This window comes from Marmota monax, unplaced genomic scaffold, assembly GCF_021218885.2.
Source record: "Marmota monax isolate L192 unplaced genomic scaffold, Marmota_monax_Labrador192_F-V1.1 WCK01_AAM20220418_F8-fsc00088, whole genome shotgun sequence".
Taxonomy (NCBI): Eukaryota; Metazoa; Chordata; class Mammalia; order Rodentia; family Sciuridae; genus Marmota; species Marmota monax.
This window is the reverse complement of record NW_026694492.1, coordinates 549,949-694,127: the sequence shown is the minus strand read 5'-3', so window position 1 is coordinate 694,127 and position 144,179 is coordinate 549,949. Positions and strand designations below refer to the sequence as shown.

The 144,179-nt window shown below is 38.4% G+C and overlaps 2 protein-coding genes across 2 annotated transcripts; one reads left to right on the top strand and one right to left on the bottom strand.

Moving 5' to 3' along the window:
* The first annotated feature begins 24,844 nt into the window (after positions 1 to 24,844).
* On the top strand, positions 24,845 to 48,785 carry Mex3c (mex-3 RNA binding family member C). Its single transcript, XM_046419484.2, has 2 exons — positions 24,845 to 25,601; positions 45,769 to 48,785. Exons 1-2 carry the CDS (start codon positions 24,860 to 24,862, stop codon positions 46,992 to 46,994), a joined length of 1,968 nt encoding a protein of 655 aa, XP_046275440.1. The 5' UTR covers positions 24,845 to 24,859; the 3' UTR covers positions 46,995 to 48,785.
* Positions 48,786 to 90,341: 41,556 nt separating this feature from the next.
* On the bottom strand, positions 90,342 to 142,472 carry Smad4 (SMAD family member 4). Its single transcript, XM_046419449.2, has 12 exons — positions 142,334 to 142,472; positions 131,833 to 132,211; positions 129,752 to 129,926; positions 129,158 to 129,187; positions 124,399 to 124,611; positions 120,248 to 120,367; positions 120,038 to 120,154; positions 118,614 to 118,664; positions 110,260 to 110,443; positions 108,766 to 108,934; positions 98,230 to 98,368; positions 90,342 to 96,859 (listed from the first exon to the last, which is right to left on the bottom strand). Exons 2-12 carry the CDS (start codon positions 132,079 to 132,081, stop codon positions 96,648 to 96,650), a joined length of 1,659 nt encoding a protein of 552 aa, XP_046275405.1. The 5' UTR covers positions 132,082 to 132,211; positions 142,334 to 142,472; the 3' UTR covers positions 90,342 to 96,647.
* Positions 142,473 to 144,179: the final 1,707 nt, after the last annotated feature.

Genomic DNA, 144,179 nt, shown 5'->3' with positions numbered 1-144,179 from the left:
AACCTTGACTCTGAAGTTACACAGGTTACTTAGTGACACAGACTAGACATCTGTTGATCCTCACACTGAGGTTGCTCCCCAAGACCTTCTGCTTGGTTGGACTGCACACACTTCCATTCATTCACTCATGTATTAAATATTGTGGGGCACCCAGAATGCAAAAGGAAGTGCATGAAAAGACACAAAGGCAAGAAATTGCCCTCTTGAACCTTGTGCTCTAGCTCAGAGAAGCAACAACTAACCTGGAGAGGTAATAATATAAGCTATGGGTGTAATTTAAAATTTTCTAGTAGTCATGCTTTAAAAAGGTTAAAAAAAGTAAAATTGATTCTAATAATATATTTTATTTAGCTTGATAGATCCAAAATCATTAACTCAACATGTAACATGCAGTCAATATTTTTAAATTATTGCAACATTTTACATTTTTTTTTGTCCTACGACTTTGAAGTCCAGTGTGTATTTCATACTTGCAGCTTGTCTCTATTAAGATACTGCTATAGCTTGGATCTGGAATGTCCCCCTCAATTGTCAAAGAGTAGGTCTCCAGCCTATAGCACTAGGTATCCCAGCTGTGAGATACCGTGGAACATTTAGGGGGTGGGTATTGGTGAAAGGAAGTAAGATCATTGGGGGCAAGCGCTCGAGGGGAAAATGGGGTGTCCCATATCTTCCTGACTCTCTCTGTATTTCCCAGTGGCCATAAGGTGAGCAGTTTCCTCTGCTACATGCTTTCGCCGCAAGCCCAAAGCAATGGGGCCCAGCAACTATGAACTGAAACCTCTGAAACTATGAACCAAAAGAAACCTTTCTTTCTTTTAAGTTGATTTTCTCAGGAACTTTGTCCCAGTGACAGAAAGCTGACTAACACAGATACTAAATTTCATCAAAAATATTTGATCTGTATTTGTATTTGACATAGTAGATTTACATGCCCAAATAGTTTCAAACATGCTTACAAGTTTTCCAGTAACTTTATTCTTAGCTTTTAAATTCAAATTAAGTAAAATTTAAAATTCAGTTCCTTGGTTGTGCTAGACCCAACCTAAGTATTCAATAGCCATGCATGACTACTATCTACTGTATATGATAAAGAAGATTTAGAGGGAAAGATGGACAATAATCAAATTAACTCATAAATAACTGCAAAGCTATAATTATTATTATAATTATTTCCATGTTTTTTTCCTGGTCTCAAGATCTTCTTACCTGTCTTCATGGCTTCATTATGATTTTAATGAGAATTTCAGTCAATGCCTTGATCAAGTGATAAGGAATATAGATGCATGGTATTGTGAGATTGTATAATACCTAATTTTGAGGGAAAGGGAGACTTTTCTCAAAGAAATTTAAGCATTCTGAAGATTAATACAGGAAGACAATGTACTTGGGAAGAAGGGCTTTCCTGGAAAATAAAAATAAAAAAGGCAGCAGCATTTACCAAGGCCCTGAGGCAGACGGGAACAGGATGAGGTCTGCATTAGTCAGCATCCTGTGGGGAAACAGATGGCCCTTTCAGACTGGGTAAATTTAGGAATGTTTAATACAGAGACTATTGAACAAAACGAGGAAAATAGAACAGAATAAGGGAAAAGATACAGAATAGTGTAGCACCCTAGGTTAACAAGAGCAGGGAGCCATTAGCCACCACCATCACCCCAGCTGACAGGGGACAGAGGATATAGCAGTCATTAAAACCTGGAGTCCATATGGGAAGGCAAGAGCTGTGGCAGAAGATGCAATCAGCCAGCATTCCAAAAGGGTGGTAGCAGAGGAAATAAATAGCCCAACTTGACCTTCTTTGCATCCTCCAATATCCTGTGTGTCTCCCTTGACCAAGCCCAGCTGGGCCAGATGGAAAGAGAGATCACTGATGCCACCCACACAGATCAGCCTTGAGGCATCCTAGGGCATGAAGATAGTGGAGAGTAAATCTGGAAGGACAAAGCGAAGATATGCCACTCAATAGTTTGTGTATTATTTTTCTGTTGCTGCTACAATAAATTACCATGAATTTAGTGGCTACACAGGATTGTGATTTCACAGTTTCTAAAGTCCTAAAATTGAGGTGTTGGCAGGGCTGCATTCCTCCTAGAGGCTCAGAAAAAAAAAATCCATTTTCTTGCCTTTTCCAACTGTTAGAGGTTTCTGCATGCCTTGGCTCACAGTCCCTGCTTCCATCATCACACCTCCTTCTCTGCCTGAGACCCTCCTGCTTTCCTCTTATGAAGATCCTGGTAACTGCATTGGGCCCAACTGGATAATACACGGTAATCTCAGATCCCCATCTCGAAACCCCTAACTTAGTCACATCTGCCAAGTGCCTTTCACCACATAAGGCAACATATCCAGAGGTTTTGGTGATTACGATTTGGACATCAGGTGGTATGGACATTGTTCAGTCTACCACGGTGTGTTGAGAAAGTGCACCATAGTGGAATGCAAAGGGCAAGGTGGAATTAGAGAGATACAACAATGGTTGGGCTAGGAAGGCAGCCTATCAGCAATGTGGTGTAGGACATGCTAGGGATTTTGTTCTATGTCTTAAAACCAATGAAAAGTCATTGAATTCAAATTGTTGAAAAATGCACTCTAACTTCAAAACAAAAACTGACTGGGAAAAGGTGGTAGTCATTTATGATGAGTTGAGGATTTGTAGAGCAATTAGATAGTTGAAGGAAATGTCTGGCACTAAGAGGTGGCTGTAAGGGTGGAGAGAATTGGAAGGATTTGAGAAACATTGAGGAAGTAAAGTTTGTAGGACTTGATGATAAATTGGCTGAGCAATGAGGCTTGAGGTGCCCAACAGGATGCTTAGGTTTCTGACATGCTATTCTGGATTGATAGTAGTATAATTTCATGCAATAAAAAATAAAAATAAACTATGTACTAAGAAAAGATTTGCTTGGGGGGCAGGATATGTGGTTTTGACATGTAGAGTTTGAAATGACTTTAAGGGAAACAAGTAGAAAAATCAAATGGGTAGGTGAAGATATATATATATATGTGTGTGTGTGTGTGTGTGTGTGTGTGTGTGTGTGTGTAGAAAGTGCAGAGTTTCTTCTGGTTTTGAGAAAATATCTCAAATCCTTGATTTTTAGGTAATTATTAAAGTCTTAGGAATGCATAAAATCACTCAGAAGAGAGTGCAGTTAGAAAAGTGCCTAGGACCTCACCCTTGAGAGACTGGGATCATTTAATAACCAGAGAAAGGAAATAATGACCAGATAAAGAGCAGGACAAAAATCTAGGCTATCACAAAAACCAAGGAAATACATTAAGAGAGGGTGAACACAAGAAAGTCCCCTCATCTTTCCATGTTTTTTTCCTGGTCTCAAGATCTTCTTACCTGTCTTCATGGCTTCATTATGATTTTAATGAGAATTTCAGTCAATGCCTTGATCAACTTGATCTACAAAACATTTTTTGTCTTCTAAAGATCTTAGACACAGGTTATATTTCACCCCACACCTATCACCAAGTTCTTATTGTTTGTACTATATATATTTGGGGGGCACTTATTATACATTTCTTTACATTATGTTGAATTCTTCATGATTGGGTCTTATTTTTGCCACAGTTTCTTTTTTTGGTGTCTTTTCTTGTTTAAGTCACACAATGTACCCAGCATTTTGCTATGGCAGCTGAAGCTATTATAGGGACCAGGATGGAGAAGAGTACCATTAACCAGGATACAGAATGAGGTTCCTTTGGGAAAGATGATGGGTTTGGGGTTAAATATTGTATAAATCAGGACTCTGCTGCAAAGAAGAGAAACCCATATCAAACTTCTTAGGCAACTTGAGAAGTTTATGAAACCAAATGATGTGAAAGTATTTTGAAGTCTAATTATAACGCATGGGGGCTTGCTCCCTGTCTCCCTCTTTCCTCTCTTGTCTCCCTCTCTGTCTCCCTCTTTCCTTCTTCATCACTCTGCCTCTCTACTTGGCTTCTGCCTATAGTTTTAAATTATCACAGCCAAGTCTGGTTTCTCTCCATAATTCCATTGAGCTTCTCTGAAGGCAGAGACTGGTGTGCACATTCAACCCCTGTAAGAATCAGCAAGGACTAAATCCAGGCTCCAGCCCTTCATAATGTGTCTTCAACATGGTAGTCCATGGTCCATCTTGCCTTTTTTTTTAACCTCAATATGTTTCTTCAGTTTTATTACATGCTAATTATATTTTATTTCATCTTATGTGTTCAAGCTGCCAATAACACCTACTGAGGCTTACTTTGTGCATGTCACAGTACTAAGCACTGAGGATCGATGAAAGCAGTCACCTTTCCTCAGGGTTCAATCAGAAGAGTGACAGGAACAATAGTTATTTGATAAATCTAGATGAGAACTGTTCATCTCAATCTCTGCATCCCAGTCCCCCCAAACCTCTTCCTTTTGATCCTATGGGGCCCCACACAATTTGTAAATGGTCATGGTCGTTCTTCTCCCACCATATGGTGACCTCTAACTCTCCCATCATTATCTGAGGTTCCCATCACATCCCACTGTCACCAGGTTGATATGGCCTCAGCCATAGCCAATGAACATTTCTTTTGCTCCAAGTGAACAATTGCAGTTCAGGCTCATTCTTCCAAGGCCCTCCAAGTGAAGGGACATATCTTCCAGCAGTTCTAGACTCTAAAGAAAGAGAACTACCTCTTGCACTAATGCTTTAAAAATTCCAGGAAAGAGACTGAATAGGAATCAAATGTTAGTCTCTCTCTCTCTCTCTCTCTCTCTCTCTCTCACACACACACACACACACACACACACACATGGGTTTGGGGTTAAATATTGTATAAATTGTGTACTTGTGCTGTTCTCTATTTCTAATTACTAAATAACTCTACCCCTGACCCCCAGTTCTTAGAGCACTCTGAAGATACATTGCTTCATTTGCTTTCTGTTACCACTATGCTGCCAATGGCTCAGGAACAAATCTACTAAAACTAACTGAACACTATAACACTGTTAAAATGTCTAGGAGCTAGGCCAAGAGATCTCCTAGAAACCTCCACCCTTACTGCCCTGAGCCTCCTGTCCCCTTACCAATGTCTTGCACAGAGCTCCTGTGCCACCTCTCTCCCCTCCCCCAGGTCTGTCATTCACTTGTGGGTGCTTACTCTAAAGAGGACTCCTGGCTTTCTTCACTGCTCAGGAGTGTGGGGCCTGGAGTGGGGGAGGGTAATGGAAGCTTAGCCCCTCAAAGGAGTCCACAGCAGAGAAATAATTTAGGCCTATGTCCCTGAGGCTCCCTCTGCATAAAGAAGATTTATGGATAATCATTTGAACTCAGAGTCATTTTCCTAAAACAAACAACCAAAGAATGGGGTGGGAAGGTGCCCAGGAGAGTTCATAGAAGTCCACGTGGCCCACATACCTCATCTGGAGTTCTAAACGAGCTATAGAACCTACCTAACAGTATACTTCGGTTTCTATGGGGCAATGAGTTCTGAGTTCCAGTAGTGAACATACCTCTGCCACCACCATCAGTAGGAACAGCTTGACTTTCACCTGGTGCAGCCTGCCAACTCAATGGTAGGGAAACATCTAGGGAAACTGGAGAGTTCTGTTTTAAGTAGGAATGGGGAGAGCAGGAAGGGGGCGGCTCTGGGAGGTGAAGCCAAGCTGTGGAGAAAGGAGAGTTCAGAGGGGCGAGGGGTCAAAGAGCCTGGCTGCCTCTGGATTTTGGTTTCTACAGAGACAGGTTGAACTCTGCCTAGAAGCTAGACCCTGGTGTCCCCTGTGGAATTGAGACTTTTAACAGAAGAGAACTTGGGATTTTGGAAAACCTGACAAACCTGCCAGTGGTTTTCCATCTAAGATTAAAAAAGGAGTTAAAAAAAAAAAAAAAAAAACTTTCAAAAACGAAAGTTACATCAGTATTGTGGTCAGTGCTATTCTTAATGTTAATGAGGTCAAACCCAATCAATACATTATATCATGAACTTCTGAAACATGCAGCTCACAGAAATATTTAGTGTTTGTCAGTCCCATTAGATACTGCCCTTTTGTGGACTTGAGAGAACCCTTGACCTCCATCTGTGTCTAATTTCTCTTTCTTATTTGCACTTTAATTAATATTTGGTTTGTATGGAGTCAAGATAAATTTACTTAATTTTTTTAAAAATTAAGTGTGCAGAAGAGCATGAGTCTTTATTTTATTTTCTTGAATCTGTTCAGAAGGATACAGAAATGTTTTTCTAGATAGTAAAAGGAGGTGTGAAAAAACTGTCTATAATGATTTAATAATCCTTGTCTGGAGACTCAAAAGTAATTAATATAAATGACAACAGTAATATGAAAGTGTTTCTTTTTATTGAAAGTATGAATGTATTCAAGTCAGTGTTGTTTTCCTTTATCAAATTCTACTCTTATTCCATTTAAGAATATTCTATTTATGAATATCAAATTATTTTCACATAGCCACATAAACTGAAGTGAAAAAAGAGAAAAGATGACTTAGAAAAGGTACCAGATTCAGCAAAGGAACTAATGAACTAATTTAAGTTTCAGAATTCTAGTAGCTTTGTTAATAAATTATCAGGTTAAGTAAGTCTGTGAGAATTATTTAGATGCAATCAACTCTGAGACTAACAGATGCTATACAATATAATGTGTCACAGTGAGATACATTTGAAAGTACATGACTTGATCCCATCACTCATGGGGTTTATAATTACTTACATATATGAAAAATACACAGAACTCTGGTTCAACATGAAACAAACTACCAAACCAATGCCTATTACCCTCAAATGAGAGAAGGGAAGGACCTAAAGTGAACTCTAAGAAATGGTTACAATCCATATAAATCGAAAGGTCCTTTGGAGTATTGGATATTAACAAGAGCCCAAGTTGAGTTACCCTGTGGCCTTTATAGGAGACTCAGAAGAAACTGCCCTAACTCAAGTTGGGAGTTGTTTGGGAACAACTGGGGAGACATGAACAGAGGGAAGAGCACCTTTTGAAAAGATGGCCTAGTTGGTGTGTGGATCTGGATAGCAGGAAAATACCTCAATTATGAGGTCACTGCAGTCTTCTAAGGGGGAGGTGACAAGAGTTAGCACTAGTGTCAGGAGACATGAAAATAAAGGGAAAGACAAAAAGCATTTCAACAGAAATGCTGATGTAACATGCAGCTTACATGAGTAGAGACAACTCCTTCCCTTTTAAAATTTTTAACTTTCCTTTTAAAATTCTGATCTTGGTGTTTTGTTTGATTGGTTTTGGTTTGGTTTTTTGCTGGAGTCATTCCCTCTACATCTTTCATTTATGTGACTTGATTTTTGTTGGGCTTTTTTTTTTCTTCTTTTTATTTTTTGTCTTGTCACTTAATTTTAACTTTTATTTCATTTTTAATATAAAAGTATATATGTTTATTTTCGAAATTTTGAAAAAATCATAAAGCAGGCACTAAAAGCACCTATACTGTCACCACTCAGAGATGATTCTGGATAATGCTTTGTGCATTTTTCCCACCCCGATGGAGATGGATGCATTTAGGAGTAGCTATGATAACACAATGGGCTTGATGGAATATGAAGATAGAGCAGCTTGAGTTCTGTCCTACCCATCTCTGCCTCCGAGCTCTCCATTCTCTCTCCTCAGCCACAATTCAGGTAGACCCAATTGCTTTCCTATCGTTGGGGGTTATTGGAAACATTTCCTGTGTGCATATTAAAAAAGTCCAGTTCCATTTCTTCAAGTAAATACTCTGCCTTCCCTAAGCCCAGGCCTATCTCTAGCTCAGATTTGGAGTAAAAGAGGCAATGGTCTGATAATTCTCCCCACCCCATCTCACTCACACCATGGAAACCCCACACACCTGTACCTAAGGGTAGAAGTGAGGCATGTTCCCACTGCTGCCCTCTCTCTCTGTGCCCTGCTGGTGTGGAATGCACCAGCCAACTTCCCATCTCCCCACACCTCCAGAGCCTTCAGGCTCCAAGGTTTATGCCAAAAAGCATTCTCTGCCTCTATGAACTCACTTCAAATTATCCTGTCTGAGTGATCACCTCTGTAGACTGCTGCTCTGCTCATGTGATCACTAGGCTTTTTTTCTTTTCAATCTTAGTAAATATTGTGGAACTGTGTATAATCCCTTTGTTGAGAATGAGAACTAGTCAAAATTTTAAGACAATAGAAAAAGTCTCATTTTATGTTCTAATACATATAAACATGTAATAATGATTGAGATCTTATCACATAATTGTGTATCATACTTAATTTCCATTAGGATTATATGCTGAGCATTTCCCATGTCAAGGACATATATTCTAAAAAGATGGGTTTTTATTGGCTCACAATTTTCTATCATAGAACTGCCTATTCTTTTTTTTTAAGAGAGAGAGAGAGAGAGAGAGAGAGAATTTTAATATTTATTTTTTTAATTTTCGGCAGACACAACATCTTTGTATGTGGTGCTGAGGATCTAACCTGGGCTGCACGCATGCCAAGCGAGCGCACTACCGCTTGAGCCACATCCCCAGCCCCCTGCTTATTCTTATTATCTTTTCAACCATCACCTAATTACTCATTTGTAACTTGGCAAATATAAATATCACTGCAATCTTATCTTTATCTGTGAATCTTAGTGCATGTATACATAGAATAAAAACATTGTGTGTTTGCACACAGATTTCTACATAAGGATGTTTGATTTCTATATAAGGATAAATCCTAGAAATGAAATGTTTCAATCAAAGGCTGTGGATGTTTTAAAGATTTTTTAGGGGGGTACTGGCGATTGAATCCAGGGGTGCTCTACTACCAAGCTACATGACCATTTCTTTTTATTTTTTTATTTTAAGACAGAGTCGCTAGGTTACCGAGAATGGCCTTGAAGGCTCTTGATACATATAGCAGAGAAAGCTCTCAAGAAAAGTTGAATAACCCTTACACATACATTGTACCCAGACATTATTACCCTACTCTTCACCTTTGCAATTTGATGAGTGAAATATATTTTGCTGTTTAGTTTTTATTTATTATTGATGCAGACTCTTATTTTATGTGCCCTGTATTTCTTTTTCTGCATATGATCTGTTTATGGCATCCGGTCATGTTTCTCTTACAGTGTTAACACTTTCTTCCTGATATATAAACTCTCTTCATGCAATAAGGATAGTTACCCTTTTTTGTCATATTATATTTGTTACAAATGTTTCCCAAATGGTTTGGCTTGGTTTTATTGATGTATTTTGGTTTGCAGAATGTTTTAACTTTTTGTAGTCTATAATCTATTGGTGTTTCCATTACACAACTCAGCTTAAGTGGAAAGAGATTTATTGGAAGGACAGTGGTTAGTTCACAAAAATTTAAGTAGACATCTGGCAGAAATCAGGGCAACTCTGTGGGTCTTAAGAAATAAAACTAATCTCAACATTACCAATCCTCCAAGTCTTTCTGCTTCTCCTCTAATTCCTGTGGTCTCTATTTGGCTTTAGATATACCACTAGAGGCTTTATCCTGACTTATAACATTCTAACCCCTCGATCCAGAGAGGCCAAGAGGATTTATCCTCAGGTAGAAAAATTCTGACAAAAGGTTTTGACTAGCCCAGCCTCATCACTCACATCCCTCAAGAAAATTAAGTACTCTGAATATTCAGATAAAGGGCATGTCACCAAAGTAAAAAGAGAATGGCTAACCCAAGGGAAAGGATTGTGCAGGCCATGGGGCAGACCAAGCCAAGCAAACCAGAAACAAAAGCATTCATCACAGGGTTTTTGCCTTAGTATGCTCGTCTACAAATTGAATGCTTCTTTCTTTATCTGGAAATTAACATATTTTTCTTCTGGATTTCAATTTCTACATGTAGCTCTCTCTTCTCCAGACCCCTTCATTCTTTCCATCTGATATTCACTTCCTCATTCTCATTCCCTCTGGCTTCACTACAGTATAGCTAAGCTCGGGGGCCCCATGTCCTCATGTCTAATTCCCCTTACTCCAGCACACATGCCCCCTTTCCAACTCATTCTACACACCATCACAAAACTAATAATCTCCAAGCCCCACCTCCATCCCTTTAATGATGTCACTTCCCTTTGTACAGCCCTCAGTGTGGCCTCCTTGTCCCACCCACCACTGCAGAGAAGACTACTAATATGATGAGGGCTCTCTTGGCTGGATCACAATGAACTGTCACTCTATGTAGCCCCACAACTCTGCTTGGCAGATATGACCTCCACTGTTTGAAGGGAAACAGAGGTCTAAAGAGGTTAAAGCACTAAGTAATATATTGTTCATATGTGGTGGAACTGGGTCTTATCTCTATTCTGCCTGAATCCTTACATAAGAAATCAACCACAGTCGGGTATGAATGCCTCGGCCTTTTCAAACCTTTAGGCTTTCTTTCCTCTCATTGTCATCTCTCTGAATTCCTCACTTTAATCAAACTTTTCTACTCACCTCCTAGTCCTGCCACCACTACTTCCAAGTCTGTGAGCATCTCTTTTGCTTTCAAATCTTTATTTGTGCTGTTGCTTCCCAAGAAGTTGCCCTCTCCCTCCTTTTCACATACAGTGGTCCCCTCCCCCTGCTGACCTGCTGTTTCATTTTCCAGTTTCAGTTACCCACAGTATGAATATATTAAATGGAAAATTACAGAAATAAAAGTTCATAACTTTAAATTATAAGCCATTCTGAGTAGCTTCATAAGATCTTGCTACCACTCTGTTCCATACTGCCTGGGACTTGAATCATCCTTTATCCAGTGTTTCCACACTGAATATACTATCCACCCGTTAGTCACTCAGTAGCCATCCAGGTAAAGAGATGGTATCACAATGCCTGTGTTCAGGTGATCCTTCTTTTTTTTCTCTCTCTCTCTCTCTTTTTTTTTTTTGGTACCGATGATTGAACTCAGGGGCACTCAACTACTGAGCCACATCCCCAGCCCTATTTTGTATTTTATTTAGAGACAGGGTCTCACTGAGTTGCTTAGCATCTTACTTTTGCTGAGGCTAGCTTTGAACTTGCAATCTTCCTGCCTCAGCCTCCTAAGCCACTGGGATTACAGGCGTGCAAACCTTATTTTTTTTTAATAACACCCCCCAAATACAAGATCTGATTCTGGCAATTTTATTACAGTGTATTTTTATAATTGCTATTATTTTATTGTTAACTAGTGTTAATCATTTGTTGTGCCTGATTTATAAACTAAACTTTGTTATGCATGGTGTGTATGTATAGGAAAAACAGTCTATCTGAGGTTTGGTACTACCCCTAGCTTCAGGCATCTGCTAGAGGCCTTGGAATACATCACCCATGGATGAGGTGTATTTAGAATTCTCCTCCCTGACATTTTAGCTCAATTTTACTTCTATAAAGTTTTTCCTGATTATCTCACAAAAACATTTCTTCTCAAAATACCTAAAATATGTTTCTGAAACACTTATAGTCTGGCCCTTGATTTATATTTTTTTCCATTCTCCCTCATGCTAGTTCAAAGCCTTATAAGAAGTTTGTAAATACTTGTTGATCCATTTCCTTCTTTTCTGAGGTGCCTGATAATTCTTAAAGAGTTTCCCCCACTTGGAAAGATATCAATTTGATCTTAAAACTTTCAAATCTTTATAGATTTTTCTGTTAGGATTAGTGATTTTCAGGAGTGAGGATTATAACAATTGTAAAATTCTAAGGACACAGATATATGGGAAATTTTTCACTAGCATTTTGTAGTTTACCTTGCAATAAATATGCTAATAAACATGCAGAGGGAATTTACTACTAAATTCCACTCTCAAGAAGTTTTATTGATACACATTAAAAATAGTTCATATTACCTAAAGAGACAGGAAATCAGTTTTAGAGGACATTAAACTTTTTATCCTTTCCTATTCACTTTCTAGCAGATTTTACAATATTATTTTATAAAATAAATAGAAGTTACTGGAAAACAAAGTGATTTGGAAGAATGTGGAGAAATCATCTATAAAGACTGGTTTACATAGGAGGTTGGAGCATCTGTTTCAACTGACATTGCTTGAAAATTGCATGAAACTTTGGAGATGATAAATGTTTACAATTTGCATCCACATTGTTACTAACACAATAGCCTGTTAAATCCCTTGCCAGGAATGTGAGCAGACTGCAGGTCATCCACATTATTTATCAAGGGGGGAAAAAACATCATTCACAAATTTTAATTGCTCCTGTGGCACCAACAGCCTGAAAATGAAACATAAAAATGTGGCCTTGGGGAAGTTTTGCTGTGCGATGACTTTAGTGCAAACCTGACCAGAGGGAACGATGCCTCTATCACAAAAACCCAAGGACCTGAATAAAATAACTTAATAGTTTCAACCCAGGCCCTTAGTGGACAGTTAGCATATTTTAAAACTCATTTTATCTACTGTAAACTCAACAACTCCTACACATGACCCAAAACAAATAAGCCAGAGGCTGAACTGAGAGGGAACTGTATTTCATGCCCATCCTTCAAAAGAGTTTTTCTAGGTCAAGGTTCAAGTATTTTGCTAAACACTGGAACAAACACTTTCAAGTTCTCCATACTGAGACAAATTAACCCTTGAGTACTGTAAAGTAAGCATCAAATTTGCTGGGGAGTGTGGCTCTGTGGTAGAGCTTGTGCCTAGTTTGCCTGAGGCCACCAATCACCACAAACCTTTAAAACCTGAGAAATATTTATCCCAGGCTTGCTCCACCTGCAGCCCTCCCGTTGATGGCAACACCACCCATCAAATCAATAACCTTGGAATCAGATGGCACTGTCTTCAAAAAAATGTGTCCCAAAGCTCATTACTTCTTGTCAGTCTGTTCTATTCCTGCCTCCTATGGTCAGTTCTCAACACCTGTGTAACATCACTTTGCTTGAAACTCACAATGGCTTCTTGTGTCACTTAGTAAAAAGACCTTTAAATGACCTATGAAGCTCTGTGTGATTGGCTCACTCTGGAAGCACTGCCCTCCCTGGAATGCCTTTCCCTCAAGCATCCACTTGGCTAATTCCTTAACCTCCAAATCTTTGTTCAAACATCACCTCCTCACCAGGCTCCCCTGCTCACGTTTAAATCCGAAGCCTGCCCCTGGCCCTGCTATTGATACTCCTTACCCTGTTGCACTCTTTTAATTCTGGCTGGCTTGTTGGTTTCTTGTGTAGTTCTATTGCCTTCTAAAATACCGTATAATGTACCTATTATAATTCGTTGTTTAATTTTTCCATCCTCCCTACAGAATGCATAAATTCCCCAGAAGCAAGGATTTTTTTTTAAGTTCACCAGCATATTTCAGAGACTTAGAACAGCACCTAGGACTTAGTATAGGCTAAATAATTATCTGTTGGATAGTACAATGAATCCATATTTTATTTGTGAAGAAAATGAGGCACAGACAGGATAAGTGATTTGTCACACCAAAAAGTAGCAGACTCCCCAGGATCTCAGAAAAAGATTCTGTGGGTCAGGTTATTATGATAATATAGTATTTTGATTAGTGTTAGAACACCATGGCAGAAATGCCAAGTTGAACTGATGAAACTCAGAAGTTAAGAAAATCAGCATTTCATGGTGATTCAATCTTAAAGACAGATAATTTGAAATAGAATAGGCTACAGGAGAGGGAAGAATTCCAAGTCAACAATTAGGGCAGAAATTGAAGAGGAATGTAACTTTATGTTGATCAACTTTATTTTGATCAATTCTTTCTTTTATGTAGTAACTTAATATTTGTTCGACATAAGTTTAAAACATGTTAAACTCATGTTCATGTAATATATTTTCAGATTTCCTTTTCAACATATAAATGCATTTTCCTTAATCTATCAATGACTAGTTAGTCCAGATTAATTTTAACATATTTCTCTTCTCCAATTTCAATCTGCACTTCATTTTTTTTCGTTTTTCTAGCTTTACTATTTTTGCTGTTTCATATATTTCATATAGAATATAGCTTATCTCTTTCTCAATAGATTTAAACAGGTTTAAATCTTTACATAATTCAGTTTTTTTTCTAGTTATCCCAACTTTTTGATGTTTTTTAACGTTGCTTTTCATGGCAGTATTTTTGATAGTAACTCACCCTTCAGATTGAGCCTCTTAAATCAAATCCCTTCAAATTTTGGGACCATTTATGCTAAATTTTCTCCTTTTATTTAAAAAAAAACTTGAACTTTAAAATTGAGACTGCCTTCCAGTAAGAGTCTCACCTAACTTTCTATTTATATAGATAATTTCATCTAAAATAATATTACTTCTTTCCAATCTCTATGTCTTTTATTTCTTTTTCTTGCCTTATTGTTATGGTTAAAACTTCTAGTACTGTGTCAAATAAACATGGTAAGAGACTAAACATTTTTGCCTTGTTCCTGGTCTTAGGGGAAAACATTGAGTCCTTCACCATTAATTATAATGTTAGGGCTGGGGATGTGGCTCAAGCGGTAGTGCGCTCACCTGGCATGCGTGCTGCCCGGGTTCGATCCTCAGCACCACATACAAACAAAGATGTTGTGTCCGCCCAGAACTAAAAAATAAATATTTAAAAAATTCTCTCTCACTCTCTCTCTCTCTCTTTAAAAAAAAAAATAATAATGTTAGCTATAATAGGGTTTGGGGATTTTGTTTTTGATGATTATAAGGCTACTTTTGTTGGTAGATGTTCTTTATCATGTTGAGGAAGTTCCCCTCTATTCCGAGTTTTCTGAAAATTTTTATTACCGATGAATTTTCTGATAGTTTTTCTGCATCAGATAATATTATATGACTTTTCCTTTTTAGTGGTAACAGGTTAATGTTTTTTAGATGTAATTCACATAGAATATAATTCACACATTTGTAGTGTATAATTTTGTGTCTTTTTAGTGTATTCACAAGGTTTTGAATAATCACTATCAATTCTAGAACGTATTTGTCTCTCCATAAAGAAACTTTATACCTACTAGCAGCAGCTCCCTTCCTTTTTGCTCTCTAGTCCTTGGCATCTTCTACTTTACCATCTTATTCCACGCATTTGACTATTCTGGATATTTCACATAAGTGGAATCAACAATATGTGGCCTTTTGTAACTGACTTCTTTCACTGAGTAAAATGCTTTCAAGGTTTATCTGTGTTGTAATACATATATCAGTATTTCATTCTTTTTTGTGGCTAAATAATTTCCCGTTGTATGGCTAGACCTCATTTGTATGGTTATACCTTATCCATTAAACAGCTAGGATATTTGAGTTGTTTTTCACTTTTTGACTATTATAATACTGTAGTGAACATTCCTGTACAAATTTTTATGAACATGGTTTTGATTGGTTTAATTTTAAATATTGAACCAGTCTTGATATCTGAAACAAATCCCTCTTGGTGGTTGTGTATGATACTTTCCATACATTATTGTATTTGATTTGATAATACTTTGTTGAGATTTTGTGTCCATGTTCACAGGAGAGTTTGATCTGTAGTTCTGCTTTGTTTGTATTGTTTTTACCTGGTTTAGTATCTGTACCAGCCTCATAAAATAGAAAGTATTCTCTCTTCTATTTTCTGAAATTGTACAAAATTGGCTTTAATTCCTCTTTAACTATTTAGTAAGATTCTCCAATGAAATCTGAAGATTTTCATTTGTGAGTTCAATTTGCTTATTATTAGAGGACTAATCATATTTTCTCTTTGGTCTTGGTTGAATTTTGGCAGTTCATGATTTTCAAAGAATCAGTCCATTTCTTTCAATTGCTGGACTTATAAAGTTGTGTATAGTATTCTCCTTTTATTCTTCTAATGAATGTTGGATGTATAGTGATATACCTGTTTCATTGCTGATATTGGTAATTTGTGTCTTCTCATCCTTGTCAGCCTTATCAAAATTTTGTCAATTTTATTGATTTATTTCTAAGAATTAGTTTCTTATATTGATTTTCTCTGTTTTTCTGTTTGCAATTTCATTTATTTCTTCTTTTATTAGTTCCTTCTATCTGCTTGAATTGGGTTTACTTTGCTCTTCATTTTCTAGTTTCTTGATGTAGGAACTTAGGCTATTGATTTGAGACTTTTTTATAATACAAGCATTTAGTGCTCTAAATTTCTCTCTAAGCTCTGCTTTAGCTGTGTCCCACAAACTTTGATGTTGTATTTTTATTTTAATCAATGTATTTTTGTTTTCCTTGAGACATCTCATTGACCCATGAATTACTTATATGCATGTTGTACAGTTTCCATGTATTCAAGATTTTCTTGTTCTCTTTCCACTATCGATTTCTGGTTTTATTTGTTAGAGTGCACACTCTACATAATTTCAATTCTTCTATATTTGTTGAATATCCCAAGATAAAGTCTATATACACAAATACTGCATAGGCACCTGAAAAGAAAGAATATTGTTGGGTGGAGCAGTCTGTAAACATCAATTAAATCCTATTGGCTAATGGTGTTATTTGGTTCTATTTTTTTGGCTGGTTTTCTGGTAACAGTTCTAATTACTGAGACAAATGTTGAAATCCTCAACAATTGTGAACTTGTCTATTTCTCCTTTTCAGATTTAATCCCATTTTAGTGGCTTCCTCCCCACCCAAATGTACTTTTTAAAAATTCTTTTAGTTGTTGATATGCATTTATTTTATTTATTTTTATGTGGTGCTGAGGATCAAACCCAGTGCCTCACACATTCTAGGCAAGCACGGTACCACTGAACCACAACCCCAGCCCTCCCCCATACCCTTTTGAAGCTCTGTTGTTTGGTGCATACATGTTTGGGATTACTGTGTTATGTTGGTTTTTTTTTTTTTTTTCAGGTGATCTGATCTTAGCTTCTTTTTTTTTTTTTTTTTTTAATTTTTTATTGTTGGCTGTTCAAAACATTACATAGTTCTTGATATATCATATTTCACAATTTGATTCAAGTGGGTTATGAGCTCCCATTTTTACCCCATATACAGATTGCAGAATCACATCAGTTACACATCCATTGATTTACATATTGCCATACTAGTGTCTGTTGTATTCTGCTGCCTTTCCTATCCTCTACTATCCCCCCTCCCCTCCCCTCCCCTCCCCTCCCCTCTTCTCTCTCTGCTCCCTCTACTGACATTCGTTTGTCCCCCTTATGTTGGTTTTTTGATCCTCATCTAAATAGTATCTTTGTAGTTCTGTCCCATGTCAGATTGTCCCAGCAATTTGTGATCAGAGCATACAAGTAATCTAAACTAAATATTATAAACCTACAAATGAGTGTTTGGAATACTTTTTAATGGACTTTATTTTTCAAAGCATTTTAAGGTTTCCAGAAAATCTGAGCAGAAAGTACAGAGTGTGCCCATATATGCCCTCTCTCTACATGTACACAACCCACCATCACTATCAATATCCCACACCACAGCAGTGCTCTCATCGTAATCCACAAACCTGCACTGACACATCATTATCTTCCAAAGTATAGTTTAAATTAGGATTCACTCTTGGTGTTATAAATTTTACGGGTTTTGACAAATATATAATGACATGTATCCACCATTGTAGTATCACAGAGTAGTTTCACAGCTATAAAAACCCTTTATGCTCTACCTATTCATTTCTCTTTCTAAACCCCTGGAAATCACTAATCTTTTCACCACCTCTTAATAACAGCGGGGAGGGGTTAAACTAGTGTTTTTTATTAGTTAATATAGGCTTACTGCTATAACATATGTATGCAAAAATATATATTATTTCAAACTCAATAATAATATTTTTACTGACATATCTAATGGGAGGCCACTTCTACTCCATGTGGTGATTCAAATTTCTTTCATCTGTGGCTCTGTCATCTTAAACATGGCTTCTAAGGTCATCATATTCATCTACATTCACAGATGCTAACATGAGGATTTTTGAGGGCCAGGACTGGAAGCAATGTACACTTGACTCACTCTTTTGGATATACATACCCACCTACAATGGAGTCCAGGAAATGTAGTCTAACTGCATGTTCAGGAAGGATAGGAAACAGATTTAGTGAAAATTTAGCCAGTTGGATTCATTGAGAGACTGTAGGGGGATCATTTAAGTATCCAGAAGAGACATAAAAATGTTGCCTTCATATGCATTTTCCTGGAGAACCACCCCTAATGCTATTAACTAGCCTCTGATTCTATTAATTAGGAATGAATGTTGGAAGAAGTCAAATTAAACTGAAGCTTAAAGAAGTATAGAGATGGGAAAGGTAGGATAAAAGGTAAGGGAAGCTGAGAAGAATCACACAAGCAAAGGCACAAAGATGGGACACAATGTGTATTTCAAAAATGGCCAAAAGCTCACAGTGGATGAAATACTGAGGTTAATGGGGGAAATATCCATTGAAGTCAGCAAACACATACTAGCCCCTTCTATTTGCCAGGCATTATGGTAGCCACAGCTTTAGAAGGATGAAAATAGAGGAAAAGGGACAAGTAAACTACAGAAGTAATGAATGTCGTTGGGATGCACAGGAGGTCACGAGAGCCTCCCAGGGACAGTTATCTTACCTAGAAGATTAAAGAAGACATCCTGGAAAGAGTGATGTTCAAGCTGAGCCCAGAAGGATAATCAGAATTTAGCCAAGCTAAGCACAAGAAAGGAGAGCCATACTCTAGGCCTGGAGGCATAACAAGTATATAAAACATAGATATCTGCTAGAGGCTTCTATGGCTGGGCACAAGAATGCAGGAAGAAGAATGGCATGAAATGAAGCTGAAGGCATAGACAGGGCCCAGATGCAGAAGACCTTCTGTTAGGAAATCTGTACGTTATCCAAAGGAAAACAAAAGGATTTTAAACAGAGAAGTAGAAGTAGAAGGAATAAATCTGAATTAAAATCATTCCAGCTGCAGCATAGAAAATTAATAAGAGAGAAGCTAGACTGAATGTAATAATATTGTTTAGGGGACTATTATAATAGCTCATTATCTAAATGACTGTAGCCTAGAGTGAGTAGTAATTTTTTGTTTGTTTGTTTTGGGGGGGAGGGACTTGGGATTAAACTCAGGGGGACACTCAACCACTGAGCCACATCCCCAGCCCTATTCTGTGTTTTATTTAGAGACAGGGTCTCACTCTCACTGAGTTGCTTAGCACCTTGCTGTTGCTGAGGCTGCAGCCTCCTGAGCCACTGGGATTAAAGGTGCGCGCCACTGTGCCCAGAAGTAATGTTTTTTGTTTGTTTTTATAAATGGACACAATACCTTTATTTTACTTATTTATTTATATGTGGTGCTGAGGATTGAATCCAGTTCCTCACTCATGCTAGGCAAGTGCTCTACCACAACCCCAGCCCAATAACAATGGTTTTGAACTGCTTTTACTCCCAGCCTTTCTGACACCAAGTATTTGGGGGTTTGCCCCCACACCAAATAATTCTCCAACTTTTCAGACCGAGTATCTTACAATTCAATTCAATTCTGACACTACCTACCCTAAGGTGGCATAGACCTCACAGGTCAAGGGCTCAGTCCCACAACTGCCCCTACTTCAAATGCCAACTGCAAGCTTTGAGAGCTCAGGGTACCTACCTTTCTGATCAACTTGGCAATAAAGTCAGAGTTTCCCCACTACCCCCTCCGCAGAGGTGAAATTTTGTAGAACAGCTCACAGAACCTTAAAAAAAGTACTTATCTTTTATGTATGGCCTGGTGAAGAGCTAACTCAGGGGAGGCCTGGAAGCATCTTTTACATACAGGCTTCTGTACTTGTAGAGTTGGGGCACACTACCCTACCAGCACATGCACACATTCACCAACCTAGCAGTTCTCCATAGAAACTCCACATTCAAGGTGTTGGCTTTTTGTTGTTTGTTTTTGTGGTGTCAGGGATCAAACCCAGGGCCTTGCACATGATAACCAAGTGTTCTATCTCTGAGCTATGCCAGCTCATTTAGGGGTTTTTAGGGAGGTTTCATCATGTATGTAGGCATGATCAATTATCAACTTGCTCTCTGGCCCTACTCTTCCTCAGATGTGGGGGGATGGGATTGAAAGTTAAGGTTTGGTCTTTCTGATCAGGCTCCATCCTTAAGCTACCTAGGGGCCTGCCAAAAATAACCACATAAGAACAAAAGATGCTCCTATAAAATCCCAAGGGATTTGGGAGCTATGTGTCAGATACTAGGAGGAAAAAAACAAATATTAAAATGAAAAATGATCCTAAAGCCTCTATCACCCCAGAAATTATGGCATTTTGGGGAACTCTGTGCCAGGAATCAGGGGAAAAGACCAAGTATATATTATTTTTATATATTACAGTTGTAAAGATGAAGAAAGATAGATGGATTTAAGATTTAGGAGTTCTGACTCATGGGACCTATTATATGCCTGGCTGTGGGATTAAAGGAGAAGTCAAGAATGTCGACCATGCTTTTGGTCAAAAGAACTGATAGTAGTACTACCTAGTACTAAGCTAACAAATTCTAGGCAGGCAAGGTGGCTCACGCCTGTAATCCCAGCAACTTGGGAGTCTGAGGCAGAAGGATCTGGAATTCAAAGTCAGCCTCAGCAGATTAGCAAGGTACTTAGCAACTCTGAGAGATCCTGTCTCTAAATAATATTAAAAAAGGGCTGGGGGCTCAGTGGATAAACACCCATGGGTTCAATCCCTGGTACCAAAAAAAAAAATAGATTTCAGTTTGGGATTTGGGCTTAAATTGAGATTAAATTTAAATTGTCAAGTGGAGAATATCCATAAACTAGTGGAATTTATGGATCTGGAATTCAATGGAAGATGATGAATAGGCAACAAAGACCTGAGAATTGTCAATAAGGTAACAGTAATCTTGAGAAAAATGTAGGTATTTTTAGGAGGAGAGTGTGGAATAAGCAGAAAACAGGCTTGAGATAGATCTCCATGAATACCAAAATATAAATGATAAGAACACAAAGTCTGCAAAGTAGACTGAGGCAAACTATAGGAAGTAGGAAGAAAAGCAGAAGAACACAAACTCAAGGAAGGCAAGGGAGAGGGGTTTCAGGAGTCAATAATACCAAGCCCTGTGTGGAAAGACCAAATTGAATTAAGCAATCAGGTGAAGATAATTCCAGTGAAGCAGCAAAAGCCCAGGCTGTATTGCAGAGTGCAGTAAACAAATAGGAATTGAATATAGACCACTCATTAGATGTTGATTTAGAGTAGAAAAGACAGGACGTAACAAGAAGGAGATGTGGTATCAAGGAAGAGTTTGTGTTAATAGAGGAGAAAGCAAATGAACATATTTGTGGGACAATGTTTGAGCACCCACCAGAGTGCGGAAGGCCTAGATTTCCAAGTAGGGGACTATATTCCTAGGTAATGAGGAGTCATTTGAAGTGGGAGAATGATACGATCATGATCCTACTGTAAGAAGACTGAAATTTAAAAGTTCAGTACTGCTGATCTCAGGAGACACCCTACCCTCAAAAAACTCATCCTGCCTTAAAATATAGCTTGTGTTTAGTTTGGGCTAAGGTGAGGGTCTCAGCAGAACTTTTCTCCAAGTATTGTGCCAGTCTTTATATAGCGTCACTTCAAATCTGTGTTCTCATTATCTGTTTTCCTATGCAGACAAACATCTTGCTAAGCTCTGTTTAGTTTGCAATTATTCCAACCTTAATATTAGATTTGGATAGATCTGAAGAGCTAATTCAGCAAAAGGCCCTGATATTTGATAAAAGGTAGTCAATTCTGTAGTTTCTAAGATCCTTAAAACAACTCTTCTGTCCCAGAGTATCAAACTGCTTCAAAAGCAGCAGAATAGAAATAAAACAGAAATCTTCTTCAGGTGCTAAATTAAGGTATTGTATGGCTGGGGGAGGGTAGAAGGGATTGGACTGTTTGATAGATTTAAATGAAAGAACCCCAGTCAAATATTTATAGCAAAAGCAAATCTCAAATTTGCTTCATAGGCAAGATTTAATACAAGATAATAAATTCAGAACCAAATGGGAAAGTTGGTGAGTTTCAATATCTTCTGCCTTGTTCATAAATCACAATATTGATCACATATAAATTAATGCATGAATATATATATTTATGTACAGGAATAAATGAAACCTCATTTATTATGTGAAAATGAAGGTAGAAAGCAATTTTTATATTATAAAAATCTAAATTAAGCCATTTAGCATTTTTCTTAAATGGATCTTCTTTTTTATCTTATCTACCTGAATTTTATGTTCTGTTCTTCTTCCCCCACCCCCACCCCCATGCAGGTATGGAATCAGGGCCTCATGCATGCTAAGCAAACACTCTACCATTAAGCCACACCCACAGCTCAACATCAGTCTATTTTTCAAATCTTCACCTATACTATCACTCCTGGTACAGCTTTTGCTTTGGGTCCTTGGGAAGAGATTTAAGTCTAAGGGATGATAATTCATGAACAGAGGGACTTCCACTAGTTTCAGTTTTAATTCTACTACATATTTCCTTCCAATGACAAATATCCTGGAAGTGCCACTGCATGTTTTATTCACCTATCTACCTTGACTGGATTTGCTTATTTAAAAGTTCTACTCTTCATATAATGGTTATATGATTATCATTTAAAGCGAATTGTCAGGCAGTAAGCTTTCTCTCTTTTTTTAAACTATTCTACAAGTAAATGTCTAGTTACACAAGTTATTCACTGGTACAGTTTAAAAGATTCAGTACTTCTATGTTAAGACAACGTGAAATATGTATTTCAGCCAATCTCAAAAAGGGTGTACATGTAGTAAGTCAGTTAAGATTATATCTAACTGGAAAGGTAGAGAAGGAAATCCTGTTGTAGTCGACTTAATAGCATGACTTCTTTTGTAAATCCCAAACTCAAACCCTACAGTGTTCTCAACCTGTATGGCTTTTGAAAAACATGTTTAGGCCTCCAACCAAGGTGTACCAAATAACAAATATTCAGAGGATACCTCTCCCTGGTCTGCACTGATCTACTTTAAAAAAAAAAAAAAAATTCTTGTTTTGATTTATAGGCAGGGTTGAGAATCTCTGCTCAAGAGCTTGCTGCTAGAAATGGGTTTTTAGGGAAGCAACTTACAGGATTATGAGAGCTAGAGAAACTCTGGAGTAACAGAAAAAATTTAATGTTAGCTAAAATTCGCCAGGCCTTTGATAGTAGGAGTGCAGTAGGTTGAAGTAGGATTGTGGGCACAAAATACAGAAACGGAGACTATAGTACAGCCTTCTCTATACCGCTGTCTTTCTAACATTCTAGACAACTTAGAAAAATTGGTGCTAAAGTTGACTTGTAAGAAACAAGTTTGATACAACAAGATATAGCAAATAAATCCAATATAAGATTCATTCACTATATCTTCAAGAATGCAGTTTACAATTAAAAAATCAAGAGGTCTAGAACTAATGGTTACTGAGTACATTAAGAGTGGCTAGTGCACAGCAAATTGAATTGAGATACACTAATTGTAAAACACTGGTTTCAAAGACTTAGGAAAAAACTGTAAAGTACGCAAATTGTATATTCTTTACATGTTGTACTGGTAATATTTTAAGTGTATACATATATATTAAGACTATGTTTCTTTCTATTTTAATGGGGACACTAGAAACTACAGAATTACATTGTTGTCTCATCATATCTCCATAAGACAATTATGGAGGTTAAGACTAACCTGGGATCTGGTACTAAAGGGAGGGGTGGGGCATTCACAGCCTAAAACAGACAGGAACATAATAAGCTTTGTTTTCAACAAGTCTTTTTTAAAATAACCGCTAGCAAGATAGCCATGTGTGAGATCACCTGGGCAATGTTGTGGGAGGAGTGTTTGGAGGAGGATACAATGAATTTCCTTTGAAAGACTCAGAAAACTGAGGTTCAGCACTTGACGTAACCAACCCGCCTCCCAAGGGAAGCCCGAACAGCTGGGTGGGAGGACCCAAGGGAGGAGCATTCCCAGGGCTTTGCAGGGAGGCCGAGAAGCCACGCGGCTTAGGAAACCACCCCCCGCGAGTGGATAGGACACTCGCTGGCTCCTCCTTTGAAGACTCTTCTTAGGCCCTTACCCTGAAAAGGGCCATCTCTTCCTCAACGTGGGAAAACGACGCCCTCCGGGCCTACCCATGAGGTACCTCAAAGTTGTCTCCCCTAAAAGACCCGACACGGGTGGCTTAAAGAAACGGGAAAGTGAAGCGAAGGAAGAACCCCATGTGTGCGCCAAAACTGCATGCGCCTGCGCGAAGGCCCCGCCCCGCCCCGCCCCGCCCCACCCTCAGTTTCAATCTCTGCTTCAGCACCTCCGTCCCGCCTCCTTTTTCCCGCCCCTATCGTGTACGTCACAGAGAGTGACGTGTAAAGCGAACAATCACAGTCCCCCTTCTCCTGAGCCTCAGGGAAAGGAGAGGGAGGGGAGGGGGGAGGGGAAAGGACGGAAGGAGCCAGCTTCCAGGGCTGGCTCGTCCCGGTCACCCAATCAGAGAGCTCTGGGCGGGGAGGGGCGGGGCCCGAGGAGAGGGTGGGGGGTGGGGCTAGGAAAAGGAGTGTGAAGGCTGCGGGAAGAGAGGGCGGGCTCCCAGAGATTAAAAGCAGCCAATCAGAGCGCGCCGGCTTCATTCGGAGAGCGGCGTGGGGCGTCGCCGCCGCCGCCGCGCGCGCCGGGGGCTGGTTAAGGCCATGAAACAAAAGAAACCCTGAGAGGGGAGCCGCTGCCACCTCCACCAGCCCGCCCCGCTGCCGTCCCCACCCACCCACCTAGTTACCTACCTCTGCCTCCTTCCCCTGCCCCTCCACCCCGCCCTCTCCGGTCTCGGAGCGGCCCTGGCGCTCCTCAGCCCGGGTCGCGGGCCTCGCCGCCTCCCCAGAGGAAAGGTGTTTGCGCGCTGAGCAGGGCCCGGGCCCTGTCCGCCATGGGGCTCGCCGCCCGCCGCGCCTGACCCGGCCGCCGCCGCCGCCGCCGCCGCCGCCATTGACAGCGCGCCGCTGCGATGCCGAGCGGCAGCTCCGCGGCCCTGGCCCTGGCGGCGGCCCCGGCCCCCCTGCCGCAGCCGCCCCCGCCGCCGCCGCCGCCGCCGCTGCCGCCGCCCGCGGGCGGCCCGGAGCTCGAAGGGGACGGGCTCCTGCTGAGGGAGCGCCTGGCCGCGCTAGGCCTTGACGACCCCAGCCCAGCGGAGCCCGGCGCACCGACGCTCCGGGCCGCGGCGGCGGCGGCGCAGGGCCAGGCCCGGCGGGCGGCGGGGCTGTCTCCGGAGGAGCGGGCTCCGCCCGGCCGGCCCGCAGCCTCGGAGGCGGCCGAGCTGGAACTGGAGGACGACGAGGAGGAGGGGGAGGAAGCAGAGCTGGACGGAGACCTGCTGGAGGAGGAGGAGCTGGAGGAGGCAGAGGAGGAGGACCGGCCGTCGCTGCTGTTGCTGTCGCCGCCCGCGGCCACCGCCTCCCAGACCCAGTCGATCCCGGGCGGGCCCCTGGGGTCTGTGCTGTTGCCTGGCGCCGGCTTCGATGCTCGGGAGGCCGCAGCCGCAGCGGCTGGGGTGCTCTACGGAGGGGACGATGCCCAGGGCATGATGGCGGCGATGCTGTCCCACGCCTACGGCCCCGGCGGCGGCGGGGCGGCGGCAGCAGCCCTAAACGGGGAACAGGCGGCCCTGCTCCGGAGGAAGAGCGTCAACACCACCGAGTGCGTCCCAGTGCCCAGCTCCGAGCATGTCGCCGAGATTGTCGGCCGCCAGGGTGAGTGCGGAAAGTGGGGATGTCCAGCAGGGCACGGCCCCGGGCGTGGGTGGGAGGCGAAAGAAACGAGCTCGAGGCGGAAAAAGGTGGAACCCAAAGAGTCCACCGATTAGGTATCTGGGAGGATCCGAGGGGCGACGGGATGAGATGGGTCACCTTGCAAAAACCCACATCGTTCCTCTCGTTCTGATTGATAAAGTATTGAGTTTCTCCGGCCATCCAATCCGGTGGTGTTCACTTTACTCGAGCTGTATTCGTGGAACACCAGACTGGCGTGGCACCAGAAACCTCAGTGAGGTAGTAAAAGGTCGGGTCAGGAGTTGCAGGTTCGGTGTTGTGTGCGGAGAGCTTGAGATTGCAAGTTTGCGCAGCAGAGCCTCTTGTAAGAGCTCCCGACTTCCCTTCGAACAGTTTATTCAGATGAGAAATGGGCAGAAATGGAGGCATGTAGAAGGAGCTTATTCAAGAGGGAAGGGATGTTTAAGTGGACCCTATCACACTACCCCCTTCCGCTATTCTGAAACTTAGCTTTTGAAGAGCAGCCTAACTCTTTTGATCTTAGTGTTCTCGAAGGTTACATTTTTATTCTCGAAAAGGCCAATGTGGCTGTCTTTTAGGACACTTTAGGGTGCACGATGAAGAAAAATTGGACAGTACGGTAATTAAGGAACTTTAGGCTTTTATGCAGTTTTCAATAAATTCTCCACTTGCCAGCACACCAGTACTGCAGACAGACTCCTCCCACATTGTTCAGACAAAGGACCTATGTCTCAGATTCCAGGAGTAGATTTGTGAAGGTGGGGGAAGGGGATGCCCAGAGTACCTCCATATCCGACATTTTTAGGGAAGGTTCTGTGTTCTTTAATGTAGCTTTTCCCCGCTGTACAAAAGGGTAAATATTACCTGCTGCCGCCTTATTACAATATGGTTGAGCCTTGGTTGCTATGTGTTTCTGTACTGTTAGGTTGAGAGCATTGTTGGGGTCAAATAAAGAGATGATGGCGCTGCTGCTTAAATGATCTCATCTTTCCCAAGTGGTCTAAAGTACACATAAATAAAGAGGTCTGTTGAAATGGTTTCACATATCAAGAGTTGGCTTTTCTTATCTCTAAGATTTTAATAAGAAAAAAATCTGAAATGTGAATATAGAAGAGAAAGCTTATTTCAGTCAACCTAGTTAATCAGTTTCACCTGCCTTGTTTGTCTGTTTTTGGTGCTATTTAGGATAATTCAGGAGAGAACTGTTTCACCTACCTAATATGAAATAATAACATTTCAATTTATAAATTCAGAACTAGTCCATCAGGAATGATGAGGGGTTGCTATGCATCACACTTGTATTTTGTCAGGTATTGAGTTTATGGTGATTAAGTTGAGAAAGTGAGATTGATTCAAACTTTCTGCCCATTATCAGAAGCTAACAGTCTAATAAACAGAATGACACTAAACTAATATGAAGTTAATGATTCTAATTCTAGTATGATGAACAAAAAGTCACCCAGGAGTGCTTTTGAGAATAGGTAAAAGCTTAACAAATGGAAGTTGAAAAAAGGCTAAGGAACAATATGAGGAAAGATGGAAGAATTATTTCTAGGTGTGATGGGCAAATCCTGTTGAATTTGGTGATGCTTAAAATTTGTAAAAGGGAGTGGTAGAAAAGGGCTGGCAAGGCAACTGTTGAGGCCAGAATATAGAATCATGAATGCCATGCTAAGGTGCCACTTGACACAAGTTGCTCCAGCATTTTTATGGTGACAGTGTAGGATAACAAAGGAAAAGAACATTTACATGCCAGTTTTATATAGGACAAGAGAATATATTTTGTAGATTTAATTTAATACAAGCTTTTGTCTTTCATATACCATACCCTTTAGTGCTGTACAATGGTCCTTAATTGTGTAAACTCTTACCTTTATGCAACACTATTATTTAAAATTAAAGATTTCAGGTTTTTATTTTGTACCATCTATTACATGGTTATAAATGAGCTAAATTCTTGGTTTTTCTTAGTGCTGTGGTTATTGGTTAATAAGGAAAATATAAATCTATTTATGTCAGAACATGGAGACAAATTGCTGACTGTCCTTTGCGATTAATATTTTCCCAGAGTTGACAGTACTGTTAAAAGTATGTCATCTTCCTTTATCTTATCTTAAGGGCAGAAAGTCTTGCCCTTTTCCTGTTTTGAACCATTCAACTAGTGGATCATTGACCCCTTTGCCACCCCTACACTCCAGTAGCATGGTAATAAAACCTGTGAAGTATTTGCTCGCTCCTATGGAGAACTAAGTAACTTCTAATGTTCACATCCTTTTATTAGTGCAGTAATTTCCCCCATGAGAGAATACCTGTCCTAAGTGATTTAAACAGGGCAAATCATTTCATTTTCTTGTTTGCTTTGAAGGAGCTAAATATTCATCCTTAAGAATTACCAATTCCTACCATTTATTCATTACCTGAAGTCATAATTTTCTGTTTGACATCTCTTAATTGGTTTTGGAAATAATTATGTCACAGATGGAGACATTTATGACTTCAGCTCTGAAGCAAAGATTAGGACAAATGGAATTCTGAGTCACATAGACTGGCAACTCATGTAGATGGCCTCTGGTTCTAGTGTCTTCCAAAAAAACAAACCACTGATTTTGATAGTGATGAAAGTTGGCAGAGTGTTTGACCTCCTGTTTTACTCCCCAGTAGCATATGGTCTTTGTGAATGTTAAATTGGCTCTGTTTTTGTATTGTTGTTTTTTAGCTATGCATCTATTGTTAATCTGACAATACTGTAAAATAAAGTCAGGAACTAAAAAGGTTTATTGGTAATCAAAGAAGTTTTAGAATATAGACATAAAAAAGAAGTCGGACCGCATTTTAAGACCTAATTTTGTAAATTTAGAAACATCTTTGTTTTTTAAGTGTAGTGCCTACAAGACCCATTGACAGTGGCTAACAGATTTAAGTCAACAGATTTTGTTCATTCATATAGTCATTAATATCTAGTAAGGCTAAAGAGTTAAAGTAGATCTCAAGATGTATTCTTAATTGCACTATAAGTAAATATTGAATGTTATAAGTGTAGTCATTTAAGGGTTAGGAACTCAGTTTTTTGTTGTTTTTTTTTTTTTTGCTGTTTAAGATGTGCATCTTGTTTTCTTCTGCGACTTTAATTGATGGAGCGTGTGTGTTCTCTAACCTCCTAGTCTAATTAAAAGTCATCCTTAGCTTTTTTATTTACTATGTCAAAAAAATTAAAGTATTCCCAATATCTGGATATTTGTGTATGAATAATATGTATGGTAAAACATTGCACATTATAAAACTTAAAAATTTTAAAGAACTGAGTAAAAATGAAAATAGGAATTCTTGTGTTTTTGTTTTTCCTGCACTGCAGTGGACTCCAAATTGGATACTATAACTTTCTAGATTTTAAATTTTAAATTTATAGTAGTTTGTGTGTATAGGCTCAGGAACTATTAGGATAGTTTCAGTTACTATCATCACTTTACAAATGGGTGTGAATCTGCTGCCTTCTTTCTGATGAACTATTCTGATTCACTAGGAAGGAAATGGGGAAAAAATATGATAATTCAAAGATGTAATTTTTTACCCCCTGGTTATAAGCAACCTAAAAATTATCCACAGAGTCACATATTTGAGAACTGTTGCTCTACTAGAGACTTTTATCTAGAAAGATTTCCAACAGTGTTTATGGTTTGGAATTCTGGGTAGTTCTCTACATCTCAAGTTTTCAAGGAAAGGTAGCATTGTGTTTAATACTTAACATACTGCTGATTTGGTTTTTTAATTTGGTGTTTATATAAATTAAAGAATTTATGGAAAGCTTAATGCTTTTGCTTTAAACTAAATGCAAAAAAAAAAATGTTTTACAATGTATGTTTCAATGTTAATAAATTATTGTAAACTACATTGAATTGCCTGTGACAGTCCCTGTTCAGGTATTCTGGAAAGAGCTAACAATCAGAAATAGATATACTGAATTCTGATTACTCTGTGCAAATAATTTACTTCATGGTCTTAAGCAAGTCACTGAAACTCCCTAGGCCCCAGAGACTCTCCTTTTGCAGCTAGACATAATCATATCTGCAATACTTTGAGAGACCCTAAAAAATAAGTTGATGTATATGAAACTGTAAGTGATGTTATAACACTTAACAGAAGATGATTTACTTTGTTAAAGCAAATCCGAAATTAATTTGGAACCATTGTAGTTAATACTGTTTACCTTTTCTGAACTTTCACAGATAGGTTTACACATTATATTCTTATGTAATGGAACTAGAACCAATTGATGATTAAATGCATGTTAGATACTTGGAACTTTTATTATTCACAGGGACTTTGCTTGTTTTAGTCATTCAGGGACATAGGCCAGCAGAGCAGTGACCATCTCAAGTGTTACTGATCTCCCTTTGTACAGGAGGATGAGAAGCCATTGCACTAGTCTTTATAAATGTTAGACCCGGAAGTAATAATTATCATATCTGCTCGTATTACATTAATCAAAGTAAGTCATCTCGCCACACCTAATTTCAAGTGGACTATAAGGCATATTATAACAGTGTGCCCAGGAGAGAGCCAGAATATTAGATGACTACCACAGCACTATTTTATAATCTATGGGATTGTTGTAGAATTTTAAACAATGTAATTTCCACTATTTGGAATTTGTCATTTTAAACTCGAAAATGAAATAATTTTCTTAAGATACTAAATTGAGGGGCTGGGGTTGTAGCTCAGTGGTAGAGTACTTGCCTAGCATGTGTGAGTCCCTGGGTTCGATCCCCAGCACCATGTAAAACTAAATAAACAAAAATAAAGGGATTGTGTTCATCTACAACTAAAAATATTTTTAATAAAAAAAGATACTAAATTGATGTATTTGCAATTTTGAAAATGTTTTAGGAAGCTCCAGATAAATCATGGTTAATGTATTTTAAAATCATATTGATTTTAAATGATTATAAAGTGATAGATATTTTTTATTAAACTACATATACTTAAATGCCTCCCAGATGGCTTATATACCATAATTTCTGGGTTTACATTTAACTTTGCCCATGATACCATTAATTCCTATATAGAGATATGCAAAGATTAAATCTGATATTTATACCTTTAAAATCATCTTCTGTTAAAATTACCAAGCCCATCTGGGTGTGGTGGCACATGCCTGTAATCCCAGTGGCTTAGGAGGCAGGAGGATCACGAGTTCAAAGCTAGTCTCAGCAAAAAAATGAGGCACTAAGCAACTCAGTGAGACCCTGTCTCTAAGTAAAATAGAAAATAGGGCTGGGGATGTGGCTCAGTGGTTGAGTGCCCCTGATTTCAATCCCCAGTACTTCCCCTCGAAAAAAAAAATACCAAGGCCAGTTATACTAAATTGAGTCTAATGCTGTTTAATCAGTTCAAGTCTTGATTCTATGACCAATTTTGAGGAATTTAAGTTACACTAAGTAACTGCAGAACCTCTTTTGTGCCAGTCTTTTTAAAATATATATATATTTTAGTTGTAGATGGATATTTATTTTGATGTGGTGTTGAGGATCAAACCCAGTGCCTCACACATTCTAGGCAAGCGTTCTGCCACTGAGCTATAACCCCAGCCCCCTGTATTTGGAATTTAAGGGCAATTCAAGTATACGTGATTCATTGCCTTTTTGCAGTAAGCAGGAAGCTTATTTGACCTCAGTAAAGTTATATCATGGAATAATAAGACCAGGACATAAAATAATAAAGAAATTATTTAATGAAAACTGGAGATGTCATTGAAATTAAGCATAAAGATTTGGTTGTGAACATGGGGTTGGCACTGATCATAAACATTGCCCTCTCCTCTATCATTCTTCCTTCCCTTTTGCCTTATCCTCTTTGTGTTAGTTTCACCACTTGTTGCCTATGATTTTGGACAAATGACTAGTTTGAGCCTCAGTTTCTCCTTAATGGAGAAAACTTATTGCTTTTACTTGTTCTTCTGGGTGCCTCTCTCACCTGCCTACCCCCATATTTGTCATGAGAATCAAGTTTGAGAAAATGTCATTAATATAAATTTACTATACAATTGTAAGTATATAGATGAGAAATTATGTGTAAGGTAAGGTAAAGTTGTTTGTGTTTGTTTGGTGTGTGTGTGTGGGGGGGGTGTTTGTTTTAAAATGGGGTCTCCCTGGGTTACCCAGGCTGGCCTTGAACTCCTGGGCTCAAGCAATCTTTCTGCTTCAGCCTCCCCAGTAACTGGCACACCACTGTGCCCATCTCAGAAATGTATTTTAAGTGATGAATTTCTTTCATACTCCTAACTAAATTATTTAAATTTAAGTTACTTGTTTTTAAAGTTTACAGTAATTTAAAATTGGAACTCTTAAGCCAAGTACATATCTGTAATCTCTGCGACTGAGGAGGTTGAGGCAGGAGGATTGCAAGTTCAAGGCCAGCCTCAGCAATTCAGCAAAGCCCTAAGCAACTTAGGCCCTCTCTCAAAATTAAAAAAAAAAAAAAAAAGCTCAGTGGTAAAGCACCCCTGGATTCAATCCCAGTACCAATTTAAAAAAAAAAATGGAGCTTTGAAAATGTATTTCCTGGCAGAGATCTAAGCTTGTCTGGAAGGAAATAATTTAAAAATAATTGATTCCGTTACATGGTACCCCAAAAGACAATTCTAAGATTTCTTTCTTTTCTGGGTTTATGGGGAGTTTTTTTGTTGTGTGTGTGTGTTTGTTTTGGCTATATGGGGAATTGAACCCGAAGCCTTGTGCATCCTAGACAAGGTCTCTGTCACTGAATTGCATACCTAGCCCTTCTTTTTTTATTTTTTGAGAGAGGGTGGACTTGAAATTACCCAAGCTGGCCTTGAATTTGGGATGCCCCTGCCTCAGCCTTCATGGTTCTGAGATTATAGGCATGCACCATTGCACCCACAATTCTTTTAGAGGATTTGTTAACATCTTCTAAAGGGCATGAACATAATTTAAAGCTCCCTAGTTAGGAAAATTGTTCTTTCATCTCTAATTTACACCCTCTTCTGGTTGTTTCATCGTTAATAGAAGGCCAAATGTGAACCTTTTCATTAAATTTCCAATCCTCTTGTTTAATATAATTAAGTGAAAAAAGGAAGGGGGAGACTTTTGGTTTGTTTTGTTCATATTCTTAAAAATACCTTCAGTGAGCAAGGATTTCTTTTCTACTCCAAACATAATGCAAGAAAAGAAGGCAGGTTGGGATGATAGTGATTTTAAGAAACATTAGTTTATAACTTTGAGCAATTCCAAGCTTCAGTTTTCTTGTATAAAATGAGATGGTCTCTCAAAGTTCTTATATTTTGAGTTCCTTCTAAAGATAGTTCCTGAAATGTAGAAGTAAACCAGATTTCAAAATACCAATTTGGTTGATTTCACACCAAAGTTACTTGTTTTTTAAGTTTACAGAATTTAAAATTGGAACTCTGAGCCAAGTACACATCTGTGATCTTTGTGACTGAGGAGGTTGAGGCAGGAGGATCCCAAGTTCAAGGCCAGCCTCAACAATTCATCAAAGCCCTAAGCAACTTAGGCCCTCTCTCAAGGGCAGAGTTCATAATATCTTAACTTGTTTTTCATAATGTAAATATATTTTTTTCTTTAGGAGATAGATTTTTTAAATGTTTTCAACTTCCTATAAAAAAATCAGCACATTTTGACTTTTGTAATAACAAACATTTAAGTGTGTCAGACACTGTGCAGAATTGCATGTATCAGCTCATTTGATCTATTCTTATTTCCATTGCAAAGATAAGGAAACAGGTCTGAGGAGTTATAAGCAAGTTGCCCAAGGTCTAAAGCTAACATAACTAGAGACTTCAATCAATACTCCTGTCTCAGTGAGCAGTAGAAGAAGGAGACACAAAATCAGCAAAGATATAGATGATTTGAACACCATCAACAACCAACAACATAAGAAAATGATTGATCATTGTCTACAAATGAACATGTACAAACACTAAATCCTTTTGATGCTTGAAATTGATACAAGGTAGTAAAGGCAGAACTAAATTTTAGTCATCTTTGCATCCTTAATATCAGTTAAACTACCTAAAGTAGATACTTGCAGTTTATTTGATTGGATTGAGTTGCTAGATTAGAGACTTTCCATTTTATTATTTACATTTTACTTTCTGTACTGTAGTAATGAGGACTTTTTCACTCTTGCCTTTAATTCCTAGCTCTTTATTTAAGGAGACAGTCCAAGTTGAAGTTGTTTGGGGCTTTTAAAGGGCAGTAGATGCTACTTGGTTGAAGGCATTAAATGTCCCCATGAAAACTGATAATAAAACTAAAATCATGTAAATGGAGCTGTTTGAAGTGCTGTCATGTGAGATGAACAGTATTCCTAATTAAAAATTCAGACAATTTTGGCTTTTAAAAAATTAACAAAATAGACGCTTGACCCTAGAAAGAAAAGCTGTTAATACTATATTATACATTTAGGGGTACATTGCATCCTTAAACTATATTATTTATTATTTAAATATTGGAATAAAACAAGTCTTTTACTGGGGTTTAGCTGTTATTTATCAGACTTTGACAATAATTTTGAAATTGAGTTACTGAAAAGTGAAGGGAACTTTTGAATGGTCTAGACTTATAAAGGGGAAAGGGCCTTATTTTATATAAAATCATTAAATAAAATGACTACCCCTTGCTAATTGTAATATATCACAAACTTGAAATGATGTGCTTTTACAGGGAAATAGTATAGAGTAGTGAAAAAAGTGTGGAATTAAGACAATTTAGGTTTGAGATCTTATAAACATCTGGAAGATTTGAGCAATCCAATTAAGCTCTTTCCTGCCCTTTCTAAAGCACTGTAATCTGATGATTAAATGAAAATCTAGAAGAGAGCCAGGAAGACTAAAAGTGTTCTGCATTTTTTTTTTAAATTTCAAAAGTAGGTCCAGTCTCCCAGATACTAGATGAGTTTACTCATCTACCACTGAGCTACATTCCCAATGAGCATTTTTAATACAGTATTTGTTTAATCGTTAAAATAAATAAATGAGCGAAATATTTTAATCATAATTATTCACACATGAAGGAGAGGTGGAGGTTAGTGACCTGCTTACATTGACCAAGCTGGTTTGCTAGTCTATTTAGTCTTGTGTTCTTAATCATTATTCTGCCAACCTTTTGTGAAAGAAAGAATAAATGGATATATTCATTTGAAATATGGTAGTGTGTGATTGTCTCAAGTACATTTTAAACTTCAGAGAGAGGAAGAGATAACTATGTGTTTCTTAAAAGAGGGACTTGATCCAAAAAGGTCAGCATTAGAAAAGACCTGGAAGTTGACTGACCTGATATGCAAACAGCAGGTTACTAGGCATTGATTACAACCCAATTCAGCAGATAGTTTCCTTTGAACTGGGCCTTAAAGAATTCATTTAATAATGAACATATTCCCATGTTTTTATTATTCTTTATTTCCATAGAGCCTCTCCCCTTCTCTCCCTCCTCCCTCCCTCCCTCCCTCTCTCTCTCTCTCTCTCTCACTCACTCACACACACACACACACACACACACACAGATTTTCTGCTTTGCTAAGTGACCAAGTGACCATGTTTGTTACTGAGGTAACTTGGGGAGGAAAGAGTATGCAAGGAAGGTTTTCTAAGGCTATTTAAGAAAATAATCTGAGCAGAGAGAGAATAGATAAGACATGCTTAGGAGATGATGAAGTTTAGGAGAAGGTAGTTTTTTGTTTTGTTTTGTTTTAAATCAGGCCAAGGAGTTCAGTTTTCTTGAAGGTAAAAAGAGCTGTTCAAGTTTTGACTCCCTTCTCTTCATTTTTACTAAAGAATGTATGTAATGATTTCCAAGTAGGATCCTTTTCTCCTCTAAACAAGTGTGAGGGGCAGATTTTTGAAGACAGGTATAACAAAAGGACTACCAAAAAGTGAAAATGTACATACAGTTTGTTGTTTCTACAGTGTTGGGGATCCAACCCAGGAGCAACTAAACTTTCTAAAGCAAGCACTGGACCACTGAGCTACAGCCACATCTCCATAGTACAATTGTGATGTTTGTATTTGTGTTTTCTTAAATCACTATGTATAAATAAGTGTGTGTGTGTGTGTGTGTGTGTAATTTATGGAGTAAATGGAAACTACAAAAGGTGTGTGTGTTTTAGTCAGCTTTTTCACTGCTGTGAATAAAGGACCTGAACAGCACAACTGTAGAGTAGGAAAGGTTTATTTGAGGGCTCATGGTTTCAGAGGTCTTAGTCCATAGAAGGCCAGCTCCATTCCTTGGTGCTCATGGTGGAAGAGTGTGGCGGAGGGAAGCGGAATCAAAGAGAGACTCTACTCACTAGATACAAATATATATAGCCATGCCCCAATTCCCACCTCTTCCAGCCACACCCTACCACCCAATTAATCCCTTTAGGGATTAATTTACTGACTAGATTAAGGCTATAACCCAGTCATTTCTCCTCCAAACTTTCTTGCATTGTCTGACACATGAGCTTTTGGGGAACACTCACATTCAAACCATAACTCTGTGTGTGTGTGTGTGTGTGTGTGTGTAAAATGTATGGAGTAAATGGAAACTTCAATAGTTCCATTTCTGAGAAATTTCCTTGTCAAAAATCAAAAGCATAAGAACTTGAAATAAATATACTAGATGTTAGAACCGAACAGTATTATGTATACATGGCTTCTATCTTGCATACTCTCTTTCATTCTCTTAGCATTTTTCTACTGATTATTATTATGGCCATTCAGGTAAGTCTCTCTGCCTTCAGTCTCTGAACATTAACTGATATATTCCCATCAGTCTAACATACATATCTGATATGTTCCTTCTCTACACAAAATTCTTTGCACCTACAAAGTTATTTCCCTTGTCTGGCATTGAAGACTTCTGCCTTATCCTCATTCTGCCAGCTTTCACAATACTGACCTAACTTAAGTTTCCCCACTGTGCCATTCTGAACCTTCATTCCCTGCTTTTGACCTGTAGTTCTTTTACTCTCCTAGAATTTCCACCTGGCAAAAATCACTTTTTTCAGGCCTCAGTTCAAATTCTTTTGAAGCCTTCTTTCATTTGCTATAAGCGGTAAAGCCTTCTCCTTTATATGTTCCCACTACCTTGTATGCCTGCTTTTATTAAAGCAATTATCTTATATCGGTATTGCTTGCATGACTGTTTTCTTTCTAGACTGGGAGCTCCTTGAGGTCAGAAATACTTATAACTCCTTACACTATCTGAAAGTAGCATCTGTACCTTTAGAGTTGGAAGTTTAACATTTGTATGGATAAAGCATTAGGTTGAACTTTATCTCATAATTGGTAAAATGCTCTTGAGCCCCAAGAAGGAGTGATTTAGCTATGAATACCTAGGCAAAGCCCCTAGGATAAAGGAGAAAACAGCTTCTGCTTATTTTCCACCAAACCACTCACTTCTCAACATAAACACAGTTACCTTATAAAAGTCATTCTCAACACCTAGCTTATAGTATTCTTCTTTTCTTCCTATTTAATTTATAACTCTTGTGTGGGGAGTCTACTAGGGATTGAATCCAGGGGTGCTTTAGCACTGAGTTATATCCTCAGACCTTTTTTTATTTTGATGTAGGTTCTCATTAAATTTGCCAAGGCTGACCTTGAATTTGGGATCATCCTCCCTCAGCCTCCTAAGTTGCTGGGATTACAGGTGTGTGCTGCCATACCTGGCTTAACTTTTACCTCTATCCCTTCACTGTGCCACCATACCTGGCTTAACTTTTACCTCTATCCCTTCACCCTATTTCATTGTTTTGTGATTCCACACACCTCTCCCTGACTGTATTTTATGTCTGTTCTCTGCGCAGGCCATTCACTCCTGAATTGGGATTCAAAATTTTCATGACCAAATACTTTATTTCTTTAAAAAGCTGGGTACTTGAATATGAAGACACGAATTGGTATGAACATACTTTATATACAAACAGATGAAAAATTGTGCTCTCTATGTGTAATAAGAATTGTAATGCATTCTGCAATCATGTATTTTTAAAAATTAATTTAAAAACAAAACAAAAAAAGCTTGGGTACTTGGAAGAAAGGGAGAAATTGAAAGAAAGGAAAGGGATAATGTGAAGGCAGACAATTTCTAACTATCTATGAAAATACCAAAGGATTGTTTTAAGTGTTTATTCAAATGTAATTAAGATTATGGACCTTTTGCTATTTGGAGTGTGTCTCAAATCATCTGGTGGATCCACATGAGTATGTAAAAGCAGAAAACTTTTCCCAGCTGGGTTTGAGTATGAGGAGGGGAGCTATATTCTTGAAATAATAAATTTGGTAATTGAAGCCACTTAGTGACTTGGTATGACAACATAAAACAAAAGCAGGTAATAAGCAAATTAAAGGATAGAAAAAAAATTCTGGACTGGCAATTCTAGATTTACTATAACACGTTATTAATATAATATTCAGTGTAAAGCTACTGCTTAATATTGAATATTTCTGATTGAAAACCTTCTAGAATATCCTGTAGGGTACTGAATAAGAATATAAGACAAATAACATTTTTTTCTCTGCTCCCTTAAGGCAGTTGTTGTGGAATTCTTAAAGGCTTAAGAACCATGTAGTAGTTTTTTGTTGCTCCATAAGAGTTACCATAAATTTTAGTGGCTTAAAACAACACAGATTTATTATCTCAGTTTCTGTATGTCAGCAGTCTAGACATGGTGTGTCTGAATTCTTTATTCAGGGTCTCAATGGGCTGAAATCAAAATATTGATCAGGACTACATTCTCATCTAGGTGTTCATGTCTCACGCAAGCTCACTTATTGACAGAATTCATTTCTTCAGGATTGGAGGATGGAGGCCTCCATTTTCCTTCTAATTCTCAGCTCCTAGAGGCCACTGCCATGAGGTCACCATAGGCAATTCACCACAGATTGTTTACTTTCTCCCCCCTTAGCCAGAGCACATTTCTGAACCTCCTCCTGAGCAGACAAACAAACAAAAAAAAACTTTTAAAGGGCTCATGGTTAAGTCAAACCCACCAAGAAAATCTGGATAACCTCCCTGTTTTAAGGTGAACTTGGATCATAATTACATCTACAATATCCCTTTCCAAGGGTACATAGACTGTAATTGACTGAAAGTATGTATATACCAGAAATGAGGGTAAGGGGGCATTTTAGAATTCTGCCTGCCATATCTACTGAAAGGACTGTACCTTTTTAAAGGATTTTATAGTGGATGATATATAGCTCCTTGGATTTTTTTGCCTAAGTATAAATTCAGTTTATCATGTAATGCCCTTTCTTCTGGAAAGTGGGAACAAATGGTAAAGATAGGCCATGTGGTCTTTTTGCCAACACCTAAGTGAATCAGTTTTAAGAATTAGAATAAAAACAAAAACAGTTTGGAAAACCTTGCTGTGAGGATCCAAGTCTTGTTTCTGATAGCTTGGAAAAGTTGTTCGTTTTTTTGTTTTGTTTTAATTTTCACTATTATCAATGTCTAGGCGCTCTGGCCTCCAAAAGATACTTTAGGTGACTACAGAGCAAATCTATAGTATTACCATTTTCAGCTGTATCAAATTCCATCTGCAAAATCCTATATCTTTAACATATGTTCTCAACAACTTTTCCACTTCACTACACTGGTTTGTATGTTGCAAGAACATTATATGATTCGTTGAACTATAGAAAATGGTCTTTAAGGTGGTCTAAGATAAATCTAGTCTAGAGGTTTTAAATTTTAGTGGCTGGAACCCACAGAAAAAATAACATTTTACATTGAAGCTCATTGTATACATATTTCAGTGAAACATTTGGAACCCATTGGGTTTTTTTTCTTTTTTATGCTGATTGTAAAACACAAAGTTAATATTGCAACTCATAGTTTCAAAAACACCAAAGACAATTACATTTCAGTTCCTTTTCTTCCTTTTAACTCTCTTCCCACCAACAAAAGGGCCTTCCTCTTAGGTTGTTAAGGCTGAAAGATGCTCTACACCCCAGAGAAGGAAGGCAGGATTCTTTGCTATATATAGTAGGTAGGGGAAAATATCAGAGTTCTCTGGCTGCAGCTAAAGAGGTTTTCCTCTGCAACGGTGATTTAGAAAGAGGAAGTGGGTTCTTATACCAGCAAGTTGGAGACTTTTTATTTGGGGATTTTTCCCCCCAAAATTAAGGTAAAATTATACCTATGAAGTTGTTGATGTTACTCTAGTCCTTGAACTCTGAACCACTGGGTTTAGATTCCTGTCTTTTGACAAACTTGAATACAACTTGCCATGTTAGTTTTTGTCTATAACTGTAAGAACACAAGTGTTAATCCTTACATTTTAAAGTTATAAAACCTTGTTCAACTTTGAGATTATGAAATGATTTATCCTGCTGTTCATGTAATATAAAATAACCTAAATAATACCAACTAAAAGTCTAATTAGTATGACTAGTAAAATTATCATTTGTTTTACTTTTCTTAATCACATTTTTTTAAAAAATTATATATTTGTATTGAGTATACAGTGAAAACTAAGTTTCCTCCTTACCCTATCCCTCTCATTGAACCAATTTTACAAATATATAATAGTCTGTATTATAACTGTGCTAGCTTCATGCTAATCTAAACAATAAGTAGATAATATAATACAGAAGGTATTCTGTACCTGTGCCAACATTTCTACAAATGGGATTGTAGAGGCATAAGATAATTTTGATAGATACTGCAAACAGCCCTCCAGAGAAAGCAGTTCATGCTCTGAACAGCTAAATAAGAGTGCCATTTTCCCCATTCTTACTCCAGTGTTATAATGTTTCTGATATTTGAAAATCTCGTGGATAGAAAATTATAGCTCAATTCCTATGGAAATAATTCCTATGGAATTTCCATCTTCAAAGCCACTTCTTTGCTTTCTTTACTGTGTACTGTTTTAGCTGTTTTTCTCTTAGGTTTTAATGTTTTGATATGTAAGGGAGGGAATAGGAGGTAAGGGAGAGAAATTAGCCATTTGTGAGTTAAATTGTGAATATATTTTTTTTGACTATGGTTTTTCTGACTTGCCATCAACTAACTTTTTTAAAGCCTGCTCTAATTTTTGATTTATCAGTCCTTTTATGGCTTATGAGTTTTATGTAACTCTGAGATTATAAATTCTTGCATTATTTTTAAAAATATCTTTGCATTTTCAACCAAATTCAATCTAATAGACTTTTTTTAAAATAAATTCTTACCATCTCCATCCATAAGATTAAAACAGATTCTCATTTAGTTTGTGTCACTCTTTTTTATTTTAAAATTTTTTTTATTTGTTCTTTTTAGACATACACATGACAATAGAATGTATTTTGACATTATACATACATGGAATATAACTTCCCATTCTTGAGGTTGTACATGATGTGGTAACAATGGTCATGTATTCATATATGAACCATAGGAAAGTAATGTCCGATTCATTTTACTGTCTTTTCTATTTCACCCCCTCCCTTCCCCTAATCTCCACACACCCTCCCCTCCATTGTGTGTTAGCATCTGCCTGTTAAAGAGAACATTCAGCCTTTGGGTTTTGGGGATTGGTTTATTTCACTTAGCATGATAGTCATTTACTGGCAAATACCATAATTTCATTCTTCTTTATGGCTGAGTAATATTCCATTATGTCTGTATACCACATTTTCTTAATCCATTCATCTATTGAAAGGCACCTGGGTTGGTTCCATAGCTTAGCTGTTAGGAATTGGGCTGCTATAAACATTGATGTGGCTGTGTCACTATAGTATGCTGATTTTAAATCCTTTGGGTATATACTGAGGAGTGGGATAACTGGTCAAATGATGGTTCCATTCCAAGTTTTCTGAGGAATCTCCATACTGCTTTCTAGAGCGGTTACACCAATTTGCAGTCCCACCAGCAATGTATGAGTGTACCTTTTTCCCTACATCCTTGAGGTTGTGTCACCCTTTTATAAACTCCACTGTTTAAGTAGTCCCTAACTTTATAGTGTACTCATATTCTAGGAATCATCTGTTATTTGGTTGGAAGTCAGAATATAACTGTCCTATAGAAACAAGTGTTAGGATGAAACAAGTGTGAAGTTTCCAACAATCCTAATCTGATTTTCAGGTACTTTGGTAAAACTCATAAAATTTAAGGAAAAAAAAAAAAAACAGTACTTTCCTCTGTTTAATTGGCAATCGCTTAAAAAGGGTTGGCTTTGCTATCTTCCACTTATATATTTCTCCTGATGTACAAAACCTAACCACATGACCCTTTTAGATGATATAGACCTTTCTCCACATCTTAGAAGTGATTTAAGTTCAAAATATTCATCTTTTCTTTTTCCAATGAACTATGTATTGAACACCTATTTTTAGTAACAGCCATAGGCAAGATATTGTTCTGTGTACCTTTAACCATATTTTCTCTGCTAATAATATACCTATGAAGTATTAAATAGAAATATTCTACAGTGTAACTGACAGTTCCTTAATAGTCTCAGAAGTTGTTTAGAGAGGTTTCTTAGTTCAACTTTCCACAAGTAAAGGTTAAAATTAAAAGGGGCCAATCCTAGAACCTTAGACTAACTTGCCCTTTGTCCTCAGTAGAATTTGCCCAGTATTTTTCTGCAAGATGATCAGGATTATTGTCAGGAATGTGACTAACAGAGAGCTTTCTTGCCTTGTCAACTTGTTGCCCAGAATATGAACTCATATAACTGAATAATGGCTGTAACTTCTTGAGTAGTATGCATATTTATACTTATTTCAGATTTTGCTCTTTTTTTTTTTTTTTTGCAGTACTGGGGATTGGACCCAGGGACGTTCTACCATTGAATTGTATCACCAGACCTTTTTAACTGCTGAATTGCCCCAACTGTCTTCAAATTTGAAATCATCCTGCCTTAGCCTCCCAAATCACTGGGATTCAGATGTGTGCCACTACACCCAGCTTCTTTCAGATTTTCTTAAGACATCTATAAATCACAGATTAGCCAGTGGAATATGATTTTAATTCTTAGTCTCAAGCAATATCTATTGTGCTAAGTGTTTTGCTTATGTTAATGATAAAATATGAAAGATTTGTTGCTCTGATCTTCCAGCTCATATTCTGTTGTAGAGCAAAAGCAGAGTATAGTATACACCTAAAAGTTACACCACCCTTTTTTAAACTTTCTGTGGTTTAGCCAGGCGTGGGGGCACATGCTTGAAATCCCAGCTACTAGGGAGACTGAGGCAGGAATAATACAAGTTTTATGTCAGTCTGGGCAATTTAGTGAGACTCTGTCTCAAATTTAAAAATAAAAAGGGCTGGGGATGTAGCTCATTGGTAGAGTGCTCTGGAGTTCAATCCCCCATCCAAAAAAAAAAAAACCCAAAAACTTCCTGTAGTTCATTATAGATGTAAACTTACAGTAGCATTCTATAATAAGTTTTCACATTTACAGTAGCATAAATTTGATGTTTCTTGGAGAACCCCCCAAGCCACCCTCTCCCTTAGCCTTTTATACCTCATTCAGTTCCTATGCTAAGTGCTTTTTGAGTCTTCTCAAAGGAATATGACCTTAACGTTACAACATCTCTAACCTTGATATACTGTTTCTTACTTCTTTAACTAGCAACTCAGTCTTCAGTTCCCCGTTTCTGAAACTAGCTTTGTAGCCAGTGATGAGATTTTTGAAAGTATAATAAAATGAAGGAAAATTAAGACACTTGGGAAAGCTCTTTGAGGAAGAGAGGCATCATCTTGATGTCTCTTTGGTGATGCTTCCACGTGTATTTCTGTTTTCAAAGGACCACACAGTTTTTGCATGATAATATACCTAGGATCCAGCAGTGAAAAGCCAGCCATTTCTTTATAAGTTCCACAGTTTGTTAGAGGGAGGAACAGAATCTTCATTTGTAGTTGAGATCTAGATGTACAAGAGTAGGTTGCATAAAGTTGTTCTTGGATGTGCTAAATTGAAATTAGCATAATCAGCTCCCTTCAATAAGATTGGATTAACGATGGATGTGGTGACTCACCTGTAATCCCAGCACACCTATAATCCCAGCAATTTGGGAGGCTGAGGCAGGAGGATCACAAGTTCAATACCAGCCTCAGCAACAGTAAGGCGCTAAGCAACTCAGTGAGACCCTGTCTCTGAATAAAATATAAAATAGGGCTGGGGATGTGGCTTAATGGTTGAATGCCCCTGAGTTCAATGCCTGGTACAAAAAAAAAAGCTTAGATCCAATGCAATGTGGTAAGAAAGGCCCACTGTCCTTATATAGAAGAACAGTGATTTTCTTTCAACAAATGTTTCATGGCAGTCTTGTGGTATACATGGATATTCAACTGCCCAGTACTTTTGGAATTCTGAAAAAAGTCATATCAGTCAGTCCTGGGAGAGGCTAAACTTCATAGAGGATGAGGTGTCTATACCAAAACCTGATTAACAGGAGTTAAGCAAACAGAGCTAGGAGTAAAAAAGGCAAAGAAAGATTCCAGGCATGGAAATGAGGGAACATGGATGTACCATGATTGAGCCGAAATTCAACTGGTTGGAGCAGAAGTGAGATGACCTGCTAGCCATTAATATGGGCTGAAATATACTGAAGAGTGTAAGGAATGAGGAAAGGGTAAAAGGGAGTGGTGAAAGATGAAGTTAGAGGCATTCAGATATAAGCTAAAGAGGGGCCTTGTAGGCCATATTGTTATTATTAATTTTTCAGGGGCAAAGAACAGAAAGGAAGGTTTAAGAAAAAGACCTGCCCAAATTGTATCTCCTTGTCTTCAATAGCACTTAGCTTATGTTAAGATCTTTGAAAAGTATAACCCCAAAGTTTTATGCCTTAGTTGTGTTTTTGACATTGGTTATAGTTTAAAGCCCTGTAATCTTACATTGGTGCTGATAATCAATGGTTATTCAAATTAAGTTGGCTAAAGTCAGGAATTATGTCTTCAGTGTTTTATTTAATACTCTTAGGATTTGAAACCAAGGCCTTTTACGTTTGGCTCTACCAATCAGAGTAGCCCTTCCTTAATAAAACCACATTCAATACTCATATTTCATATAGTCTCAAGTATCTGTTTCTTATGAATGGATCAAGAACTTTATGGTTGATGCTAAATCATTCTATATTACTTTTTTTTTCTTTATCCCTGGGCTTTTATGGTTGTCTCACACATATGAAATTCAACGTCAGCTCCCCCCCCACGCTGCCAAGATACTTACCTTTATTAGAATTTTCAAAAACAGTCCACTCAATTTTCATAGAAATACAATATCAGTTTCATATTTATATCCTACTCTAGTATATGTAATTAAGATAAACAATTTAGATAATTTAATTACTAGCATGAGTACAGCTAGCATAACCCAGATGGGAGTAAACTGATTGAGCCTGGAATTCAACTGGTGAGGGCAGAAGTGAAATGACCTGATAGCCATGAGTATTCAGTAGTCATCAAGGAGAGAGTAATAGTAAGACCATTGATTTTGAAGTCAGGCTGAGTTTAATTGGCTCTGCTACTTACTAGTTGTGTGAACAACACATATAACAACACAACAACTTATATGATTTTTCTGAGCTTCAATTTAGCTTCCTTAGCAGTTAAAAGAGTATAATAATCTGGTTCTTAGAAGTAAAAGGAGTAATAGTCTGGTTCATAGAGTTATTATATAGATTAAATGAGACAATTAATGTTAATGTCTCACCTGCACATTAATGTTTTTTGCCACTATCACCCTACAATGTAGTAAATTATTAGTGTTCTGAAAATCAAACCCTCGGTATAGCTTATCTATATAGAAAACTTCATGCATCATTTGCAGTGACTAATGACAAGAGGAAGTAGACAATGAGACTGACTTCTGAGTTACAGCCTTCCAGTAGAGGTACCATCTCTGCCCAAATGAAGACCACCAGATAAGTATACCTCCAGATATAGGAGCACTAGTAGAATGAGGAAAGTTTTGTCGTTTAGTGATGTTTTTATGGCAAAGAGCAAACTCTAAAACTTTTGAAAATAAAAACTGCCCATTGGCAGACATTTAGTTTGAAAGCACTCTCTGTGATTTGTATTTACAAATATCTTTGAAATCAATAAAAAAGATGATCAAAAAAATTTAATCAAATATCTTTGAAGTCAGTATTGACTTTTGTGAAATGTTTTCTTTCAAACAGGTTGTAAAATTAAAGCACTGAGAGCCAAGACAAACACATATATCAAGACACCTGTTCGTGGTGAAGAGCCCATTTTTGTTGTCACTGGACGGAAAGAAGATGTTGCCATGGCCAAAAGAGAAATCCTCTCAGCTGCAGAGCACTTCTCCATGATCCGTGCATCTCGAAACAAAAATGGCCCTACCCTGGGAGGGTTGTCATGTAGCCCTAATCTGCCCGGTCAAACCACCGTCCAAGTGAGGGTCCCCTATCGTGTGGTGGGATTAGTGGTTGGACCCAAAGGAGCAACGATTAAAAGAATTCAGCAGCAGACCCACACGTATATAGTAACTCCAAGCAGAGATAAGGAGCCTGTCTTTGAAGTGACAGGGATGCCTGAAAATGTTGACCGAGCCCGGGAAGAAATAGAAATGCATATTGCCATGCGTACAGGAAACTATATAGAGCTCAATGAAGAGAATGATTTCCATTACAATGGTACTGATGTCAGCTTTGAAGGTGGCACTCTTGGCTCTGCGTGGCTCTCCTCCAATCCAGTTCCTCCTAGCCGCGCAAGAATGATATCCAATTATCGAAATGATAGTTCCAGTTCTCTAGGAAGTGGTTCTACAGATTCCTACTTTGGAAGCAATAGGCTGGCTGACTTTAGTCCAACAAGCCCCTTTAGCACAGGAAACTTTTGGTTTGGAGATACACTACCATCTGTAGGCTCAGAAGATCTTGCAGTTGACTCTCCTGCCTTTGACTCTTTACCAACATCAGCTCAAACTATCTGGACTCCATTTGAACCAGTTAACCCACTCTCTGGCTTTGGGAGTGATCCTTCTGGTAACATGAAGACTCAGCGTAGAGGAAGTCAGCCATCTACTCCTCGTCTGTCTCCTACATTTCCTGAGAGCATAGAACACCCACTTGCTCGGAGGGTTAGGAGCGACCCACCTAGCACAGGCAACCATGTTGGCCTTCCAATATACATCCCTGCTTTTTCTAATGGTACCAATAGTTACTCCTCTTCCAACGGTGGTTCCACCTCTAGCTCACCTCCAGAATCAAGAAGAAAGCACGACTGTGTGATTTGCTTTGAGAATGAAGTTATTGCTGCCCTAGTTCCATGTGGCCACAACCTCTTCTGCATGGAATGTGCCAACAAGATCTGTGAAAAGAGAACGCCGTCATGTCCAGTTTGCCAGACAGCTGTTACTCAGGCAATCCAAATTCACTCTTAACTATATATATATACATAAATACTATATCTCTATATGGACTCGTAAAGGCATGGGTATAATGGTACCCCCAGTAAACTTCCTAATGAATTCTTATGACTGTTATCAGGCTTTATTGGGATTAGGCTAAAGTTGTTAGTAAACTTATAAAAGGCTGCTATGGTAACACTAAACCTAAGTGGTCTCTTGTCTATTAGTTTGGTTTGAATTATTAATACTATCCTGTAGACCCAGAGACATAGCTTGTGTAAGAATTGCAAAAGCTGAAGTTCACCTTGGCTGAGCGAAGATCATAGGTTGTGTGACCTATGAGAAAAGGGTATACATCTGAGATTCCAAACAGTGGGTCCCAAAGCCTAACCACATTAAGAGTTTATGGAGGGTACTTGGCATTACAGATGACTCAGACACTTCCAGTGCTGCCTTCTTTACACTGCCAGTTTTGACAAAACAGGTTTGTTTGTTTTTTATTTCTCAATAACTTATGCCTAACTCTGCAGGATTGCAAGTAACTTTTTAATGCATTGTGATTACTTATTGGTAATAATAGGGCTGATGGCAGTTTACTAGATCACTGGTTATAATTTGGGACAAAAACTGCTACATTGACCTTCATCTCGCCCAGAGTGCTCAAGGCTGGTATGATCAATGGATCAGGAATGCAATTGTCTCTATTGTGAATTCCTACCCATAGCCTCCTTTAGTGAATGTGGAAATGGCCACCATTTCAGGAAGGGCTTTGGGATGCATCTATATTGGCTGATAATTGAGGATGCGAACATTCCATTCATTAGTCTGATCAAGCTATTGATTAATTTTTAGACTAGATCAAAATGTGAAACATTTTATGTTCAATCCATATTTGTCTTGCACATTATAAATATATTTTTATTTTTTAGTAATGTAGGGGATGGGGAGGGAGATAATAATGCCCTTGGCATAACTCACGAAAGCAGCTGTGACGACCTCCAATCAGTTTACTTCATTTCAAAACTATTTCCAATCACAAGGAAAGATTTCTTTAAAATACACTTGTACATTTCACCTATGGATGTCTATAACTTCATCCTCGGTATGTTCCCAAATCTGTGCTGGCATTGAAAGGACAAAACATTATACTGGTGGGTTTTTCTACTAATTATTTTTTGAAGCGTTATTTTCCCAACACAAAAGAACTTTTTTTCTCAGTATAACAAAAATGAAATCCTATGTGTATTCAATAGTAAATAGACAAATTTTATTTTTTATTTCCACTTGAAGAGTTACATTTCGTATAAAAGTTTACAAATAACGGTTTTTATTTTGATTTTTTCAGTATAAAAAAGTTGCCTTGATGGCATATTATGATGTAATGCTAATTGCTTGTAGGATAGTTAAATGTCAGTATTGAAACCTAATCTCTAGCTGCCGTCTTGTAGATATGAACGAATGTTCACCAAGCATGTGTTTTGTATTTTGTTGCATTGTACACTGCAACTAATAAGCCAAGGAATCGACATATATTAGGTGCGTGTACTGTTTCTAAAAAACACAAACTAAGAATGATAAATTATCAATATAGTTTAGTATTTGCTAATTTTACTACACTCTTTTGTTATGTATATGTAGGGAAGTCATAGGGATTATAAATTCAATTTGAGTAAAGTTTAAAACCATATATTTTATGATAAAGGGCCTTTAACTTAAGATGGCCAAAGCACTGATATTATATATTTGCTGTAAAGAGAATTATAAGAGTTTTATTTTTCTGATATTAAAAGTTACTTAATAAAGACTTGTTTCCATTAACTTGAATGTATTCTCCTTGGTGTTTTTTATATAATCATTAGCAGTTTATCTTAGATGAAGAGAGGTACTAAAAATTGAAAATTTCCTCTTACCAAGTTTCTCCATTCCCCAACACATGCTCTTCATTCTTGTAACTGATTTTTTAGTATGCACTTGGTGTTGAACATGTCGCCCTTGTCTAGTCCAGGTTTAGCTTTTTTTATTAAATGATCATTATAGTGAATTGAATATTTGCCAGTTTTAAATTTAATCACATATTTGTGTAGGATTCTACTGTGTATATCCTTTTATTTACAAAATTTTGTCTTTTTTACTAACAAATCTGTAAAACTATTTTTTTCTAATATGGGAGTGCAAGTCGTAAATTTTCAGTTTAAAACTGCCTTCTAGGTTTGGTGATAGACAAAAATATTACTCCATCTATGAAATTGATTTGAGTCTAATTGGAGTAAATAGTTGCCATTTGGTTAAAAAGAAATTTCTAAGATCATTTTTAAAGAAATTAAATTTCTGTTCACTCAGTAACTTTACAAGTACCACACAGCCATCAAAAAGTATTTTCATTGTAGATTTTGGGCATATTCTTAGGCTGTACTAGAGACTGGAGTATATAGATTCAATGATGGGAAAGACCATTGACCTCGAACTGTATGCCAGAATTACTTTGTTAGTTTTGAGATTTGCCTCCAAAAGTATGAAAATTAAATTTGGGAGATCTTTTGTAGAAGATCCAGTTTAGATTGGATGACCTATGAAATGAACTTCTTTTACCTAATTTGAGGTCAAGATATTCCAAAGAGCCTTGAAAAATCTGTTTTAAGGCTTTCCTTGCAATGGTTAACCAAAACTTTGGAACCATGTTAGCGAAACTTGGATAAGCACTTACCCCAGTTCTAAGTCTGCACCTGACTTTCCATAGGTGGTTGTACAAATTTGCTTATAAAGCATTGAAGAAGAGAGGCCCCAGGAACTCCACCTGTGTTAACAGTAATAGACATACCAACCTGGATAATCTGCATGGTGAATAACCAGGAATTTGGCCAACTTTTTGAGGAAGGCTATATGTTCTTTCTTCACAACCTGGGAGGATAAGTGCTAAACTGAAAATATTTGATTTGCCTAGCAGCTTGGTTATTGTAAAGTTATGTAATCCTTTTTATAAAGGATTTTATCAAAAGAATCCTTATGCAAAGGTTTTTAGTAAGACTAAAAAAGGCTAGAACAGTTAGATTTAGAAAATAGCAATAGGAGAGGTGTGATAAATTAGTTAATACAAGTAAAATTATCCTCTTCAGTGGATCTGTTATTCCCAAAACAGTCACTGGTTTTCAGTCTACTACCCACCCTTCCCTTAACTTTCTACTTTTCTCATTCTAAAACTTCTTATGAATAATAATGAGGATTGGGGGTGTTCTATTATATATTGTAAACATCTTTTGCATGTCATTATACTACTACAACAATTTGATGTTTGCAGTAATACTTTATTTTGCGGCTGTTTTAGAACTCAGCCATTTACTATTAGTGATTAAGTAACTGGGCAATGGAGCACTGGTGAAATATAGGAAACAACATTGAAAAGCCAAATGAGATTCCATTCAACAAAGATTAAGAATAGGGCTAGGGATATAGCTCAGCAATAGAACACTTGCCTAGTATGCATGAAATCCTGAGTTTGATTCCCAGCAACACAAAAAAATACGTAAATAAAAAGAATAGCTGATCTGTGTAGAGTGGCATACCTCCCTATTTAATATCTTATGTAATTATTCCTATTAAGTGTCTTCAGCTAACCATGTGGAATAGTTGAAAACTGCAAAATAATTACATTTTCCTGCTATTGAGATTTTCTGCTACCTCCATATTCATTTATCTGTTTTTCATTTTAAAGGATACCAGATTTTTAGGAAAGAATGAGTCAGACATAACTTTTCTATGTTCATATATGAATACATGACCAGTGTAACTCCACATGATGTATATACAGCCACAAGAATGGGAATGTATGTCACAATACACTCTACTGTCAAATATGTCTAAAAAGAATTTTTTAAAAAGTATAGCCAGACATTGCTCTTCTGTATTTCAGGGCCTAAGTAAAAACTGTAGCTGAATAATGAGAAAGAAAAAAAAAAAAAGGATACTATTTTTACAGTGCAAGAAAACTTCAATAGGAAGGACAAGTGGTCAGATATTTAAAATAGTAAATAGAGTTAATTGATCAGAGATGGGGATTCGGAGGCAAGAGGGAAACAACTAAAGAGAAACCACAGGCTTCTAGGTCCTCAAGGTGATTTTAGACTCATGTCTCGTGGTAAGAGATGTTCACAACTGATGACTAAATGAGTTGCTTAGAAATGCTTTCCTGGTAGCTTAGAATGTGTTGAAAATTATAAATCTTTGTAGGAGCATTTACCCAGATACCTTCCATTTTTCATAACATAGAAGGTTAACTATTGAGCTGAATTCACAATAAAACTGAAAACTGGCTTAGTAGCAAAAAGCTTGTTAAAAAAGAGATAGTAAATGAGAGTCAGGTTATGTAAGTCTACTTAGTGTCTACCAGCAACATTTCAGTGTTTACCCAGGGCTTCTACTAATATTATACATAATTCAGTGCTTATATTAATATTGAACATCAGGAGGGGAAGAGACAGTCACCATTTTAAAGTCTGCACAAAACCTTGAAGCAGAGGCAGTTAAATTAGAATATTCTTGAACAAATTAATAATTAAACTTGTAATCAAAATGAGAATTTGAGTCTTATGTTGATCCAAGAACTATAAGCATGTAATTACTTTAGGAAAATAAATTGTAGGTATTCCTGTTTTAAAGCACCACAGTTTATATCCGTTTATGACACTTCCCAAAGTCAAAACCAGTGAAACTTTGACATGATCTATTCCTGCAATTTCAGGGGGATTACCAAGAGTCATGAATGGAGTAGTGGTTTCAAATCCACTTAAGTCAAATGTGATGTGCCAAAATATGGAAAACTAGGCATTATGTAAGACAAAATATAATTCAAGATTAAAATAGAAAGCTAAAATTTCAAAAAGGATTCCAGGAATACTTGATAACTTGTGGGTTTAGCTTACATTAAATAAACACTTGTAAATTACCTGGATTGAAAATGAGGTTTATTAAATGACAAAATATAATAGCACTAATAAGAAATACATACCTGTTAATTGTTGGTATTATTCATGAAATAAAATTTTCTGAAAGACCATTAAAACCACAGAAAAACTGAAGACATAAGCTAGTTCATTTCTTCCATGTTAAGAGACTACAACAAAAACTTGCTAGAAATAATAAGAATTTACTTGTGAAAATAATTGAATGGGTATCTGAAAATAGCTTTTAAAGCTATTTTGACAGCTATATTTCCTCTGTATATTTCTCTGTCTAGGCTACCGATAAAATCTATGGTTGGGGATAGGGTTGTAGCTCAGTGGTAGAGTTCTTGCCTAGCACATGTGAAGCACTGGGTTCAGTCCTCAACACCACATAAAAATAAAGGTATTGTGTCCATCTAAAACTAAAAATATGTTTTTTAAAAACCTATGATTGGGCTTTTGCCTATTATGTATGCTACTTTATACTTGGAAACTTGGCACATTTGTTAAGTCATTCAATGATGTTTCTCCAGTATTTCATTTTTATTTTTTTTTAAACTTATGGAAGCTCCAGCTATCGAGGAGCTAGGCAGACCTTCTAGGTTTATCTCTTCAGCAAATGGAAGAAGGTTCTTGGAATTCATACTTCGAGAGCTGCCATCTTCATTGGGTTTTAAGAAAGTAGACTCCAAAAATGTGCCTTTCCTGGCCTTCTCTCCATGGCCTTTCCAGAACTGCAAGTAACCTGTGAGATGAGAAGGTCTTCTGACTAGAAGCATGTGGTGAGAGCTCTCAAATCAGAGTCCTACTTCCTTTGCTCAAACAGGAGATTCTTAGTTGTTTTAAAATGTGTCCTCCTGCAAAGATTGTATTTGTGGTCAAGACTTGCAGAAATGGTCGCTTTACTTTATCATCGTTCAACAAGCCTTTCTCAATGTTCCTATTTCATTTCCTCAACCTTTTAGGTGATCTTACTTCACATCTGGCCCCTCATATATTCTCTTTCCAAGGAATTGGTCTTTTAATCTTCTGCAGGAAGAGCATACTTCTGATGTCCCTTCTACTGCCACCACTATTTGGACACACTTAGGTGTAACTGATAGGCAAAAGTGGAACCACTTAGACTCCATATCTCTCATTCTGAGAACTTTAAACCCAAACAGACCATTGAAGGGAGTTGTGTCACCTTTTGGAGCACATCTGATTTTTTTCAGTCATTTCCCATATGCTCCCAAATCCTGGTAATTAAGCCTAGGAAACTGCCCCCTGGGATAGGTCTGCATATCTTCCAAGGCACAGCAGTTGTAAAATTGCATGATTCTCTAGCCTTGGACTTCCATTACAATTCAAGTTCCTTTGTATTCTGCCTTCATTAGAGGGCATCGAATTCAATATTTTGCAGATTTTGTACTTTGAATCTCATTTTCCTTATCTGTGAAATGGAAATAATTACCTCCAAGGACTGTATGAAGTTCAAGAAACTAAGACTTAGAGATGCTGGTGAAATAACTAATTTGCTTTCTGTTTTTTTTTTTTTTAAGCCCAGTCAGCATGACCATGTTAAAGTGCTCCCGAAGAGCAATGTAAAGTAAAAAGTGAATAGTCTCCAGGTTTTAGAACACCATGTTTAAGTTGGGTGACCCAGTTAGTACAAAATGAACTCAGGTGCATAATCTTACTTAATCTTTACCACAGCTCTGGGGTACAGGAACTATTTCTCTCCCTCCCTCTCTCCCTCCCTCTCTCTCTCTCCTTTTGGACCTAGAGATTGAACCCAGGGACACTTTACCACTGAGCCATCCATATCCACAGCCCTTTTTATTTCAAGACAGGGTCTCACTAAGTTGCTTAGGGCTTTGCTAAATTGCTGAAGCTGGCTTTGAACTTGTGATCCTCCTACCCCAGCCTCCCAAGATGCTGGAATTATATACATGTGCCACTGCATCCATCTTATCCCCGTTTTATGGAGAATTAAAGCCGAAATTTGAAAGCCTAAGCAACTGACTTTTAAGGTAAAAATTAAGAATCCTAAGTCTAAATGCATTTTCAGAAGATTCCATGGAAAATGTCCAGTTTAACTTAGTGATTCCTAGGCATGCCAATCAAAACATTTCAGTAGTACTTTTTAGTATGATAGGATTAATTTGTATTCTCAAACTTTCATGACTGAAGGGCTTGGGCTGAGTTAAAGCACCAATTCTTGTTTCAGAATTGATGGGCTCACTATGCATTAAAGTGCTCTGCCACTCAAATGAAATGTCAAAATTGACCAAACTATGGTGAAATCAGTATTTTTCGTAAGTTTTCATAATTTCTGAGGCATGAGCAAATAGTGGCCTAGCCATATAACTTTGTTGACTTTCTAAGATTTTTCCAGAATTATGCAAATACCCATTTTTTTGGTGTTTATAATCTGTTTAATATATAGTTTGCCTTCTTTTAGGAACAAAATCAAGAATAGAGCCAAGTCATTTGGCTACTATGTATTGCTCCCTTTTTTTTTTTTTTTTTCTTTTTCCCTTTTCTTAGACCACTTTTCAATCTCTAGCTGCTTTTTCATTCTGATCCTCCAATTTCTATAGCTTTTTCATATCTTACAAAAAGTTGATTTAAAACAGTCCACTGACTGTTTCCCCCCCCCCCCCTCGACTGTGGATTGAACCCAGGATATCCCATACACTAGACCACACTTTATCCTGAGCTACATCCTAAACCTGTTTTTAAATTGTGTTTTAAGACAGGGTCACATCAAGTTGGCAATGATGGCCTTAAACTTGCTATCCTCCTACCTTAGCCACCTGAGTAGCTGGGATTACAGGTATGTGCCACCATACCCAGCTTGACCTATGAGTCTTAATCTTGAATCAAACACAAAAGAAAAAAAAAAAAAAGGAGAGGGAGAGTTACAAAGCTGTAACCCTTGAATTACAGCTACTAAATGGGTCCTGAGAAGAGGGTTTCTCCTCCTGGGATGGTGGCAGCAGTTTTCAGGTGCCACCAGAGCATACACCTGTAAGCCTACATTCTTTCCCAATTCTGTTGTCTGGGTCAGCCAAGCCCAGATTCTCCATTTAGGTCAGGGCTCCATATTTGAGGCTGGATAACTTGTTGGAGGCGGGTGGGTGGAGACTGTCCTGTGCATTGTAGGATGTTTACCAGCAGCCCTGGCCTCCACCCAGTAGATGTCAGTAGCTCACACACATACCCAGTTGCAGCCATCTAAAATGCCTTTTGATGTTGCCAGTTATATGTTGGGGGGTGAAATTGCCCCAAAAGAAGAATCACTGCTTGAGTCAAATAGAAAATCAAGCCCTCACAGCCAGTCACCTTGAACAAAACCTAGGTACTAAGGCAAGTGATCAAAGTGTTTTTAAGTGGCTAAGATAACCATCATTTTTAGTACTTGAGTTAAGCATGTTACTGAATGTTTTATAATCACATTTAATCCTAAAACTCTAAGAGGGAAATAGTATGTCCTCTTACAGAAGAGAAAGACCAAATCAGAAATGAATGGATTTGCCCTGCCTGGAGTCACAGGGAGAGACAGAATTGGCATTCTGCCCAGATTGGTAGCATTCTGATGCCAAGTTCTTCACCCCTGCTCTCCTGCTTTCTCCCCCAGCGAGCAGTTTGCATTCTCATGAAGAGGTTTGAGCAGAGGTTCCTCTGCAAAGCTGGCTCTTTGCACTTCCCAGGTATTCTTTTTTGTAATTTATTTTTTATTCTAATTTGTTATATATGACAGCAGAATGCATTACAATTCATATTACACATATAGAACACAATTTTTCATATCTCTGGTTGTATACAAAGTATATTCACACCATTTGTGTCTTCATACATGTACTTAGAGTAATGATGTCCATCTCATTCCACCATCTTTTCTACCCCCATGTACCCTTTCTTCCCTTCCCACTCCCTACCCTATCTAGAGTATCTAATCCTCCCATGTTCCTCCTCCCAACTCCACTATGAATCAGCCTCCTTATATCAGAAAACATTTGGCATTTTTTTGGGGGGGAGGGATTGGCTAACTTCACTTAACATTATATTCTCCAACTTCATCCATTTACCTGCATATGCCATGATTTTATTCTCTTTTATTGCTGAGTAATATTCTATTGTGTATATATACACCACATTTTCTTTATTAGAAGAAAAAATAGGCCCAAATATCCAGCATGTCGGATTAGGTCCCAACTTCCTTAATAAGACTCTTATAGTGCAAGAATTAAAATCAAGAGTCAATATATGGGATAGATTCAAACTAAAAAGCTTCTTAGCCTAAGAAACAATCAGTGAGGTGAATAGAGAGCCTACATCTTGAAAGCAATTTTTTGCCACTCCCACGTCAGAGCACTAATCTCTAGGGTATATAAAGAACTCAAAAAGCTAAACACACACACACAAAAAAAAAATAGCTCAATCAATAAATGGGCCAAGGAACTAAACATACACCTCTCAGAAGATGATATACAATCAATCAATAAATATATGAAAAAATGTTCAACATCTCTAGCAATTAGAGAAATGCAAATCAATACTAAGATTTCATCTCACTCCAGTCAGAATGGCAGCTATCAAGAATAAAAATAATTGGGCTGGGGATGTGGCTCAAGCGGTAGAGCGTTCGCATGGCATGCGTGCGGCCCGGGTTCGATCCTCAGCACCACATACAAATAAAGATGTTGTGTCTGCCGAAAACTAAAAAAAAAAATAAATATTAAAAATTCTCTTAAAAAAAAGAATAAAAACAAGTGTTGGCGAGGAGGTGGGGGAAAAGATACACTCATACACTGCTGGTGGGATTGCAAATTGGTGCAGCCAATATGGAAAGCAGTATGGAGATTCCTTGGAAAACTGGGAATGGAACCACCATTTGACCCAGCTATCCCTCTCCTCAGTCTATACCCAAAGGACTTAAAAATAGCATACTACAGGGACACAGCCACATCAATGTTTAAGCAGCACTTTCCAGTATTCTAGAGCCTTCTGTTGCCCAGATACCTGAGGGCTGCCTTAGAGCTGCAGAGCCACCCCTGTACCCCTGCCCCTAGCTGTGCTTCACCTAGAACGGCCTCCATTCCTAGAAGCCCCATCAAGTTCCCCCAGAATCTGGTGAAAGATGACATGTTTATAGAACAAACAATGAAGAATAAGCTACCCAAGAACTAATTTTCTTAGGTCCCAAGTAAGATTTTATTGGAAAAATCTAGGAAGTCTCATTTTTCTCTGGTTTTCCCATTGACCCTTTCCCAGGAAGGAACCAAGCTGGCAGAACCATCACCTTCAGGGTCAGAAGTAACTGGAGTGCTCTTTCAAGGCTTTGAGAGATTCCTCTTGGCTAAGTCCTCAAGGGCTTAGAGGGGACCCTCTTTGTTTATTCCCCCACCCACCTTGGCAAATGATGGGGGATAACGTAAATATGAGTCCTTGGTCCTCTTTGCCAGATCTGTACCCAGTCTCAGTATGCTGGAAGCACTGCCCAAGACCATTTTGATCTAAACCAGGTAGACTTATACTCGAGGATTTTGATGTCAGCACCACTTTGATCCAGCAAAACTCCCTGATGGATTTGTCACTGTAACACTCGGATCTTGAAGAAATCACTATCTCCTCTACAGAGGGACCAGAACCAGTGCCCAGGGAGCATGCCTACCTGAGTTTCAAGAGTGAACACAACCATGAGCCAGGCTGCCTGGGGTCACCTGGGAGGCCCTTAGCCGTGCCGACACTGAATCCCACCCTCAGAGATCCCACCTCTGTCACTGGGGCTCCGGAAAGGAAGTGGGAGTAGGGTGTTCAACTTTCCCTGCCAGGATTGTGGACAACTGCTTGAAGCTGCAAGACCGAAATATCTCTGAAGGCTTGTGTTTAATTTTACTCAATGAACAGTAGGCATTTTCTGAACATTTAAACTGCTTGAAATTACTTAACTCCCCACACACCCTCTCAAGAGTAAAACCCAAGCACAGAATGATGGTATCACATACCTCCTGTGTTGCTCTTTAGTTGGAGGCAGGTGGGCACAGCACCAGCAACTGGGTCTGGAAGAAAACTGGCCAGCACCACAGTCCGCTGATCCCTGACCCCGGGGCTTCTGGCCACAAGGGTCTCCTGTGAATCAGTGCATGCCTTTGGATCAGATTCCCCAGGGGATTCCAGAGCTACATGGTCACAGTTGATTCCAGATACAAAAACAACCAAAAGCTGTGCTCAGATGTTCTATTTTGACCAGATAAGACAACACAACTAAAGGGAACCCTTCCAGCAGTCAGCAGGGGTGGGGGGTTCAGGTCAGGAACAGTCTCCCCCTCCTAAGTTATCAGGCCTGAGAGCTCCTGTTGCTCACACTGTTATGCCTCATTGTCTTTTCCTTTCATTCCAGAAAGAATTCCATATGGTATGACATTGACTCCTGCCAGTCCCTTGCGGAGGACAGTTATCCATTTTACAGATGAGGAGTGGTGGGTGAGGCTCAGCAGTTGCCACAACAGGAGGTCTGGAGGCTGTGGTGCTAGGAAAGTGACCCAGAGCAGGGAAGGGGGAGTCAGGCTGAGGTCACAGGTGCCCCCCTGGTTTGGGCAGCCCTGCTGCCCATCCTAGCCTGGAACCTACCTTTTCTCAGAATGTTTTGAGCATTTAAATCCCTTATATTTAACTATGATGAAACAATCTCCTGGGTGTGAAGTACTTCATTCAAAAAATATTGTCCTTATATTTAACTATGATGAAACAATCTCCTGGGTGTGAAGTACTTCATTCAAAAAATATTGTCCTGTGTTGTTCGTGGTATCAAACTCCCGGCCACTCGTTGTGTCCCATTCCCCAGTATGTAGTCCCAGCCCCCTACAGGTACAAAATAGCATGAGGCTCCTTAGGGTGGCCTTGATCTTACACCAATGCCTCCATAAGACACCTTGTACCTTGACCCCCTAAAGGCCTTAAGGGGGACTTGGGCCACTGACCTGTCCCCAGAAACCCATAGATGACACCCATTCTGATTAGCTGGCATAAGTGGGGACTAGAGGTCTGGCCCTACTCAGAACTGGGAGGCAGTCTGGCTCTATGGTCACTAGCTTCTAAAACAACCTAGGGAGTTGCTGCGTGTGTGCTGGTCATATGGAGGGGTCAGCATGCAGGGCATCCAGACCAGACCAGACCAGGGTGAGTTTAGAGTGGAAGCCGAATGCCATTTCAAAAGGGGGCTAGCAAAGGAAAAAATGTATTAATTCTGAGTAAGTAGGGAGAAACATCAGGGAAAAACGGTGATCTTCAGCTTAGTGGTCTGGATATTTGATTGAAAGGTCCAATAATGAGAACAATTTGGCCAGATACAGTTCATGGCCAAGGATGGGGTTCTGGCAGGGGCAGGGTGATGACTGGCCTCACCTGTAGCCTGTATATAAGGGCCAACTGGACTGGCTAAGCAGACAGATGGGGCTTTGGGGTGGCAGCTGAAAACTCTGGACCTGGATGGATCTTCAGGAAGTGTTTCCACCCACTTCTCACCCAGGCCTCCGCCAGGGCCTCTGCCTGTCACCCAGCCACCCTCCTCATTGCTCCCTCCCACTGACATTTGTCAGCTGGGCCCAGCATTCAGCCTGGGGAAACAGACACATAAAAAGGACTCTGTCCTCAGCTAACTGGGACCTCCCCTCCCACTCAGATCTCCCCTAGGGTTTAGGAAATAGGGCTTCAATGCATTCTTCTGATGCTGACTGAATTCCTCCCTTCTGGGCAGCTTTGTTGGCACAAAATGGGGAAAGGAGCAGGAAGGATTTAAAATAGCACACAACTGGCCAATTTGCACTGCCAACATAGACTGGCTATTATAAACAAACAAACAAAAAAAAATCCAGGTGATGTAATTTATTGCAACTGTCTTTGGCACAGGCCCGGTGTGGGTTTGCATTTTTCAGCGTACACATGCTCTGTTAGCGGAACAGAAATAAACCCACCACGTGCCAATACTGGTTCTGTTGTATGCTGTGGACCATTGCAGTGTGTGGTGGCCATTCAAGCTATAATTTGCTTTTGTGCCCAAATAAAGTATATTTGTCATTCATTCCTGGTCACAGGCCCCCTCAGGTGACTCGTGGGCATGGGTACTGTTGGAATCAGCAATTCCTAGGAACCGGAAGCTGAGATTTCCTATAAAAGGAAGCCACTTCCCATGGCTGTATTTATAGATATGTTAGCTTCTTGAAATGGTTACCATAGGCCAGAGTCCCTGGTTGCAAATAAATACTTCAAAGTAGACCCATGTCACTCATCTCCCTCCTGAGGTTTTTAAAAAGGTCAATGTCATTTACACAGAGCTTTTATTTACAAAGAGTGCTTTTAGTCACTAATAGGTCCTACGCCTGTTATAACCAGGGAAAATGGCTAGCTATCCTGGGACATAGATGCCAGGCCATTCACTGGCTTCACTGGCAGCAGATGAGAACTCAGATTCATGCCTCAGCCAGATAACAAATATGCAGGTCAGAGACCTTCTGAGAGGCTAGGGAATGACAGAAGCATCCCCTTCACAGTGGTCTGTCATAGTCTTGTCAAAGCAAGGATTTTGAGGAGAACTATATTCACAGATGCCTTTGTTTCCTTTGCCTGAAAGGGAAGCAATATACCTTATCACAATGCTCTAGAATTGGCTAATCCTTGCATTCAAGTGACACTTTAGGGCTGACAGCATTTCCCAGCTGTCATCTTCCTCTTTAAGGTCAAGAGGGCAGATGTTGGAGGGATAAGGAGAGCACCACATGAAGGCCTGTGCTCAACTCACATCATGGGTTGGTAGAAGCTGAAGTTAGAAGCAGGATTCTTGTTTCCAGGCTCCAGGCTTCTTGCATCTCTGTTATCTGGCTCTAATTTTTCCCATACTCTCCCCTGGAAAAGTTAGTGAAAGGAAGCCAACTGTCATAAATAATGTGCCTGAAATTCCACCACTAGAGCTTCATCTCTTCTGCTTGAAATATGAATCTGAATTAATGGCAGATACTAATGAAATAAAGGTTTCTCTAACTCACATCAGCAAAGGGCTAAGTAAAGCTTATTTTAGGTTGTGCTGGTCATAAAGATTCTGTGGCAACTACTTAGCTAATTCTGCCTTTGCAACCATAGACTACATAACAAATGAACAAATCATTTATGGACACCAACATATGAACTCTAAGTGATATCTGTGCCAGTGATATCTGGCATCTGTGTCCCAGGATAGCTAGCCATTTCCCTGGTTATAACAGGTGTAGGACCTACTAGTGACCAAAAGCACTCTTTGTATATAAAAGCTCTGTGTAAATGACATTGACCTTTTTAAAAGTGGGTAAAGTTCAGATGAAAGTATTGGGTGGAGAAACTGAGTGAGCGGGCGACCACCAGTTGCCCCCAGCAAGGAAGCAGGGAATGGGCCCTTTGCAGTCTCTGAGCCCATCTAGAAGGGTCAGCTGTGCATTGGGCTGTCTGTGCAGATACTGCATTTAGGGCAGCTATGGAGCCAGTCAGACCTCACCAGAGCTGAGACTCAAGGCTGGTGTGCGCTGGCTGAGAGGGAACCAAACATTGCCTCACCCTGGACCACAGCTGTATCAGTATTCACTTCCATTTCTATCCCACCTCCCCACCCCAGCTTTTGTGAGAATCGTTGCCTCACCAGAAGGAGGCTGAAAGATACGCCATGTTCCTGTTATGTTTGAGGGATTTGAGGCACAACATTCAGAAAGTTTGGGGATTTGGAATATTTCAGATTTTGGATTTTCATATTAGGGGCATAGAACTAGTTAAGTCTATGCAAATATTCTAAAATCTGAAAAGCTTGGAAATCTTGACACACTTCTTGTTCTAAGCATTTCAGATAAGGGGTACTCAACTTATATCTCATTCACTTTTCTTGGGCAGATGTTATTATCACCATTTTAGTCTCAGTTCTGTGTGTGTGTGTGTGTGTGGTGCTGGGGATTGAACCCAGCCAGGGCCTTGTGCATATGAGGCAAGCACTCTACCAATTGAGCTGTATCCCCAGCCCCAGTAATTATCACCATTTTACAGATGAGACTAAGACTTAGTACTAAAGTGACTTGCCCAAGGTAGAGCAGGCGAGCCGGGTTTGCATTGGGGCCTGACTCCAAGCTCACAGTGCACATGGAGTGCTTGGGGGACAGGGGGTCAGTCTGCAGGAGGCTTCCACAGGGGAGCAGGGGGTCAGTCTGCAGGAGGCTTCCACAGGGGAGCAGCCTCATTTCACCCTTCCATCAAGGAGGCTTCTGCCCCAAGCCTCCAGCCTTAGCCTCCCACTTTGTCTTGCCCAAGCCCACAGGCCTAGCAACCTCTCTGTGGTTCTTCTGCCATTTTGCCTGGTTGGAGAAGGCTTCCACCTGTTGACAGTCCCTGTCGCCTGCCCTCACCCCCAACCTGCCCATCAGCAGAGTCTCCAGGGAGGCCCACCAGAGCCACCACCTTTTGCACAAATAAATCCCCAAGAGGCTTTTGTTCCTATGTGTCTATTAGCTTATTGTCACACATGCAGGCAGAGTTTAAGATATGTTCATTATATGGATAAATAAAAGAGTTAATTTCTCTAGCCTTCAGATGCCCAGTAATCCCTGGGTACGATTCCCTGAGTTTAGCTTTCATGGACCAACCCACACGGGTTTTCCAGAATGTTTCAGTGTGGATCAGCATGTAATAAGGATGCTGGGGAGCATCTGTTGGGCCTGGCTCTTCACACACATTTCCTGCATCCTTGTGCCTATCTGTGGTAGGCACCCTCATCAGCCCACTTTGCAGAGCCAGGGACTGAGTTCAGTGATATCCAGGAACCTGCTCATGGTTAGTGGTGAGGCGAGGGGTTGGCCCCTCCGTGGCCTGTTGTCCACACACAGTTCTCCCTGGGGCCTTCATAGGCACCAAGTCATGCTAGTAAAGAGCTCCATAATTAACCCTAAAGACAAAAGCTTGGGCCCCATGTGATGCAGTGCTGAGAAAGGAGGCGGCCCAGCCCCCCATTCTGCCCAGCAGTGGCACCAGGCACAGCTTCACTGGAACGAGCAGGAGCTGTTTGTGATTGTCCCTACTCCCTGCAGGCTACTCACAAGGGGTTGCAATTCTAATCTTTTTCATTGGCAATCAATCCAAGAGGTGCAAAAAACTGACTTCACAGGAGGCCTTCCCTCTGAAGTGAGCAGCCCAGGTGTATGTGGTGTGCTCTGGCCCAATTTAAGGACACCAACCCTCTCACTGCCTAGCCTGGGCTGGAAATCCTGCCAGGAAGGCAATATCCTGTGGGTTGTTAACTGCTTCTGAATGTCAAGAATGCCCTATAGAAAAGCATATGTGAAAAAAGAAAAGAGAAATGGATGGAAAGTCTGTGGGGGAGAGAATACAAGATGAGGAGGGTCCCCCTGGCAACTCTACCTGCTGGCAGGTGTCCTCTGCTCCAGCCCTTGGCTTGCACCCATCATTGAGGGGCACAGCCTCCCGGTTCTGCCCTTGGAGGAAGACGATGGTTTGGGGGCCTAAAGAGCAGTATAGCCACAGCCCCAGCCCACAACAGCCTTCTTATGGGTCTCCCCAGCACAGACGGGTCCAGCTCTGTCCACTCCTGTTCCCAGCTCCTATACACACACACACACACACACACACACACACACGGCCCTCATCAAGCCTTCAGCTACCAAGATCCTCCTTCTTAGAAGGCAGCAAGATAATTTTAAAATAATATAGCTTTTTTTTTCTGTTGCATATCCACCATCTTAGGATATGAAGTCTCAAGGGTGCTACACAGGAATCCCGCTTACATCTTTCTGGCATCAGAGCCTGAGGCTCCTAACCAGGCCCTTGGCAGTGAGGCCACTAGGTGGGCTCCCACCCAAAGTTGACAGGGGCAGCAGTGGCTCTTAAACTTAAAGTTGCTTCTGTTCCAGCTGTGGTCATTTCCATAGGCCAGTGGTCCCCAGCCCTGCAGCCTCAGCATCACCTGGGAGATCGTTAGAGGTGCACATTCTCACACTGAATCAGAAACTTGAGGGGCAACCAGCAGCCAGGAGGTTTGACAAGCTTCCTGAGGACTCTCTCATGCCTAAAACCTGAGACCCACTGCCCTGGATCAGGTCCTCGAGTATTGTATCGCTTGCCCCTCCCAGAGACGAAAACCATCCAAAGATTCTGAATATTTATCTCATTAGTTTACATCATATCTATGTATTATTTTTTAAAAACAAAACTCTTTCCAAGTATAGCTTTTTTTTTTTCAAATATAGCTTTTCTTTTCAAAAAAGAAGAGTTAAGAGGGGAAGACAAAGATGAAATTAACAATGTTCTCAATGTCCTGTGAGTCCCTCACAGCATCCTGGGCTCTCCAGGCAACATTCCCCGTGAGGGATCAGGTGTGTCAACCTAAAGGACCAATTCCAGAGAGATACAGAGACTTATGGGGAGCAGCAGAGCTCTAGGCCTGCCATGGTCCACTCTGGGAGCATTCAAAGAGGATGAGGCAAGGGGGCGTTTTTAAAAGCAAAGATGAGAAGGCTTACGTCAGATATTTTGAAACAATAATCCTGGGCCATGAAGATGAATAACAAGAGTGGCGTCAGTCCGAGGCTGCACAGACAGTTGCTGGACAGATGTCCTCTTGAAGTACTTTCTGTGGAAGGTTATGAGGGCGTCTGTGCAAGCTTGTGTTCTGGCAGTGTCTTGTGACAGTTTCAGATGTGTTAAGAACCCTTCCCTGAGGCTGGGCATGTGTCTGAGAGGGACAGCAATGCCTAGCACAAGCAAGGTCCGGGTTCGTCCCCAGTGCCACAAACAACAGAAATACTCTTCCCTCATGACCTCATAGCTTTATTTATTTATTTATTTTTTCTTGTTGGGGTCAACTTGAGGGACTCCGTTTTGATTCTGTCAGCTTTCACATTTCTTTTAGCAGGGTAAAACCACATTTCAATAGTCTTTTGTTTAATTTCAGTCTTGGCTGTTTGCAGAGCTGGTTAAAGTGCAGTCGCTTTTTATTGTATGTGGCTGAGAGGAGCTCATGCTGAGGGTGGGAAGAGGGCCCGGCTGCCATCCTGGGGCTGCTCTATTAGTGTTATCTTCAGTCCAAAGTCTCCTTTCTTTTCTTTCTTTTTTTTTATTATTAGTTGTTCAAAACATTACACAGCTCTTGACATATCATATTTCATACATTTGATTCAAGTGGGTTATGAACTCCCATTTTTCCCCCGTATACAGATTGCAGAATCACATCGGTTACACATCCACGTTTTTACATACTTTTCAACCTGGTTTTAGAGTCACTTGTCTTTTGTGTGAGTTCGTTTACTTAAAAATAGCTAATAGAATCTCTAAGTCCCTGCAGTGGGGACATGTAAGTTGCAACTTGCACCCCACCCTCCCCCACACACTCCCCCCCACACTCCCCCCCACACACAGGCACTCAGGGCCCTCCTCCTGCCCTGGGCTCCCACATCCTCCAGCATTAATGCTGTCAATGTCTCTTTCTGTTTTGAAATGAAACACTAAACAGACTGTTACCATCTCCTCTCCTTGACACTCCCTGGGATGTGGGTCCCCCACCTTGAGAGATGCCTGCCCCCTACTCTCTGCTTCTCCTGAAAGCCCTGAGGAGGCCCCTCAAGAGATGCACCGAGAGCACTTGCCCACGGCTCTACAGTCCACAGCAGCAACCCCCAGTCCAGGGGTCCCTCTCTTCTTTGTGACTGGTTCTCCACCTAAGAGGTTCAGGCCCAGGCATGTGGAGTCTGGCCTGAGGCCCGTGAGGCATGGGGCCGGCCACACTGGGCCACAGAGCAAAGGCAGGGGAAGTTGGAGGGAGGGGCTGCTGCTCCACGGGCTTCTTGTGGCATTTCTGAAATCTCATTTCCTGTCCCAATTCCGAAGCAGGTGCTTCTGTTTTTAAGTACATCTTCAGTTGCTATTCTGGTCGCTGTGAGTTGCTAGTTTTTTCCAAGGACTGAACTGGTATTTTTTTTCCTCCAGTGGAGGCACTGCAAGAGGTCCACCCGTCAGCTGGGATCAGATGGGTAGCAGAGGCCCCTCTCTCAGCCAGCCCCCACCAGACACGTGGGGACACATTGATGGAGCCCAGTGAGCCCCAGCAGAGCAGGGAGCTGTCCCCTGAGCAGTTACCCAGCCTTGTGTTTTGGTTCCAATCATGCGTGAAGTGTGCGCCTGGCCTCACCCGGGAAAAGCAAAAAACGAAAACAAGCCAGGTCCTTGCTCCTTCTTGGGGGACCTTGGCCCCACAGGGCACTGGGAGTGGCTGGGGACAAGCCCAGAAGGAAGCAAAGAGCTTCTCCCATGGAAAGTTAGAACCTCGAATCCAAGCACTGTAGAACTGGGGTCTCAGATACCCTGAAAACCACCAGATACATTCAAGAGGCCCAAGACCCCCTCATGAGAATTTCGATTTTCATTTGAATGAAAATCTTAAAAATTAACATAAACTTATTCCACATCATATGAATGATCATCTCAAGGTTAAGTGTTTCTAGAGAGTGCACAACCAGATGGTACTGATTTTTTAAAAGAATGGAACCAGGCATGCTGGTGCGCGCCTGTAGTCCCAGCTACTCAGGAGACTGAGGCAGGAGGATCGAAAGTTCAAGGCCAGCTTGGGCAACACAGTTGAGACCCCAACTCTTACAAAAGATAGGATGTCACATCATTTTTCTTTGAATCTCATGCTGGTCACATTAAAGTGTTCTGACCTAAGTCTGGGTGGTTTTGTGGGGACTTTTGCTATTTCATTTGTACACTGATTTTGATTTTAGAGTTATGTAAGAGCTACTGAAATTACAGAATTTATGTGATTTTTATGTTTAAGTGATATGATAAAGTAATTTAAGCCAACCCTGAAGGAGTTTAAGACTTTGGGTTTCCTTTGTTAACAGAGGTTTGTATGTAACTCAGATTTTAAAATCCTTACTCATATGTTTGAAGCCAATGTCCAGAATTTTCATCAATGAAGGTCAATGGTGAAAGAATTTTTAAAAAGTCTTTCAGGGGCAAGGACTAGGGAAGGAAGGGGCACTAGGGACATATGTTGTCATTTAGGTGTTTACCAGGAGCTGCATCTCACAGAGGAGGGTAGAAAGGGGCCAAGGCAAGAACCAGGCCACCTGCCTAGGTGAGGCTGCTCGCTACTGTAGTTTCTGACACTTTGTGGTCAATAAAGACAAAGTGAATTTCATGTATGTGCCTTGGCTTATGAACAAGTTGAGATAAACTTGGATGAGCACAAGCATACACAGGTTTCCCCGGGGAGCAGTTACAGACAACCCGGAGGCACCGTGGGCAGGTGAGGTCATCGCCCTGGGAGTGAGGAAGTGGCTCCTTTCCTGGCTCCTGCCCGTTCCACTGTCTTGGCTCAGGCAAACGCGAAGCTTCCTGTGCCATGGGCCTCTCTTGCAAGTGGACTGGAGGATCCCAGGGGTTAGGTCTGGGCTGTCACAGCCAGGAGGGCAGGGGTCACAGTGCTGTTTGGGTTGTTCTTTACACTTTCCAGGGGCCACAGTGTCTATAGGAGCAGAACAAGAGAAAGCATGGTCTAAGACTTAGCTTCACCATTTGGAAATGGTCAAGTTCAGTGAACAAGTCCGTAAGCTACAAGGCCCGTCCCTGCCAACTATGGTGTGGGGACCTGGCACAGGAACAAATCCAGACCACGGCCTCCTGGGACCTCCAGCAACTGAGCCAGGATGTCAGGTCCCCTCAGAAACCCTGGAGATCTGGGCTCTCTGCCTTCTGAGACAGGCACCTGCTAGGATCTCCTCATTTGGAAGGCAGGGAAACATAAAGAAAGGTAAAGGAAGACAAAATAAGAGACAAACTCTTTAGACACACTTAAAAACAGCAAGCGAAGCACCCAGGAGTCACGTAACAAAAGCAAGACTCCTCCAGACCACATGAGCCGGGGGCTATTTCCAGGGAGGACAGACTGCTCACTGTCAGCTTCCTGTCAACTGTTTGACCCCACCCCAAGTGTATTCTTGCGCTCAGGCAGCCATAGCAGATCCCACAGGGGAATTACAGGACTGACCTCCTCACAGCTCTGAAGTCCAGCCCATGGCGATGGTTCTTAGGCTTTTTCCTGAACCTTCTTTCCTTGGCCTGCAGATGGCCAACTTTGGGCTGTGTCTTCACATGGGCTTTTCTCCATGCATGTGCATCCCTGGTGTCTCTTCCTTTTCTTATAAGAGTCCTAGAGGAGTCAGATTTTTTTTTCTTTTTGATGGTAATGTGGAGAACCCAGGCCCCTGTGTGTGCTAGACAAGCACTTGACCACTGAGCCATACCCCAAGTCCTTAGGACCAAAACATTATGCCCATATAATATAACCTTAATCGCCTCCTTAAAGGTGCTATTTCCAAACACAGTCAAATCCTGAGGATAGGACTTCAATATACAAATTTCAAGGAAAAATAATCAAATAGCATTATGCCAGGTACTGATATCCCAGGTCCAAGCTATATCCTTGCATCAAGAGTTGGGCTGAGCCCCCACCTGCACCTGCAGCTTCTCTCATGTTCGTGAACAGACTCCAGTGGCTCCAGGAATGGTGAAATCTCACTTTCCTCAGCCCTGGACATGGAAGAGCTCACTCTGACCTTTCGCCCAGACCCCTGTCTTTGAATCACAGACTGCTGAACCAGGACCAAACACTCACTACATCATCTTGCTCAAAGTGAAATGAAGAGACTATTTTTTCATTGACCCGTAGAATCTAGGTAGGTCTCAACAACTTTGAGCACTGATCCAAAATCGGCTCAAGACAATGCAGGCCACCTCGGGTGCTTTTTTGGATTGTTTATTGAGACAGCTAAGCATATGTGCAGCCCCTGGGCCTGGCTAACACACACACCTGACCCCGGATGCAACCTCACACCCTGGGTCCGCGAGTCACCTTGCACAGATGTTACAGAGCTGTGGGAGTTAGACTCCTGTGTTAACAGCAATACTCCATGCCTGTTCAAAGGGCACTTCGTCAAGTATAGTTAATAGTACTGAACATCCACTTCCGTTAATGACAGACAGGATAACTAAGTCAGAACTACTGTTCCACCAGGATAACTAGAGAAGCTGGAGCAGGTACAACGATCATCAAAGGCATCAGAGTTAACATTACAGTGACAAATTACTGGGCCAAGATGTCTGGAGAGCAGAAATTCAGGTAGATAAGGTAAGCTTCTAGAGCCTGCGAGGACACACAGAGGGCAGACCAGAGACCAGCATGGCTGTGGAAAGCAGCACAGGCTCTGTACAGCGACACAATCGCTCATAACTCTGAAGTGGAGTAAATGGAACTCATTTTTTCTAAGGCATTTATATTGTCTAAGATATAGAAGTACTAATTTTAGAATACGATAACTCAAAGAAGTATGTTGTAAGCCTTAAGTCTGACCACTAAAAATCATGTTTCTAAAAAGTATGACAGGCCAGGAACAGTGGTGCACGTGTAATCCCAGTGATTCAGGAGGCTGAGGCAGGACATCACAAGTTTGAGGCCAGACTCAGCAACTTAGTGAGGACTTAATCAATTTAGTGAGAACCTGTCTCGAAATTAAAAAAAAAAAAAAATTAAAAGGGCTGGGGATATAGAAGAGTGATCCTGGGTTCAATCCCCAGGACCACAAATAATAATAACTATGAAATTAAGAAAGGAGAAAGTTATATAATTCGAAATAAATTAAGGCAAGGAAAAAAGACAAGAGAATATAGACTAATTGGGACAAAAAGAGAGTAACTAATAAGCATTTAAGCTCAGGTGAACCAATAATTATATTAAATATAAATGGTTTAAATGCTCCAATTAAAACATAAAGATTGGCTTGATAAAAACAAAATCTGATTATAAGCTTTATAAAGGAAACACACTTAAATATAGACTATTAAAAGTAAAGTTAAAAGATGAAAAAGATATAGCAACTGAAAACCTAAAGGAAGTTGGAGGAGGTTCATTAATATCAGAAAAATAAAATAAATGGCAAGATGCATTACTAGACGTAAAGAGGTATTTTATAATACAAGGTTTTATTCACCAGAATATCTAGCAAATCTAAATTTACCTGTGCATAATAACAGCCTCAAAAATGCAGCATGTAAAATTTGACAGTAACTAAAAAACACAAATCCACAGTGATGGGAGGTGATAAACACATTTCTCCCAGAAACTTAGGGAAAAAAAAAAAAAAAAAACCTAAAAGGAATCACAGGGGCATACCATTTAACCAAAGAAATTCACCCAAAATAGCCAACACCAAGCCATAATCCACTAAAATATTAGACTTTTAAGAAAGAAAATCCTCTGGATGTCCAGACAAAAAGATAAGTAAGGCCAGAAGTGGAGAAAAGTTAGATTATCAAAAATCATTTTAACAGGAATATTTTTTTGACATTTTATATCAGAGGAAAATGAGTAAAATATTTTAAATACTCAAGGAAAGAAAATGAAAGCTAAGGACTTTGTTGTTGTTGTTATTGTTGTTGTTGTTTTATCGAGCCAAACAAACTTTTTTTTTTCAATGCAGAGAATCAAAACCAGGGTTTTCTGCATTTGAGGCAAGCACTATGTCCTCAGCCCCAAATCAACTTTTAAATATAAATATTGCAGAAATACTGTATCTGGAACATATAAAAAATTAGGGAATAGAAACTCCATAACCCTTGTGTGTGTGGTGGGGGGAGAATTAAAGTCATTGGATTACACAAAGGGGAACGAAGGGAGGGAGGAGGGATGGGAATAGGAAACACAGTAGAATGAATCAGACATTACTGTCATGTTCCTATAAACCACCCAGTGAAACTCCACATCATATTCAGCCACAAGAATGGATACTAATTAGCATAAGTTCTCTTCCATGTTTGTATAATATGTCAAAATACACTCTACTATCATGCATCCCTAAAAAGAACAATTTTTTTCAAAGTAAGGCTGCTTGAGGGGTACCACAGAAGGAGTATGAGGAGTCTTAACTGAATGCCCCATAGAGGAGGAGCCAGAGAAGGGGGAGGAAGATCAGGGAGAGAACATGCAAAATAATCTGTTTAACTCTTTCCAGCAACCAGATTTGGACAGCAGTATATCATTTCCATAAAAGAAACCAGTGCTTCAAGGATAAATGTCTGAGACAAGGATCGTGCAGGATAAGCCCAGAGTACCCTGTCACATCAGATGGAAAAGAAGCCGCAAGAGCACAGGGGCCAAGCAGCACTCCAACTGCCCAAATGTGGGGCCATCCGAGTATGGAGGACAATTGCTGCAATGAGTGAAGCACAGCTAATATGTTTCAGTCAGGGGCTGGGAATGTAGCTTGGTACAGCACCTGCTTAGCGCCTGCCAAGCCCTGGTTTGATCCCCAGTGCGACACACACACACACACACACACACATCCATTGGTTCATGACACACACAAAACTGTATTAATTGGTCTTCCTGGGAGGCTTCTGAGAAATAACTCTATTTTAATAACTGGTAAGTAAAGGGAAATAATTATTAAGCATTCTGTTTTTTCTATCAAACTGGACAACTGGAAACTAAATAGTCAATGGGGTGAAATTTCTCTTGCTGAAATTATTTCCAGCAAATGAATGGAGAAGGATTGTTAGAACTGCATTGTATCGCTGTTTCGCAACCTGAATGACTCAATGTGCCTAGACCTAGACACCAGTAACTGATGAATCTCAGGGCCTTCCAGACATGGTGTGCTTCCTGAAGATAAATAAAATGAGTAACTATGAAGTCTTGCCCAACACCACCCCCACCAAAAACCCAACCTGGTTCCAATCCATCCTCTAGATCCGATTACCAATTAGCAGGGAACACAGAGGACAGAGGAATGTATTATACCCATGCCTTGGAAATACAATCAGCAAAATCCAGAATATGAGAAACGCTATAGGACAGAGTGTTTAAAACACTGTGAGAGAGAAGAGGAAAATCGTAGGTTAAATGAGATTTAAAAGATATATCAAAATGGTCAAACAAGAAAAGTCAAAATTAAACTATAGTATGTAGGTATTTACACTTGAATGATAAAATTATAAAGACAAGAAAGTAATCACCACTAAAATCAGGATTCCATTAAGAGGACTCTATTCCGGCAGGGTGGGGTGACTTGATTAGCCAAGGGCACTTGATGGCACTGTCTAGTCCACAGCAGTTACAGAAGTGTTCATGTTATAAAATTCATTAGGTGGTACATTATTTAATGAGATTTTCTGAAGGTAAAAAGTTTTTAAAAATCAAAGTTTTAAACAACATGATTAACAAATTTGACCTAATTGATAAACATAAAATACTGCACCAAACAACTGCAGAATACACATTTGTTTTAAGGGCATACAAACCACTTACAAAATTATTATTTGAAGGGTTGTGACAACATACTCACAAAAATTAAAATCAGAGTATTTTCCCTGACCACAGTAGAAATAGGATTTTAATCAATAACAAAAAAATATAGCCCTTCATGTTTGAAAACTCTTACACTTCTAAGTAATACTTCAAAGACAAAAATCACAAAAGAACTTAAAAATATTTTGCACCAAATAATAATATATAATATAAATCTCTAAACCAGTGGGATGGAGATATATATATATATATATATATATATCTCCATCCATCCATATATATATGCCTAGAGAGACATTTATACTTTTTTAAAAAATATTTATTTATTTTTTGTATCAGGGATTGACCTCAGGGGCGCTTCCCCACAGACCCGCATCTCCAGCCCTTTTTGTATTTTTTTATGTTTGAGATAAAATCTCTAAATATAAAAAAGACTCTCTCTCTAAATAAAAAAGTTGAGACTCTGTCTCTTATAAAAAAAAAAAAAGGGGGGGGTGGGCAGGGGCCACAGAGGGGCTGGGGCTGTAGCTCAGGGTAGAGCACTTGCCTTGCATGTGTGAGGCCCTGGGTTCGATCCTCAGAACCACATAAAAATAAATAAACAAAATAAAGGTACTGTGTCCAAATATATATACACACACACACACACACATTTTTTAAAGAGGGGGGGGTCTGGAGATGTGGGTCAGTGGGGAAGTGCCCCTGGGGTCAATCCCTGGTACAATAAGTAAATAAGAGTGAAGTGCAAGCCACCAATGTCACGAATGAAGAAGCAGCCGGCAGTCTAGATCCAAGCACATTCAAAGACAATTAGGGGAAACTGTGAACCTTGGCATTACATTGGAAAATTCCAACAAAAGATGCTCAAAGCCTTTATGTTAAAACCCATAAGATATCGTTTTTAAAAGTGAAAATCTATGGGGCTGGGGTTGTGGCTCAGTGGTAGAGCATTTGCCTAGCATGTGTGAGGCACTGGGTTCGATTCTCAGCACCACATACAAATATATGAATAAAAGTCCATCGATGCTAAAAATTTTTTTTTAAAAAGTGAAGATCTAAGGGAATGCAGCTCAGTGGTAGAGCACTTGCCTGATATGAGAGAGAAAGAAAGAGGGGAGGAGAGAGAGGGGAGAAAGGGAGAGGGAGATCGAGAGACAGAGACCAGAGACATATAAATAAATAACTATATCATGTTCAGAAAATGAAACACTCAATATTGGAAAGATACAAATTCTCCTATATCCAATCTGCAGATTCAATGCAAGCTCAATCAAAATCCCATTTTTGTTGGAATGGACAAGATGATCTTAAATAAATCATGATACCTTCATACAGTAGAATACTACGTAGCATTGAAAAGGAATGAGCTACCTGTGACAGCATGGATTAATCTCCAAAGTCACAGAAAAGTGCCTACAGTACAATTCACTTTATATAAAGTGTAAAATGCAAAACAAAACAAAATATTCTTTGGGGATGCTGATATATCTGATAAAACTAAAACTAAAGTAGGAGAACAATAAATACAGAATTAAAGAAGTTGTTACCTCTGAATGCAGGGGCAGGAGTGCATTGGAGAGGGGTGTAGGGAACCGCAAAGGGAACAGCACTATGCTCCATTTCTTTGCTCAGGTTGAAGGTATGTGGCTGTCTGTTAGAACTCTTCATGCCTTACTTATATTTTATTAACACTCTTTTACATATACTTAGAATTTTGTTTTAGCTTTTTTCCCCCCCCCAAAAAAAGCTGCAAGCAGGGCTAGGGTTGTGGCTCAGCAGTAGACCACTTGCCTAGCACATGTGAGGCAGTGGGTTCGATCCCTGGCACCACATAAAAATAAATAAATAAATAAATATGTATTTTAAAAAAAAAGCTGCAAGCATGCAAAAAACTGGAAATAGCCTACAATGACATTTTTACCCTACCCCAATTTACAACTATTAATGATTTGGTATTCATTTCTTCAGATTTTGTTCTTTGTATATAATTAACATGATTGATAGATAGATAGATAGATATGCATATTATTTAAAATATGCATTTTTCACACAAATGAGCACTTCTCAGATTGGGGGAGCTAATTTTGGGAGTGTTAACTAAGCAAATCCTTATTAGGCCCCAGTGAAAAGCTTTCATAAATAGAAACCCTAGCCCAAAGCCCCTGCCACTGTACAGGAGTGGGGTGGCATCATGGGGTCAGGAGATTTAAGATCAGTCCTACATGAGGAGAAGAAGGCACTTTTTTTCTTTTTGTTTCATTTTGGTTGTTTTGGTTTTGTTTTGGAGGGGTGGGAGAGAGTTAATCCTTTTTTTGGTTTGTTTTGTAATAAATACATTGATCAAAAAGTCTTCAGGTCCAATTAGGGAGGTGTGTTTGTGAACAGAAGTCTCAGAATTCCTGGTGAACAAACTTGGGCTTACTGACTAATGAGTTTTAGACTTTGTGGGCCTGGCAGTGAAGGAGGGCGGCTCCTGTGTCTGGGCTGGACAGACTTGGGGCTCATCCCCAAAAAGCCGGGTTTACACCTTGGTTCTGTAGGACCCTAGAGAAGTGGGTTCCACCTTTCCATGGCTCCGTGTCCTCGTGGGCAAAGAGACCTGATAGTTTTCCTCTCCTCTGTACCTCAAAGGCTTGGCCCAAAGCTTTGTCACCTCTCAAGTCCATAGGCCAATTAGCATCTCCCTTTCCTGCAGACTGGAGGTGGGCGGGGCAAATGCCCAGGTGATAAAGCAAAGGAGGAGGAAGGAACCAGGCAGAAGAACCCACGGAAGAAATGGAACAGGCCCAGGTAGGGGGTTCTGCCTCTCAGAGGGACCTCTAGCCACCCTGGGCTCCTGTAGGCCAGAAGTTCTGAGATGATCTTGTAATCTTTAAGTTAGAAGGCAGCCATGAATTTTATGTCTCTGTGACAGATGTAAGTACCTCAATGAAAAAAATTCAAGCTCAGTTGGCCCCATATCTTCGTCCAGCCTAGCAGTGCCTACATGTCATCAGGCCCGGCAGCCCACTCACAAACTGATATACCCAGATGTAATGCTGTCCTGGTGTCCCAGTGAGTGACCAGGCCCAGGAGAAGAAGGTTATGTTGCAGGAAAAGAAAGCACCATGGAACTGGGCTCAAGAGAAATCTATGTGAGAAACATCCCCTCATATCCTTGGGATGCACCAGCTGGTTTTACCAAATTCTCACCATTTGGCGTCTTTTCCCTTTCCAGTGGTAAATCCAATTTAGAATGCGTGGTTTGAGTCCCAGCTGAGCTGCCAAGCACAAGCTCTGCCTTCTGCGGGCCTCTGCTTCCTAATCTCTGTGGAGGGCCTGAATTGCCCCCTGCTAGTTATGGAGAGAGGGAAGAGAGTCAGATAGAAAAAGTGCTTTGTGAACTCAAAGGTTTGAGGCATGTTTCTTCAGTTAGCCTCTGAAGGACCCCCAGAAAATTTTACCACACAAATGAAGGGCACAACTACCTGGGCAGAAGGAAGCTTTTAGCCTGGAAAATGATTCTCTGGCATTTCAAAGGAAACATTGGACACAATCACAAATTATTCTTAATCCATTCTTTTTTTCCCTTTTTTTTTTTTTGTGTGTGTGTGTGGTGCTGGGGATTGAACCCCAGGGCCTTGTGCATGCAAGGCAAGCACTCTACCAACTGAGCTACATCCCCAGCCCTTAATCCATTCTCCACCCAAGTCCCAAAGAACCCCTGATTGACAAGGACCACCCTTGTCCACACATGGACTGGAATGTCCCATGGCCGAGAGGCTCTAAAATGCAATGCTGCTGAGCTTTTCTGGGACCTCAGTTGATTCTCATAATGAGCCTGGTTTCCTCAAGCTACCTGGGGGGGAGCAGGGTCAGACAGTGGTTGACAGCCAGGCTTTTGTGGCTAGTAGACCGAGTCCAGGTCACAAATCACTTGCTGAGTGTCCTTGGGCAAGTCTCTTAGCAACCTCCACAAGCCTCTCCATCTCTCATCCGTACAACAGAGATACGATAATCCCCTCCTCACACAGTTGCTGTGAGGATTAACTAATTTACACAAAGCAGCAAATGATGACTAGCATTAGGAAAGTCTTCATAAAGTATTAGCTATCACACTCATTGGTGGGGGGAGTGGAACTTTCCTCAGGGCAGCAGAAAAGCCCACGGAAGCCTCCTTGTGAGCTTTGGTGCCAGGAATGGACTCAACATAACTGGTAAGTCTCCACTGAGAAAGGACAGCTGTGGGGCCTTTGGTCCAGGCCTCAGGCTGGAGAGGACTCAGACTTTGGCTGGCGTTCAGTGTTAAGTTCATACAGAGGAGCCAGCAAGTCTTGTCCCAAAGGTCAACAGTAGCTGAAATCACTCACCTCACAATATTTGATTGTGTCCAGCTGCTGGGAGGCTGTGGCTCCAACGGAAGGACCTCAAGTTGACCAGAGAGGTTCCTCTTCATGGTCCTGCTGCTCGCAGTCCACACACTAAGACATTCTTCCAAGCCCTCCCACAGCACCTCACAAACTGTGGGGCCCTCAGCCCCCAAACCCTAGTGTGAGTCAGTGTTCCAGCTATTTATGAGAGACCAGGAGCTCATTTCAAAGTGTCAAATGATCCTCGGTGACTGATGGCCCCTGCTATGCTCAATATTTTCACAGAGGCTGTACTTCCGTGCCTCAAGGGCCCTGCACTCCGGGAACATCCATCACAGTGGCCTTGGCAAGGGGCTCCTGTGTCAACATCACCCAAAAAAGTTAGGGAGCAGCTGATCTTTCCAGGCCCTGCTGGGAGGAGCACCAGGGAGTCTCAGCCACAAGGCATGTCCCCGAGATGGGAACATGTGAGTCCAAGCACCCACAAAAGAGTCATTAGTACATTGGACAACTGGAGCTCATAGGGTTTACTCAGAACACAATGGGATTATTTCGTAATTTCTCAGCATAATTTGCCCATTAAAACCTGCTGATTCCAGCCAGAAGTGAATCCCAGCAGGTTGTGTACCTCTCTTGCCCACTCCCAATTTTAAAAAGTCCTCTGTTTATAAACATTTATTTCAGAAATCGAACCCCATGTAATGAATCAGTGATGTTCATTTTAGCAATTCCCATATCCCCCAAACACACTTCGTGTTTACTGGGATATTTTAAAGCAAATTTTGATTATTTTCAGAAACAAAAGAAAAATGATCTTAGTTTATTAATAAATAAGTCCAACTCAGCAGAATAATCTAGGACTCCAAACTCTTATCAAATTCAAGTTTACTCTCCCACTCAGGCTGCTGCAATTGGAGGCCTGCCTTGTGAAAAAGGGTCTGGGTGGGTGACTCCACTATTCCTCTCCTTCAGTGCCCTCTTCTCCTACTCACAACTGCCCATGGTCCCTTCAGGGCTGATGGGGGTGGCAGAGGCTGGAGGACATGCTTCTGCAGAGCCAGCTGAAAATGCCAGAGCAGGCTCTTCATCTCTCCCCTGCAGGTCTTGCCTTCTCCAAGCTGTCTCCAGAGCTGCCGGACACATGGCGGATAGAGATGCTATCTGATGGCCTGAGGTGGGCAGAGGTGCAGTGCATGCTGGGTAAACTGAACACAGTATGCCCATCTTTCCCTATGAAGACATTTTTTCCTTGGAAAGAAAAATTCAGAAGTTGGGGGAGTGGGGAGAATATACACTGCTTTCACTCACTGGAGGAATGCAGAATTCTTTTACTGCTTAGGTATCACTTGGGAATGTGACAATTGTTGGCATTTCCTGCTTTGGAGTTTCACTGTCCAGTATGGTAAACACATGGCAATTGAGCACTTAAGATAAGTTATGTAAGTGTAAAACATACAATGGATTTCCAAAACTTGGTATAAAAGATAATGTAAAATATCTTCTTAATAGTTACATATTGAACTGATGTTAATATATTGCATTAAATAAAACATCATTAAAATCTATTTCACCCATTTCTCTTTAATTTTTTACTGTGACTACTAGAAAATTTTAAATTACAACTGAGGCTTGCACCACCTCAGACAGTGAAACCCTAGAGATTCAGTGAAAACCAGTAGTGAAATTGTTACAGTTTAATATCATGTTGCAAAAGCTCCCTTCCACTCCCTAGCCAGAAGAAAAAAATCCCTAGAGCCAATGAGGGTTCTTTGGGAATGTCTGGTTGGACCCCTTCATATTAGATTATGAAACAGGCTTTGAGAGAAACGGCCACCAGTTTACAGTCACCCCTGTGCCACTGCAGGGCACTTAAGCTATTTCAAGTTGTTCCTGGGAGACACTGGAAGAGATAGGTGCCAACTCTCCAGAAAATTCTTCGTACATCTAAGACTCAAAATGAACTATGTCAGCATCCTCTAGCTGTGTGATAGCTGGAGAGCAGCCAGTGCAGTGTGGAGAGGTTTTCCCGCCTCCTGCAGACACGACTGGTCAGGAGCCAGCAGACTGCACACACCCCAGCGAGGTCTGGGTCTGGGGTCAACCAACTGGCAGCCCGAGGTTTCATCTTGGCCCTCAGACCTGTTTGGATTGGCACACAATGTCTGACAATTTTTAAAACATTTGTAATAAAAATTACAGGTTTCCGCCTTTCCTTGAAATATTAGATCTGGTGGCACGAGGCTTGTCATCCTGCCTGGCAGCAGCCCGTTAGGCTCTGCAGCTGCTGGCATGTCACCCGCATTCCCCTGGCTCCTCTCCCCTCGGTGGCCCACCCCAGCAGTGCACAACTGTACACACTTGGTCTCCAGCTGTCCCTAGAGCTGAATGGTAGAGTGTTTCATACCTATGTCCCTAGGGAAAGGCTAGGACACCATCGTTTGTTCTTCAGCCAAAGCACTTCGCCTTTTAAGAAAGCAAGCTTTGGGGGTTTACCTTTTTTTTTTTTTTTTTTGTTTCTTGTTTGATTGTTTGTTTTCACCCAGCTGCTTCTCCCATTGGCTCACTGCAGGCACCAGTTTGCCCTCCTGATGGAACTTTTCTCGGGCTGACAGAAGGGAAGGCAGCCCTGTTGCCCTCTCTCCAGGAGGAAACCAAGGTGCTGAGAAGTGGCCGCCCACTGGATCAAGGAGCGGGCTGGGTGGCAGCGGGTTTGAGTGGGTACCCGGAGCAAGGGGGTCCAGGGACAGGACGCTCCCTTCCCACTTTCTAACATCCCCGGACAAGCCATCAGGATTCGTGGAGACGGGGCTTTTAGTGCTTCTGCCCCAAGGTCAGATGATGCCCCTCTAGGGGACAGACCGGTACAGTCAGCCACCCCAACTCTTATTCCAGCGCCGAAATGACACAGTTTAAGTTAAACTGAGGACAGGAAGCATCCCGCAGAGCGGTCCCGCGGGCTAAATGTTCTGCTTGGCATTTCTGATGTTTTTCCAACTGTCAGGCAACTCTCTGTTCCCAGTCCAGTCTCCATACCCCGAGGCTACCCGCCTTCAGAGCAGGCCAACCTTTAGGGTCGCCCTCGCCCACTGACTGGACTAGGCAGAGCCGCCCCTCACCTCCTGCGAGAAGAGCTGAAAGGCCTTAATCGTCCCAGGAGATTTAGGATGGGACAGGGATGAGGTTTGGCTTTCCACTACCCACTAGCTGTGGGGGAGGCCGTGCCCCCGCCTTGGGACCCTGGAAGGGGCGGGGTCCGGGGGACCAGAGACTTGGCAGGGGGCCAGGCCCAGAGAGCAGGACTGCGCCCCAGGGAGGCTTGCTCTGCCGCGGGCCAGAATCTGGGCACCTGGAAGCCTGGCTTGGCCACTCTCCAGGACCAGGACTCCCGTGGACCTCACAGGACAGTCGTCGGAGGCTTTCTCCCCGCAGCCCTGCAACATCTCGGTCGCGATCGGGGGTTTGCAGGACGCGGGTCCTGTCTCCGCCTGGGCCTGCGCAGGGGCATTGAGGTGGGCGACTCCAGCCGCTGCCGGCCGCGCTTTCTCCGGGCACCCAAATCCCGGAACCGCGTCTCAGCCGCAGAAGGAAAAGAAAAAGGAGCCTCCGAGTACTCGCTCGCCCTGGCCCTTCGCGGAGCAACAGCGACACCCCATGGTGGCCGCAGGAACATGTCACCCTCCCAAGCCACAACTCTTCTCCCTGGCTTTCAGCTTCTCTTTCCCGTGGAACCGCGCTTCAGCCTCTTTTTCCCAGTCACCCACAGTGCTGCCCACCCAGATCCCTCGTCCTCCTGAGAAGCAAACTGTTCAGAGTGAGCCTACCTGGCTCCTGTCCAGGGTCCCATTGGCTCCGTGGATTAGAGCCTTCCAGGAACTGAGGTGACCTCTGCCTGGTGAAGGGTTTACCTGTGTCCAAGCTCTGAGTGTCTATGGTGCTAGGGGGGATCAGGACAGCTAAACCAGATCTGAGACTGAAGGAGGCCACCGATCCCCAAACAGGACACAAAAACGACCCCTTTCTGCCAAGTGCATAATCAGGCCATCTCTTTCAAAGGCCAGGATCATCCCAACAAAATTCTGGTTTCCCTTGAAGGGTGTCCTAATGATGGACACGCTGTGTTTCATTGGGCTTTCCCGAGGCCCTTCCTTAAGAATTTTACATACATTTTTCTTAACACCAAACCGAAGATGGTAAGTATTCCTTTTGGTTTCCAAAAGAAAAAGAAACCAAAGTTTCAAGAATTCGCCAAAAGTCCCACACAAAGATTCACAGGGCCACATTCCGTCCTCTAGCTGACCCAGTGCCAAGACCTTCTAACCTCCAGGTGTCTTGTACACCTTGTCCAGGTGACAGTTCCTGATTTAGGTGAATGTGCGGAAAGATTCCTGCAGCAATAGTGTTTTCACTGAGAAGTAGGACACTTAGCACCTTTACTCCCCCTCCTGTCTGAGCAGTCTTTTAGTTTCTCCTCAGTGCAATAAGGCAGCTCCAGGACCCAAGGAGGTGACAAGCGAAGTCCTCCTGTCTAACCCTGCCATGAGTATTTAAAGGCTTACTCTGACCCAGCCCCATGTCCCCCTCAGCATTGAATTTCCTAGCCTGAGGCTCTGCATTCTCAGTCGGTCTCCCCAAGACATGATGCTTCTCCTGGCCAGATACTAATTCCTTAGAGGAGAGCTGCATGCCAAATCCGCCACATTCAGGTCCTTATGTGCCACCAGCATCCCCCTTAGCAGAGAGTCACCTGAAGCCCCCATATAGGGCTTTCTCAGAGAGGGCATATGCTATACTTTTGAAAAATGAATGAATGTTGTATTAATTGTCTAGGGGAGCCATAAGAAGGTGCCACAGACTGGATAGATTCCACAATGGAAATTTATTCTGTTTTAGAAGCCAGACATCCAAGTTCAAGGTGTTGGCACCTGCAGGGGAGAATCCTTCCTTACCTTTCCCCCGACTGGTGGTGTAGTCAGTCCTTGGTGTTCCTTGGCTTGTAACTGCAGCTCTTTTTTATTTTTATTTTTTCAGGATTTTTAAAAAATTTTTTTTCTTTTTTTTTTATATTGATTTTTTAAAAAATAAATGACAGTGGAATGCATTACAATTCTTATTACACATATACAGCACAACTTTTTGCAGCACTCTTATCTCTGCCTCCATCGTCACGGGTCTTCTTCCCCACCCCTGTTTTTTAAACCTGGGATTGAACCCAAGGGTACTTTACCCATTGAACCAATTCTCAGCCCTTTTTAGAGACAGGGTCTTGCTAAATTGCTTAGGGCCTCACTGAGTTCCTGACACTGGCCTTGAACTTGTGATCCTCCTGCCTCAGCCTACTGAGTAGCGGGGATTATAGGTATAGGCCACCATGCCCAGCTCAGGGTCTTCCGTGTCTCTTCTTCTTCTAAGGGTACCAGCCATATAGGATTAGGGCCCACCCCGATGACCACTGCTTAATTACATTCTTTTCCCACACTCAGGTACCTGGGGTTAGAACATCAACACATCTTTGGGGGAGACACAATTCAATCCTTAACAAGTATGAAGAGCAATTTGCCTGTGGGTCAAATTTCAATTAAAACAAGTTTAAAGGCTTCATTTGTGACAGGAAAGATCAACTGCGTTTCTGGGGTGGTGGTTCTTTACACACTGTGGAGATGTACTTGGTTCTCCTATGACTCCTTTCCCTTTTTATTGGTCCATCAGGGATTCTTTATGGTCACCATAATGACTGTGTTTACCCCAGGCTTAAATGCCCATGTTTCTCTTTTTCATATTAGGTGTTAAAATGGGATATTAACTCAGAATATAGCCTCTCCCTCTTGGGGAGTGGTGAGAACATTCTAATGTCAAAATAAGTCAAGCTGACCTTGCATTTTATAGAAGCCACCCTCCTCTGCCTGTTCCTTTAGCGCCATCACCGTCTAGCCAACACGTGTTTTTCCTGCTGTTCCTCCATTCTTGAACTCCTGGGGTTCCAGGTATTGGCAGCTTGTCCTTCCCTGAAATAGCCTTTGCTATGTACTTTCTGGAAGGCCTTTTCATATCCAGTATCTCCTGTTGAAATTCTCCCCCCTCCTTAAGGCTAAGTTCAAAGGCCAATTCCTCCAGGGAAACACCCCTGATCCTCCTGCTTCACCCCTCAGAACACTAGCGGCCTTAGTTGACTTTCAGATAAGCACTGCCCATGCTTCAAATTTTTATCTTTCTCTTCTCCCCTTCCCACTACTAAGCAGGAATGGAAGGAAGTCATAGACTCATAGACAAAATAGCTGAGGGTGCAGGGGGTATTTCCATGGAAAAGTGACACCTTCCAGAGTCACATGCCCCAGGCTTCCTTCAACTGCTAAAATGCTATCAGACTGTGAGTTCCTTATGGAAATTATACACGGCTTTTTGATTCGATGGTTCTTTCCATACACACATACACACACACCCGTGCCTAGCACATGCAGTCCTCAAACAACCTCCTGTCCAATATAAAAGGCCTCTCTTTTGCCTTCCTTTCAGGGACTATGAGGAGAAAAATTCTATAATAGCCCAGGATTTCCTGCACCCCACATGTATATGCCCTGAAATAACCCCAGGTCCATGAATATGATGGATTTTTATGGCTATGACTGAGCCACCTTGTATAGCACAATGCTCCAAAAACAGGGAGATGATCTGGATGGGCCAGACCTATCCCACAAGTCCTCTGAAAGCAGCTGGTCACAGAGGGGAAAACTGAGAGCTTCAAAGTGAGAGAGGAATTTGATGTAGGAGGGTACACAGGCTGAGGAGAGAGCCACATGGTAAGGACTTGAGAGTGACCCCTGGAAGCTAGGAGCAGTTCCCACCTGACAGCTATCAAGACTCAGTTCTATAACCATAAGGAATGAATTCTGCTGATTCTCTCCCTAGTCAAGCCCTCAGATGAGGTGCAGCTGGCAGTCACCTGGGTTTCTGCCTGTAAGGCCCCGAGAACCCAGATACCATGGTTTAGACTCCTGACATGGAAATGGTGAGCTAGTAAGTGGGGGTTGTTTTAGTCTGCTCTGTATGTGAAGTGTTTCAGGGAAATGCAAACTAAAATAACAGTACGACATCACTCTTAACACAATGTGATTGATACCAACTCCTAAGTTTATAATATCCAATATGGGCAATGGTAAGGGAACATATAAGCATGCTAATACACAGTGGTAGGACTGCAAAATAAGGCCTTTTGGGGGAACAATGACAAGTCTTAAGTGGGCACATCCCTTCATGCACATTTCACTTTTAAATATCTGTCCTATATAACTCAAAAAGGCTGTGAAAGATATTTATTATAGCAATTTTTCATATCCTGTACATATCATTAGGTATCATCATTAGGTAAGAAAAAGAAGTTGCAAAACAATATTTATAGCAAATCCATATTTTATCAATGGATTCTAAGACACATACTTTGTTACTTTTTCATCATCTCTTGAAAATCAGAAGGCAGCTTACAATCAATGGCATCTTTTAAGTCCTATTGGCCCACTGCCAGTCAAAAATGTAGCTATATTGCCTGAATATGTGATCCCTTAAATTTTTAGTTAACAAACCATTTAAAGATAATGTGAAGAAGGAACATGGGTCCATCTGTTGTCTGAAAACTTTGTTTATATCTTGTAAGACCAAGAAAATGCCTGAATCAAAAATGGCAGAATGAAGGACTGGAGATACAGCTCAATGGCAAAGTGCTTGCCTGGCATGCACAAGGGCCTGGGTTCAGTCCCCAGCACAACAACAACAACAAAAAAAGAAAATTGCAGAATGATTATTAGCAATGTGGAGATAGTAGTGAAACAGTCTTGTAAGAAATGCTGCATCCCAAAATTCCTGGTGCTGCGAAAAATACAGTGTATGAAAATATGGATCTTAGCAACTCTGGCCAGAAGTCACTCAGGAGAGTACCATTTTGAACATTAACAAATTTATTAATTAACAATTAACTGATTTCATTTATATTTTCCATCTCACAGGAACATGAGATAGGACACACACAAACACACACACAAAAAAAAGAAAGAAAGAAAAAACTACATGTAAAAGAGTCTAAAACTCTTTCAATAAGTGTAAAATAAAAATTTAGTGAAAAGATAGCATTGGGTCATATTTAACAGGCAGTATATTCTCTTCTTGGCAGCATGTGGTACATTATTATTATTGATGGTATTTTGTATTTAAAAAAATGGTTGTATTATGATGTCATTAGTGTTATCAGAAAATGAACTCAATACACTTATATATGTGTCTGATACACATATATAAGTGTATTGATATTAAATGCATGAATAAAAGATTAAGTCTTAAGGATATAAATCATCTGTGAAGAATTATCTTGGGGGAGCAAAATGGGGTGAGATGTGATCAGTAAAGAAAGCTTTAACATTGTATTCTATGTCTCTAAATTTTTACCAAAAAATGCACTGATCCTATGAGATTTAATATTTTATTACATATATTAATGCTATATATTACACATTACTAGACAGTATTATCACATATTAAATATATATATTAAAATATATGTATATTATAAATACTTTATAATATTAAATTATAACACTATGAAAATTTAAATAGTAAGGTAATTTTATAAGAACATGCAAACAGATCAATGGAACTGAATAGAAAACTCAGAAAGAGCCACAAGTGGGAATTTTAGAAGTGTGACCAGGTTGTTGGTTGAGATGCTAATTCTGTGCTATAGTACCATTCTGAAAAAAGCACAATGAGAGAATTAACTGTATCAACTATTAACACAGTGTGGTACCTGTACATGAATATATGTACAGACAATGAAAATCCAGAAACACACTCAAACACATGCTGGGTTGAGGATGCAGCTCAGTGGAAGAATATGTGCTTAGCACTCACGAGACCCTGGATATGATTCCGGCACACACACAAAAATAAATAAATAAATAAATAAATAAAGCAAAAGTTTGCTTTTTATTGCTGAATAGTGTTTCACAGATATATCAGTTTATTGAAGCAGTCATCTGTTGAATGACATCTGAATGGTTTCCAATTTTTAGCTATTACAAGTTAAATTGCTATAACATTTCAGACGTTTTTATGTCTTTGCGTTTTATTACCCAGGAATTAGTGGGTTGCATGGTAGGTGCATGTTTGGTAATTTTAAAAGAACTGCCAAAGTGTTTTCCAGAGTGGCTGCACAATTTTCCATCCTCACAAGCAATGTATAGTGATCCAGTTTCTCTGCATCCCCACTAATGTTTGATGATGTCACTTTTTCATTTTAGCCATTCCAAAAGGTGTGTGATAATACCTCATGGTGGTTTTTAACTTGTATTTCTCTAATGGCTGATGATGTTGAACATCTTTTTGTGTACTTATTTACCATCTGTATATCCTTTGGTGAAATGCCTCTTCATGCCTTTTGCCTATTTTAATTAGAGTTTGTTGGTTAGTTTTGAGAATATTTTTTATATTCTAGATTCTTGTCCTTAATTGGATCCGTAGCTTGCAAATATTTTCTCTCTGTATGAAACTTCATCATCTTTTTTTTTTTGTATAAGAGAGAGAGAGAAATTTTTAATATTTATATTTTAGTTTTCAGTGGACACAACATCTTTATTTTTTTTTATGTGGTGCTGAGGATTGAACCCAGCGCCCCGTGCATGCCAGGCGAGCGCACTACCGCTTGAGCCACATCCCCAGCCCAAACTTCATCATCTTAACAGAATCTTTCACAGAGCAAAAAATTTTATTAGTTTTTTTTTTGTTTTGACATAATTGTAATATTTTTATGGGATAATTATACACACTTTTTACTGTCTGACTATATTTTCCATATTTTTATCTGTGCATTATAATTGTACAAGAAATGTTTATCAGAAAGAACATTCGCCCTTTGGTTTTGGAGTATTGGTTTATTTACTTACCATGATGGTATCCAGGTTCACCCATTTACTGATGAATGTCATAAAATCATTCTTCTTTATGGTTGAATAATAATCCATTGTGTATATATACCACAAAATCTTTATCCATTCATCTGTTAATGGACATGTAGGCTGGTTACATAGCTTAGTTATTTTGACTTGTGCTGCTATAAACATTGATGTGACTGTGTCACTGTATTATGCTGATTTTATCTCCTCTAAATACATACTGAAGAGTAGGATAATTGGGTCAAATGGTTCCAGTCTAGTGTTTTGAGGAATCTCCATACTGTTTTCCATAGTGGTTGCATCAATTTGCAGTCCCACCAGCAATGTATAAGTGTACCCTTTTCCAGAAGTCCTTGCCAACATTTTTACTTGTAATTACCAAGAGGTAATTGCTATTCTGATTGGAGTGAGACAAAATCTCAATGTACTTTTAATTTACATTTCTCTAAGCTAGAGATGCTGACCAATCATATTTTTTTCTTTTGAGAAGTGTCTGTTTAGTTCCTTTGCCCATTTTTTTTAAAAAAGAGTTTTTTAATATTTATTTTTTTAGTTTTCGGTGGACACAACATCTTTATTTTATTTTTATGTGCTGAGGATCGAACCCAGCGCCCTGCGCATGCCAGGTGAGTGCGCTACCGCTTGAGCCACATCCCCAGCCCTCCTTTGCCCATTTTTGATTGGATTATTTGTGTTACTGGTGTTAAGCTTTTTTTTTTTTTTTTAAGTCTTCGTTTGTTACGTGGTGCTGAGGATCGAACCCGGGCCGCACGTATGCCTGGCGAGCGCGCTACCGCTTGAGCCACATCCGCAGCCTCTGGTGTTAAGCTTTTTGAGTTCTTTGTATACCCTAGAAATTAATGCAGGTGGCAAAGATTGTCTCCCATTATGTAGGCTCTCTTTTCGAACTCATTTCCTTTGCTGTGAAGAAACTTGTTAATTTGATGCCACCCCATTTACTGATTTTTTAATTTACTTCTTGCATTTTAGGAATCACGTTGAGGAAATCAGTTCATAAGCCAACATGTTGAAGTGGCGGGCCTACATTTTCTTCTAGTAGGTGCAGGGCCTCTGGTCTAATGACTAGCTCTTTGATCCACTTTGAGTTTTGTGCATGATGAGAGACGTTAAACTTCATTCCATTACATATAGATTTCCAGTTTTCCCAGCACCATTTGCTGAAGAGGCTATCTTTTCTCCAATATATGTTTTTGGAGCCTTTGTCTAGTTGAAGATAACTATTTATGTGGGTTTTTCTCTGTGTCTTCTATTCCATTGACCTTCATGTGTGTTTTGGTGCCAATACCATGCTGGTTTTGTTATTACAGCTCTGTAGTATAATCTAAGGTCTGGCTCTGTAGTATAATCTAAGGTCTGATATTGTGATTTCTCCTGTTTCATGGCCTTTTTTTTTTCTTCTTCTTCATTATTTTTAGTTATACAAAACAGTAGAATGTACTTTGACATATTATACATACGTGGAGTATAAATTCCCATTCTTGTGGTTGTACATGATGTGGAATTACACTGGTCATGTATTCCTGTCGGAACATAGGAAAGTTATGTCCAATTCATTCTACTGTCTTCTTCACTTTTCTTGCTAAGGATTGCTTTGGTTATTCTGGGCCTCTTATTTTTCCAAATGAATTTCATGACTGCTTTTTCTATTTCTATGAAAAATGTCATTGGAATTTCAATAGGAATTGTATTAAATCTGTATGGTACTTTTAATATTATGGCCGTTTTGACAATATTCATTCTGACTATCCAAGAAAATGGGAGATCTTTCTCTCTTCTAAGGTTTTCTTCAATTTCTTTCTTTAGGGTTCTGTAGTTTTCATTGTAGAGGTATTTCACCTCTTGTTAGATTGATCCCCAAGTATTTTTTTTTTTTTACTATTGTGAATGGGATAGTTTCCCTAATTTCTCTTTTAGCTGATTCATCACTGCTATATAGGAATGCAATTGATTTATGGGTGTTAATTTTGTATCCTGCTATTTTGCTGAATTCAATTATAAGTTCTATAAGTTTTCTGGTGGAATAATTTGGGGGTCTTCTAAATATAGGATCGTGTCATGGGCAAACAGAGAGAGTTTGAGCTCTTCTTTTCCTATTCATATCCCTTTCATTTCTTTCTTTTGCCTAAATGCTATGGCTGGAGTTTCAAGGACCACAGTGAACAGAAGTAGTGAAAGAGGACATCCCTGTCTTGTTCCAGTTGTTAGAGGAACAAGTTGTTAGTTTTCTTCATTTAGAAAAATGTTGGCCTTAGGTTTGTTGTATATTGCTCCTACAATGTTGATGTATATTCCTACTATCCATAATTTTTCTCATGTTTTAAACATGAATGGATGCTTTTATATTTTTCAAATGCTTTTTCTGCATCTATTGAGATAATCATGTGATTACTGTCTTTAAGTCTATTTATGTGGTGAATTATAATTATTGCTTTCCATATGTTGAACCAACCTTGTATCCCTGGAATGAAATCCCCTGGATTGTGGTGCACTGTCTTTTTAATGTCTTTTTGTATGTGATTTTGGAGGGCAGGGTACCAAGGATTGAACTCAGCTTCACTCAACCACTGAGCCACATCCCCTATATTTTATTTTATTTAAACACAAGGTATCACTGAGTTGCTCAGTGCCTCGCTTTTGTTGAGGCTGGCTTTGAACTCACGACTCTCCTGCCTCAGTCTCCCAAGCTGCTGGGATTACAGGTGTGCACCACCACACAAAGCTATTTGCCCACATTTTTACTGACCCTTTTTTTTTTCTTTCATACTGATATTCCACTTTCCTTCTTTTGTCATTTCCTTTATGCCTAGAAAGAAAAAAGTTCCTTTAACCATTCTTTTAGGGTAGATCTTCTAGCAATTACTCTGTGGTCTCCCTGAACCCATCCTATCCATCTATCGACAATAAATAGTGCCCTACAGAACTATATCAAAATACAGATTTAGAAGACACCCCAAAAGTAGGGTCAAAAGTAATGGAATTACTCTTTTAGAGCTGAAGGAAGAGGGCGCTGAAATTTATCAGTGAGACAATGGGAATTAAAAAGGCTTGAAGGGGGGTTGAGAACATTTCAACTTCTGGGATTGTCGTTTGTGATAATTATGATAGGGGAGATGGAAAAAACAATTTAAGGATCAAGAACAAAGGGCAAAGAGAAATAAAGACTATACAAACTTCCCTTTCTCCTGCAGTACTCCACAAAGGATTTTTTTCTTCCTCAAAAATAGTGATTGAATGCCAGTCTATTATTCTCTCCAAGTACTACCCTAAAACACTACAAACTTTTTAGGTGAGGAGTTTCTCGGCCTGATAAACATCTCTGAAACTCTATGTCAGCAAGATCAGAAATATTGATGTGGTCATGATATTTATAAGCCACTGCCATAGAACCTTACCTGACACACCTCTCAGTGATTCCCATCTCATAGAGGAGGCAAGCTGGGAGAGAAACAGCTTTTCTTAATCCTCAGATAGGCAATGACAGGGTTTCCAATTTCTGCTTCTTTAAGCAACCAGGTTCTCATAATCTCCCAGCACCTATATCTTCTCCAATCACTAATTCTACCTCCTCCTTTAGAGAGAAATAAGAAAAGAATGGGGACTGTTATTCCAAGGTCATAATTGGAATGTCATATTTCCCATTCTGGTAGCCACAGAGCAATAAAGGAAAACATTCACCTCAAGTTTGAAAATTTTTAAAGTGATTAGGAACTCTTTCCAGATCCAAGACATTCACAAGCTTTAAAAAAAAAAAAAAAAGAATGAGCACATAATGATTTTGGTTGGCTTTCTCTTTTAATCAAAAACATACTTTGTTACAGAGTTCTCAAGAAGATTCAACTATTTTTTTTAGCCACAGACTTCAACCCGGCAAAAGTATACAGAAAGCCACAAAGGAACTAACTGGAGCTTCAGCTGACCAGTTTTCCCAAAAGCAGAAGCTAAGAGTGGCTCTTCTCTGGGTTTTGGCATAGCTGTATTCCTTGGGCTTTGCGGGAGGAGACAGAGTTGGGAAATACCATCACCAAATCTGTCCCTAACCCCCTAGTCACTTCTTCCAAAATGGGCTCTGAAGCCCACCAGGTTTTCGTCATCCATAAGCATTCACACTTTTTCCTTAAATCACATATTCAATGCATTACACAAAACCCCAAATTGGAGGAAGTTTGCCAACTCCATGGTTAGCCATTTAACTAATCCAAGCCCATGAGTCCTTCTATCAATGGCAAGCAGCCTTAGCAATAGCAGCTGGTTTCATCCCAACCTCTCCAGCTACCAGAGCTGGTCTCTACCAGGACTCCCCAACCCCCCACCTTCAACCCACCCTCAAAGAATTCTTCCCAGGTCCTTAAAAATGCCAAGTTCATAAACTATCCTCATCCAGGAGTAAACTGGAAGAGAACTCAGAAATGAATGACCCAGCCAAAAGTTGTCAAAATGGACCTAGAAAGAATCAAAATAAAAGTGAATTATCACCCACTGGTAATGATTTGAATCATATAAACCATTTTAACAAATGCAGTTCAGAGGAATTACCACTTTGAGCACAGAAGAGTTAAGGAACCAAAGACCCAAAGTAATGGCCTCTCATATCATTAGGCATTAACAATAGGTTTTCAATCCATTTTAGTTGAAAAAAAAAAACTACGAGTACAGAACACTTATAAGGATGGTATCATGCACGTACTCTCTTAGAAGCTAGAATGTCATGACCCAGAAAAAAGCCTTTATAAACTTTGAACAGAGATGATGGAAAAATGAAGGCTTTCCCCCTTCTCAGGTTTTTGTTCTTATAAAGTATTTATTGCAGCCCCTAAGGTGGTGCTAGGCCTTTGGTTAAAATTAAGTCTTAAGAACATATTGTGTAATCTCTAGTCCATAGGAGAACAGTAATAACATAGCAAGCCTAATCTTACTTGAATAACTGGGGGGGGGGGGGGGGGGGGAACAACACACACCTCAAACAGCAGAGTAGGTAAGAAAGAAATACAAAACTGCTGCAAGGTAGGCAAGGTCACTTAGAATTCAGAGCTGGAAGAACTAATCTAGTCCAACTCCCTCATTTTACAGATGAGGCAACTGAGGCCCAGAGAAGGTAAATGACTTACCCAAGGTCACACATCAAATTAGTGGCAAAGCACAAACTAAAGAGTGCAAATGTCTGGCCTAACCAGGAGCCATTAGTTTCAGACTGAACATGAACATGAACTCTGGCCTTACTGAAAATGCTTCTTAAATAAACTGTGTGAAAAGTACCTATATCCACAGAGAGAAATGATTGTCTTCACCTAAGTTTTCTCCTTAGTCTTCCTACATTAAGGGGCGAGTGTGTGTGTGTGGTGGGGGGTCCTTTCATTCATTCAAGTCTGATGTTAAAATCCCTGAAAACATCAGCCGTTACTTTAGTTACTCCTTGGGGCAGGTTATCAGTCACTCAATTTTCATAAAGGCACCTGTAGGTCAAAAGTATAGAGGAGGAAGGCAGAGCTGAGAGAACACCGAAACAAAACAAAAAAGACCCTCTTAATTTCTGAGGTTTGTGTTGTGTGTCTAGTTTGCTGGTGTCCTCTAAGCAACAGTACTGCCTCTGGCTGTTGATGCTAATTTTGGAGCCTTTGTAACCCCGTTTTTGTATGAGCAGCACTTAACTGGAAGCAATAAAACCTTTCAAAACATTACTCTAAGGGGGAAAATATGAATATGACTCATTTCTCTCTACCTCAACCACCTGAAACTCAGCAAGAATCAGAGAAGACTGGAAGTAGACAAACTGATGTCAAACGCCAATGCCCTGAAGTCCTTTTCAACACCTGACAGAAAAACATCTTTTGAGTCCTGTCCCAGAATTTGTACTTCCATTTTAAAGAAAGATCTAAAAATTCTGGTTATCTGGTTTCCTTGCTCAAGCAGTTAGAAATAATAGAAAGGAAAGAAGAAAATACTAAGGAGAGGCACACGGGAAACGGCAGCTATCAGAAAGGAAAAAGTCTAGAAGAGAAAAGGAGGGTTAAAATGACTGAAAATTCAAAACCAGAGCAGTCTGGGACCATTTAGTAAAGAGAAAACAGTTTTGTCTAATCTTAGAAGCTCCTGAAGTCTACACAGACAGCTAAGTACAAAAGAAATGTTATATTCAGTATATTCTCTGATATACAGATTGAATAACTCCATCAAAAAAATAGCTTAAAAAGTTTTACCGCTTAGTAAGGCAAGTTTGTGGAAAATTTCATCCCATAGTGATACCAGATAAACAACCTAGCAACACTGGGACAAGTGCTAGGAATAAGGCTGGGCCAAGGATGCTAATAAGCATAAGGCCACTGACTTTTTACATCCTTCTTAGTATATTAATTAAGAGAAGAAATTACGTAGTTTTCAGAAGGAAAAGAATGGAAAGACTTGCCTAAGATCCTCCCAGCCTATTCTCAATAATCTTGCAAAGCAGGATTTAGGAGATTATTTACAGACTGCTACCTGCAACAAGATGAGTTTTGCCTTAAATTTTTTTTTTTTTTTAAATTTTTTAAAGGCATTTCTTCATGCAGTGTTAGCTGCTAATCTCTGCCAGGTCCCACCTACAAACGTTGTTAGCCAACTTCACATGTAATTGCTCTCACGTAGTCATTTACCTCAGTAACCTAAATTCACCATTTTACCAATTTACTGTCATTAAATCAAATGCTAATAAAATGACTGATGAAGGAAGCAAACTATAGAATCAGTTAAAAAGAATTCTTCCCTATTCAGAGAATAAAACTGCTCCTTCAAAAAGGGTTTGAACTTAATTGACTTTGCATAAAACAGCTAGTGACTCTTAACCAGTTACCATCAGATCAGGAGCAAAAATATTTTGCCTCCACAGATATTTAGGGAGTATTAGGGGGAAAATGTAAATTTTCGTTTCCCAGATGGCCATAATCAAAAAGATACCTGCAATTCACCTTCCTACAACTAACAATAAACTTTTAAAATAAGAATTTATCATAAGAAAGACAGGATATTTCACTTTTCCTCCAAAACTGCAAAATAGCTATTACAAACCATACCATCCTCCCCCATAAAAATGGTTTTTTAACTTTGAAATAAGACATAGCCAATAATATGGTGTTTGCTTAAAAATCCAAGTATTATTTTTACAACACAGATAATAATGTGTTGTTTATCTGGATGTTCGGGTATAGTTAAACTTAAGCCAGATCCTTCAATCTGTAACCCTGTACCATTTACAGGAAGAATAGGATTGGCAACCTAGTTAGTGGTTACAGCAATCCAAACGAGCCATGTTTCTAGAAAAACAAGGTTATATGGCAGTGATTTATCATCATTATCTTTGTATACCAGGGGCAGTAAATTATTAAAAAAAAAAAAAAAAAAAAAGACTCAACCCACAAAAACATCTGCTCCCTGGCAAAAAAGGCAATCCCCTTAAGAATTCCCTTTGATAATGCACATAAAGGCACAAGACAAAAGTAGAATGGGTTTCTCTGGATGTACCTGGTTCATCTCTTTCAGCTTTCACTGAAATTCAACATTCTGAAAGTCTTTGAGATATGAATTAGCTACAGAAACCCACCTAGAACCATACCCACATTACAATCAAACTCTAAGAACTGTAGAAACTATTTTATCCTAAAGTAGACGTAAAGTTTTAAGCCTAGTGAGAGTCTTTAGTCTTACTCAGAGATGACCACCTCTAAGAAATTGAAATACAGTTTAACAGCCACATTGTCAGGAATAATTGATAACATATTAAATATTTTCTCAAAAGCATGTGACAATCTAGGTACAAATACAAGCAATTAATAACTAAAAGTATTTCTATATTTTATGGCTCTTAGTAGAAAGAAACCAAGAATGGTAGCTTGGCTTTTAAGAGATATTTCTCAGCAAATATTTTCCACATATTTTATGAAGATGATTAAACATGAAAACCTTCCTTAAAGTAGAAAAGGAAGCCACAGGTTATACCACTGCATGGTTAAGATTCTAATTAAATAATCTGGATTTTTTAAAAATCTGTTATTCTAAAACTCTCTCCTCTCACTCCTATTCCTCATTCATAGGAAAATGGACCTACAGATAAAATTATAGAGAAGATATTCTTTTATAATTCTGCCCAAAAAGAAACCCTGAAAAATCACCAAATTTACACAGTTGAAAATTGGGTCTTTACCAAAAGTACCTGTGAATACTCAAGAGAAGCTGTTTTAAAAATAGGACATGTAATTTTGATCAAGAGCTATATTTCATCACAGCAATAAACAGTGGTTTCTAGAACTGTCTTATTAAGACCTTCTGAGCAAGGCCAAAGACTTGTTCATTTCAGCTGATACAGGAGGGCCACTATGCCTAAGTGTTTCTAGAGCTCAAATGTACAACACACCTTAAAGAATCTTTAAAAGCTTACAGAAGTCCTCTAAGCAAAAACTAAAAACATCTGAAAGATAATCCTTGATTTTATTTCATACTACTTTATCTTGTAGACAATCTATTTTCTATAGACAAACAGGCTTTTTTTTTTTTTTTTTTTTGCGCCACAGTAAAAGTTTAAAACAAAGCAAACAAAACAAAACAAAAAAATACTCTACACATGATAACAACATCCATGGGAAAGTCCTGGTAGAGTGTGAAGGAAAAACCAAAGCTGCCCAATACAACTGGCTGTTGCCTGTCACTTAGTAGAAGGTGTCTTGCCACTGAGATTGGACTCAAAGTGCAAAAGAACAAAATTTTAAAAATCAAACCTAGAGTTCAACTTTGTATGTTGAGATTCAGTTTTATTTATGCTACTAACTAGGTAAAAAGCATACATATTATGTCTGTGGTACAGTCAATACATCTGCAACTTTTCTACTTAAATTCTCTATACAAAGTCACTGCCGATTGTTAATGATCAATGATGGCAAAGGGCTTAGAATAACCAAAAGATATAAAAAAGTTTGCAGTCTTGCCCCAAGATACAAAAACTGAATTTTAAACAATATCATAACATACATGATTTAAACGGTATACCAAAAAAAGTCACACATCAAATCAAGTACAAAAATATCCAAACTACCTATTATGAACTGCAATGTTTCCATTATTCTGAACAGTATTTAACAGAGAATTTAGCAGTTTCCAACACACTCATTATTTAGTCTAAGCACTGCACCTTTGTAGAACAGTGAGATATTAGGTAGAGTGACACTGCTTTTAGTGTTTTTTTTTTTTTTAAATACAAAACCTTTCCCTATGAATTAATGAAGGAAAAGAAATTCCTCTTCTAGGCTTCTTAGAAACCACCCTTGTGCCTAGATATACAGAAAAATACAACTACTGTTTAACAGGGCAAAAGTATACTTCTTGATAAATAGTCACCCAATAGGGATAACAAATTCAGTATCTGTTACATTTCCTTGTCTGGTAAATTTTAAGGAATTCTCAATATACACACAGATTAGTGTTTTGCCTTGGCAAAAATAAAACTGAAGTTGCAAGACAATCTGAATTAAAATCATCTTCACTAGTTTAACTTGCAAAAAAATATTTTGGATAAAAGGTTATAATACATTACTATCTTATTTTTTAAAATACAGAGTAAAGTTGCTCTCGGTAAAATTAACTCACCTGCATGGCACAATATTTTGGAGTAAAGTATGTTCAACAATAACAATTTGCACAAAAAATAACATAGGTGAATTAACTTTGAGAACTTCTCTGCCTTTAAAATCAATAATATTGAATTTATTCTGTAGAATAACACACATACCAATGTTCTGCACATAAAAGGTTCCAAGACATTTTAAAGGGCTAAATTTTCCAGCACTGGAATGACTCCTTCATACATAACTGATAAAGACTTAGTAAGAATGAGTTCTTCCTGATCTTCAAAGTCTGCCCCATGCCTGAAAAGTTCTAAATAGGAAAATAATTGTTTTAACCCAGTTTCTGTCTGCTAGGAGCAAGGCAGCAAACACATTTCAACCCTTTATGAAAAGATAAAGCAGAACAAAAATGAAATAGATCTTCAGGTTACAAACAGGATTGTATCTTATAGTCCACCATCCTGATAATGTTAAGGGCCCCCACAGAGAGAGACCTCAGTCTAAAGGCTGTGGGTCTGCAATAGGCATGGTGTGAAGTACTTCATCTAGGAGCTGGAGGGCCCGGTGTAAGTGGATCTCAATCCAGCAAGGCGTTTCTTTGATACTCTGTCTTGGATAATCCGGTCCCCAGCCTTTCACAAAGCTCATCCTGAGTATGCATAAGCGACGAAGATCATCAACGCCAATGCCAGCAGCAGCTGAGAGACCTAACAGAAAAAGTTTGGAAGACGTTAGAGGAACATGGTGATCTCTTCCCATCCTCCCTACATTCTACTTTATTTTCCTCAGTATAAAATTTCTCTGTCAAAGTGGCAAAAGGTAACAGTAGAGCTAAACCTTATCAATAGGAAACTTTTGGTTAAGGCAGTTTACATTCCACAAGTGTCTTCTACGTATTTCCAATTTTAAAGTAAATTACTATAATCCAATAACACCCCAGCTATTTTTCTCATTAGAAATGGAGGTGAAAGGATAAGAAACTTGCTTTTAAGAGGTAGTATATATAAACAGGTTGATTCTAGGAAACTGACTGTTTATCTAAGCAGCCTATTTTACAGTAAGACATGACTAATAATGAGAGTTAATATGCCTAGCTCCACTAATACACCTTAGATGACCCAGATGATGTTTATCTTGCAATTTCACAGTATAAAATATGCAATGGGGGCAGTTAGATGAGAATAAGAAAGTGAATACTAGTTCTGAATTCTTTAGGAAAAAACATATTTATAACATCAAAGCTAGCAAATTAATCGTTCAGGTGCTCGATTTCTTTTTTAAAGATGAAACTCTCAATGAATGTCTTATCTATGTCTAAACTGTAAACTCCTGAACACAATGGAGACTCTGCATCTAATTTTTCAGTCAAAACACACAGTCATATAGTCATCTGCATATATCAATATTACCATGAAACTAATGGGAAGAATTTGCATGTACTGTAGAGAAACCTGCAGGGCCACTGCAGTTTTCTTAGCCAGTGTGATTTGCTTACCACACTGAAGAGGTTAAGAACAGGGGTTGAATGAATCACTAGTTATGCCTTCAGACGTGGAAGATGGGTGCCACGTGTTTCCATCATAAAAGTCTATAGTCAGGAGTTTAACTCTGCAGTAAAAAATTCCCCATCAGTGTGAAACCTGGCACACAGTTCAATTTTACCCTAAAATTAAAAAAAAGTCTACAAGTTATCAAAATACCACCCTCACTCAGTTTTCTCTCCATGCTTAGCATACTTTAAAAAAAAAAAATCAGAGAGGTGTCCAATTCTGAAATTGAAATATGCTTTTCTTAGTAGAATAATGCCAAGCATTTCAATGATTATAACCCACCCTGACTGGTGAGGCAGAAATCATAAAAAGGGGGAGACAGAAGAATATAATAATAGCCCCCTTTATCCCAAATTCCCTTTTGATACAAAAAGAACACAAATGGCTCTATCCTAGACAAGGGCAACTATTATCATCCCAGGGGGAAAAAAAAATTTCTATTACTGCTTAAGGGAACTGATCAACTGAGTGAATCAAGATAAAATGCCACTATTATATTAAAAAAAAAAAATCAAGAGTATACTTACTGATAGCTGGCGCTATGCCACCTACTGATCCAGGACCAGGGATGTTTCCTGCCACGGCTGCTGCCTGGGCAGCTGCTGCAGCTTGTGCAGTGGCTGCCTGCTGTTGCATCTGTCGATGACACTGACGCAAATCAAAGACCTTTCAAAAAAAAAAAAAAATCTGTTTAATGTTATGAACCCATTGGAAAAGATTTAATACATCAAAATCCAATGAGTAAGTTATTGAAAATTCACAGCTTCATTTTACCTCCCACTAGATGAGATTTAACTAAAAATTTTAATTTCTATATAGATTATAACTGGAATAACACTAGTTAGGAAGGTTGGCTTAGAACTCACCAAGAGGAACATTTTACTATCAGGAATCTGGCTGCCACAAACTTCAGCATCCTTTACCTAGTTAAGTGTGGGTCTGCTGTACTGTCCTTGTGAAAAGCCATCTATCTGTGAAATTACCCCCTCTTCATAATCAAATTGATGAGTTGTCTCTAGGTTGGAGTTGATGGCTATAGTCTCCTGGTCAACATCTTTTGTTCCCATTCTTTATCATTTCTGGAGTTCATTGAACTAGTTTATATGTTTGAAAATATTTATGATTTTAAAAGAAAAAAAAAAAGCTTTGAATCCCATCCCTGATATCTGCTTATTATACGTGTTAAGTTTTTTAACCTCTCTGGAGCCTCCTCAATTTTCTTATCTGTAAAATGAGTACTAAGTGTACATACTTTCATAGGGTTACTGTAAACTTGGCAGAGTAAACTGTCAATAAATGTTACTTATTATTTTGTTCTTGGCCTCACCAGTAGCCATCTTTCGGTATGTGTTAAGGAGGAGCTGGCTGACCAGTAATTCCAGTGTTCTCTTTCAAGGAAGCCAAGGACTGGCATAGTAAGAAAGGGACTGATGTCACTTTTATCATGAAAATATTAACATGTCCTTTCAATACACAACAAATTATGGATAATAGTTCATATCACTCTTTCTGGGAAAAAGCCAACATCCTAAAATAATACATTTATTTGCAAGTTTAAAAAGCACTAGAAGATTACACAAAAGCTGTCATCTAGGAAAAGAAGATGAGGTGGAGGGTAGAAGCAAGGCTGCTCAATGTCAACCATTTTTTAAATCAATTTAATCTCTGAAACCATGTAGTCACATTCCCTATTCAAAAGTCAACCAGTTGTTTAAAAATTCTCTGGTGGACTGGGGTTGTGACTCAGCGGTAGAGCGCTCGTGCGAGACCCTGGGTTGGAACCTCAGCACCACATAAAAAATAAATAGATAAAATAAAGGTATTGTGTCCAACTAGAACTAAAAACTAAATATTAAAAAAAATTATCTGGTATGCAGCTAAATGAGCTGCATAGAAGCAAACTTAATTATGATTAAAATAAAAGAAACTGAATGCATAACTTACTATTTGGTGATAGACAACAGCTTTAGAACCCAAACCATAAATTTTGAAATGCTTGAACAAGTTCTGATGGTCTTCAACCACAGTATTTACATAAACCATAACAATATACAATAGTAAATCCTCTCCAAGTAGCAATCATATTCCTATTTATTTTTCTATTCAATATCTATCTTATCAAAGTCTTTCTTGATTAGTATCAATGAAATACAAAACTTAGGACTATCCTATTCTTTAAAGAGATATGAATTTTTCAAATATACATGTATTACCTGACAAACCTACAAAATCCTAAAAAAAACTTCAAAACAGAGATCATGATAAAGTTGGGTTCTAGAAATCAGAAATCTCACAATGCCCCCAGTAAAAAGCAGGACTTTCTCAAGATTTCATTAGATTGTGAACTCTTCTACTGGGCTATGACCATTAGAAGGCATGTTACCTAGCATGGCACAAAGCAGGCATAAACATCTTAAGAGCTGAATAGATACATAAACACTTTAAGAAAGAAGAAAATTAATAAACTACTTTTAGAGTAGTTTTAGATTCAGAACAAAACTGAGCACTTAACATTCTTGCTATTTGAAGGAGTCTAACAAACAGCATTGTCACTACATAAGAAACATCAGGGTTAGGGTTTTATTTCCCCCACCCCCACCCCTGAACTAGGGATTTAACCCAGGGATTGAACCCAGGGATGCTTTACCACTGAGCCACATCCCCAGCCCTTTTTATTATATTTTATTTGGAGACAGGGTCTCAACTAAGTTGCTTAGTGCCTCGCTAAATTGCTGAGGCTGGCTTTGAACTTTGAACTGGCTTTGAGCCTCCTGCCTCAGCCTCCCAAATTGCTGGGATTACAGGTGGGATTATAGGCAGGTGCCACCACGCCTGGCAGGGTTGGGGATTTCAAGTGCAAGACCCTGAATTCAGTCCTCAACCTGGGGGAAAATAAAAGAGAAAACACCCATATATTTTTTTAAAAATGCCTATTCTAGTACATAGGAGTAGAATAACATAACTAAGGCTTGTTTTCAAATTCTTCTTTCAAAGAAAAAAAAAAAGATCAAGTAAAGGAAATATAAAATATTAAATACTTCATCTGGGTTTTGTGTTCTGGATTTCATTAAACTACCTTATTCACTAGTTTATCTACAGAGTCCCTGCCATCACACACATAAACCTCCCGAACTAATGACATCCCCACCACAGTGGCACACTCGTTAGAATAAATTAGTCTAGAGTGACACATTATTCACCCAAAGTCCACAGTCACAACATAAGGGCTCACTCTTGGTATTGTACATTCTATGGGTTTGCACCAACTTATAATGATGTGTATCCATTATCATAGTTTATCACACACTTTCACAGTACTAAAAATTCTCTATTTTCTGTCTATATTCATTCCTGCCTCCCCACTATCCTCTAGTAACTGATCTTCTTACTATCTCAATAGTTTGTCTTTTCCAGAATATCATCTGGTTGGAGTCATATAGTATGCAATTCCTCCGTGTCTTTTCAGTGCCTGATAGCTCACTTCTTTTTAACATTGATTAATAGCTCATTGTCTGATGTACTACAGTTTATATATTCACTTACTGAAGAACATCCTGGTTGCTTTCAAGTTTTGTCAACTATGAAAAAGGTTATGGTTTTTGTGTGGACTTAAGTTTTTGATTTGAGTAAATGCCAAGAAATGTGACTGCCAGATTGTATAGTAGGAATATGTTTAGTTTTATAAGAAACTGCTACACCATTTACCAAAATGACTATGCCATTTTACATTCTTACTAGCAACAAATCAGAGTCCCATGATCTCACCAGCATTTGATATTATATGTTGGCCTTTCTAATAAGCATGCAGTGGTATTTCATGACTTTTTTTTAGAGAGAGAGAGAGGATTTTTTAATTTTCAGTTATCGGTGGACACAACATCTTTATTCTATTTGTATATGGTGCTGAGGATCGAACCCAGCACCCCGTGCATGCCAGACAAGTGTGCTACCACTTGAGCCACATCCCCAGCCCGCATATGACTTTCAATTTCATAATGACATATGATGTTAAACATCTTTTCAGATGCTTGCTTGCCATCCGTGTAACTTTTTCAGTGAGACATCTGTTCGGGTGTTTTGCTCATGTTTTAATCAAGTTTTTTTGTTTCCCTATTGTTGAATTTTAAGAATTTGTATATTTTGAAAAACAGGGAAGACAGTAGAATTTGTCACACATAAATTTCCTTTGCTCATAAATGAATACATGACTAGTATTAAGTCCACATTATGTAAAAACACAAGAACGAGATCCCAATTGGAATGGATTTTCTCCATGAGACCCTGTGCCTCCTGTCTGTGGTGATTTATTTGTATTTTTAATGATTTCATGGTAGGGGAATGTTGAGAACACATTTGAACCAAAAAGATTTATATGTAAGTTTTATTCTCTACTCCCAAATAATATTACATGTGTACAGTATTTGATTAGTGATGTTTATAAAAAAGAAAAAGTGGTTATAGAGAATTACATTTAAAATACAAACTCTAAAACTCCTATAAGGTAATAAGAGAAAACCTAAATGACCTTGGTGGTGACTTTTTAGATATAACTTCAGTGATATGATTCAAGAAAAGCATTTGATAGCCTGTACTTCATTAACATTAACTTCTGCTCTGTGTGAGGCAATGTCAAAAGAATGAGAAGACAAGCCACAGTTAGGAAGAAAATATTTCCCAGAGGCATTGCTGATCTACTGATAAAGGACTATTTTTTAAAATTTGTTGTTTTTAGATATACATGACGGGGGGGCTGGGGTTGTGGCTCAGCGATAGAGTAGTTTTTTGCCTCGCACGTGCGAGGCACTGGGTTTGATCCTCATCACCATATTAAATAAAATAAAGTTAGATATATATGACAGTTTGAGTATATTTGGAGATTGAACTTGGGCACTTGACCGCTGAGCCACATCCCCAGCCCTAATTTGTATTTTATTTAGAGACAGGGTCTCAATGAGTTGCTTAGTGCCTCACTTTTGCTGAGGCTGGCCTTGAACTCACGATCCTCCTGACTCAGGCTCCCAAGCCACCGGGATACGCCACTGCGCCTGGCATATTTTGACATACATACATGGAGAAAATCCATTCCAATTAGGATCTCGTTCTTGTGTTTTTACATAATGTGGACTTAATACTAGTCATGTATTCATTTATGAGCAAAGGAAATTTATGTGTGATAATATGTAACAATAAATTCCTTAATATGTACAACTATAATGCACCAATAAAAAATGAGAAAATAAAAAAATATTTAAAAACTGGAACCTTCACACACTGTTTGTGGGAATTTAAAATGGTGTAGCCATTTTGGAAAACAGTCTAGCAGATCCTCAAAAAATCACACATACCTTATGATCTAGTAGTGCCACTCTTAAGTATATTCCCAAGACAAAGAAGAACACATGATCATGCATATATTTGCACAAAAAAGTCCATAAGCAGTTTCAGTTATAATATAGCCAGAAAGTAGAAATACACGTCCATCAAAGGGTAGATAAACAAAATGGAATTATTCAACTATAAAAATAAATAATATATATGTACACATATATCATATATATACATATATTATATATATTATATATACATGAAGCTTGAGACATTATGCCTAGTGAAAGATGAAAGCCAAAAAAGACATTTTATTAATCCATTTATATGTAATGTCCTGGATAGAATACAGAAAGACTAATGATTGGGGCTGAGGTTGTAGTTCAGTGGTAGAGCACTTGCCTCACACATGTGAGACACTGGGTTCAATCCTCTGTACCATATATAAATAAAGTAAAGGTATTGTATTAATCTACAACTAAAAAAAAAAAAAAAAAAAGAAAAGAAAAGAAAGATTAGTGATTGTCTGGAATGATGGGGAATGAGGCCTGGGGGGTGACAGCTAAAGAACATGGAGTCTCTTTCTGGGGTGAGGAAATGTAACTTTGTGGTGATGGTTGCAAAATTCTGTGAATATGCTAAAAATGATCAAATCATAAACTTCAAATAGATGATGTATATGGCATGTAAATTATGGTTCACATCTCAATACAGCTCATGAAAACCAGATTTCCCAGTGCTAAAGCAATACAGACTTTATTTTTGAAAGTAAAAGAACAAGGCCACCTAAAAGAAAAGTCAAATATTTATTTCATTCAAAGCCTTTTTGACAAATAAATTAATTATGCAAGACTCTGCATTACTTAAGCTCAATTATTTTAAATACTACTCCATATCTGGTAAGTTCATAAATACTGTTTGGCACACAGTAGATGCTCAATATTGTAGTTCCCTGCCACTTACTTAAAATTACATGAATAATCCAGAGACTTCCAATCAAGATGGATGCGTAGGAATATAAAAGCCCCTACTCTTTCTGCTCTAAAAACTTTAGAACAGAAAAACTATTAAAAATAGATACCCTTTCTAGGCCAATCATAATATAGATAGAAGTACAATGTACTGGGAGTAACCAAACAATCTGAAGAAAGAATTCATATTTCCCAATTTCAAAAGTTATTACAAATCTAAGTAATAAGATACAGCACTCCTGGCATAAGGCTAGACATACAGATCAATGAAACAAAGATGAGAGTCCAGAAATACACTTTTACATTTATGGGCTAATAATTATGAACTGATTTTTCATCAAACTTTATTTAGATAATACTTTCTTAAATATGACATCAAAAGCAACCAAAATAGAACTGAACTATAACAAAACTAAAAATTAAAAAAATTTTGGTGCTACAAATCAGATTATTAAGAAAGTGAAAGGATTTCTCCATTTGCACTTTTGACATCAACAAAGAAATCAGCAAGATACTGGTAGCAGCTGCTCCTTCAGACCAAAACACCTAAACCTAATGTTAAACCTGGAATATAAAAACCACACTGAACCACAGACTGACTTGTTGAATTCCTAAGGAACTAGAAAAGGGACAATCTTTGTAAGACAGCCTGGTCCCTCAGTCAGCTTTCCAGATCTTTTCCCATAATTCGGCTTTCACTGGCAGTTTTTTGGTAAGAGAAGGAGGGCATTGAACAACCTTAGTCAGAAGTAATAGGCTCAAAAGCTCCCCACTGCAGCTATTAATGTCCTTTGAACCTCCAAGGGGTTTAAATACTTGCAAATCATGTATTGATAGGAACTAGTACTCAGAATATAAAATATTTTAATGCCAATAAAGAGAAAAGAAAAGTCAAACATTTATTTCATTTAAAGCTTTGAACTTCCTTGTGTCTTTGAAATTATGCAGGCATATGATATGAGAAGTAAGATACATCATGCCCATGTAGAAGCCTTTACTAGCCAGTGATTAATTTGCTCTCTCTTTCCTCCAGGCTCAGTAATGCTGGAGACTTCCGGAGTGAGGACAACATGGGAAGAATCCTTACCCAATACATGATAGGCAGTATGATTGAGAAATAGAACTATGCTACTTGAAGTCACCAAAATTTTAGAACTGATAATACTGCCTTACAACCTAGCATATTCTGATTGTAATGGGATGAAACTTGGAGAACTATGGGAGAAGGTGAGCCCATTTTGCATGTGAGAGGAACATGAACCACTAAGAGCCAGAGGACATGTGGTAGATGAATCCCAAAGATTCTCATCTCTTGGCATTCACATGCTTGCATAATACAAGTCTCTCCCTAAATGTGGGCTGAACCTGGTGACTTGATTCTGATAAAAAGAATGCGCAAAAGTGATGGAATGTTAATCATGAGATTTGATTACTCAAAAAAATAAAAATGTGGCATCTTTCTTGTTCACCCTGTCTCTCTCATTCACTCGGAGCCTTGGTCCAGGGAAAGTCAGCTGCCATGTGCTCAGCAGCACTACAGAGAGGCCTACAAGGCAAAGTATTAATTTCTATGGCTTATATCAGGTCTTAAAACTACTCTAATTCTAGCTGATACCTTGTTTGCAGTCTTATGAGAGATCCTGACCCAGAAATACCCAGCTAAGTTACCTCCACCTGTGACCCAGAGAAATATATGAGATAATACAAGTTTACTGTTAAGAAAGAAAGGAGGGCTGGGGTTGTGGCTCAGTAGTAGAGCACTTGTCTAGCACGTGTGAAGTACTGGGTTTGATTCTCAGTACTGCATACAAATAAAAAGAGAGGAAAGAAGGGAGGAAGGGAAAGAAAATGAAAAGACAACCCAAAGGATGGAAGAAAATACTTGCAAATCATGTATTGACAGGGACTAGTACTCAGAATATAAAAAGAACTCTTAGAACTCAATAAAAAGAACCCAGTTGAAAAATGGTCAAAAGATTTGAACAGACATTTCTCCAAAGATATACAAATGGCCAACAGTACACAGAGATGCTTAACATTATTACCCACTGGGGAAATGTAAATCAAAATCACACTGAGACACTGCTTCACATCCTTTAGAAGGCTAAATCAAAAAATATATACAAGTGTTAATGAGAATGTGGAGAAACTGACACCCTCATATATTGTTAGTGAAAATGTTAAATGACAATCACTTTAGAAAAGAGTTTGGTAAATACACAGTCACCTTACAATAAAGCAATTCTACTTCTAGGTACATGTTCAACAAAATGAAAATATACATTCACCCCAAAACTTAAAAACAAATGTTCATATAGCAGTAATATTTGGAATAGACATAAAGTAGAAAAAACCCACAGATAAAACCCACAGTGAAGATCAGAGACTAAAGACAAAGGCACTAGGGATAACAAGATCATAAGCAGACGTAAAAGACAGGAATTCACCTTCTTGGAGTAATATGGAAAGGGACAATAGCCAAGCACTCTGAGGGCTACAACTAGCCACCTGCCCATCAACCAAGTGCTGGTAGAAATGCACATAGGAAAAAAATAATTGCCCATAGCAGAGGTTAAGTATCAGAGAAACCTACACAATGAGAATTAGGCCCTGAGCATATCTGGGGATTGGAATGCAATTTCTTCAAAGTCCCCCTACCTTGTGATTATAAGATTTGATTCTGAAATGTGGATGCCAGATGCCAGGCAAAATTGCCCTATGAGTAAAAGCAATTACACAGGAAATAATACAAATTGAATTATTTCTTTCAAAACAAAACTTGCCAACAAATACAAAATGGGCTACGAAGTATATAAGGAAACACAAAGCATTAAAAATACTAACAAGGGACATATAATCAAATATAAAAATTCCTTGTAGAAAAATTAGAAAAAAACAAAGTAACTCCCAGAGATAGTTCCTGATAGGACATTTTGCAGACAAAAATGTGATCATACACTATTTATATGTTAAGAACCAACTTTTATATGCCCTGAATATCCTATCAATAAATATAACAATATTTTATTATTCTATTCTATTGTTTTAATATACCAAAACTATAACTGATTCTCTATTGTCAAAAATTTTAACAGGGAATCACAGTAAATTTTGTTCATTAAAAACAACATTGTGATTATGTTTTTAGAAGTCTTCATGAATTAGAAATTCATATGGAATTACTCTATAAGCCAACTAAAATAATCTTGGAATTGGTTTTAAATTACTCCAGGAGGATAAGGGTGGGGAAATTATATGGGTAAACAAAGATTGGTAAAATGTTAGTAATTGTAGAAAGCAGATGATAGGTACATGAGGTTTGTTATTTTCTCTGTATTTGCTATGTTTGAAAGTTTCACATTAAAAAAAAAAAAGACAATATCCTTTAACTGAACCATAACCCAAAATGGTATATTAGGTTCACCACTATAAGGTAATTAAGCACTTCCATTTTCATAGTTTCTATATCTAATTATAATATTTGTATCTTATGCAACCGCCTAGAAATAAGTCATAAGATACAGTTAATTCCACTAATGTACAATAGCTGATAACAAAGATGTTCAGGATGACTGAAAAGTCTGAAATTAAAAACGTATTTGGCATAATCACAACTATTTTTCTCATCTAAGAACAGTGTATGTTATAAACAAAACTGAGTTGAATATGTAATTTGTAATGAGCAGTGAAAAACATCTCAGGTTTCTCAGGGTCTTGATTTGAAAAGCATTTGATTTTAGAATTCCCTTCCATAAAATCCCAAATATTGGCCAAGAAGAAAGTCTAGGCTGGTAGTGTAGCTTAGTGGAAGAGAACTTGCCTGGCTTGCACAAGATCCTGTGTTCAACCCCAGTCCCATTAAAAAAAAAAAAAAAATGCCAGGGGCTGGGGTTGTGGCAGCAGTAGAGCACTTGCCTAGCATGTGTGAAGGCCCTGGGTTTGATCCTCAGCATCACATAAAAATAAATAAAATAAAGGTATTGCATCCAACTACAACTAAAAATAAACATTTTTTTTTTAAATGCCAGGTGTTGTGGTGCACACCTATAATCCCAGTGACTTGAGAGACTGAGGCTAGAGGATCACAAATTCAAGACTAGCCTCAGCAACTTAGTGAGACCATATCTCAAAATAAAAAATAAAATGACTGTGAATTTGACTTAGTGGTAAAGCACCCCTGGGTTAAATCCCCACTACAAAAAAAAAAAAAAAACCCTGAAATTGCAGTCTGGATTTTTGCCAATTTCCATGCCAAAGGAATATAAGTTTGGAGGTTTCATTCAATATTTTCAAGTCTATGTTACTCCAAAAAATTTTAACAAATCTGTTAAAAAAAGAGAAAGACACAAAGGCAAGCCATGAAACTAGATATAACTGATATATCAATAAACACCTCCATGAAAGGTGTTTTCACATATACACCCACAAAACCCACAATTTTTTTTTTTTTTGTACCAGGGATTGAACCCAGGGGTGCTTAACCACTGAGCCACATCACCACTCCTTTTTTTATATTTGACTCACTGAGTTGTTAGAGCCTTGCTAATTTGCTAAGGCTGTCTTTGAACTCATGATCCTCCTATCTCAACCTCCAGAGCTTCTAGGATTACAGGCAGCTGGCTTTACAGGTATACGCCACTGCACCTGGTACAAGTTTTTATTATGTATTGATGTAAGACATTTTTCTATTCCTCTCACCTCCACTTCAATTCTTTAAGCAACAAAGAGGTTTGTAGCCTAAAATATTCAAAGTAAATTGCAACTAACCTTTATATACGCACTTGGGTAGATCTTATGAACAGCATCTCCAGGTGCACGTCCAGCTTCTCTGTCTAAGTAGTAACTCTGTACAAAGACTGCATGGTCACTAAGGCACCTGACCCAAACGTCACCTTCACCTTTACATTCCAACTGCACACCTTTGCCTATGTGCAACCTAGAAAGACAAACATTATATCTTAAGTATTCACAAATAAATTTTAGTTCAGATTATACTGCATATTCAATATTGAAAAATTAAAAAGAATAAAGAAAGGACATAATACAACACCATTATCAAAAGATAACCATGGTTAACTTTTTTATATTTCTTTCTTCTTTTCCTATTTATATATAATAAAAATATACATAGTGCTTGCTATGTGTCAGGAACACTTAACATGAATTATAATTTAACCTTCACAACTAAATAAGGTACGTACTATAATTTCTATATCTTATGAGTTACACTGTCCAACAACAAAAAATTCAGTTAATCACATGAGCCTTTTTTTTTTTTTTTTGCACCAGGAACTGAACTCAGAGGCATTTAACCACTGAGTCACATCCCCAGCCCTTTTTATTTTTTGAGACAGGCCTCACTAAGTTGATAGGGCCTAACGAAGTTGCTGAGGCTGGCCTTGAACTTGAGATCCTCCTGCCTCATCCTCCCAAGCCACTAATATTACAGGTGTGTGCCACCTTTGTACAAGCCATATTTTAAGCACTCAAAAGCTACATGTGGCTACTGGCTACTGAATTGGACAATGCAGATATAAATCATTTCCTACATCACAGAAAAATTCTATCAGCCAGTATTAGTATAGAGAGTAACTTGCCAAAGTTAGATAGCAAATGTAAAACCAAGATCATGTGCATACACACACATATCCTTTAACAGGTGAGATCAAATAGCCCAAACTATGCATTTTCACATCATCTTTTCTGTTTCATTATATAAACATTTTAATGATTAAAAAAATTGTAATGATTACATAAAAATAGGTTTATCATAAACTACTTAACCATTTCCCTTTTATTACCAATTTTTCGATTTTTCATAACCTTCAGAAATATCTATTCTCATGATATATTATTTCCTCTCAATAGATTTGGAGAAAATAATACATTATCAAAGAAATTGAAATTTGGAATCTAGTTTTCAAAGGTCTAGCATTTAATAGAAACCTATCTTTTATCCTTACATATTAAACAAACATCAAAAATTAAAATGGAATACTTAAAAATTCAGAATTTTCAAGATAATATTTTTCCATCTTCATTAAATATAAATAAAGAAATAAACATTATCTCAAAAGATAATGTATGGGGCTGGAGTTGAAGCTCAGTGGTAGAGCACTTGCCTAGGAGGTAGAGGCACTGGGTTCAATTCTTAGCACCACATAAAAATAAATAAGTAAATAAATAAAATAAACATTTTTAAAAAGACAAATGTACTATGCTCAATTTTTAAAAATAACTATGGAACTATACAATCAATACCTCGCTCTTTCAATGGCTTCTGTCCTGTGGACATTGGAGAGTTGACCCAAGCAAAAGCGATCTCCTCCAGAAGGATCCACATATCCATCAACAGTTACAATAGGGCAGCTTGAAGGAACTTTAAATGTCTCTCCTACCTGAACATCCATCTCAAAGTAAGCAATGGAACACCAATACTCAGGAGCTATAGGAAATAAATAAAAAAGAACATCCATCCATTTGAATATTAGGCCTTTACTTACACTCCACAGACATCTTTTCCAAAAAGAAAGGGTAAAACAGGGGAGAGGGAAATGAAAAGCACCCCAAAGAATTGGATTAAAATAACACAGTGCATTAAAAAGTAGCAATTTCCATGTCTTCTATTTTCCAGCTCAGTACCCAGTACTGTTCTTCAAACCCTAAAGTCATTTTTAAAATCTGGAGTTTGATTAGGATCAGAGCACTGAAAATATAAAGCAACAGAATCTAAAATAAATTATTTTGCCATGATGTTTCAATTAACTGCACATATTTTCTATGTTGTCTGAACTTCTATTTTTAAAAAAAAATACACTCACTGACCCTAATACATACTCCAAAAAAAGTATTTTTGAATAACATCAATCTATGGTATATTTTTATAGATCCTTAAGAGAAAATATATAGGCAAATGAGCCATCACAGCCCCGAGTCAATGTTTATGTTAATGTTGTTGTACACAGGCATTCTCAAGTGCCTCATGTGTGAAAGATTTTTATCCCATTTGTATATAAATATCCCATAGCCAGGAATATTTTGTGAAGTGAATTCAAGTTATCCACCACCATTTTAACTTCAAAGGTGTATTTCATCTATTCATTTGAACAACAATAAATTATTTCAAATAATTTTAAATAACTTGCAGAAAAAGGAGTAACTAGTTTGGACTGCAAATACAATCAAGTACTTCTAAGTTTATCTGAATACAACAATTATATTAAAGCCATATGCATGAAAAATTATTTGGTTTGCCTCTTTTAGTTTGATATCTACAGAGCATGTGGGATCATGTAAGCATTTACAGTAGTAAAAAAAAAAAAAAAAAAATGTTTAGTCCCTATTTTCAAGGAAAAATGACCAAACAAATGAACAACATAGCTAAGGTAATGATAAATATCCAGAACAGTAGTTCAAGAGAAAGAGCGACAACATGAAACAGAAAACAGACTGAGAAGAACACTTCAGCCTGAATGGTGAAGGGCATTCTAACTGAAAGTCTTATGTCAAGACTGTGGAAAGAGCATTTCAGAGAGAAAAGCAAAAGCAACAGCCCAAGAGTAAGAAGAAAAAAAAAAAGTCCAGGGACACTTACTATAGAATGAAAATGAGGGTGGTATAGTTTTGCCTGCAAATTTATCTGCATTTCAATGTGTTATTTATGAATTCTGAACTAGAAACCTACAAAAGTTTCAACAATCTGAAAACATACCCAGTATGGGAGGAAAAAAATCATTTCAAACATCCTCCCTCCCCAGTCAGGGAAATCCTAAAATAAAAATTTTAAAAGGAAAAAAAAAAATTGTTTAAGAAACTTCTGAAGACTAGCTATACCTAACTGCTTTTCAAAATTCTGTTAAGCAAGAGTATCTTTTAATAAAGAATAAAACAAAACACATGAAGATTGAGTGACTTAAAAAAAATGTTCAAATGTTTTGCCACATCAATCTAATGAAGTCATCACAAATATAAACATTTATTTAAATATATTTGTTATATTTAGAACATAAACACTAGTGATAGACTTAAGTATGTCCTTAAAAAGCCAATCTTAAAATATTTATACAGTTATTTTCTATAATAAAATTCTTTATTGAGGAAAACACATTATGCTGTATACAAGAAACATCAGCACACAACTGGTAGCTTACTGGCTGAAGCTAAAACTGAAAGGACCAAGATAACAATTACCTAATGTTCTGGCAGCAATTAACTGTAATAGTATTTAAAAGTGGTCTTTAAGTAATTAGTCCAAAAGGTAAATGTTGCAAAAGTTTATATTGCTACACAGGGGAGGAAAAAAAGGTTCAGGTACAGTGAATTTCCTAGTTTCAATTGAAGAATATTACCCAGAAGTAAAAGTCCCATGGTAAACAACCTTTTTTTCTTGTGAGAGTCAACTCAATGAGGGAAAAAGGTGAGATTTGTAGCCTCCATGTTTAAGAAAATATTCTTTCACCATTATCAACTGCAACATCTACAAATGCACTTAAACCTAATTTCTTCCCCATCACCAAAAAACTTTTGTTGTTTATTTGCCTAATATTTCAGACACTATATAGCAACAATCATCATGCAAAACCGCATCTCCAAACAGGTTTAATAAGAATGAGCTGATCTGGATTGCAAATACAATCAAGTATTTGTAGATAAAAGAGGAGTTTTAAGAGACTTGAGAATAAAAAGAAACTGCCACTAATATTGTACCACAGACCAGGGATGGAAACTAAAGGTCTAGGAAACCAGGACAGAGGATTAGAAGTAATCTAAGTGGGCTCCAGAGATTTTTGTGATGTTAGGCTACAAAATACTATAAGAAAAACTTCTCTTCCACTCTCAATTTGCTAAACAGTCAGACGGGAACATCTTTATTTTTAAAACAGTAGAAGGAAATAGAAAATTGCCATTAAACCTTTCTGTTTATCTGTAATATTTTGGGTATGAAGTGACCTTCAAAACAAATGCAAGAATGTTCAGAGGTGAAATGATTATAGATTATGAGTTGACTGACCCTCTCTATTAAACTTTAATGGATTAACTGGGAGGTAACTGTAGGCAGGTGGGGTGTACCTAAAGAAAACAGGTCACTGGGGGTGTGCCTTTGGGGTTTATATCTTGTTCCTGGCACCCAGTTTTTCCCGTGATTCCTGACTGTCATGAAATGAGCATCCTTTCACCATGCCCTTTCTACCATGATGTTCTGGAACCTTGGTCCCAGAGCTATGGAGTCAGTCAACCAAGGAGTGAACCTTGGAAACAAAAAGCCAAAATGAACTTTTCCTCCTCTAAATTGTTCTGCTCAGGTATTGGTCACAGTGATGCAAAGCTGACTAAAACAGCCTCTTTCCACTCTTTCACCCCAACGAACAAAGGCCATATAAATATCAGCTCTGCAGCTTGTCAAAACCAGCAAGAATAGAAGGCTGGAATTACTCAATTCAAAGAGGTTATTCTTTTTTTGTTTGTTTTTAATTTTTATTGTTGGTTGTTCAAAACATTACATAGTTCTTGATATCAAAGAGGTTATTCTTAATGTTCCAATTCATTTGAAAGGGACTGAGAATTTTATGTGCTTACTTTGGTATTTTAATTTTTTCCCCTTAAATTAGTGAAGTTAAGCCAGTCTCATTTAGTCTGAGGGGTGCTCATCACTGCCAGCAAAAAAAAGGTTTTGAAAGACTGAGTTGGGCTAAGGATATATAAGTCAGTGGTAGGGAGCTTCCCTAGCATCTGCAAAATCCTGGGTTCAATGCCCAGCACTGTGATAAAAAGATATTGAGTTAACATAAATTTTTTATAATTAAGAATGTAATATATATTACTAAATATTTCTGTAAGGGGGAAATGTATTATAAAGCATAGTTTTAACAAGTAAATGTTGTTCAATTATAATGGAAAGTATGTTTCCAAGATATTATCTCTAATATATGAATAAAAATAAAGTCATTCAAGACAAAGTTCAAAATCTGAATACCTAAGAATCACATTATGAATTATTCCTTTTATTATTCATATCTGAATGAAATGCCCTGTGAGAATCTTATGAATATATAAGGTGCTCTCTGGAATGGTGGATTGCTCTAAAGTGCCAAAACATATCTGAATTTGTCAAGTTAAGGGTTTCAAATCCATTTGCGAATTTGAACACATCCAACCTGAAAGACACTGAAGAAACATTTTACTTTAAATTGCAATCAATATGATGAATATATCTCAACTGAGGCAGGAGGATTGTGAGTTCACAGCCAGCCTCAGCAACTTATTGAGGCACTTAGCAACTCATCAAGGCACTTAGCAACTCAGCCAGACCCTGTTTCTAAATAAAATATTAAAAAAGGGCTGGGAATGTGGCTCAGTGGTTAAGACCCCTAGGTTCAATCCTCAGTACCAAAAAAGATATGGAGTGATTAACCTTTTCCAAATATGTAATTTTTATTTCTTTTCTGTTTGTTCACTAAATGAGGACAGAAGACAGGTAAACTAGTACTTAGCATTATTAGAAAGCACTAGGTAGCAGGGGACAAAGGATTAGTATTCTCAACAGTGGTGTGCTTGAGCTACATTTAGGAGGGCAGTTCTACAGAGAAGTCTATATGGAGAGAAACTGGAGCTTCCTGCCAATGATAACACAAACTAGACAGGTATGGTGGTAAATCACCCTAAAAAGGAACCTTCCAGCCCCTAAAAAGGAACCTTCCAGCCCCTAAAAAGGAACCTTCCAGCCCCTAAAAGTCTATATGGAGAGAAACTGGAGCTTCCTGCCAATGATAACACAAACTAGACAGGTATGGTGGTAAATCACCCTAAAAAGGAACCTTCCAGCCCCTAAAAAGGAACCTTCCAGCCCCTAAAAAGGAACCTTCCAGCCCCTAAAAAGCCTTCAGATGGTGACAACAACTTTATTGCAACTTCATGAGACTTCAAACCAGAAGTACTCAGCTAAACAAACTAATGTAACAAATTTCTATAACTGTTTTAACTTCTCAAGTTTGGGTATTATTTGGTATAATTTGTTGCACTGCAAAATATAGTACTATAGAACATATAATACATATGCAAAACATAACATATACACTAAAAAGGTAGAGAGGAATGATATACCCTGCAAAATTAGGTAAGTAGTGCAAGATGTTTAAAGTATGAAGAGAAAGAGCTAGAGAAGTATGCAGGGACCAGACCAGAAACTCTCTTCTGCTTTGCTAAGGAATGTGGACTTTAATCCTATGGCCAAGCAATGAATAGGTAATAAACTGCTACTCAATACTTTTAAAATTTGAATATAGTTATGTTATTTCTCTTGAGCATTACTTGGTAAGGAGGAGGGTACCAAGACTGAAAGCTCTCCTATCAGAGAGACCAGCATGAATATTCTTTCTAAAAGTATAAGAAGAGACATCAAGAGTCACAGTTATGAAGTAAAATTCCTTGGGGACCCATTAGTATCCATAGCCAAAGACCATCTATCTCAGTTCTAACCTGCTGACTTCATTAAAATGTATATACATTCAATCCCCAGTATTGCAATAAATAAATAAATAGTCAGTATATGCAGAGCTAATCTCCTCCTACAACTAGCAGGACAGAGATCGGCTCAGGTTTAAGTCACTTCCTTAGTCTACTGAAAGACAAAGGCAACAAATACCAATGCAAATTGCTATGGATTCATATCCTCCTCTAGTAAATGCTATTCCCTAAATACCAGAGATGGTATGGCCTAAACATTATAAGAACAAAGTAAACCTATCAAAAGGTCAAAGGAAGGGGCTAGGGTTGTGGCGGTGGCGTGCTCACCTAGCACATGCAAAGCCCTGAGTTCAACAAGTAAACAAAATAAAGGTATTGTGTTCAACTACAACTAAAAAATAAATATTTAAAAAAAAAATCAATCTGCAATGGAGTCTATATCACTAGCTAAATACTACTACCACTACTCCCACTCCACTATTCCATCCAGGGTAGGTTCTTCTCTAGATCCCCGACTATCCATGTTCCCGGAGACCATCTCCCACTAAGCTACTGAATCTCCAAAGGTGGTAAGAACCACTACTGATTTTTAATGATGCTACCTCAGTGCCAGCAAAACTTTTCATTCTTAAGGCTCAACATTTTCTCCTTACCATTATATACTTCCTTTACACAAAAATTAAGATTGTGAAAAAATGATCCAATTTATATAATTTCAAAAACCAGTAAAACCAAACAGCTAAACTAGGTTGTTTAGGGATGCTTCTTCTTCTTTTTTTTTTTTTTTTTTTTTGGTACTGAAGATTGAACAAAAGAGCACTAAGGTATATAACTCCAGTCCTTTTTAGTTTTTGAGACAGGTTCTAAATTGCTGAGGCTGACCTTGAACTTCCAATCCTCCTGCCTCAGCCTCCTGAATTACAGGCATATACCACTGTGCCCAATAAGCACACATTTATTACTTTAAAGGAGCAAAAAGAAAAAAATGATATGCATAAAAAGCAGAATAGTGGTTACCTCTAGGGAGAAGAGAGGAAAAATTTTCAAAATGTAGATAGGAGGGTTTCTGGGGTACTACAGTATTTTAGTTCTCAATCTGGGCAGCGGTTATGTAGGTGTTGGCTTTAATATCATTCATTAGATGATATGCTAATGTTATGTTCTTTTCTATATATTACATTTCTCCAAAAACTGCTAAAGAAAAAGCAAGGCCACTTGATCCACAAAAAACGTTTAAAGTCATAACAAATATACCGTAACACATACAGAGAATATCTATTAAAGAAGATAATTAAACTAGTATATACATAAAGTTTAAAAACTGGTTTTGGCCAGGCACAGTGGCTAACACTTGTAATTCCAGCTACTCAGGAGGCTGAAGCAGGAAGACTGCCAAATTCGAGGCCAGCCTTGGCAACTTGGTGAGACCCTGCCTCAAAATAAAAAATAAAAAGGTCTGAGGATATAGCTCAGTAGAAGAGCACACCTGGATTCAATCCCAAAAGCCACACACACACAAAAAAATCTTTCTGTCCCACCACCATCTCCTAACGAAAATAAATATTATTTACCTCATTAATCATTAAGCATCGATTTAACCAGTTAAATTTACTGCTAGTGAGCATGGTTAAACTAATTCTCATAATCTTGATGTTGTCACTATAAAGCAATTTGACCTTTGGTCCAGAAATTATTAATTTCTTAAACAAGGACAGTCATAAACAAAAAAATCTTCCCTTCAATTATTTTTAAACAGCTGAAAAAAATGGAATCAGCAAACATAATCAGCAACAGCACACTATTTACACAAATAAAAGTACGTAGAACTACATGAACTATAAGTTATCCTTTAAATTAATCATTTTGGTCACTGTGGTTATACATTTTTAGAATCTTTACTGGAAATCTATACAGTTGTCCTCCAGTATCCATGAGGGATTGTTCCCAGGGTCCTTTGTAGATATCAAAATCTGCAATGCTCAAGTCCCTTATATCATCTTCCTGTATACTTTAAGTCATCATGTGTAGGTTATATGCAAACACTATGCCATTTTATATAAGGGACTTGAACATCTGCAGAGTTGATATCTGAGGGGCATTTTGGAACCAACCTCCTACAAATACAAAGACACAACAGCATTCTCATCTTTTTAAACTAAGAAAAATCATTATGAAGGGATGAAGGGGGAGGGGACACAAAATCCCGTGTTTGCATTATAGGGGAACTTCAATATTTATTACTTTGTTTTATTCTATGATTGAAAAAAAATCATGTACAAGCTCAATTAAAGAAAGCTACTTAGCTACTTAGTCTTCTGAACATAATTTAATCATATAGTTTCTAAATTCCAGTTAAGGAAAGATTCTTGAAATCTTTCTTCTAAGACAAGATACAATGAATTATTTTTCTTTTCAGCATCTATTTAAGATTCTTTCTGCCTTTTAAAGCTACAGTTTTACAGTGGTTCTATTTCAAAACCTAGCTTTATTCTACTGTATATTTATGTATCCAGTGCTGAAACCAGCACTTCTGTACTTTATATTTTAGTTGCAAACAGAATTCTTGTCTTTTCTTTTCCCTACCTTTTTTTCTGGTAGTGGGGGTGGGAGAGGTACTGGGGATTGAACTCAGGCATTCAACCACTGAGCCACATCCCCAGCCCTATTTCGTATTTTTTTTAGAGATAGGGTCTCACTGAGTTGTTTATCACCTCGCCATTGCTGAGGCTGGCTTTGAACTCGTAATCCTCCTGTTTCAGCCTCCTGAGCCACCGGGATTAGAGGCATAAGCCACTGCACCTGGTGTTGTCTTTTCTTTCCAAGACAGTTAAAATGAATCAAATATAGCTGGGCATGATAGTCCACATCTGTAATCTAGCTATTCAGGAGGCTGAGGCATAACAGGAAGATCTTGAGTTCAAGGACAGCCTGGGCAAAATAGCAAGGCCCCACCTCAAGGAAGAGAAAAAAAAAATTATCAAATACAGTCTATATATGATTTTATTAGCTACTCATAAATACTTAACTCACATAATGAGTATTACACTTGTCTGAAAAGCTAACTTACCTGGTAATTACGGTAACACCTGTATGTGTATTCCAATTACCACAATGGAAATCTAAACAGAGGGAATCAATTTTGAAACACTTACCAGGATGATTGGAAATGGGAGGCTGGAATGCAAGTTCATTGTGAACTGGCCCTAAAGAAAAGACAATAAAAATCCCATTTTTATTTATTAAAAGTTTCCCAATGCTAAAACTTTTAATAAATCTTACTATTACCTTATGATTTGTTAAAATCAAGCTTAAACAATTTCTAAAACTTAAAAGCTTAGATTAGATTACTTTATAATTATAAGCAAATACTTCTGAATTACTTTTGTGGATATTTAATAACTAACACTTTAGTGCTATCTGCCAAATGCTGTTAAGCAATCTACAAATAGTTTTATAAGCAATTTGCAAATAATTTTTCATGCAGTATTTAATGCAGATTATAAATGAATTATTCATGTAACATGTAATATAGAATAATTTATAAGAAAATACATAGTAATAATTTAAATCATTAAAACTATTCTAAAAACAAGACTATGTTTATTAAGGATATTTATATAATGGAATAGTAGCTAACAACTGCAAAAAAACACAGGTGAATTATTACATTTTCTTACAACACTATTGAGTACCCTTAAGGTTTAATGAGGTTAAATAAGTTGCCAATGATCATACAGCATAACCCAGCACTCTTAAACACTATGCTGATCCAGGCAGCCATTAAAACTATATTATTTTAAGACATGGAAAAACAGTAATATAATTGGGAAAAAAGCAAATTATAACAATATACATATAATGTGACCAACCCTTCAATTTACATATACCCATTTATATGACTGGAAGAAAAATAACAAAATATCAGAAGCAGAGATCTCTAGGTAGTAGGATTTTAGGTTATTTTAATTTTATTACTTATACCTTATGGTATTTTAGAGGTTTTCTTTGGTACTACTAATCTTTAAGTAAGAGGAAAGAGATTTTATATATATGGAAGATTTATACTCCTAGTTTTAGTAAGCCACATGTAAGATGTTCCTATTCTGACTGAAACCATAGGCTATCTGTAGGGTACCCCTCCCAATCATGCCTGCACAGAATATTGACAGATTATAAACATCTAAGTATCTATGGCACTGAATACTATGGCAAGGGACTGTTGAGAATGTAACACTCAAGATGTTTCAATACACTATGGGTGGATATACAACATACACATGAGGTTTAAGGAGAAACAGAAAGCAAACAAATGAATGGAATCAATGTGGTGTTGTGTTAATGAAACATCAGCAACAGAGAAATGCATATTTAGTATACATCATTCTAAAACAAAGTATGGTAACTACAAAAAAAACCCTACTTAATAAAAATGCTAAAAAAAGTAATGAAAACACTAATTATTTAATGAAATTAAATTGTAGGATAAATAAAAGATGTAATAACATTAAAAAAATAAATAAACTGAAAGCAAAGTCCTACAAAATAAAAAGTCCTTACAACAAAAACAAGAGCTTACAGTAATGTCCGGGATGGGGCGGCATAGGCGGGTGGTGCTGAAGATGGCCGTTTTGGTGGTGAGGCAAATTAGGTGTGTATGGAGCAGTCCTACTTCCAGTCCAGGTGGTAGTGCTGTCTAAAAATTAAGGCCCACATGGATTAATTTGCTTTTATAAAGGCTGCCTATTTTTCTCAACTGTTTAAAAGATTTTAAAAAGCATGTACATACTATGATGGTAAGTAGCTGGCTGACCAGTAAATCCATTCTGCTGCTGTCCTGGCTGAGGCCCTGAAGCTATTTGCAACAGTCCTTCACTATGACTACCTGCCAGAATACTGGCAGGCTGACCTAGAGAAACAAGAAGAAATTAACATGGTACACGTACAGATGCAATCCTATGATTTTATACAATTAATGAAGGACCAATTGTATCTGATAATCCACAACTATAAAGATGAGTTCCAAAAGTGGAACTCACCCATTGCCTATCAAATAAATAAATAAATAAATAAGCTAAAGTCAGGTTTAAAGGCAATCCTTAATTTTAAGAAGTTCAAAATTATTTCATCTGATAATGTCTGACTAATTTTAATGGCCGATTTCTTCACAAATATTCTTCAAATGCTAGCCAAATCCTACTACTTGTCTACACTACCATAATAAGTTAAGAAACACATCAGTTAGCCACATCACCCAACTCTCTCTGGATATTTTTTAATTAGGACCTCTAAAACCCAGGTTCAAGAAAATGTTGAAATCTAAAAGTTAATTATTTATCAGCACTAGTACTGGTAATGGCAGAAGGCTAGAGTTTGATAAAAGAAAAGCAGAGCAGACAAATATTTTAAATGGGATGCAATGAGGAAAGTAAAGAAGTTAAAAATATCTAACTCTACTGTGCAATCAAGTCAATATAGTATTTGGTTACAAAACAAAACAAAAACCCTATCCATCTACTTTGAAATTTTTCCATGTGCTTTTAAAAACCAAGAATTATGCATTTTCACAAATACCATCATAATTCCCATATTTATATGAAAGTAGATGCCCTCTCTCAATGCATCATACCAGGAAAATTAAAGCTGCCCTTGGTTTTTATTCTACTCAAAACATTCTATGATATTGTTTACTGTCTGGCATTTTTAAGGCTTTTTCCCCCACCTTAGGTGGAAAAGATTATTTCTTAAAGTATTAATTTTAAGCACTAACAAAGGTACCAAAATTAATTTTAAGGCAATTGTTTATCCTATTTAGAAAGCTTTGAAATTCCCTATGTTATTTGTGACTGGATCACCTCACTCTTCTCATTTAGATGGAAATGTAATCAAATGGAAGAGAGTAAATGTCAACATTACTCAAAGTATCAAGAAAAAAAGGCATATTTTCCTCCTCTCTACATATCACATTTTTATAAAGCTAAGAACTATAAAATCAAATGCTAAAGAAAATGTTTTGATAACCCTCAACCTGTTTATTTTTAAAGATGTTCCTAAATCATCCCAAAAAATTATCTTAAGTTTTCTTTAAAGGTCAGTTATGTTTTTGCTCTTGGTTTTAACACCTGTACAGACTATGTGCTCTTAGCTAACTTACAAAAACTGTCACTAAACTGGAGAAATTAAATTATTTTCATTAGAAGTATCTAAAAAGAAACTCTGAAGATTCAAGTGCCAAACTAAACAAATTATAAAGTGACAAACTACAGTCATCTGTATTGAATATTTATATTACATAGTTTCAAGTGCATCAGATAAACAACATAATGAATATAATGAAATTGGCTCATATAAAATAGCCTCAAATTCCTCTATTTTAGCCAGTTTCTTTTCTGTAATTCTATCAATATATTTTTTGTGATGTTAGGAAACACTGACTACAGTAGTTACTATTTAATAACAAAAATTTACTCCCAAAATACAAAATTAGATGCATTTCACTCATAACACTTTTTCTGGTCTTCAAATAAGACGCAACCACAAGGAGCAAAACAGTTGAAATGAAGTCACTTTAGTAAGCACTAACAAAGGTACCAAAATTTAATCTCCAGGTTATATAAACAGAGATAGACAGCTGTGCTCTAACACTAATCTATGGTCAAGCAGCTGTCATGTATCTCCTTTTATTCTCCATTTGTTTGTCAACCATACTCACAAATTGGTAACTAAAAAGTAGACAGTTATCTGTGATTAAAGGTCTAAGTTTTAAAATGAATCCATATAGCCTTCTTAAAAACACTATCCAACCAGGTGCAGTGGCGCTGCCTATAATCCCAGTGGTTCAGGAGGCTGAGGCAGGAAGATCACAAGTTCAAAGCCAGCCTCAGCAAAAGTGACGTACTACACAAAGCAACTCAGTGAAACCCTGTCTCTAAATAAAATACAACATAGGGCTGAGGACGTAGCTCAGTAGTCGAGTGCCCCTGAGTTCAATCCCCAGTATCCTAGTACCACCACCCCCAAAAAAAATATCCACAGTGAGATTTTCACATCTTGTGTAGCAAAACAAAAGATATTGCTTTGATATCACGAAATAGATTAAAGAGAAATGTTGGTATACTTTACTTGAAAACTCACATAGATACCAATCTCCCATTTATTCCAAAGATCAAATTTCAATGTTGACTCTGACCTGATATTAAACAGAATAATAGCCCCTTTGATAGCAACTAACAAAGTTACCAGTCTAAATCTATCAAATATCTACTGCTCATGTAGGCTTAAACACAATCCCCTTAGTATCCAGGTACAATTAACACCATACAGATACCAAGACAATGTTCTGTAATTCATTTAAAAAAAATATTTTTAAAAAAGCTGTTTCACTTTCTAAGCAGCAAACCGTTCAACCTTTGGTGATATGAAACTAAATAGCAATACTAAAAGAACAAGGTCATATTATCTTAGGCCACCAAAAAATCTAAGCCTTGGCTGGGGATGTAACACAACAGTAGAGCACTTGCTAATTCTCAAGGCCCTGGGTTCAATCTCCAGCACCTCAAAAGATAAAAGAAAAAGGAAAATCTGAACTTAATACCCCTCTGCCTCCTACAATATGGCAGAGAAGGTAACAACGCTATCATGGGAAAACTCCATTTGAAAGACTTATTTTTTAAAAAAAGAAGTAGTCATTATAAGATATTAAGGAAAAAGAGGTGTAGAATTTAGCTTTACATTGAAATTAACTAAAATAGGGGCTGGGGCTGGGGCAGAGCAGTAATGCACTTGCCTGGCAAGTGTGAGGCGCTGGGTTCAATCCTCAGCACTGCATACAAATAAGTAAAAATAAAGGTCTATCAACAACAACAAAAAAATTTTTTTAAATTGACTAAAATAATGTCTATCCGGTGGCATATATGTTATAAAAAAGTTTGTCAAGATCCCTTTTTCAGGCTGGGGCTGTATCTCAGTGGCAGAGCACTTGCCAACATGTGTGAGGCACTGGGTTTAATCCTTAGCATCACCCACCCCCCACCATAAAAATAAATAAATAAATAAATAAATAAAGTCATGCTGTCCATCTATAACTACAAAAAAAAATTTTTTTTTAATCCTTTTTCTCTAAGTTTGTACAATAGAAAATTGAGAGGACTATTTTAAAGCAATATTCTCCCAGATAAAGCAAACTAAAAACACTGGACTAAAGAAAGATTGCAATTCCTTAATAAGACCTTCATAAATACCTTGGTTCAAAACTACTTGTTAACTACTTAAATATTTCTCTAAAATCCATGAGGAGAACTGGGCGTAGTGGTGCACACCTATAATCCCAGCAGCCTGGGAGGCTGAGGCAGGAAAATCATAAGTTCAAAGCCAGCCACATCGAGGCACTAAGCAACTCAGTGAGACCCCGTCTCCAAATAAAATACAAAATAGGGCTGGAATGTGGCTCAGTGGTTGAGTATCTCCGAGTTCAATCCCCAGTACTAAAATAAATATATAAATAATATATAATAAATATCTGGAAAACTTAAGATACTTCTTACTCTTGCATATATTAGTAAATAAAAGACAAATTCGATCATTAATATAAATGTGTGTCATAATCAAATCCATCAGTCAACTTCCAAATGATTTTATATATATATATATGTCAATTATAAAAACCTTTAAATAAATTATAAACACTGTTTTTTCCAGGACCAACTAAAACACTTGTCCAATATTTTTTTATCTAGGGGCAGGAGAGTGTGTCTGGCTCTGTGGTGTATAATGCTTGCCTAGCCGGTACCAGGCCATGGATTTGATTCCTAAGTCCACCTATGAGAGATACCACAGTACTTTTAACTTTTACTTACTTGGGGTTTTCCTCTAAGTGACAACGTATAAATATTCATTGGTTAGGAAGTCAACTTGCTGACTACATCAGATTATATAACTTACTTGTGGAAGCCACAGGAATGTTGGGAAAGTTGGTGGTGCTGGTAGCATTTGACTCAGATGGGGCTAAAAGAGCTGGGGTACTGTATGTCTCCGTCGAAGCACGATTACTTGGTGGATGCTGGATGGTTTGAATTGAATGTCCTTCTGTAGATAATGATGGCTGTCCCTCAAAGTCATGAACATATTCATCCTTCACCAACATACTTGGTGGAGCTATGCAGAAAATTAAATATTTTTTAATTTTGCAAGCTTCTATTCCCAGGGGGAGAAACATATTTGCAAATAATATGACAACCCTAAAATCAACTATTCTATAAATATTCTATCTTTCAATCTTTGAAAAAATCTATCCCATATAAACACCAATTAGTTATATGACTATTACTTTTTCATATTTTAAAAGCATAATACTGTATCGGCAAAAACCATTTAGAGGTATTAGGATATTAGGATCAGTTATCTTTTATCAATCTGTCTCTGACATTTGAAGCTAGACTATATTCCAACAGCCTCCACAGCAATGGTCCTAAAGAGGCAATCCTCAGTTTCTTAGTAAATCCAGAAGTAATAATCATCTAAACAAATAACATGAAGAAGGTAAAAACCAAATGCCTGGCAAAATATTTATTCAACTGAAAAGACCAATTACTTAGCTCTTTTTTAATTTCATACTGTAAAGATATGAGTGGGATCTGATAGCTTATTCAATTTCAGGATCTAGTATAAGTAGTTAAGTAGTTAAGTAACATATTTCTTAAAATTGAAATATATAAATATCCCCAGTAAGTTTAGAAACAAACAAAAATTCTTTAAAATTTCCTTCTAGAAACCCAATCCATAAAAGGAAATTTGATAAACGTGTGGTATGAAAAAACTCACTTATCAACATCTTTCACTTGTGTGGTTACAATTTAATAAGTAAACTAGAGTCTAGTTGAAAAAGCATTATCCTTTTCCATAACCAACTTACATTTAAAAAAATGCATTAACGGGCTGGGATTGTGGCTCAGGGGTAGAGCATTTGCCTCACATGCATGAGGCACTGGGTTCGATTCTCAGCACCACATAAAAATAAATAAAATAAAGGTATTGTGTCCATTAAAAAAAAATGCATTAACAAACTAAGGAATGCTTTGTTGCATTAAAAAAAAGAAGAAAAACTGAATTGTATTCATAATGTCAATTTTCTACCTAGAAACTCCGCATTTAGCTTTGGGCTACTGTTTTGGGGTTTGCTTTCTCTCTAGCAAAACCATCCCTTACTCTCTCTGAACTACTTCAGAATGTAGTTCAATCCAGTGAACAATCAGTTAGAGCAATCAGTTATAATTCACAAAGACACTGCCCTTTCCACTAAGAACCAGCATATCTTTCCCCATCTTTCAATCTTTGGAAAAAATCTATTACACATAAATTTTCAGTTAATTATGTGACTATTTTTCTTTTTACTTGAGACTACTTCAAAGCAGTAAGAATCATCCATTGTTCAAATTTCTATGTACAATGTCTTAAAAGGCATTTTAATGTATCAAAAGGAAGATGTTGGTATTTTTAAGACCCATTAATTCCACTCCAAAGTTTCTCTTTAGAAAAGTCTATGGAAATAAAAAGATAATCAAAATGATACATCATCATGTATCAGCAAAAAATTGAACGTAACCATTCACAATTAATGTTGGCAAAAGTATAAAAATAAGAAAGAAAAAATGTGGCATAAAATGACTATTGTCCACATTTAGTCAGCCTTTTATTATACCCTTCGACAAAGTCTGCGATTTTCTTCATACAGATCCTAACATCTCTATTTAAATTCTTGGACACTTTAGCATTTTTCTTGTCATCATGATTGAGATCTTTTTGCTGATCCCGCATATAAGGACAACATTACTGATTGGAGGCTATAACCAGTCAACTTGCTACTCACTGCTCATTTTTCAGTTAACCCTGAAATGGCTTAATGGGCAATCATAACATCCCCTTAGATAGTTAGGTCTTAAACATTCTTCTTGCCTTACTAAGGTGGCTCAACTCTCCTAAGTGTAAGTTTGGAACTTCTACAGATCTATGGATTTTTTAATCAAATAACCTAAAATATATATATCATAGGTAAAACGATAGTATCAACAAGGATAGATGTATCTGCGATATATTTTTGCCAAGAGAAAAAAAAGAAAGTTTCAAATCATTATTGTATGCTGTGGTCATATACATGTTTTAAAAATCATACACTATAAATAAAAAATCAAGGTCCAGAACAGTGAGTACAGTATGCTTTTTGTGTAAGAAAGGAGGGAAATAATACATGTATTTTTTGCATAAAGAAATCCTAGAAGGAAACACCAGAAACTAATAAAAGTGATTACCTGAGGTAGGGGGGAATGGGGGCAGGGGTGGGAGCACTTCTTTTCACTGTATACCTTTTTATAGTATTTTGATTTATGGACCATGTATTGCCTATTCAAAAAAATAAAATTAAAAAAACATATAGTATATATTTTTTAAAGTCCAGAAAAACAGACACCAAACTCTTAAGTACTTCTCTTATGGGCTAGCAGTCAATAAGTTCATTAATTGAAAAAAATATTTATTGAGCACCTATGTTCCAGGTACTATTCTAGCACTAAGGATATAGCCATAAACAAAACAAATATCCCTTACTTTATAGAGCTAACAATTTTTTGTAATATTTTTCTGCTTTTTAAATATCTAATAGCAAGCACATATTACTCCACCTCCTCCTTTCTAATACTGGGCCACATCCTTGACCTCTTCAGGTACCAGTCTCTTCTTCTAGTAAAGTGTTAGATAATCCCATCTACAATGTGGGAGCACTGAGAGAATGATAACACAATATTCACAAATTATTTCGCTCAGTACCTGATAAACGAGTACTCAGTATTTGCTATTATTACTCAATCATATTTTTAGAATATTTGTACATATAAAGTGACTACAAAATGTTCTATGAGGGGTAAAGAATGTACTCTCTGTAGATGACAGAGAGGCTGACGCCAGTGGACTTGCCCTAGGTCTTCGATCTTTATCTTTAGCAGGCAGGTCACAATAATGTCTGATGTTACTTACTATTTCTTTTTTCAACCAGACTATGAACTGGAGAAAACATGGTTTATTTATCTTAGTGTTCCTGGAACCTAACAAGTACCAGGCAATACATGCTCATTAAATATTTATAAAATGAATACACAGGTCAATATGGTCATGGAAAACTTCATGAAAGAGATGAGACAGGCTAGAAACAAGTACCACATGACCCCCAACTCACAAGTGAAAGAATTGTTCCATTTTCTCAACTTTTAGTTACCTGGCCATGTATTATTTCTTTATCCAAAACTACAATGAACTGTGAGAAATATCTTTTTCTGAGAAATACCATTTTCTGAGGACATAAGCCACAAGACAGCCTTCGCATACCACTAGAGGGCTCCACAAGGCTGAATAAGCCTTAGAGTCACTAAAAAAAAGGCATCAATCCACACAACCCCACCAATAGCAAGCAACTCAGAACAACATTAATATTAGGACAGAGAAAGCTTCAAAATTTGAACCCCCTCACAACCACACCCACTGAGATATTCTAAAGTTTTCACTGCAGTCTTCTAATTCCTCACATGCACTGAGCTAAATGCTTTAGTTCTCCAAAAACACTGATGGGAGAATGGTGAAGATCTGATGTTCACTTTCAAAGAACAGAACTGACATGATAACATCTTTGTGGCAAAAAGGCAGGGCATTAAGCAATCTTAAAGCAACCATTGCCAGACCAAGCCACACTGCTCCCTTTACCAACCCATACTTCTCAGAAATCTGTACAACAGTTAACAATGGCACACCACAGGACACTACAGTCTTCCTCTATTATTAATGACATGGAAGAAAAGTAAAGAATTAAAAACAAGTAGGCTTACATGCTCTTCCCAAAATTTAATGTCACATGATATTTCTGAACTATCACTAGATTTTACAACAAAAAAAGGTTCCAAGTGACTAAAATGCCTCCATAATAGCATACCTTCTAAGATGAAGGTGGCTCTTATAAGACTTTATTTCATTAACAAGTTCTAAGTAAAAGAGCTAAAGATATATCCATATGTATCAACACTTAAAATACAAAAACACACTCCAACTGGATTTTTTTTTTCCTCACCTTGAGGGAATTTTTCTTTCTTAATACAGGATTAGATCATCTGTGATTAGCATATATTTTCAAATAACCTTGTTTTAGTTACAAGTGAAATATAAAACAAGATATTTCAAGATACATAACATATTTGAAATATAACAAGATTAAAAAAACTCTAACATGTAGTTTTAAATCATTCTTCACATTTGATCACTCATGAAAGTTATGTTGAAATGCAGAAAAACTAAGATACTGGTATTTTTAAAGGATATGTTTCACATAACTTCCAATTATCACATATTATAGGTATACTACACCCATTTAAACTGGCTCTACAAATTTTCTTACAAAATAGAGCCAGTTTTATCAAATTCAAAAAATATTAAATTGATGTATTAATGTTTTTGGCGCCGCTTCAAATTCAAAGAGCCAATAGCCAATTTAAATCCAGTTTTAAACACTGATACAAACAGAAAAAAAAATCTACATTTCCAAAGTAGTTCCTTTTTTTCTTGTTAATATCACTGGCACCTATACAAACTACTTCACATGAATCCAAAAAAAAGAGCAGACAGGCAAAAAGAAAACAAAGAAAGTTACAAGAAACAGATTACCTACCATTACTCTGCAGTGTTAATCCTGAGAGATCTTTATTTTTTAAAGGGAAAAAAAATGAAACATTAATCATTACCATGAAGATATGTTCCATTATAGAATGTAAATTTAAGTCAGAGATTACAAACCTTCATAAACATTTCAATTCAGGAAGTTTCATAAATGACATCTAATAATTTATAAACTAACTATTTGAATTTATAATGTTTTCTTATTTTTCAAAACCAATGTGCTAAATGAGCAAAATATAAACTATACTTAGTTTTCACATTCAAAATACAAGTTTTGTTTCTAAGTTCAAAATTAAATACTTATATTTCATTAAAAATATTTGATTCTTGGGGCTGGGGCATGTGGCTCAGCGGTAGAGCGCTTGCCTAGGACATGCGAGGGCCTGGGTTCGATAAATTCGATAAATAAAGGTATTATGTCCAACTACAACTAAAAAAATAAATAAATATTTTTAAAAATATATTTGATTCTTTAACCTTAAAGTTCTTGGTAACTCCTAAATACTTAAATTAACTTAGAAGAACTAAAACCCTATTGGGGTCTTTTCCCTTTATGCACTTAACGATAGAAGTAAAGTCTACTTACCAATTCCAGGTGATACAACTCGTTCATAGTGATATGGATTCACACAAACACTATCACATTTTAAGTCAAATGCATACTGACAATATTTAACATGCTTTAATTCATTTTTGTGAAGATCAGGCCACCTCCACAAACGGGCATAGATTACATGAGGAAATCCTTTCCGGCCAGCCACCTGGGGAAAATAAACAATCATTTATTAAGCATTGGTTATATATTAAGAATCAGCTGTGTCCCAGGTTATACAAGGAACTTTACAGATGTTTTCATTTAATTTTCAAAATCCAACAAAGTCAGGATTATAACACTGTAAAAATATACATTTGGTTTTGTTCCATTTCCTGGCATACAATTCCTAAAATCTTAGAATCTTTAAAGTGATGGGTTTCATATGCTAATGAGTTGGCTGAAGACTGGAAGACTAGGTAGCTGCAGGATGGGTCTGTTTATTGGAAAGACTAAGGCAGCATAAGAGGGTTGGAATTCAGCCCCATTCCCCAACCTCTGAGAGGAGAAAAGAGCTATAAATAGAGTTGATCACCAATAGACCAATGATTTTAATCAATCATACCTTTGTAATGGAGCCTCCATTTAAAAAAAAAAAAAAAAAAAAAAAGAACAGGGTTGGAAAAGCTGAACATGTGGAGGTTCCTGAAGGGTGGTGGGCCTGGAGAGGGCTAAGAAGCTTACCTCACCTTATGCATCTCATCCTTCACAACAAACCAGTAAATGTGTTTCCCCGAGTTCTGTGAGCCTCTCAAAGCAAATTAATCAAACCCCAGGAAGGGGCTATAGGAACCTGATTTATAGCTGGTTGGTAAGAAGCACAAGTAAAACAACGTGAGGTTTGTGATAGCATCTAAAGCCAGGAGAGGAGGGTGGCAAGTCTTGGTAACTGAATCTTCAACCTGTGGGTCTGCCACTATCTCCAGATAAGAGAATGTAAGAATTAAACTGAATTAAAGGAAACCCAGCTGATGTCCCCTGCAGAATTAATTGCTTGTTTGCTTACTGGTGTGAAGAAACCTTTACACAATTTTGGGTCACAGAAGTGATTAAGTATTGTGAACAGAGAACAAGAAAATCTGAGTTTGAGCAGTTTTTTCCCCTATATTCAGAATATCATAACCCTCATTTCATAAAAGAGAAAAACCACAGCTCAAAATAATTCCATCATGGTCACACATCAGTTAGAATTTAATCCTACATACAATTTTAAGACTTATATTCAGATTTTTAAAATGCAAAAAAGTATGCTGGGTGCAATGGCACATGCCTGCAATCCAAACAATTTGGGAAGCTGAGACAGGAGAATCACAAGTTTCAGGCCAGCCTTGGCAGATTAGCAAGACCCTGTTCCAAAATAAAAAAATGAAAAGGGCCAGAGATGTAGCTCACTGGTAGAGCACCTCTGGGTTCAATACCCAGTACCCCAATAATAAAATGAAATACAATAGTACAAAATTTGTTATTGAAACTATGACCAAAATCTACAAATAAAATTTTTAAATCTAACAATATAAGATTTCTGTAAGTATCTTAAAGTATATATTATGTAGTTCCATATGAAAACTGTCCAGTGAAATAATGTGGTACCACTAAAACATGATACGAGATCTTTAAATGGTAAAAAAATAATGTATAATTCAGATTTTAAATATGTATACGATACCAAAAATGGTTATAAGAATGAATATCAGAGTGCTAAAGGCAGTTCTCTCAGAGTATGGGACTTCTGCTTTCTATTTGTATATTCCAAATTTTCTTCATTGAACTATTTTTTTTTGTTTGTTTGTTTTGTGGTGCTGAGGATTAAACCCAGGGCTTTGTGCATGTGAGGCAAGCATTCTACCAACAGAGCTATATCCCCAGCCCTTCACTGAACTATTTTTGAGTAAGATTAATTAAAAACTTTTTAAATATACCCTTCATACATTCCCATAATGCATGCATACTGGTATAGAATGTGAAGTATCTAAAGAAACGGACCTCACATTAAATATCCTACAATAACTCTAAGAGGAAACAAGAAAGTTTTTAATCCACCACCACAGAAGACATAGAAAAACTCTAAGACTAACCTGAAGTCTTCCATCCAATGTTCTCTGTATTGTAACACATTTACTAGGATGAGCTCCATTTGTAGTTATAGCTGTTATTAAAGAATCCAACTCATCTTTCTTCTCCTTCAGCTTCTTTACCAAACTTTCAATTGCTCTTTTTGCAAATGTTTCACTTTCTCCACCTTGTCTATGGCACATCAAACTATGTACAATGCTCAGGCAGGCATCATTACTTGTTGGTGTATTTGTAATAGACATATTGTCCATTTGTTCAAGTTTTTTCTTTTAAATCAAATCTCTCTCCAATATCTGGAGCAATTTTGATCTTTTGGAGGCAGTGAAAAACAATGGCTAACGTTGCAAGGAAAATTGTTAGACATCTGGTGTTCAGGATAACCTGAAAAAATAAATAGAGAGATATGAGAACACATCTCAAAGGTAGATTCAGTTATCTGGGAAAAGACAAAACTGCTGTAGCTAAGTCAAAGACAATGCACATAATTAAAAACTGATGCTAAGAGTTTTAAATAGCTTAATTAAAATGTTGCTGCTTTTTTTATTTTTATTTTTTAGTTATTGCTAGATCTTTATTTTATTTATTTATATGTGGTGCTGAGAATTGAACCCAGTGCCTCACCATGCTAGGCAAGCGCTCTACCAAATACAGTCCCAGCCCCAAAGCTGCTGCTTTTGACATTCCAAAATATTAAAGTTAGGCCTTCTCCTTAGTATAAAGTCATGCTTAATCAAGTCTTATCACACATACTAGTCAGTTGTAAAATCTTTTTTGGTGGGGGAGGGAGTACTGAGAATCAAACTCAGGTCTTCAGAACCTGCTAGATTCATGCTCTTCCACTGAACTACAACCGCAACCCCCTAAAGTAAAATTGTGACTTATGTATGTATGTCTCCTTTCTATTCTCTCTGTCACTATTAGTTTTAAGTCTTCTTAGAATTTTTATTATCACTTGGTATTTAATACTTGCTTCCCTCTAATCTTACTTCTTTTAATAAATGCCTGCCTCCTCAACTCATAAGAAGCAACTTTTCATGTATTTGAATACTTATCACTTAACCATATTCAACAAATAAATTTTGAAGGCACTCTTGCCAGTTAATCAAAGATTACTTGCATGGGGGGTTTTGGAATCAGAGATCTGGATTAGAATCCCAGCTTTCACACTGAGAGCAGACAAATGAAGCAACTTAAACTCTCTTAACTGGAGTATACAAAGCTCCAAGGAGAAAAAAAAAAAAATCTATGTAAAGTGTATGGCACATAGTGCTCAGCAGAAAGTACCTATTGCTTATTTAATAAGCAATAATTTAATTGTCTTAAAAGATTATCCTAAAACACATTATGTTTTCTTCTTATTAAAACTTGTCAAAGAAAATGTAGGATGGGAATGACAGAAGTAAACCACTGATCCAGACAACTCAAAGGCATATTGGAGCCAGGCAAATCATATAAATGAACAAAATGTGCCAGGTGTAAAGAAAAAGTATTGACCCAGCAGCTTGGGAGGCTCAGACAGGAGAATTGCGAGTTCAAAGCCAGCCTCAGCAATTGCGAGACACTAAGCAACACAGTGAGACCCTATCTCTAAATAAATTACAAAAAATAGGGCTGGGGATATGGCTCAGTGGTCAAGTGCCCCTGAGTTCAATCCCTGGTACCAAAAAAAAAAAAAGAAAAGAAAAAGTATTGATGATTACAAGGGTTTGCCAATTGTGTTTAAGACCACAGCTGCTAGATCTTCAACTGAAAGAGAAACCAAAAAAAAAAAAAAAAAAAATGCCCATAGGTATATGAAATCTCACTTTCAGGCAATAGTAATTTATCACAGGGAAAATGAGGGAGAGGAAGCATAAGGAAACTGCCATGAATGCCAAACAAAATACAATTTCAACTCAAATCTGACCCAACAGAATGACCAGTTTGAAATGTGAAAGACAAACTCACTAGAATTTTATTTCTAGATCGCAGTCTAGTGATCAGGGACTGTACTTGTCTTCACCACTATATGCCCAATTCCTAGGACAAGTAAGTGCTCTATGTTGTCAAATGATTCCATTTCTGTATGTGCTTTCAAATGCTTGCTCATGCTTTTAGGCACTGACCGATTACTGGTGAATGAACCCAGAGCCTCCCACATGCTAGCTAGGCAAACCATCTACTACAGATCTATCTACCCTTTTTATTTTGAAACAAGATCTTTATTAGTTGCCCAGGCTGGCTTCAAAATCGTGATTCCCCTGCCTCAGCCTTCCAAGTAGCTGGAAAGTATGTACCACCACACCACACTCAGCCAGCTATTTCTTTGGCCTAAAATATCTAGTCCCATTTTATCCACTCAATAAAATCCTAGCCATCCTTCAAAGTGCTGCTTGTTTAAATTTCTCCAAGTTTTTCCTTACATGTTGTCTCCTTTCCTCTCAATCCCCCAAAATTATTTGCTTCCCCAGTATGTTCATTATGTATGTGTTCCTTGCTGTGTAATTTAATCCTCAACTTTAAATACACCCTATTACAGTTTAACATGTATTTTTTTATTATATCCTACAAATCTAGAAGCTCAAGAAAACATTCTCTCATCTTAGAAATTCCTAGCCACAGGTATAGTTCCTGCCTGACATATACAAGGCAAGTGTTTGTAAATTGACTATATCATTTTTATTCTGTGGTATTTTCTGAAAATAATTTTTGAATATTGAAAATATTATTTTTTGTATTCATATTATATCCCAAAACATTTGTACCAATTTACACAATTAAAGTGTTTCAGTATAAACACTTCACCATCAAATGTCACCATCTCTAAAATTTATTCTATTTGGGGGCTTAATGATATTGCAAAGGTGTGCTTTAATTACAAGTTTCTTTCAAGACAAATGAAAATGACATTGTTTTCTTAAATACAGATGTCTCCACATGTGACTTCATTATAGTTCTGGTGCTTGAAACATATTTTAAAACTTCTTTTCATCAATAGCAAAAGAGAAAAAAAAATCATCAATAGCTTAAAACAAAGATTTTATTTTCTGCTTATGCTAATTGTTCATCACAGATCACCTGGTGGCACTGTTCACTGTCATCTCTTTTAGGGATTACACTGATAAGAGGCTCCAACTCTACATATGTCCTTAAATAGGAGGGAAGGAATAAGACAGCTCATACACTGTCTTTTAAAGACTATTAGTTATGCTCAAATTTGACTGGGTTAGTCAAATGGCCATGCCAGTAATTCTCAACTAGGGGCAACTCAGTCACTCAAGGGACATCTGGCAGTACCTGTAGACACTCTGAGAGTCACAACTGGAAGGGAGAGGTGAGAGGCAAGAGTACTACTAGGCGGGGAATGACTAAGAGAGCAGGCACCCCGGGCTCCTCACCAAAAAAAAAAAAATTATCCAGCCTAAAGTTGGCAGCCCAAAGTCAATAGTGCCAAGATAAGAAACTTGGGGCCATGACTAATTTCAAGTAGGAGGGTTGGTGAGGGAGACAAAGAAGTGCAATTCTAACACGTGCCAGAAGAAAGCCATCAGAATATTGGTCAAAGAGTACTAATGACTACCATATGTGAATAAGAATTTGCCACGCTAAAGGAAAATCACAGCAAAAAAAGCAGAGGAAAAAGAGTCAAATATTTTGTCAAGAGTAGGTTCATGTTAGGAAAGAGGATGAATAACAGCATCAGATTTATAGAAGAAAGGAAACAAGTGACTACATGGAAAATAGCTTTGGAAAAAGAATCAGAAAAACAAGAGACAATGATGAAAAAAGTAATAAAGGCCTAGATCAAGGGCATGAGCAGTGGAAACAAAGTGATACACTTATAAGTAGAACAGACTGGATTCTTTAACAAATTGACTATGGGGTGAAAATGGGAGATTTTCAAAAGACAACCCATTTTCTAAATAGGCTAAATAAATGATAATGAAAAAATAAATTTTTAAAGAAGGTATATAACAAAATCAGTTTTAGATATGCTGACTTTGAAGAGCTTAGTAGAGAAGTTAGGCCTAATTGAAAGCCACTGACAAAGATGAGACAGAAAATAAAGACAAAATCATAATAAGGATTAATAAAGTCAAGAGAGCAAAAGAGAGAAGTTTGTTCTTTTATCTTCCTATCATTTGTTCTTCCTCTCACTGTGGTATTAATTGTAAACTGCCAGTTGTTGACCACAGGTATAAAAACTAATTCATGGACTATGAAGCTGGATAATCAAACTCATTAAGACACTCAATAAAATTAAACAGGGAGTTGGGGATGTGGCTCAATCGGTAGTGTGCTCGCCTGGCATGCGCGGGGAGCTGGGTTCAATCCTCAGCACCACATAAAAATAAAGATGTTGTGTCCACCGAAAACTAAAAAATAAATATTAAAAATTCTCTCTCTCTCTCTCTCTCTCTCTCTCTCTCTCTCTCTAAAAAAAAAGAATTGTGGTAGAATATAAGAAATAAAAAATAGGTAGAAAGGAAACATAAAGGAAGGGCAAAAGAAATTAAAAAAATTTAAAAAAAAATAAAATAAAAAAAAAAAAATAAAATTAAACAGGCAGAGTACAGGCCTGAGAGGCTCTCATGAAAATTCCCAAGTTTTAGTTAATGAATGATGACATCTCTCAAATGTTAGTCTCCTCTTGAATTTACTGTATTATTTATGTCAAACTTTATTTTCTAGAAATCATAAGGATTTTAATCAGTTATTAAGAAACCATGTAATATGGGAATATTTGAGAAAAGTGCTTAAAAGAGTTTTTAAGGAGGGGGAAAAAGGCTGCCTGGTGAAATATCACTAGGATAAAATTTTAAGCATAGGCTTTACAAGCAGAGAAAAAAAAGCTGTTCAAAAAAAAAAGCACAAGTTACAGCGAAGATTCTAGACAACTGAAATTCACCAAATGGAGGGCAGGCAAGAACCTCCAAGAGCACAAAAAATTAATAATACAAGCAAAGCAATCAAAAGAATGTTTCTGTGGTAACTTTTTTTTTTTTTGGTGGTGCTGGGGGTTGAATCCAGGGCCTTGTGCATGTGAGGCAAGCACTCTATACCAGCTGAGCTTATATGCCCAGCCCTGTGGTAACTTTTAAGATAAACTACAAGGGACAAATTGAGAGGTATGCTTTTCCTTACCCAAGAGTCTTAGATCTAAATGTCATTATACAAGCTTTACTTTAAGTAACCTTATTTAAAAATTATCACTTTCTGATTAATAAATTAGAAGTTGCTAAAAGTTCTAAAGCTAGCGTCTGTTTTTGTCTGCCAGCATAATTTCCTCTTTTGTAACAAAAGTCTAATTTTCCAAGAGTCTCCCCATCTGGCCGGGTGGGACAATTCCCAATCTGACTCTCCAGAGCCAACCCTTGATCGAACAGTTGTCCCAGAGATGGAAAAGAACCCCAAGTCAGATGACACAGCTCAAGAACTTCTGATGGAACTACAGAAGGGGATGGAAGAAGACCTCTTTATACAGAACTTGAAACCGGGAGTAGTTAGCCTGGGAACTACCTGAGATTTAAAACTACAGAGAGGAAAGCAAAGCCATCAGACAAGTCTTGATATTAATTCAGACTCTGGATCTAGCAGTCTGAAATTAGCTCTATTTCCAGGCCAAGCAAATGTCCCCTTTTTACTTAAATTTGACTGCTACATGTTTCCTAATACACAATAACTAAACAAAAAATTTGAATCACTAACATTCCTAATCAGTAATTCAGTTGACAACATAGAAGTATTATCTTTTTTTTTTTTTCTAAGAAGTTACTTTAAAACAGCACCTGTCAAACTCTGGTCTAGGTTCCCTTTGTTTACATTCATAATTATTAAGGATCCAAATTAGTTATTGTTTATGTAAATTACACTGCTATTTATCATATTACAAATTAAAACAAAATTTTAGGTATTGATTTTATAGTCTACTTAAAAATAATAAACCTATTATATGTTAATACAAATAAATTTTATGAAAAATCATTTCCAAAACAAATAAAAAACTAGTAATAAGAGTGACATTGTTTTACATCTTTCAAATTTCTTGTGTCTAGCATAAGAGAAGACAGCTGGATTCTCCTGTCTGCTTCAGCATTCAATCTGCTGTGATGGCATTTTGGTTAAAGTATATAAAGAAAATGTACCTCACGCAGATATGTAATTGGAAACAACAGTAGTATATTAATAGTTTTACAAGGCACTTATCTGGTCTACAAACTTCACTTCTACAAATTACCAAAAAGACAGTGAAACATATTACAATATCATGAATATATACAACTAATTTAAATGATCACAAAGAAATAGTGTCATTTTTCTTTACAATTGGTCAGTCCCTTCATTTCAACATCGATATACAAAAAATTATTCCATCAACTAATTTTAGCAGGGGATATCTATGGCACAGATGCATTTAGTGTGGTTATGTTCAATGATTCATTGCTTAGTTTAGCTCATTAAGCACTACTGTCATCCTTTCAGTCAAAAGACTCAATTGTTACACCACCCAGCCACATATTGTTATAAAATGCTTTAAAATTCACTAGCAAATATCACTGCTAAATATCCTTAATTCAATTTTTCCACCATGCGACCAGCGCACTGGTTTCATTAAAGAGGTTCTTGTCATAAAAGTTAGCTAGTGAGATCGAAATAAAACACACAGACTCAGTTACCTTTTTCTATGACCAGGTCCGAGACGGCCCTCTAACTCACACCTCGAATAGCCTTTTATTGGGGAACAAGAAATTCAGGGGAGAATTCCATCCAATGAAGGTTGAGGGGGGCAGCACTCCAAGGTCAGGGTCTGTGACTGGCCCCAGGGTCAGTGGTCAAGTCACACCCCCACACGGACAGTCTCGCACCAGGAGAGGGCACCAGGAGAGGGTCGGGAAAGCTCCTACACAGTTTAGCCAGAGCGCCTCAGACCCAAACCGGGAGTTGCCCAGTCACGTGTGAGAATGGCTCCCCACACAATTTAAAAATTTAAAATACATTTTTACTTGAAAAAGACCTGAATTGGCCAGGAAGGGTGGCACACACCTGTAATGTCAGCAGCTTGAGAGGCCAAGGCAGGAGGACCCCAAATTCAAAGTCAGTTTCAGCAACTCAGCAAGGCCCTAACAACTTAGCAGGAGCTTTCTCAAAAATAACCAAGTTTAACCAAATCAAAACTTCTAAGAGATGAATCTAGATATCAGTGTTCTGTAAAGCTCTCCAAAAAAATCTCAAAGCGCAGCCAAGATTGAAAGCCACTGCCCTAAACCTTGGGGTTTAAAAAAAAAGGGGGGGGGGGGGCTGGGGATATAGCTCCGTGGTAGAGCACTTGCATAGCATCATGAGGACATGGGTTCAATCTCTAACACTGGATTATAACCAACTTTAAATTGATTAAGATATAACAGACCATCTTAACCAGTTACCTGTCTAACCTATAATTTGCTGCGCCAAGTTACCAAGCTGCACCAAGACTTAAATTATAAGACTCTGACCACCTACCATCTTAGTTTTACATATGAAAGCCTACCCTAATTTTAACTTTTGTGTTTAAAATAAAATTTCCTAGATGCCAATTACGCCATGTAATAATATCAAGGTGACACAACCTAAAATATTTTGTTCCTGAGAAACTGGAATTCAGTCATCACCAAATTACACATCTTTAAAATAAGAAAAAAATATGCAAAAATTCTTAATCTAATTATCATGTTTGCGTTATCATGATACACACAATATTATACTCAAAGTAGCTCAAATAAACTATCTGTACACATCAACTGTTGGGCAAAAAGCCTAAAAATTGGTAATTTAACAAAATTGTACAAAATGCTGCACTATCCTGGCCTAGCTCCTTTACCTTTCATTAGCATAGAAAACAAATCAATAAAACCATTTTTGTCCAACTAGTTTATACATGATTAAGGGTCACTTCAGTCACCATTCCTCATCATTTTAAGCAAAACAAAACTCTACCTAACAACACAATCTTCTAAGGAAAAATGAAACCCAAATATGTACAACAAGTACTGAAATGGCCACTATAACATGCTTAAAGAGCCAGATGTATTGGCACAGGCCTATAATCCCCGCAACTCAGGGGGCTGAAGCAGGAAGACCACAACTTCAAGGCCAGCCTCAGCAAATTAGCAAACCCTTTCTCAAAATAAAAAAAAAGACAGGTAATGAAGCTCAGTGGTAAAGTATCCCTGGGTTCAATCTCCAATACAAAAAAAAAAGTCTAAAATCACTAAATTAAAAATGGGGGGGCATGAACAAAATAGAAGTGAAAAACAGATAAAGTTTAAACAATAGAAAAATAACATTTGTTCTCATCAAATTAGGCAAAATATTTTGGCAAAACTAAATATGCCTTTTAAATATAATGAACCCTGAAAATTCTGTAGTTAACAGCCCAACTACAGGCCCCAGAAATTCAGTTCAATCAGAATAATGTCTAACAATGTCACTAACACTGGCTCAATGGGGGGATGGGGGGTTTTCAAATGGAAAAGCTGGAGTGTGGCTGAGGTGCATAAATTAGTTTAATGTCTACTACTTACTTTTGGGGGGGGGGAGTGCAGGGGGAGTCTGAAGGGAAATGCAGAAAAAGAAATTACACAGAGAAACACCTCAACTAAAATGTAGCTTCAGTGAAGCACTGACTTCCAAAAAGACTTGATGCATTTTAGTGTAAGCAGAATTGCTTTAAGCAGCAAAGGCAACATAAAAGGTCAATGGTCCATATAAAATTTATTGCAAAATATTTCAAGGTGACTTTCTCAGCACAAATTTTCATTAATTCTAAAACAGATTTGCAGTTGTTTCTAACCTCAAGATTTACATTGAGGGTACTTAGGTAAACAGAGAAGTAGACTGCAAAATTTTTTAGAAAGATGTAATGCCTCTTTAAAGCAAACTCAACCCAAAAACCTTGAAAGAAAAAAAAAAAGGCCACTTTATTAATAGATTCATAAAATGTTACATCAATTTTTTCTAGAAAGGCTTTTAGTTTTAATTCCAATAACTTAAACCTACATAATTCATCACCACCTAATGCTACAAATCATAAATTCTTGATCTTCTGCCTCTACTACATTTGTTCTGTAACAAACACATTCAAGGAAACAAAATCATAACAGCATTATGAAAGAAACAGTAAGTAGAAAAGTAGAAACCACATTTTTAAAATGTTAATTACAATTTGTAGTATCATGTACTAATCGTATCAGAACTTTCCATAAAGTCCTTACAGGCGGAAAAAAAAGAAAAAGGTACACTTTAGAACTTCATACACTACATGTCAACTGAAATATATAATCTATAGTCTTAGTACTGTATGGCAAAGACAACTCGTGAAATTTACAACAAAAATAATTCAAAAACAGTGTTCAACATCCAATTACTTTATGAAATTACGCATTCCTGCATTTTTCAATTAAAACTACATCGTTTCTGCCAGCAAAAAGTACTGAACCTACTTCTTAAAACAAGGAATAATCAAGCTGCTACTGAGACCAAAAGGATGCTAAATCTGGCAAAAGCCAAAGGTTGTTAAAAATTAGCCAAGACTACAAGCATGCAGAATTCAGGATGCTTAAAATGATTCCTTTCTTATCTTGTTATAGTTATTATCGCTTTTAAAAAAACCTGTCAATTCCACCTTAAACTATGGTAAAAAACTAAACGCACTAAGAAACTGATTTCAAAATGAATTAAAACTAAACGTGTCTTTAAAAAAAAAAAAAGTTTTCTGGGGGGGGGGGGTGGATGGGTAATCAATCTACGACAGGGCTTTTGAAGCCTCCCTACACCTGCAAAGGAACCTTTCAACTTAACTATACACACTCCTATCTTTGAAATCTAGCCTGAGAAATCCTAACAGCCAACGCCCTCCATCCTACACCACTTTTACGCTCTGTACATGTGGTCCTAACAATAAGATAAACTGCGTCATTTATTAGAAGACACGTTTTACTAGAGACAGGAGGAGGTTCGGTTAAGGTGCTAAGAATGTTTCCTGCATGCCGCCATCACCCACAATACCCAAAAAGTAAACAAATCAAAGCCAGAAATGTAAACTGGAATGACACAACCAGAAAGAAAAAGTAAGGGACAAAGAGAAAACAAAAATCTGCTTGAGAAAAAAAAAAAGATAAACCATTTACTACTTTCATTTAGACCTGGGCAACAAACACTCCAACTGACCTAAAGTGCTGCGCCTGGGCGACAGCGAAACTACTCAAGAACAACAAAGAGGAGCTGCGGCTGCCGCAGGAGTCCCCGTTCGAGTGCAAACAGATAGTCCGACAAACTGCAAGCGGAGTTCGGGGCCGCAGGACCGACCTCGAAACCCGAGGGACTAGAGGCGCCGCGATCTACCTCGGTGGCAGCGCTCGCGCTCCGGGTGGACCCACCGGGCCCGCGCGCTCCCCGCCGCCGCCCGGAGCCCGCCCCGGGGCGGGGAAGGCGCGGGCGGGGCGCGCGGGCCCGGCGGGGGAAGGGGAGGGGACATGGCGCGGTTACCTGGGCTCGGGCGCTGGCAAGGAGAGTTCACTCTCCCGCCGCTGCTCGTCAGCGGATGTGCCGCGCCCGTCGCTTCCCCCGACGGCCCGGAGCGCTCCTCGACCCCCGCCCCGAGGCGACCGGAGCAGGCCGCCCTCCTCGGCGCCGCGCCGCTGCCCGCGCGGGCCGGGCCGCCGCGAGCTCCCGGGCCGCCCCGCGGCGGGGGGCCTCTCTCTCTTGGGGCGCCCGACTCCCCTCACTCGCTCCTGCCCCTGGAAGGCAGCGAAGCCGAACCGAGGGTGGGAAGACCCTCCTGAGGAGAGCGGGCGGGCGTGAACGCGGGCTCAGTCACCAGAGCCGCTCCGTTACCGCAGCGGCGACGACAATCAGGGCCGTGTTGTTGCTGCCAACTTGTCGAGAAGACACTGAGCATGCGCGCGCGGAGACCACATCCGGGTAATTTCAGGGTTTGGCCCTTTTCCCCTGCAGCTCTCCTTTCTCCCGGCTGCCCCCGCCTCCCGCCCCGAGAGAGGGGAGCGTTGCTCTGCGCAGGCGCCCGCGGGGCAGCGCCTGTCCGCGAGCGGCTGCGAGTCCGGTTCAGGACCCGCCCTGGCCGAGCGCGCTGCTCTGTTTGGGTGGACTGAGAGGCGGCTCTAGGGGTTGGTCATCAGAGCGTGGCATCTCTTTGCAAAAGAGTAAACCAAGCCGCGCGAGAGATCTTGGCGTCCAGTAAGTTGCTTATGGTGAGCGGTCAGCACGGCCTCTTGGGGTTTGGTTTTGTTTCGAAGACCTGCGAGGACTTAAGAGACGTTAACAGCCAAGCACTAACTCGGGGTAGTCGTAGCGGTTTACTTTGGGAAGAAACTGGCGACCGTCTGTATCTTCCATCCCTTTCCCTTTCCACCAGCCCCAAATCACGAATTCCAACGGTATATAAAATCGACAGGTGCACAGGACAGTGTCAAGGAATTACACGTTCAGAAACCTTGCCAGGTGTCACGAAATTTAAATGGTTGTTGGGAGCGACCAGGGAGACCTCTACACTTCCTATTAATCAGGTTGCTGTTGGGTGGGGAAGGCCATAAACTCTACTTTTGATCTTACACTTCTCTGTATTGGCAATTTCATAAGATGAATGCATTTCTTTTGTATTTCAGGATTGGGGGTGTCGCTCAGTGGTAGAGTGCTTGCCTAGCATGCTCAAGGGCCTGAGATCATCCTAAGCAACGCAAAAAAATAGTAATAATAAATGTTTTCAAAGTTCCAGAAAACACGAATTATATGGGGGTGGGGGGGTATTTGTTTCTTTTGTTTTCACCTGGCAATAAATAATTCTGTCGGGGTCCCTCCAAGATTAATTTAGACAGTTCTAAGTCGTTTCTTAGATTGTGTTGCCCAGAAACAACTACATACACACACCCTGCTCTTCACACACACTGCCGCATTCTGTCCTCTCCATCACAGCCCGAATTCTTTTCCCTTTTTTACCAGAAAACCATATAGTCTTCAAACTAGTGTTCCCTCTAAGGGAATTCATTTCCGGATCGTCCACTATCATAGGTACTATTTTCTAAAATTGCTCAACTTGAGAAGGCAGCTGCGGACAGTGCATCTTTCAAACCTGTCCTCACACCTTAGCAAAGAAAATCAAAATTCTCACCAATTACTAAAGTGACCCAAGACTGTAAAACCTCCAGGGAAATCCAAAGGGATATTTCAAAAATTGGTGTCTGTGCTGAGAAAGTAAATCACCTTAGTGAATGGGCATTAAATTATTTTGCAAGTCCAATGTTTCCAATTCTTTGCTTTCAACAAAATTGAAGGAAGATCTGTCAGCTGACAGATCATTAAAAATGATTTGGTAAGA

What these genes read in the sequence shown, in the direction of transcription:
- Smad4 (XM_046419449.2), bottom strand. Translation starts at nt 132,081, where the DNA reads ATGGACAATATGTCTATTACAAATACACCAACAAGTAATGATGCCTGC. An exon ending in CATTGGATGGAAGACTTCAG is followed by an intron (nt 129,927 to 131,832) that starts GTTAGTCTTAGA and finishes TATTTTCCCCAG; the next exon opens with GTGGCTGGCCGGAAAGGATT. An exon ending in CATTCCTGTGGCTTCCACAA is followed by an intron (nt 120,368 to 124,398) that starts GTAAGTTATATA and finishes TTGTTTCTCTAG; the next exon opens with GTCAGCCTGCCAGTATTCTG.
- Mex3c (XM_046419484.2), top strand. Translation starts at nt 24,860, where the DNA reads ATGCCGAGCGGCAGCTCCGCGGCCCTGGCCCTGGCGGCGGCCCCGGCC. An exon ending in CGAGATTGTCGGCCGCCAGG is followed by an intron (nt 25,602 to 45,768) that starts GTGAGTGCGGAA and finishes TCTTTCAAACAG; the next exon opens with GTTGTAAAATTAAAGCACTG.